Source organism: Cololabis saira, chromosome 21, assembly GCF_033807715.1.
Source record: "Cololabis saira isolate AMF1-May2022 chromosome 21, fColSai1.1, whole genome shotgun sequence".
Lineage (NCBI taxonomy): Eukaryota > Metazoa > Chordata > Actinopteri > Beloniformes > Belonidae > Cololabis > Cololabis saira.
The window spans coordinates 15,074,649-15,218,827 of record NC_084607.1 but is presented as its reverse complement, the minus strand read 5'-3'; the positions used below and the strand labels follow the sequence as shown (position 1 = coordinate 15,218,827).

Here is a 144,179-nt window from a genome sequence, read left to right as displayed (position 1 = left end):
TTATAGTATTTGTCCTTTAAAATAGTGGTAGGATTAGCCTTTCCTGCTAGCCTTTTCTGATCTGAAAAGTTATCCTGAAAAAAGAACAAATGCACATGATCAAATTTTAATTTAGTTCTGATATACAATGAGAAAACTAGAATAAAATCAGAGCTTTATTGCCTCCTTCAAGGCGTCTGAAATTATTTAATAATTCTACTGAGTCTACTGAGCTATATTTAACTGATTTGTTTTATAATCTTATTTTGAAAACAGGAGACTGTGCCGTTTTCACCTACATCCAGTACTGGAGTTGAGGGGGGATGACATCCCCCCTGAAATAAAAACGGTCCAAATCATCCCCCCTGTAAAACTGCCATCCCCCCTTTCCATCCCTTATGTCATTTCATCAATGAATGTGGTTTTACTGCTATTTCAACATTTAGAGTCATCACCAGAAAAATAACACCAGAAAAATAACTTATTTGACAATTTTTACCTGTTTCAAGTAAATTTTCACTTAAAAAAGGTAGGAAAATCTGCCAGTGGGACAAGATTTATCTTCTTATTACAAGCAAAAAAATCTTGTTCCACTGGCAGATCTTTCTACTTATTTTAAGTGAAAATCTACTTGAAACAGGTGAAAATTGTTTGTTTTTCCAGTGATGAGTCTTGTTTTAAGTGTAATGAGTTTTTTTTAGTAAATTGAGACATTTTAACTAGAAATAAGATTTAATTTGAGCTCCATCTCCAAGAGATAAAAAAGGTTATTCAAAATATGCTTTGATGTAATGATGTCAGTATTAAAATAACTGAAAGGTTCAAATGATCAATCTAAGGATTCAACATTGGTCTGATAATTTTTTATGATTCGGTGTGAAATTGTTTATGACATTTTCTGCTCAAATATTATAAATTCTGCAAACTATTCACTTATTTACTCTTTTTTTTACTGTATAATCAGGTGAGACACTGTGGCGCCTTTATGAAATGAACTATAAAAATGAAAAAAAACAAAAAACTTTTGGAGCCAGAGGTCAGTTGAGGAACTTTCAACTTGTCACTAATCTCTGTGCATTCTTATCAGCAACTGAACGCTGCTATTGTGAACTTGAATTCTATCTGTAAAAAAAATCATCTTGGTCAGATAAACTTTGAAATTTGCGTTCAGAAAACAAACATAGTAGTGAGAACATGAATTATTTTATTCAACAGAACATATAAAAAGGTTTGCGTATCTAAATTTAACTAGGGGAGATATTGTGGCGCCTTTATGAAATGAACTATAAAAAAGAAAGAAAAAACAGGTGACAGGCAGAAGTGGACAACAGTAGTCACACTGTATTTATCTATAGTTGCTTTGCTTCTCTTTATTGGTATCTTTTATTTTTACGAAGAAAACTAACCTTTAGTTCTCTTTGTCTCCATATGTACCTTCAACTACATATGACTTGAAGTGTTTTACAAATACTAAGGGCAAAGAGATGCTATGTAACTGCTTTTTGTGACTGACCCACAGAGGATGCATGATGACACTGATATGATGAATCTTTGTTGAAATGTAAGGGACTACAGGAGGCCTACACCTTTGACACCCTCACGTACATCCCACAGTGAAGGAATTATCTTAGAGGTTCACTAAATGGAAGATCAGGAGGGAGATGGAGTCAGACTTGATAAAAAATAAAAAAAGACAGGGCTGGTGAAATGAATTTGACGCACTTTCATTGCATACCGTCAGAGAACAACGATAAGGACTTTGTGGAATGAAAAAAAGAACAGGTTCACCCAGCTTCACCAAACTGATAGCAAGCATACTGATCTGAAGAAGGAGCTGGCCTCAAGTGTTGAAGGATGTTCTGGGAGGTCGGGAAAGCTGATCACTACCTCTCTGCATGTGTTCATGGAGAATAAGGTATTTCTCCTTCCTGAAGAGATCAGCCTTGATCATTCAGGATGTCATGACTGCAGCACAACTTATCTGCCCTCTGCCCTCACCTGAAACCTAAATGCTCCACCTGACCAGTGTCATGCTGCATTCATACATGTCATTGCCCACTTTCATAGATTTTAATAGATTTTCTGCCCCTCAACTCTTTCTGATCTTCCCAATTTGGAGGCCTCAGGATTCCATGTCTGCTTTTTTGTGGATGATGTGGTCTTGTTGGCAGCATCAACCTGGACTCTCCAGTTCTGCCTGAAGTGGATTAGAAACACTTTTTGAAGCCTATATTAAAAAACATTTTTTTTTCATAATTTATCACAGGTGTCATCAAGTTGTAAAAACAAGCTGACAGCACATCAAAACTGAGGTGAATAACACTCAAATGATTATTATTTTTAAACATGAGGGAAAAATATGCAACTTACATTTTTAAAAATGCTTTGCATTTAATCAAGTGTGCGTTATGTTGCTATAACTATCATATTTTACTGTTACTCAACATTACCAGCTTCTTCCAGTATGATTGGAGCTTGACTTGATATTTCTTTAAAAAAAAAAAGAAATATTGATCAAAAATGTTTTATTTCTTTCACGTTTGTTCTTCTATTCTCACACAATAGTTCTTTTATCTGTACTTGTATCGTCCTTGTACTTTGGAATATGAATAAAAAACGGTTGATCTCATCCCAAGAAATGTGTCATATTCATCATAACTTACACATAGTATGAAAAACAAAGTTATTAAAACCATGTTTGGGTTTCTGAAGCTACTGCCAGTACAACAACTTTGATATGTCAGGTTCTTGTCAGTCAGGGTCAACTTTATTCTGCAAACATGTTTCGTGACCCATTCAGATTTGTATAATACTTATGTCACCGACTCAGATCACAACAGAAATATGCAGCATCCCCATTTTGATCTCCAGCCAATTTTACATATTTTATTTAGGTAGCACGAAGCTGTAACTGAAGAGAGGCACACCTTGCAGAAGATTGAAACCCAGCCACTACTGAACTATGAACATAAATACGTGCTTGAAAATGGCTGCTTTTGTACTACAGTTGCCATTCACACTTGGCTGTTTCACTTCCTACTATCAAACACTAGATGGTGGCGTGGGATTGCTTTGGTCCACTCTTCTATCACCTACTGAAGCTCAATAAAGATTTTATCCTCAAATAAAGAATTCCCACAGATCATTGTGGGTCTGAATATTGCCAGCCCCCCATTCACAAACAAATGTGTTTGTGAATGCCTATTGCTGCGACTGTGATTCCACACGCTTGTTTGTATTTATTAGTACCACAAAACAGGATTTAACCCTGCTGTTTTGATTGGGATCCACTGATCCTGAAAGATGATACTGAAACATCCCAAACTGTTTAATAATGAAAAGATGCAACTTTGGTACAGCATATAACGTTTACTCAAACAGGATGTATGCTTGATGTTTGAGTGGGATGCAAAAACACAAGCAAGTGATGCTGAAGCATAAAAGAATATTGTTGTATGAAGATTGCTACGCTTATTTAAAATGCAGTTAAAAAGCTAAAATGCACTGGAAAAGACATTTCCCAGACATTTACAAACATTCCCAAACAGTAACTGGAGATTTTAAAGCAGACATTAAATATTGCTGTACAGTAGCTGTCACACACCAGGAAGACAAAGCACCAATGCTTGATTCTGGTTGGTCTTATCTAACGTGTAGGAGTTTCTTCTCTTTGAGCTCAGTGTCTTAACGATGGCCTAATAGGGTTTCTGGTGGTCGCTGGTGTCTCAGATTACCAAGTAATCTGACAAAATTTGAAGTCAGTTTTAACTATTAACCTTTCACGTCAGATCATCAGTCTACAAACATTTAGTAATAGTATAATTGGTTATTGCTCTGCGATAGACTCGCGACCTGTCAAGGGTGTATCTCTGCCTTTTGCCTGTAATGAGCTGGGAGAGGCTCTGGCAGACCGCTGTGACCCTGCACAGGATTAAACGTGTATAGAGAACGGCTAGATGGATAGATGGATGGATGGATGGATGGATGGATGGATGGATGGATAATTGTATATAATCATTTATGTTGTTTGGATCTTAACTTGGGAGGGGATTTTATATAAATTGACCCAGAAATTGATTTATTAAAGTTATTTTTAATCATAGATTTAAGATGAAAGCAATCAACTGGAACCAGATGTCATTTATGAAATGCAAAGTCTCCCTCTAGAGGCGACAAGGTTTACTTCTGCTTCTGGAAAGTTTATTTCAAAAAGCAAACTCCTCCAAGGAGAAAACCTCACTGGTTCTGTAGAGAAACATTTATTTCACAAGTGAAAACAAGATCATACTTTTCAGTTCATAGTCATATTTTTCTTTTTACAGTTTCACGGTGAATCTCTTTTCAGAGAAGCTGCATTTTAGTTGCTGTGCTCATTTTAAGCCACTCTTACAGAAAATATGTAAAGATAGAGACGGCATCTACAGAAAAACCAACGTGGATTCCCCCTAGTGGTTACATGGGTTCATTACACCTGTGTCGTCTCCAGTTGTTTTAGCTCAGGAGCATGGTTGCTTCTTCTCCTGGACCACCAGGATCCGGAAGAGGATTTCCAACATATAGATCTAACAGCTGGAGTAAATGTCTCCAGGTATTCATGCATTTATTTTTGTTATTTCATACTAAAATACATATACAAAGTATTATTACAAGTGTGCCACAGTATTTGTGTAGGAAATGTAATGATTGTACTTTAATGTAGTTGCAATATTGGCACAAAGATTTAAGTTATACAAAGATTCAAATGTTCCCTGCCACTATCCTCAGAAGGGAAGGATTTCTGGCCTCAAAATGTCTGCTATGCATAATTCATACAATCAAATCAGTTACCATGTTGATGACTGGATGCTCTGCACTACTGACACATCTACTGATAATCAACAGTTTAATCCTGTATGATGTCTTACACTGCATCTCTTGGCAGTTCTTGTTCAGAACTTTGTGAAATAATTGACGAGGACAATAACAATACAAACGCTAGCATCTCATAGAGACATAGATCTCCCCCTTTTCCTCTCCGGCCGAGTGGAAGGAGCAGCAGATAAGGATCTGTTGGTTGAGGGGCCACAAACATCGTGGCGGTGCTTCCACACTATGGCTTAGTTTTCGTTAAAGAAATAACACAGTGCCATTTGTCCTGTGTTGTTCATCTAATGTTGCAAATCATGAAAAAAAGAATAATACAACAAATAAACAACAATTTACAACCCCATAATTAAAAAAAAATCATGCATCCCCTCATCTCTTTTATTTCAGAGCAGATGTTATATAGCTGCTGTATATTGTATAAGAGCAGATGTTTTGGCAGTTTGCAGGTCTGGAGCATTAGGTATGTGTTATTGCAAAGCTGAGAGGTTTTACAGAAGCAGTTGTTGACGCACTTCAATCTGGAAAGGCTCCTAAAACCAGTCAACAACTTGGACCTTAGTGGGCTCGCAAGTGGAAAGCATTCAACACATGTGGGAGGCTTTGCAAGAGTGGGCGTCCACTAACATGAAAAACAAAAAAGAAAGAAACGAGCGCTTAATCTCAGACCCCAAAGGCCTGTATATCATGTATGTGTCAAATGTTAAAGTTAATGATAACAAATTAAAAAAGCACCTCACAAGTACTGTATTTGATCAGGTTTCCTGGAGAAACCTGTTCAGAAATAACCTGGAGGCACAACTGAAGTTTACAAAACTGCATCTGAGCAAACCACAGGACACTGCAGGACATCTAGAACAATGTCCTACAGATAAATGAGACCAAAATGGACTTCTTTGGACGTCGTGCCTGGTGCCAAGTTTAGTGGAAACCAAACACAGCATTTCAACAGAAACGCCAAACAACCAACCGTCAAGCACAGCAGCAGAGTGGTGATGATTAGAGGTTCTTTTGCAGCCATGGATCCCTTCCCGTCATTGAGGGGACCCTGAACTCTCTATATCATGTTCAACCTTGGTTGCAGCCGGGTTATGCAAGAGGACAATAAACCCAAACACAGCAGCAAATCTGCAACAGAATAACCAGAGAATAAAAGAATCAACATTTTGTCACGAACAAATTAAAGTCCAGAGCTCACCCTGAATGAAAAACTGCGGTGGGAACTTCGGGGAAGTGTAAATCAGTCAATGTCCAAAAACCTCGACTGGGTGGTAAACTTATAAACTCTTACAGGAAATCATGTCCTCAAGTTAATGCTGCTAAATCTACAATTTATTGAATGTTGAACATGTTGTTTGTCTCTTTGCTTAACGCTGAGACACACAACAATCAGATGATCTTTATCACGCTTTCACACTCAAGAAAGGGCAGGATTTAAAGAGGCTGTACCCACATTTGCACATGACTGTACACTAACCTAATTTTAAGATTTGATAAGGACCCATTTGTTTTTTTTTAAAGCCCTGACATGTGAGTCCCTGCATTTGAAAGAGGGTGTGATTCTTCTTCACATGATGGGATGTAAATGGACCTCTCTTGTTTAAATGTCTCTGCTCTCACGACGCCGTCGCCGACTTGACCTGCTTCCTTTGTGGCGTTTACAGACACGATGATGCTCATCCGAGATGCTGATGATCACATCGTGGCCTGTGGCCCGTCTGCGTCAGCTGATCCATTTGCATATCTCCTTGAGGAGACAGATCTTTTTCCTTTTTTTCTCTGTATTGGAATCAGCCCGTCTCCCCTTCCCCCGCCCCATCCATCCTTGTCTACTAAATCGGTTCCCCCCTTCCTCTCCTCCAGCGTCTGTCTACTGAGGGCCAGAGTGGAGGCGTCACCATTAACATAATGATGCAGAGCATGTTTTTTTCCCAGTCTTCCAGTGAATGTGGACCATATGGCGATGACGTGACGAGGAGAAAGTGGTACTTGTGAACTCAGCTGCGTAAGTAGTCCCGTTGTCTAATGATTTGCAGAATGAGAGCATCTGTTCTTCCAAAGGTTTGATACGTGCGTCAAATATTTTCCCAGATTTCTTTTTTTTTCCCCCTTGTATATGTTGCAGTAGCGGCACGTAACTCTCCACATATGCCCCACTGTTTACACCAGAGTCCCGGCCGCAAATGTTCCCGTCCTGCACCGGGGCTTTCCCCAGCTCCTTGTCCTTACCTAGTAGACTCTACAAGGAGGAGGGGGGTGCTCTGCGGATAACAGGCTCCCTCTCAAGAGCAGACACCCCAGGGACTGCGACGGCCCAGCAGGCCTCCCGGCCCACATGAGTGGGCTCATCCTCCAGCAGAATGTTTGCTTAAGGGCAGAGGTCCGATCCTCAAAAATTCAGAGAAATAAACTAAAGCCGACGGACAAACCGTGATGGATACGTGCTATTAGACATTTGTCATTTCAGAGCTGATTTATTTGGGCTTTCTTGCCCATTGGAGATTCAGAGCTCCACAGATGCCCAAGATAAGGACAGACTTCCTGCGCTAAATGAGCTGGATTTGGATATGCTAAAAAATGCCGTTCTTAATTTGAGGGCATTGGGAAAGTGTGAGGCCGAATATCTGTCAGTGCTGGCAGCTCCAGCGAGCCACCCTGAGACGGAGACAGACTCCACACCCAACGTTTGAACAAATTCTATGTTGCGTATCAAAGATCTCTATTTTAGATTCTAGTTTTGATGAGAGTCACGTCTCTGTTCCTTGATGGAGTTCAGCGTGTTCAGCAGCTTCGCCGTCCTCCCACGCATGTGCGTCGTCTGTCTGCAGCGGCAGGCACGGGTCCCTTTGAACTGCCTCACTTCAAATCCCTCCAGTTTGATTACCCAGCGTCACGGAGCACGCTTGTACCCGATAGCACGGATGTCAGCCCGGAGGGTCAAGCCGACGAAGGTGATGGCCAATACGGACATATATTATGCTCTTATTTATTGATGTCATAATATACAGGTGAAGTTCAGAAAATTTGAATATACTATTCGTAGTAAATTCAACTAAAGGTGAAACAAATATATTATTTCCCACTACATTCAAAGTGAGATATTTCAAGCCTTTATTTGTTATAATTTTGGTGATTATGGCTCACAGTTTATGAAAACCCCAAATAAAAAATCTCTATATTATGAAATCAATAAACAATTCAATCATCCAAATTATAACAAATAAAGGTTTAACACATCTTGCTTTGCATGTAATGAGACTATGTAATGTATTAGTTTCCCCTTTTTAAAATGAATTATTGAAATAAATGAACTTTTACACCATATTCAAATTTTCCGACCTTCACCTGTGTCTATATTCTACATCTGGGCTGATGTGGACAAGCATAGCATAGAAGGCTATTTCAGTTGCTAGTATGGTTGTCTGTCTGTAGAGTCATGCAGGTTCAATGCTATTAAGGCACTTTAAACTTTAAATCAAAGCATTTATTTTTTTTAATATAAAATAAATACATTTCTATGCAGTTTAGAAGTTTTGGGGATGTCCCTTTTTTTGGCACCTGCACTGGTGAAACGGGGCGTCCCTTATTTCTATTTCTGAAAGGTGGCAACCCTAGATGGCCGCTATCAAAACAGAGGCCTTCTGGTGGCCCCGCAGGAGGCCTGTGGAGGAGGGGAGCCACGGGGACCCCGTGCTGGCTGCTTGTTCTGGGTTGTTGGGAGGCTGCCGGCAGCATCCAAACTGTTTTTCCAGCAGAAGCAGCAGCAGTAGATCAGCGTGATGGACAGAGCAGATGGAGGCCACGTTAAATGGAGTCTGGGTCGCAACCATGAAAGTCGTTCATCCTGTGAAGTGCTCTATAAACAGAAAAACAGACCGTTCAGGGCGAGGCAACGACACAGAGGTGCAGGGTTTACGTTGAGGGCGACACCGTTGAACCCTTTTCTCTTCATTTGTCCTTTAATGCTGTGAAGTGACTCAGAATCTGATGTAAGCGTGTTCGTTTTTTAAAAGTTCACCAAGGAAACGTTCTCCGCTGCGACGCTCGGCCAGGTCTTCTCTGCAGCAGCTTTCGGTGCTTGTTTGTGGGCCTCGGAGATCACGTCACTGGATCAGTCTCGTGCAGAATATTCAACCTCTTTGACCTTAAAATCTCTGGCGTTGTTGTCACGGCCCGTTTCGGTTCATTGTCCAGTCAACGTGGCTCCAACTGGCTGAATCTGAACCTTCGTGTCAAGGCTCCTGTCCTATAAATAAACAGGACACAGCACTACACTGCAGGTTCATGGCCATTCTTTTAAAACTGAAACAAACCAGCTTTGATATCTTCTGTGAGGTGAACAAATGTTCACGTTTTACTGTGGAACTTCTGCATTTTTGTCTTCTTCGCCTCATGAAGAGTAAATGTACCGTGCTGCTGTGCAAGTGTCCGTACAGTTTTTTCCTCTCCGCAGCGTTGGGCAGCTTACTGCCGGGGTGCACAACAGGAGCACTGTGGACTCCTTGGAGGGTCAGACCAGAGCCACCCTCCACATCTGGACATGTCATCAGCCTTCCAGATCTGCACAAAGGCGGTCAATGTTCACGGGCCAAAATCAGACGAGCGTCCAACAGTATCTTATTAAAAAGGAAGAAGAAGTGGCATCACGTCCAGCAACAAACAAATGGTTGTGTTTATGTGCTACAAATGGCACTTGTGCTTATTTTAACATGGGTTGGAATGTCTGGCAGTTATTTAATATCGGTGAAAGCAGATATGCCAAATAAGAAGCATGTCAAGATCTATTACTGTTAGGTTAGAGGTTCTGGTCACAGATATCAACATCCGATATCTGCAAATGCACCACGAGCTTCTTAACTGATTCTAAGTGTTTCAACAGATGTGGCTGCTTCTCTTGCACACAAACGCTCGCAAAGATATTTCTGTCTCTTTCAGTTGTAAACAAGGGATTGTCAAAGTGCGGATCCTTGTTTTCGCATGTGAGGGAAGTTTCTTTTTAAACTAGCTGGTCAATTCCTGCAGAGCTGCGTCGATCGTCTCTCACCTGCATCATCTGGTAAACTGAGAGCCTCTAAGGGTCACCACAGTTTCCTTATTCAATATGCCCGCGTCCGCGCCGGCCGGCTTCATGCCTGTCTGTCAGGCAGACGGCGCGTCTGGCATGTGTGAGGTGCTGGAGGGCACCTCCGATTTTAAACGGTGTTGTCAGATCAAAGTGGCGGCTGGTGCGGGCAGTTCACAGGACGGGGCTGATGCGTGCGGCTCTCGGGTCATGTGTGAAGCATCCAGCACGGCTGTCATGGGCGCTTCCCCGGGGGGTGCTTCTGCTGAGTGATGGCTGCACACTGGAGCCCCGAGTCCAGCAGTCCAGCACACAGGCCCGGGGTTGCAGATCACGTTTGCAGATAAAACTGCTTCAGTAAGAGTCAATTCAATTCAGTTTATTTGAGAAGGGACAGTGTACATTCATATACATTTAGAATTAAAAATGCAAATGCACCCAATTTTAGCTACAGAGCTAGTTTCCATTGGCAGTCCCCCGGCTAAAAATATAAAAGAAAGACAAGTTAAACAACAAGTTAAAACAAATACAAATAAAACGTGCAAAAAGTTTCTGTTCTTGTTATTTTGCTTCTATTTAAGATAGAACGAACAGGAGAACAACCTGACACATCAATCTTCATACTAACACAATCTTACTGACATTTACATATATTACAATAGTGAATACATTACACACAGTTTCACATTTAGCAGTTTAGGCGGTAAAGTGCCAGAGTAAGTTAAAGTGCTGGTTACGATTAATGTAACGAGTGATTGCATGAAAATGAAAAAAAAGAGGACAAAAGGACGTCAACGCTGGATATTTAAGTCTTTTAATTTCTTGTATTCTTTGGATTTGAGGTAACAAAACAACTGTAAAGTGCAACACTCCTGTCCTATGAAAGGTAAGAGGAGTAACTCTCTGCAACGCACAGCAACAGTTTGTGCTGCCACTGAGCTCTCCGCCTGCGAATAAAGGAGCTCACCCTGGCAGATGGCGGGGCCGAGGCCCCAGAGGCCCCAGGCAATGCTACACCCTGGGACCCGGACACCTAATCGCGCCCCGCCGAGCCCCTCACCTGCTGCTCTGCTGCTCACAGTGTTATCTCATCTTCCTGACCTATTGTGGCTCCCATCGGTGATAATGACGGTTAAGAGACCCACGCAGTGGCGGAGCAGGGCCTGACCCTCCCCAGAGACCAGCGGGATCATGGGAAACTTCAGAGTAATCGATCTCTCCATCCTGCCTCTTCAAGTGGATCCTGTTTCTTGTTCTCCACCTGGACCTGCACTGGGCGACTGAGCTTCAAGTCTTTAACGCACACAGATTGCTTTGATTTTTGAGCACAACTGTTCTTACAGTGCCATAAGAGGAGTCTCTTTTCTTTCTTCCCCCCATAAATAAAGTGTTTTGTCACTCCGCCTCTTATACGCTGTGGTGTGTGGCAGCCGCGGTTGAGACAGAACATTTTTCTCAGACAGCAGTGAGATATAAAATCTACAGCGACATTCAATTAGACTTTTCAAGTGCCCTTGTTTTGTCAGTCTAAAGTCTAATTTCACGACAGGAAAAGTTTCACCACATGTCTCCACATGAGTTCGTAAACTGTCCGTGGGCTGTAAATATGCTGCCTCGGGTAAACCGCAGTTGGTTGTGTTTTGAAAAGCCAGTTAATGCAACCTACATCACCAGACCGCAGTGTTGTGGAGATGCTGCTTGTTGTTCTTCTCTCTGCTGCTTTCATTTTCTCTGTCATTTTCCATGAGAAAAACACCATCGAGATTGTGCCGCGACCTCAGCGCCTATCACAGTCAGATACAGTTTTCCCCGAACTCCGCACAGCTTAATTAGACTTTCACCTCTTCATCTGTCACCATCACAGATCACAGGCTGGTTGGGAGAGGGACCTGGGTCACCAGAAGCACAAACAACAGCTTTAATGTGAGGCCTAACACTTCATTCTTCAAATTCTGACATAATCAGACATCCATGGAGATAAAAAGTCTCCTTGGATGTCTCTTTGGATGTATCTTTGTCTCCAAGGAGGCAAAAACATTCAGATAAGGATACAGTTAGGTCGCAAGGTCTTGAGTTTTTGAGTTAAACACAACTACAATACATTTGAAGTAAAACAAGCAAGGTGTGATTAAAGCGTAAACTGTAAGGTTTTATTTTTATACCATTTTAGGAATTACAGCCTCCAATTTCAGGGGCTTAAAAGTATTTGGACAAAGTGAAATAATTGTCGCTATGACTCCAGTTTCTATGCCTTGGATGAAAGTGGTTTCTCGTTGGTGACGGCTCTGCCAGATCTTCACTGCAGCCTCCTTCAGCTGATGCTTCTTTATGGGTCCTTCTCTCTTCAGGTTTCTTTCAATCACCCAATAGCTGCTCAGCTGGTTTTGGGATCAGGCGACTGACTTGGACATTCGTGAACTTTCCATTTCTTTGCCCTAAAATTGTCACAAGCGGCTTTTGAAGTATGTTTGGGGTCATCATCCATCTCCAAAGGCGTTGTCCTATGAGTTTCATCTCGTTACATCTGTCAGCACCCACATCATCAGTATACACCAGTGAGCCCCTTACACCAGCAGCTATACACACACCATAACACTCCCTCCACCATCCACACGTGATGTTGTATGCTTGTGATCATTTACTTCACCACACTTTTCTCTTCCAATATTTGGAGACACCTATGTTTTTTTGTCTCTATGATAGGTTTATGTTGTTTTTTCAGCCCAGTAAAACCCTCTTTCACTTTTTTTGATATCTCCTTGAGCTTCATAATCGTTGCTCCACACAAACAGCTTCATTTAACTTGAGGAGAAATCCAAGTATACATGCGCGAGAAGACAATCAATTATTGAGTGAGGTGTGTTCGACTCTGCGATGCTAGGTGGCGCTGCACGCACTTTTGTGTTGTCGTTCTTCCGGTTCTCTCTTTGTTGTTCATTTTCTTCTCCTCCTACTGTGTTGATATTCTGGCTTTTGTGGCGTCGTCACTTCCAGAAGGGGGATCCCAAGGCAGTCACTAGCTCGGCTAAGCGTGGGTTGTGTATAGGCTACATGCCGGAATAACTGAAATTAGCTTAATCACAAATTAGCTTAATCACAAATTAGCTTAATCACAAGAGCTTCAGTTCAGTTCGACTAAGGTGTATACGTGGCTTTTAAAAAATTTGGTTGGATTAAAGCAACAATTCGACTTTCTGTTAGTGCACGTAAACCTACTGTCTCTAGAAACTAAGTTTCTTAAAATAATAGTAAATCGTCCTCTCTTTTCTGAACAAGCATGTCACTCAGTTCAACAACAGCCCATTGATGTGTTTTTTGGACGACACGTGAACTCTGTGGCACAGAAAAATAAACTATTACACAGTGAAACGGCATGCTGGCAATAGCTGCTCATTGTCTTCCTGTCATAGTCATAAACCAGTCAGATTATTTGTTCCCCCTCTGTAATGCGTGTCACAGGACATGTGGAAACATAATTGCTAAGTTCGGCTTATTACACAATTTCATAACTCTGTAACTTCAAGACAAAAGATCTGTGGTCTGCATAACTGCAAACTGTAAAACTGTAAACATGACAACTTTTAAAAACAGCTCCCTGGATGAAGAAATCACTGTTTGTGCACTGTGTAAATATGCATGAGGCTATGTTTTACAGTTGTGTCAGCGTTGTTAAATGAAAACTGTATTTAAAGTCCTGTTGTGTTGCAGACACAAAGGGAAGGGCGTTTCACAACGATTACTCTCAGTTCCACTTTCTGTGTGAGCAGAATAACGGGGATTCATCTTGTTACACTAAAGTGCAGATGAAGAGCAAACAAAAGCGATCAATTCATGGAAAGAGGACACCCAATTATTCTGTGATTCACTTGAGCCGAGCTTCCCTTTGTAGCCGTACAATCAAAACCGCAAGAAAGAAAATTACGTTTTCTTTTAGTTCTCAGAGAGGGTAAGATATTCTCATGAGATCTCCTGCAGGACGCTGAGATCATGAAACATTTCTTTCCTAATCAAGGTTTAAGTGCATAAGTAGTAAAACATTCCCAGATACCATTTAGAGTGTCTTGCACTATAAAATAAAAACAGTACAATATGTACTTGTACTTGTGTGGTGTTATCTTTCAGAATTTGCAAGTTTTTAACCCTATATTTGCTGAATGCATCATATTCGAATGAATGAAAATAAATCATCAAAATAAGTAGATATAATTACCTAATTTCCTCGTAATGAGGCAAAAAATATTATTCACAAATTGTTAAAGGCAAAAATCATTATAAATCATTATAAAAACAAATAAGTTTAATAATATTATTTCACACGTCAGGCTTTAAAGGGTTAAGAGTTAGGAGAATGCTTAGTTGCATTGATGAAAAAGTCAAAAAAAAGAAACTAAGAGTCTTCCTTTCTTCTAAACTCTTCCGCTTTTAGAAAAATGGGAAGTCACAAAGTGGCAGACACAGTTAGGTTAATAAAATGGTCACCTCAAACAAATAGCACCTCAGGAAAACACGACGACGTTCCACGAAACTGTCGTCTGAAGGCGAGAAAGTGAGAGAAAGTTCCTGTTGTGGTTGTAATACAGCCAGGGATATCAAATAACAGTGTGAATAACTTGTAAAAACATATCGTTAGTCTGCCTTCGTGAAAAATGGAAATAAATATCTGAACCGCACAGAGGTCATGACCTCAGTGACCTCCTCAACCTCCCCGTCTTCCCAGCGAGAAGCATGTCCCAGGCCGACGGGGTTGGCGTTGATCGTTTGCGGCCCCCTCCCTGAGAAACAGAGGGGGGCTCTCGGTGCAGAATACGCTGAGGTGACACCGCTGATAACCCCGTGCCATTGTGAGCCTGGCTGCCAGAGCATCTCTGCTTCACTGCAGTGTGTAAAACACGGCAGAGATAACAACCAATCCCAAACAATCCCACTACAGAAAAAAAAACAAATCTGACATATTTCTCACACTAAAGCAAACAGCAAAGCTCCTTATCTTCAGACAGACCGGGTCTCCAAGACCACCAGAACTCAAAATAAGAGGAGAAAGGAAGCCGATGTTTTGTTAGCCCTCAGGGGACACAGTGGCATTTTGTAACCTTTATCAAAATATACTTACGAGACTGACATGTATAAGCCATTAAAGATTTAATGAAGCTTAAAAGTCCCATCGGCTCCAATATTTGGACTCCGGGCTTGTTTCTGTGTTTTTAATGTTTCATGCTGATTCATTCTGACATGTGACCGAGTAACGTCTCTGGGTGCTACGTACATACATGCAAGATATTGCGGTAATCAGAGAGGCTTAACCACTTGATGATGCATGAAGATGATAAGGGATGTCATGCTGATAGTCGACAGACACAGCTCACATACAGCCCTTAAGAAAAGCACAAAAGTGGAGGCTGACTAGCTTTTATAGCATGCTTTTCTGGGTTTTCTGACTCCAACCCTTGTATAGATGCAGACTTTGAACTGAAGTATGGAGAAACAGTCGCACGCGTATGCAAAATTAGACTCAGTATGATCCTAAACTCCTGGTACAGACTACGGTTGTATCCCACCTCAACTACTTTAACGCTCTCCTCGCTGGCCAATTTACTCAATAAAACCTGTACAAAAGGTTCAGAACAAGCTGACACCCGAAAGGGTGCATGTCATACCTGTGATCGGTCCACTGTACTGCATTTCTAGCTCTTTGCTTTCCCTGGTTGTCCCTTTAATAGACAAGGACACCTGATTGAAGGAGTACGAAAGTACAAGCCACATTGCCCAACAGCTCCAACAGTGTCCTCTCGCACTCAGACCAACAGAGGACGTGGAAAAGTAAACGTTCAACCAAGTTTCACGTGATTTCATGTCTTCTGAGACTGACACCCCCTAGCGTCTCGGAGGTGAATTGCTTCACGGCGCTGGGCACCGCAGACGACCTCAACGCAGAACTCTGCTAGGTACATGAGGCGATGGCATTCCCTTTGCGTCGAGTTTTATTTATTTATTTATTTATTATTTATTGGATCCCCATTAGTCCGCATAAATATGAAGACTATTCTTCCTGGGGTCCACATTAAATCATACAATTAATCAACAATACAGCATTTGTACAAAGAATTACATAGATCAATTAACCTGAAAATATTAACATGAATTTCTCAGTGCATATGAACAAATACTAATAATAATAATATGAACATTGAACATGAATGGATTCCTTTAACGTAGTTTTCTAATAGACTATTGTAACAGAATATTATGTTGAAACACAGCTTCTCTCAGTTTACTTTTGAAACTAGCCATTCCTGTGGTTGAAATCAATTGTGCGGGGAGACTGTTCCAGTGAGCTACAGCCCTGTACATAACAGACCTTTTGAGTGCGTTAGTTCTCGGTAAAGGCAAGGTGAAGTTGTTTGCTGAGGCGTGTCTAGTTCTGTAATTATGTTTCTCGTTTGTCAGATGAAGTTGTAAATAAAAAAATTCTAAATCCTTTTGGATAAAAGCTTAACACAGTGTAATGAAAGAAAAGTTGAGTCCTTTGGGATATTTTCTTTACCGTTCTAAGGTAATTACAAAGGGTTGGGAGGGATGATGTAGAAGTACCCCAGGTGAGACAGTAATTGTTGGAAATGCTCCTCTGATGTTGACTTCAAAAAGTGCACATTGTCTCTGCAAACCAACACACACTTGTCTCACTTTTTGCATCAATCCCAGAGTACGTATGTGCATACAGTACATGTGGACATATTAAGGCATATCATTTGCACATGGTGTTGCATCTGGTAACTTATTTCAGATGTCACTAATCAGCTAGTCCTCGTCTCAACAAACCAACTCTCAACAGACTGTAGGCAACCAAAAGAGAAATGAAAACATGAACAGTATTACAAACTGTGAGACTGCCAGTTCGATACGGGAACAGCTCAAATTGAGGAATAGGTACTTCTCATCCGTGTGGTAGTAACTGAAAACCAGTCTCACAGTAAGTTTAAACACTTGCTGTGTTTAAACACCTGTTTGTGAGCTGAAAACATAAAGGGGAAGGAAACAGACTTTCACAATGATTAGTTTCAGTACCATATAAGCAGGAAAGTGTCATCCTGCTTTAGTGAAACAAAAAAAAAGAAACTACAGTCACAGTAAACCCATCAGGCCGTCGGTCTGATCTACTCCTGAAAACAGATATTTTTTCTTTATGTAATATATGTTGATCAAGGCAAATTTGTATCACCTGTTAAGTTGTTTTTGTGTCAGTCTGTCCTCTTTTTGCTTGATATGTGATGTAAACGAGGTGAATGCGGACGTTTAATCACGAACGCTGGATTTCAACTGTCCCGAGAGCCAGTGTATCATTGCCTGGGCCCCAACATAAACAGTGATCTGTTGAGCAGCAGAGTAAACTTCCTCTGCTTGCACTGATGCACACACTTCCTGAGGGGATTCAGCCATGCAACAGACTGAACCCCATTTTCCATGCAAGCTGGAAGTGTTTGAATCAGACGTCAAAGGAACCGGCCGCGCTAATTTACTCCATATGCTGAATAGATTGCAACGATAGAGATTCATGGCTGATGAATGCAGGACGAGCGCTTTTGCCTGCTCATGGTTAACGTTGTTGTTTTTAACTTAAACGTCTAAGACGGTGGAATTTGGTTCACGCGTTCTCGGCTCCCAGAGAGTGATTTGTTACAACTTTGATTTCCTGAACATTTTTAATACTAACAGGAAATCAAACAAATCTTATCTGAAAGCAAACTGTATCTCTGTTTTTGTTATCAGGAAATGTTAATCCATCTTGCCGCAGTGTTTGCTTAAATTAAAGCAGCCCATTAAAACGGGGCTCATTTCCCACAATGTTTTGCGTTAAAAGGATTTTCCTCTCTTGAGATGATCTTAGATGTTTTCTGAGAAACAAGCGTGTTGCTTTAAAGTCTTGGAGACGTTTATTAACTAGCTGTTTCCTCTAATTCGGCTTGTTCAACAGTTTATTTTTGATTTCCTGCTCCGTGACTGCCGATTAATATCTCTCGTGGCAGCCGCCCAACTCCAACAAAGCCCCGACTACGAGGGTCTTTAACCTTAGCACCCTGAGAAACACTGGGGCTTGTGTGAGAGGTCCCAGCGCTGCGCAATTGCAGACACGATTGGGGAAAAGTGGGCATGCGTGAGTTTAAGCGGTGCAGGAGGGTCCCACCCAGGGAGTATGGAGAGGAAGCTGCGCAGATGGAGGTCAGTGTTGGGTGGCTCACATCCTACTCCGTTTCTTCTTGTTATTCCAGTCCTTCGCCAAAACACGGACAAATAAGATCCTGATTGGGGGATAATGTCCTGGGAATCATCGCAGAGCAACTTTTCTACACATGGAGAGTTTTACAGTGCAAAGAACAAGAACCTGAAGTTCTGTGAATGCACTGATGGAGGAAAACGTACCATGAAGTCTTGCAAAAGTTCATTAAAACATCATAATGAGAAAGACCTTTTTGCTCTGAGCTGTCCGTCGTCCCCCAGATGAATTGACCCCCAGATGCACCATTACTGCGTGATTTGGGAAGGATGATGTTACAAAACGCTTTGAAGATGCTCCAGCTGATGTTTGCTTTTATCCCTTTGTGATTTTTATTTGTCAGACTTGCATCGTGTTATTCCCAGGCCGGTGCTAAGCACTGACATCCAGAGGCCAAAGCTGGCTGATGTCATGTTTTTCATGGCTAACTCGAGGAGGCCATCCTCAAATGATAAATATGTCTGTGGAACGAGCCAACCTCTCACAGTATGTTGGATTAGAAAGAAAGAAATATATTAACGTTTGAGGCAAATAAAAAAAATGTACAAATCAGCGCACTTTCCCTCTGGTTTGCTTTTGTGTCCCCGAGGTGTTTTGGTGGATATTACAGGAAAAAATATCCCCATTGATAGTCGGAGCATGCAGACTACAAAGGAAAAATCACAATGTGGAATGTCCTGAATGTGTGACTCCATTCACGTCGTATGAAGAGAGGTCGTGGTGAACCAGGTCAGGCAAACTTTGGCCAAGACCAAGGAAGTGGCGGAGCTACGATGACCTGGGAAACCAGGATCCTTTCCGCCAATACTGCAAAGACAAAGAGATGTCAAAGGACGACGACCCTTTCCTGTTAATCAGAGGAGGATTCCCGAAGAGGAAAACACTCCTCCCTCCACCTCTGCTCAGGCAGTGATGAGGTTTCCATGTTTGTGTTGGCTCGTGGAGGTTTGACGGTACCTGTATCCTTTCTGGCACAACGCAGTGATACAGTGACTTATCTTCTGCGTTTGTATGGAAAAGAGGAAGTCCAAAATGTCTTCTGTGTTCTTTTACTGTCCACATCCAAGATCCAGCAGGACCAGATCTGCTGCTGCTTCGTGTATTTGTGGAAGGTGCTCCACTGGTTGTTGTATAAATACTGCAAACGGTTAGCTTCTTGTTGTTTTTCTTTGCACGAAATATTGAATCAGTCTATTGTAAGTGACAATTTCACATAAACAAGCAGTCCAGGTTCAACTGTGTCAGTTTTCATGCAATTTCCTCATCTCTTCCTTGATATTTTCCTATTTAGCTGCACTGCCACACACCTCTGGAGACGCCCATCTGCCTCTCCATCGGTCCACAGCTTTGCATTTGAATATCTCAGTAACCTTTAATGACTGGGACGTTTTGCTCAGATACTTACAGTCTACAAAGACTAAGTCCCAGGTCTTGGTTCTTCCTTTTTAGTGAAATATCAAAACTTTTGGTTGGATTGTCATGAACTCTGACCAGCTTAACTGTGTCGCTGTGACATTTTTTTACTATCTAGTCACTATCATTTTAGATACGATCCTAGCAATTCCTCCCTATTCCTCGATAAGTCATCGCAATGTTCTGTTCTGTCCCTGCATATGTTGAAAAGGTTTGACATTTAGACAGACAACAGATGGGAATAATCAGGGCTTTATCCATGATGTGACCTCTGTAATGTGTGCTGATAATGCTGGTCAGCCATCTCTATTCTCACTCGTGATATGAGTCTTTTATCCTTTCATGCACATCCACTTTCACAGTGACCTGGCTTTGGATCCGTGCTAGTCTTGCATTTCGCATAGCCGACCCCAGACGGTCTAGCTCCATGAGCGGCAAGCCAAGTGACGGCTGGGACCTGCAAAGTGCCTTGTTTGGGGTTCTGGCAGCACTCATTTCAGATGTCAACATTTGAAATGGAGATATTTGGACAGATTCGACCAGAATGATTATTGCGTAATGTTAATTAACATCATAGATTGGGATAAACTAAGCCAGCCAAGCTAAAGCAGCTAACTTGTGGTGACTGGACTGAGGTGGGCGTGTTCCAACCGGCCTGCAGACCTGCAGGGCTTAACAAAACTCTAATGGCCCTTTTCCACTAGTACCTGCTCAGCTCGCTTCTATTCGCCACGTCCCCGTCTTGCGCTTTTCCACTACGGGCCGAGGCGGGTGGAGCCGCGCCAAGCAGATACTTTTTCTGTAACCATTCCGCAGAGGTTCTAACCGGGCTGAGCCGGCACTATTTCTGACGTCACCACCCTCCACGCCACTGATTGGTCGGGGGGCGGGGCCGTCAGACGTTTGAATCAGGAAGCGGGAGTCAGCACGAGAGCGACCCGCAGGTCGTGGCGATTTTATTATACAGCGCAAACGTCTGTTTGGTGATCCAACTCTGAGGTGCAGATGTTCATAAACCTGGTGGCTGACGAGAGAATTAAAAAAGGGATGTAGAGGGGCGATAAGGAACGATCAGATCCACAGGCGCTCTGTTTTACTCTCAGCCACTCGCGGCTCCAGCTGATTTCTGATTTTCTGATCAGCGCCGACACGAACAAAGGGGTTGCGCAATCGAGCACGTCACAGCAGCTTCACCCCGCCCCGCCCTCTTCTCACCTGGCTGTGGAAAAACAAACGGGGACAAAACGGGTGGAGCCGGGACGAGCCGCGCCGAGGCGAGTCGGGCTGAGTAGATACTAGTGGAAAAGCGCCATAAAAGTGCTCTTCAGAAAACCTATGGATGATGTCATGGGAGGTTTGTTCAGTTCTTCTCATACACTTGATGTGTACTGTTTACTTTAGAGTTAGAGCAACTAAGGAAAGATGTGAAACTACATTAAGATGAGGATGGAGGAGAGCCGTTATTCTAATCTGATATGGATCTCTTTTGCAACTGCTTATTCTAAGACCTTAATGACCCCAAAGTTTTTGATTTGTTTGTCACTTCTGACACCCAAACACAATTTTTTCTATGTCCTTTAAGCATTTGTTTAAAATAACAATCATAATTTAGTGGAAACACTCATTTGACCCTTTTCATGATACAAAAAATTAACAACTATGCATCTATTCTGTATTTAATACAATGAAATGATACTTTTTTTCCCAAGTGTTTTTCACGTTCTTCAACAATAGCTTCTTAGTATGCTGATCAGGGACATTAAAGGGGACATTCTTTTCACATATCGTGGTCGAGCATTGGCTAAAGATGATATCTAACTCTGACCCGTTCTTTCTTCATGCCCATGGAAGTTGAAGATTTGTGTGGAGCTCTTCTTTCATCTTCTCGACCGTGGGCTTTGACCCCAGTAATGTTAGACAAATGTCATGCGTATCGGGACTGAAACCTTCTGTATATGAGGCACGCATTTCGCCAACAAGCTTTGTTGAAAACATCCTTTGTAGAAAGACGGAGCCCTCTTGGTTCAGTGGTGTTCTGCTGCTGTGGTCGGGGAGAAAAAATAAGGAGAAATAATCAAATAACGCAGAACATAGGGAACACTGCATGGAAATGTTTTGCCTTTTTTTTCCGCTCACAACAAATTGCTTCTAGTGACATCTCATATTTTATTTCTCTCACACTATTTATTACTCAACTGACTCTTCCTCAAGGCTGTCTTTGAGAGGAATGAAGCTCTTTGTGGTGGCATGAAGATTTATGCCGCCTAACGCCTTGTTGTTCAAGCGTGTGATTGTTTGGATTTTATTCAATCGTACTGAATGTCTGCACAGATTTAAGCAACAGTTAAGGGTTGTTGATTTTTTTGTTTTTTTTGTCCTGCCCCCCCTCAAGTGGCAATAAGGATGTAGTCTTCTTGCCAGCGGGCATCCTTCCAGTCATTTGAAGCGAACAGTTTATTGCCTGGCCAGTGTGTGCTGGTAATCAGATTAAGTGTGGGTTTTATCATCTGCAGAAAGTCACATTCTTCCCTCACTGTCACCTCAAAGGAAATGACTCACAGTAAACAGTCAGGACAACAAGCTGTGCTTTTTATCTTTGTCTTATTTCTGCTGCACCCTGTGGCTTTGAAGCGCCGCAGCTGAAACTGCTCTCAAACATTGCAGCCTCTTATTGTAGGGACTGTTTATTGATGTTTTAGGATTGTCATGTGACCGGTCTGCAGAAGAGTCTTTTTTTCCCAGAAGAGAAGCAGTTACAAAAATGAATAGCAAAGATTTTTCTCTAAAATAATTTATAACAGTCATTAGATATGCATCTTAATCAACCATTACAGCATCTCATTTCTTTTAATTATTTAAATACAACTATTGTCCGATTCTGTAATTTAACTGCTAAGACACGAACTGAAACCTATTTTTGTCCCCAAAAGCAGATTTTTGAAAGATGCAGCGAGTTGCCACGGCAACCGTAGTTCGCTGCTGCATTGGATTTGCCCTGACCTTTTCCTTCAGTGGCGGCACACTTTTCCCTGGGGGGATTTCTCGTACAACATCTGCCCTGTTCAAGCCCACTCCCCTCCTTGCTGCGCCACCCATTCCAAGAAGCCATAGAGCCTCTGGACTGGCTTTTCACAATAAAGGTCGTCCGTAACTACCTGCTGAGAAGGTTAGAGGTCGTCACCCACACAGCAGGGGCGGTGCCCTGCAGGACTCCAGGCTGCAGCCTCTTACACAACGGAGCAAAGGACAAAAGCATCATTCCTTGACTTTCTGAGAAAGAAGACGGGGAAGAAAATTATTCTGCTTCAAGCTATAACCAAAAAGGATCAAAACAAAGATTTTACTGTTTTGAATGGAATTTTGAGGACACATGACATCAGTTTCTCAAAACATGTAATCTTCATAATATGTGGCTACTTCATGTGACTGCTGGATGTCGAGACAGAAGGAGGGAGTTTCTCTGCGGTGCCTCGTCGTGCTCGCTGCCCTGCCGGCTGCCCTGCCGGCTGCCCTGCCGAGGCCTGAAGGAATCACTCGGCCCTCATCAATCTGCTTCCACATTCCACAATAGCTGACAAAGAGACTCCACTCTCTCCACAGCAGATGGCTTCGCCTCGGGCTGTCCACGCCAAGCTCCCATTGTTTGGACTCTGGGGGGTTCGATCTGGAGTCCTGGCTCCTCCTCCTCCGGTGTCACAAAAGGAAACTGGGGTGAAAAAGTTGAATTGAGACTTTTTCTTTATGAAATGTGGGATGCCTCGTGTAACTTTACATAAAATCTCCACTTTGAACCGGAAAAAAGAAATTAAAACACCGATTTAAATAAACTAAAACAGAAATGCTGTGATCTCCCAGGATTATTTTGATTCCCACAGGAATACAGGATGCGAGCGTGGCCCAGCTGGACAACAGAGTCAAGCCCTCACTGCTTGTTCTCATACAAGCAGCAATGTTTTCTTTTGTTATCGCCAACCAAGAAGCTTTGTGTCTAAATAAGTCAATTAAAAAAAGAAAAGAAAAAAAATCATATCCGGTTTAAATACTTCTAAGAAAGGCGACAAAGATACCCGAGTTATGGTGCCAGTACAATAAGATGTTCATGTAATATTATGAAAGAACTCTACATTGTGTGCCAGATTCTTGCATAACTTTCTGTAATACCAAGAAATCAGCGTGAATTGATTTCTACGAGGAGGAAACAGGTGTAAGTTTTGAATATCATGGAAAAGAGTGTTTTTGCTCACTGCTTTTCTTCATCTGCAGTGGCAACACCGAGCAACAAACAATGGTCTCCTATCATTCAGAGCTTGCACTTACACAAGTCACGAAAGGCCGGTGCAGCTGGCGATAAAATGCGTACAAATGCCGAATGCACTGCTATTTTAAACGACAGATTTAGAAGCTGGAATAATGAGAATTTACTTTTTTAATGCAAGGTCTGAGGAGAGTCTGTGGCGTTAACCCTGACCATCACTGGCAGAGACTCTGATTCATGGAAGAAAATGAACTTTTGGCTCTGGGGATTAATCTGAAATATGTTTTAAAGTCAAACTTGTTGAAGAAGCCGAACCTTTTTTGGGGGGAAAAAAAGCACAGTTGTAGTTTTACACCCAGATAGAGATGCATGATGGGTTTTTGTAGATCTAACGGTGCAGTTTAGTTACAGCCCCTGTTAACAGTTTTATGGCTCTGCCTTTGTAGCCCTTCTTCTTAGAAGTTGGGACAAGTAAGGAGCTCTTTATGATGTGGGATTCCCTGAAAATGCTCTCCAAAATCTCCCGGCAGCTTGACTGGCTCCATTCAGCCATTAACATAAAGCAGCCTCTCCATTAGAGAACATGCAGCCTCGGCTCCTGGGGTTTTGTGAGGGAGCTGCTTGTGTTTAACACATCTGTTGTCTCCCTTGTCTGAGCAACCCACCGACAGGTCTGTCCACTCTGATCCTTTCATTTGACTATGAAAGAACCTTTGGGGGCTTGTGATAGATGGCCTTCATTCCAGTGAAAATGAAAAAGCTGTATAATGGGAAGAATGGGGAGGCACCACTCTTGAACACCCCCGGCTCCCAGTCCCAAGAAAGGCCTCCTCTTAACCAGTCTGATGCTGAGCCTAATCATGTTAACAGAGAGACTATGTCTGGGCAAGTTCTGCTCACCGTTTCTACAGCAGCTGCTTTAGAAAAAACTATTAAGGGCTTTAATGAAAAAATATCTTGTGCTAAAATAGTTTTAATCAGAGTAGCAGCAGCATTTTTGTTGAAATTTGATGTTAATCATTCAAATACTAAAAGCATTGGTAATTAACCATTGCATTGGGACTGCATGTCAGATGGAGTTGGACTTTACTTTGGTCAGGTGTCATCTGTCACTTCAGATGAGCAGAAGCAGCTCAGGTCATTTTCACACCTAATAGTCCAGTAGACTCTTGCGAGCGTTGACCAGTAATTGTGTTTATTTGCATCTCACTATGCTTCTATCAGAGTAGTCTGCCCTCACTTCACATCTGACCACGAAACATTTCACCTGGAAATCACGCTACACACCCATTTGTTTAGGTTGTGTTTACCCACAATGCCCTGTGTTTTAGTCCACTTCGTACATTTGGTACGATTCAAGCGGACCGAGACCTACGTTATAAGGTGGACCAGAGGTTCTCTGACTCAAATCACAGTTCCATTGGGCTTTCATGTAAAGCACCTTGTTGCTGAAATGTGCTATACAAGGCAAGGCAAGTTCATTTGTATCCAGTGTTGTGCTAGTTACTGAAAAATAGTAACTAGTTACCATTACTAGTTACTTCATTAAAAAGTAACTCAGTTAGTAACTCAGTTACTTAGACCAAAAAGTTATGCGTTACTATGAAAAGTAACTTTTTAGTTACTGTAAATAAAAACATTATTTTAAATGCTCCCATTTAATGCCCCTCTAGCCTTCATTTCAGCAGGTACTGTATGGATTTGCATTGTGCATCGTGTTCTGCGTTCTAAACAGTCTCCCCGCTTTTTCACTTCCTGTGTCAATAACGTTGGTCGCTTAGCAACAGTGCTGAGAACGGCCAATGAACTTCAGCAGCAGCTCATGAACGGAACCCTTTGATTAATCGTTCATTACAGATATAACCAATGGTGGCATGTCGGTTTATAAGAATCTTTTTGCCCAGAAGAAAAAAGAGCGTCAACAACGACCCATAACTATTTTCTTCTCTCGAAAAACACACCTGCACTTTAGGAGAAAAAGACGCTGCAGAGTCGGGATGCACTGGCTCAGAGGAGCAGTGGAATACGTGCGAGGCGGGGCTGGTCTCCGCAATTTGAAGCCTTCTATAATAATTAAAAAGAATTTCACTTATCGTTGTTTTTGGAACGTAACCCCTGCAAAAAACCAGGGATTACTGTAATGACGATATCTCCACGTTGCGAAACTCGCCTTCTCTCGGCTCATGACCGTCATGTTTTTGAACGCACACACACTACGTTTCCTCTGGTCTCCGCGTGCAGGGAAAAAAAGCTTCACTGTAGCCAGACATAACAGAGTAACGCACCATTTAGTAACGGTAATTGCGTTACTGAATTTAAAAAGTAATGCGTTAGAGTATTAGTTACCGCAAAACTAATGAGGTTACTGTAACGCGTTACTAAATAACGCGTTACAACACTGTTTGTATCACACAATTCAACAAGGGGATTCAAAGTGCTTTACAGAGACATTAAGACATCACATACAGTAGTAGGAATAACAAGCATAGTTTAAAGTTTAAACAAAAAAGAAATAAAAAAGAACAATAGATCAAATCTGAAGTTAAAATAGGACAAATACATTTGCCTCACCTTGCCTTCACACCTCCCAAGCGAAGAACCTCTGGCCTGGTAACAGATCTGGTCTCCATTCACACGAGCCCAGGAGGGTGTGAGTGCGGCCTTAATGAGCCTCCTCCAGGGTTTGGGTGCACCCAGTCTAGACAGTCGAGACAGTTTTTATCATGCCAACCATGATTGAACCCTGAAGTCTGGTTCACTCGATGTTTTCAAGCGTCCCTGATGTTACATGACGTGTCATGGTCTCTGGCACAGTTGCACATGTATTATGAGGAGGGTGCGGACGCAATGTATGCACGACGTATAGATACAGGGGGGAAAAAAAGTTCCTTTTGACAAGCCCCCCTCACACTCACACACACAATCAGTGGTGTAATGTGAAGGACTTTGAAGTCACAACTGGCCCCTGCTGAAATTAACACCAATATTCACCTTTTTAGTTCAGTTTTCTGTTTTCATCAAATACTAAACAGTGTATCTCACTTTTTTGGTCACTGAATGCTGCTCCAAGAAGTCTGGTTCCTCTGGATTCAACTTTGAGTTCAGTACCAGACAGCACCAACAGGTGAAGAAGAAACTGCCTGCAGCAGGTGACATCAGCCTTCTCAGTTGTTTTAGATAGTGGCTCTTGGACGCTCCTGTATAAATTATGGCGTAAAACTTGCCCCCATGCTGTTGCACATGGTTCGGTACTTCTGAACCGGTGCAAATGGCTCCAAATCAGAGGAGTACCGAACACATTTGACAAAACAGATCATGTTTTTAGTGAGATGTAGTATCCTCATAGCCACCAAACACGTAGACATGAACTTCCATTACTATTATTTTGCATAAACATTCAATAATAAATATGGTCCACTTTTATTTTGGAATATTCTTGACACATAACAACTTTTATTTTGGTAACTTTGGCACTGAAGATTAAATATAGTTTTTGTTTTTCTAATCAGAGTGGGGGATTTGCGGGGTCAGAGGATGTTTACCTCAGCGCTTCAGCATCAGTGATCAGATGGGAAGACAATAGACAAAACAATGTCCTATTTAAAGATGGGTCGCAACTATTTATAAACCACTGAAGAAACCAGAGGGGGCGGGGTAAAGCTGAAGATGATATCTCATTTATTTCACTAAAAAAACCTTATTTCACCTCTAAATACAAGTTATATGAATTAATCTGGACGGCTTACTTGGGTGTCAGGCTTTCCCCCACTAATGACTGGTTTAATGATGTTTCCAGTGTAAAGGGAACCGATGGTCTCATACATTTATCACAGCAAGCTTTTATTTTGACTTCTGCTGCGAGGCCCAGCATAAAGTCTGTAACATCACTTTAACACAGAGATAAATCCAGCCTGTCAAAGCAGCTGTTACAAACATTTTCCTGCAGCTGCTATTATCTTCCGCGATAACACATGAAGTGACATAAGAAAAGATGTGACAGCAGACTATATTTAAAGTTTGAACATGTTTTTTTTTTAGCTTGTTGTGAAGTGCTGAACGGATCCCAAGTATTGTTCCTGTGAGTCCTTTATCCTTGTCTATCTGCTTGTGAGACCCCTTTTTAAATCAAAATAGACACTTGCAGCTGAACACAATAGGCAGCATTGTGTCCCGGTGAAAGGCGAGCATGTGCTTTGCTAATGCTGCACTTGCAGCAGCAAACCTCCGGGCCTTTGATTAAGGAGCACAGTTCTGCATGGATGAGCTCCTACGAGTTGCCTGGAGGTTGTGGGAAAAGACCCGTGAGTAAGTTTGGCCTCAATCTCGGGCCCGTCCTGCCTCCCTGAAACGGCTACAAAGGCTTCAATGATACTGGGCTCAGCTCTGTCCAGCTGTGGTGGGGGCGGCTCACAGTGGACGGCATGACCAAGACTGACGGAAACCTGGTGGGACAGATGCAAGTCCGTGTGAAACTTAACGGCCAACAACCCCCCCCCCCCAAAAAAAAAAAAACATGCACACAAATTCAGGGTGAACAGGCCAATATCATTCTGACATAGACTACAGTATTTCATTATTGGTGACACAAACTGGAGGAATTCAAGAAGTCTTTGTTTCTTCATTTTAAATTCTCATAAAAACATAATTTGAGTATAATTTGAAATGAATTTTGAGTCACATTTTTGTATTGCACTCCCTGTATTTTTAGTTCAATTCTGTTTTGACCTTGTGTGACTCACAATTGTCTTTCTAAATAAGTTACGCTCTTGCTTAAGACACATATTAATTGAAGATACACCACAATTTATCAAATGTTGAAACTACATTTGAATTTGTTTTCCTTACTATGTTAAAACTTTCTTTTTTAAACAACACTATGTAGTTGTTCTTTCCTCAACTTTGTTGCGTCTTTAAGGGCCGTCCACACCAACAATAACTATTGAAGATCACTATTAAAATATGGTCAGAAATGTTGTTCCAGTGTGTTTATGATACTGTTCGGATCACTTTTGAGCAATTTGGTCAATGATTAAAATAAAAAAATTAAAAAAAAAAACTGCCAATGATACATGTGACCTCATCACCACGGTTGCTTGGCTACATACACGGCATTGTAATGTATTTGGGATGAACTCTGGCGATTTCAACTACATCTGCCAGATGTGCTTCAATTTACCTTTTGGGATATTTCAACTATAAATCAGTTCCTTTCAATTCAATTAATTTCCCCGCCCTGAAATCAGGTAGTCTTAGATATACAAAAATTAAATGTTTAAGCAACAAGCTCACTGGTTAAAAAAAATAAATCTACAAAAAAAATAAAAGTCTCAAATTCCCCGTAACCCACCTAAGCAGTTCTTGATGCTGGTCTGATCTCTGAAGTTAGATCTTTACTGATTACTAATATCCTTTATTAGGGTTGTAAGTGATTTGGTTGTAAATGAACTTGGTCCCAGAAGATTTTTTTTTCAGCTAAATCCACGTGTCTGTGCAGCTGCAGGGCACAACAGGTGCTTAGCATCGATGCTCACAAGATATCATTTCTCATTTGCATCTGGTTGTCATGTCAACGGTTCAGATGACCCTTATTGCCGTTTTCAGCAGGTACATTTCCATCCTGAGGGCAGTTCTTACTACAGATCTATGCCGCTGCGACATGTGTTTAGTGTGTATGGTTGGCAGAATTACCCATCCCGATGGTAGAAAACGTTGTTTAAAAGCCCAGCAACTGCTACTCTGTGCACTCATCCACATGCCATGCCATGCCATTTGCATTGTGACTTCCAAACTGTTCTTGTTTTTGCAGAGTGCCAAATAAATAAACTAATAGATAAATAAGCCAGTGTTCTCATAGTGCTTGAGTCTGAGGGCCGAATAAATGGAAAGGGTTGTGCCAGGAAGGGCATCCGACCTAGAGGCGATGCCAAATTAATATGCAGAACACTGTGATCTACTGTGGCAACCCCTGGCGATCTGGTTCAACATTTTTCTTACAATTTGATTCTACTTGCTTTTAAAAACAGTGTTCACTTGAGAGCATACGTTTTTGAAAAGCTCTTATTTAACTTTATTGATAATATACACAAAGTCTGTTTTGATGTAGGGCATATCGTATATGTAGCTTCCACATGGCGAGTGATAGGAAATTCCAACTGGAATCTCATCTAGAGACACATTTCCAACTTGGAAAGTCAGAAAACTTCAGATAAGCTAATTTCAGAAACAAACTTAGCTGTTTCTCGCATCAACAAAGTAAAGATTAGGCTAATTTCAGTGTGTATATCAGTTCCGTCTCATTTTATTCACAAACAAATACTTTTCTTTTCATTTTACCCAGAAACCCTCAGGTCGTCAGGGTCAGGCCTACGTTCTGTACCCAGGGTTCAAACTAATCCAAGTGAGGCAGTGTTCGTCTTTTATGCTCCCCACCTGTGGCACAAACTCCCACAATGCATCAGCCTATAAATTGAGGTAGAAAACCGTAATAATGTACTACTGCACTTCTGTCATCTCTGACTTTTATTTCTTGTATTTAATCTGTTTGATTCAATTTTTTAATTTTATTTTTGAAACTCTGCTCTTTTACTTTTCTAATCCACTCTTTAGTGTTCTTATGTAATGCACTTTGAATGGTCTTGCACAAGAAATGTGCATGAACACAGATTAGCAGGTGGATATGTTGCTATAGGCCGTTTGCACGTGTTCACTTCCTTGGTATGAATTCATATTGCTAACAGTTCCAGCAACAGCAACAGCAATAGTTAACCTAGCATTTGGAAAGGTTAAAAAAAAAGTCTGCTTGCCCAAATCTATTAGAGCAGGGCTTGGTGTTGGAGCTGATCCAGGGTCAGGGTTGTCTGTTCTCATCCCGATCCCAGCACATCTGTAAAGCAGCGAGAGCTCGGCCACAGGCGGCCCCTGGTTAAACGGCACGATTAGTGTGGCGCCTTTATGAAAGGGGGAAGACGAAGGGTTGGAGCACGGGCAAGGAGGCGCTCTCGCACAGCAGGAGATGTGACACGATATATATCTTAAGTGTCGTCTCACACATGTGGGAACGACTTTAATCACCTGATTAATTTTCACTGTAAAAAAAGAGCTGGAATTGATGTTCAGGGAGGCCCGTACTCCTTTCATGGGATTTTCTTGATATCTGTGACATGATGTACCGTAGTCCCTCTCAGTCATGATATTCAGGGTTTAGGCTCTAAACCGATCTGCAGCCGGCATGGATGGCTCTCATGGGAAATCAGAAGCACCACTGCAGTTTCCCACGGATACTACTGGAGGTAAACAAGGTCAATACCTCGGGAGATCAGCTGACAATCATGTTTCTGACACTGGAATGCAGCCAAAATATCGACAGTATATATACAATGCTTTATCTACTCCTTCATTCTCTGATGTCGGTTTGCAGGTTTACATTTTTGTGCCAAATTACTACATAATTCAAATTTGCCTTTTAAAATTACCTCAGGAAAAAAAAAAAAAAAAACGAAAGTGCCAACATGCTAATCCGTATTATTTTGCCTCTGCTAATCCATTTAATATGAGCGGATCAGACCATTTGGACCGATGACAGGAGATAAACCGCTGGTCTGTGAGATGGAGGCCGCTCCTGTTCCCTGGCTGGAGCTGTGCCCGGACTGGTGCCACAAACTAATCCCACTAACAAACAGAGCAGATTCTCTAAAATGACCAGGGTGGACATCCTGGAGGGGTGGGGTCATACGAGCGTTTGTGGATCGATGTCGATGGGGGATTTTCTGACAGGTGGCATGTTCAATCTATGCCATGCGACAACCCAAAACTTATTAAGCATCGTCTCCTGCTGACTCCTCCAGCTGTCATTCAACGTAAACACCACGATATTAACAAGGATGATCAGATCAAGGAAATAAAAGAGCTTACAAAGCTGGGGAAATGATGAGAGATCACATGGATGAACCACAAAACAAGCAAGGTTAGAAAAAGAGGTCGTTTCCTTCCATTTATGAAACAGCCACGTTTTCTTCCTCTAAATGAGAGTTTGAGGCACGCCTCTTCTTCAGATGGGACCAAAATCTTCACTGAGTTTCTCTTCGTGCCAGGAAAGAAACAGTTTAGAATCTAACGGTCTTAAAAAATAAGAAAAAAGTCTCACTCTTGTTGTTTTATGATGTGTTTGAACTTGGAACTTCGAAGTTCCCAGTTGTAAAAGTCAACTGTCAGAAGTCAAGATAGTAAAGGTAGTAAAGATTCAGTTACGAGCAGTTGAATTAACCTCACGAGTTACCCCATATATACCCCAAAATATAGTATAATCTGTTGTTTTTCCATGTCCATCATAACCTGGGCTTCTGACTTCCAACTGGAACATGAACAGGTCGAGTTTGACATTATTTTAAGCTTTAAACTTTCAATTGAAACATAGTATTAGATATAGGAGTAAAGTCTACTTAATCAGGGTAAGACAGCGAATACAGTAATCGGCAGACTTTAGCGTGCTCACTCAAAAAGACCAAAAGTGTGTCACCGGGTGCCAGTCCAAAAAACATGTCAAAAAATCAAAATCCGACAGCACTCACTGTAAGTACAAAACTTTTAATGCACGGTTAAATCACTGCACAGCAGCAGAGAATCGGACGCGTTTCAGCTTACAGCTGAGGACGACTGTAAGCTGAAACGCGTCCGATTCTCTGCTGCTGTGCAGTGATTAACCATGCATTAAAAGTTTTGTACTTACAGTGAGTGCTGTCGGATTTTGATTTTAAGACAGCGAATACAAACATCACCTTGTGTTTGGGAGGACAGGAGAGACCAGAAGCCCAAACAGGGATTTGGTGCTGAACAAAGAAAATATCACCTCATCAGCTACAAGAGTCTGTGCAGCAATTGGGTGTCATCGCCTGAGTCCGTCTCTCCCTCTTTTCGCGTGGAAATGAAGTAGTTTTAACTGCTCCGAAGCCACATGTGCTTTTCATTGTCGTGGCTCCTTAATTTTGGCGGCCCCCTCCTGGTGCTGTATATCACCCTGCTCCCTGCAGAGAATGCAATAAGCCCAAACCCAACAAAGGCCTGAGCCAGGTTCTACGTGACTCATAAAAGCAACAAGGAAAATCATGAAATCTTGTAGAGTGGGAAGTTGAAAGAGGGTTAATTAGTTGCTAATAGACTTTTGGATGCGAAGTAAACATTCATTTAAAAAAAAAGAAGTCCTAAAAAGCAACAGATGGGCATCTGTTGTGCCTCTGTGTGGGGTTCTGCAGTATAGGACCTGACAGAGCACAGGGGGATCCGATTGATAGATGGATAGAATTGCAATTTATAAATACCACAAATACCCTTAAAAAGAAGACATGTATTGAGTTTCCATTACCGCTAGACTTGTGCAAAATCTAGATATCCTGAGGAAAAACCTGCAATTCAAATTTTAAAAAAAAAGTTCAAAGGTTGCAAAAACCTTTTTATGTCTTCATGAGGTGGTTCTTCAGACATTTTGAAAGTCCAGTTTAGAACAAAAGTTTAATGGGAACATTTTGTTCACATTTGCAAGTTTCCGGCATCAGTGGATGTGACGCCGTCAGTCATATGACCACCTGAATGATCATCCGCTGCCTTCGTCTTCTGCTGACTAAACCTGAGGTTGAGGCTTACAATTCGTTGAAGTTCCTCGATCAGCTGCTGGAAGCTTCAAAAGCGGGTTCGAAAAAAACTTTCTGGTTTCAATCATGAGGAGGGACAATTTATATAAAGCAGTAAATTTCTCTCTAATATGACTGATTGACTATTGGCTATCATTTCCTCCTCCATAATCGTCATGCTACCAGGCTTAGTAACCAGCTGTTTGTAGAACCAGGCGTCGCCTAAATGTAACTTTTGATTGAACCACCGAGAGCTGTTGAACAGTTAATAGTGCAAATGTTTCTGCCGAAGAAGCCACAGCTAACTCTTTGATTGACATAAGGTGGGCGTATTCCTGCCTGCTTCCCATGCTTCACATGGTTGTCCTCAATACGAAGATAAAATGGACTTCAACGCCGCTCCTCAGAAACCAACGGGTCGCATGAACCGATGCTTTTGCAATCGTTTTTTATGGCCGATGGTCTTATGTTGCTCTGTTGACTATTTTCACAACAGCGACAGCAGCAGTCACAATAATTTGTCCAAAACTAAAGGTTTTTTTGTCCATCTTCTTCTTTGTTCTGCAGAAAAATGTTGCGGTACAACTGTAGGGGAGTAGGTTAGGACGTCATTTGACGAATAAAAAAAAACATTGAATGGAAACACTGGCACCCTCCTGAAGCAGTTCCTTGTCCCAATTTCAGAATCGTCTCCTTTTTTGGGGAAAAAGTGTAATGGAAATCCACGAGCCGAGGTTTGATTAACTGTTGAGAAGCATGCAGCATGAGGCCTGAAGAGATAATTTATTTGATCCCACGGCAGTCAGGAATACAAACGTAAGAATGAGATCCACTTTCCCTGGAAGTGATTACTTTGAAGTATAGACAAGGCTTTCTGTCTGGTCATCATTGTTCTCCAGTCCCTTATGCAATCACTCATCATGGCTCACAGGAGCTTATAAATGTCCCTTCTCTTTGAAGTCAGGACTACATTTTACAGTTCTCTAAGTAGAGAGGGTATCGGCATTTGAACTGGCTTGATCTGCAGTCAGATGCTCTCTCACCGAGCTACACCCCCTCATTATGACTCCATGAAAGAAAATTAGAACATTACTAAAAAAAGTTAGATGACACGCTGTGTTTAACACCCACAAGACACCGAGTGAAACCTCAGCAGTTTCCCACCAGCCTCCGTCTGCTCCATCTCTCCTCCCGTGAGAGTCTCAGACATCAGACTGCCTCGTCATTTCCACGGTATCAGAGCCCGAAGCCTCTTCTTCTCTCAAACACAGGCAGGTCCTACATCTGCTGCACGTAGGGTTGCCACCTTTCAGAAATAGAAATAAGGGACGCCCTGATTTCAGCAGCGCAGGAGCCAAAAAAAAAGCCCCAAAACTTCTAAACTGAATAAAAATGTGTTTATTTTATATGAAAAACAAAATGCTTTGATTTAAAGTTTAAAATGCTTTAATAGCATTGAACTTTCTTTGTAGAGACAGACAACCATATAGCAACTGAAATAGCCTCCTATGCTACGTATGTCCACATCAACCCAGATGTATAATATACATACAGGTGAAGAATATGGTGTAAAAGTTAATTTATTTCAATAATTCAACTAGAATATGGTGTAAAAGTTAATTTATTTCAATAATTCAACTAGAATATGGTGTAAAAGTTAATTTATTTCAATAATTCAACTAGAATATGGTGTAAAAGGTTAATTTATTTCAATAATTCAACTAGAATATGGTGTAAAAGTTAATTTATTTCAATAATTCAACTAGAATATGGTGTAAAAGTTAATTTATTTCAATAATTCAACTAGAATATGGTGTAAAAGGTTAATTTGTTTCAATAATTCAACCAGAATATGGTGTAAAAGTAAATTTATTTCAATAATTCAACTAGAATATGGTGTAAAAGTTACTTATTTCAATTATTCAACTAGAATATGGTGTAAAGGTTAATTTATTTCAATAATTCAACTAGAATATGGTGTAAAAGGTTAATTTATTTCAATAATTCAACCAGAATATGGTGTAAAAGTAAATTTATTTCAATAATTCAACTAGAATATGGTGTAAAAGTTACTTATTTCAATTATTCAACTAGAATTTGGTGTAAAGGTTAATTTATTTCAATAATTCAACTAGAATATGGTGTAAAAGTTAATGAAAATACGGTACAAATTGCATCCCGTATTAGTTCAATACGGGACGCAACATTTTTTTCTCAAATAAAGGACAATTCCGTATTTTACGGGACGGGTGGCAACCCTAGCTGCACGTCTTCACCATCCTCTCGGATAACGCAGCAGCACTGGTGGCACGATGAGGAGGAAACAATGCCGAGCCTCCTTTCATCATTCCTAATTTAGCTAGAAGTATCATTGTGCTGCTGACGACCCGGCGACGAGGCCACACTTCCAATTTCCAATTAGTGGAAGTCTCGCTGACCGACCGGAGCGAGCACAAAGCCCGTGTTCTGGGAAACATTAGGCTGACGGGGTGGAAGTAGGGCAGCGGGTGATGAGCCGGTCCCAACTGTCATGCAAATAGCTCGTCTTATGGAGAGACGGGCGAGGAGGCCAACAGCCATGACGGCAGCGAGGGGAACTTTAAAACAGGACATCGGCCATCAGCCATGAGCTTCCTGTTTTCATTGGATCTACAGAGGCCGTGTGTCCCTCCGCTGCAGCGAAAACCTTCCTCGGCTCAGTGAGCGGGGCTTGTTTATCTCCAACAAATATTCCTCTGATTCATATTCCAAAATAATCAAACGTTAGCCTCTCTTACATGGCGGCGAACTGTCTTTTTATATAATGCTGTGTGAAAGCAGAGATAAACAAATCAGGCTGCGGCACACATGATATTCTTGGAAGACTGATGGCATACAGCAAATAATAAACAATGCTCTTTTCTGTGTGTGATGGACATCCTGTTGAACATCCCAAGGTAGCTTCAGCCAGCAGTTTCCATGGGTCTTTGTAGACCTTATGACATCCTGCCTCCTATATCGGATATTCTGATATAGAAATAACTCGTCGTCAACAGCTTTTAGCCATCCCTTGAGATTCTGGAGCTCTTAGTGGAAATATAAACCTGACGGCTCTCCAGTGGCTCTCTGGTTTCCAGGAACAACCAGAGGTTTCGTACAGCGTAAATAAGTCCACGCTGTTGTGAAACAAAGATCAGTTATGACTCTAAACGTATTCAGGGTTTGTGCAGCTGATCTTTGTTGACTTTGTTGTCTTTTCCACTGTTGTTCTTTTACCTAATCTTCTCTTGTTTCTGGTTTTTGTTGCGTTGAGATGTTCAGACTGGAGGCGACCATCTCTACCGATCAGTGAAAACTTGTTGAGCCGCTGAAGCGTTCTCAGCTGTGACCCTCGCACAGTTCCCTCTAAAGTTCAGTGCGGAGAGAAACCGAAGCCGAGTTGTGAGAAGGATGTCGGTCCCCTGGCTCTGATGTGCGCCGCGACCTGTAATCCCATCAGAGATAATGTGTCCGCGGTGGGAAAATAAACAGAAGCAAAGACTGATCCCACTGCTCCGCTCTCACCGCCAGCCCTCAGAGGACCATCATTATGATCTAGTTGAACTCAGCCTTTGTTCAGGTGTTCAATAGCGATCTTCATCACGGTTCAGCCTTCAGTCTGTCTCTATAAAAGTAAGCAACCACAAGCTGCCTCTGCCTGGAGCGAAGGAACACAGGCCAACAAAAATGATGCATCTCTGGAGAATTCAAACTCTTCAGAGACCAAATTTGTTGAGTTCATTCGGTTCAACAGTTCTGTTTTACTTTATGGCCAGTTAAGTAAAACGTTCGATTAAGATTTGTACTCTTTAACTAAGAGAACAATTCTCAAATCAAAACAACCTCGGGTCTATTATGAAATGTTAAAGAGCGTGAACGTTCCTTGGCAACCAAAACAACGGGGAATCGAAGCAGTTTTGAGTGAGAATTGAAATAAAATGTGATTTTGTGCCTCTGACGAGACTGAGAAGTTACATATTACACGTTAGTGTCCATGCGCTACCGCCAGAATAAACAAGGTGACGTTAACTTGTCACGTGTACAAAAAAATGAAAGCATCAGCTTGTTGAGGAGACTCGTCGGAGGAAAGATGTTTTATATTTTTTCAGTTTAGGTTCCAGGAATAAAACTTTAGACCAAACAGATCATAATGTGAGAGACTATTGTGTTCTTCTCTAATAAAATACATAGCAACAAATCATGGGAACCATCCCGTGGAATGGCAGAAACATCTGATAAATGGAAACAGTATGCAACAAAGACAGATGTGGCTTTGAGTTAATTTCTTCCATGTTTTGTTTTGTTTTGTTTTTTCATCATTGAATCTATACACAGACTATAAAGTCTAATGTTTTTTGTGAAGAAAAAAGTACAGATTTTAGTGATGTAAACATGTCTTACGAAGATGTCTGATCACAAAAATTGCAGGATTTTTACCAACTGTTTGTGAATCACATGATACAATCTTTATTTTAAAACAACAACAACAACAAAATACAAACAAAGGGACCTCTGAACAGCAGCCTTTAATTTTCCTGTCCATGCTCGGATCCTCCAACATGTTGATGCCATCTGAGAGAAAATTAAGCACATTGTAGTGTTTATTTGTGGGCGCTGGGGTGCGGATGTGGGCTTATCTGAAGAGACTAAAATAAGCTGAGCGGAGGTGTGTGTGTGTGTGTGTGTGTGTGTGTGTGTGTGTGTGTGTGTGTGTGTGTGTGTATGGGGGGTGAGGGGTGAGGGTAATACATCTTGCACATTTGCCATCTTAACAACTGGCACTGTGTGCACAAATCCCATTTCTGAGCTGGGAAAGCCGGCAAGCCCAGCTAAGAGAAGCGTCTGACGGAGGAAGAATGAAGGCCACAGAGACAACCCCCTCCGCCCGCTTTTTTGCTCTTATTCTCGCTTTCAAAAAGGTGGACAAAAGCTCTTGTCAAGAGCAACTGAACAGAGCCGTGATTTATTTCCGACGTGAATTCAGAAGAACGAAACACCTGCAATGGAAAAGTGGCTCCAACGGAAACATGGACGTCTGGTGCTGATGCAACCGGGAGTTTCCATGAGAGGCAGGATGACGTTTTCCTTAAAAGCTCCTCTCAAGGACAACGATTTGCTAATCACAATGATTGGGCCAAGCCTAATGCGTCCTCGTAGATCTGTGATTGAGCAGAGTGTTTGATTGTGCCTGGTGGTTGCTAAGAGTCAGGGTCATTGATGCTCCACCAGCTGCATGTCAGCCTTAATGGAACTTTGGACGTTTGGTCGGCGTCCCAGCACCAGACGGCACTCAGCAGCGAGAGCCAGAATTTAAATAACAAATGTTGGAGAATGAACCAACTGCTACGAGTCCTCACAAGGTCGGGAAAGAACAATGGAGCCTGTTTGGTCGGTGAGCACCCGAATCACACTTGGGTGAGTTCAAATAGCTTCACCTAGAAGAAAAACAGGGAGAGAAAGACCTCTATTCAGAAGAATAAACTTGTTGGTGAATGAGTCACAGAGATGTTGGAGGATACGGTCCTCTTCCAAGTGCAGCTTGAACCAGAGACTGTACAAACCCTTCTGTTATGTCACCCGGGAGTGAAGAGCGGTAATGAGGCCCAAATATGTGAGCCACAGTCCTCGCCGTGTTAGCAAGAGCTGACTCTGTCCAGCCCCCAGCTAATCCAAAAATGATCCTAGAAGCCTGGAAGTTGGTTGGAACATGTCCACCATACCCAGAACAAAGCAGCTGTTTTAGCGTAGCTTGAACTAAGCTGGGTGCATTACCTTCTCACTGAACCACACTGGTGTCTGAAATGTGTGCTGCTGGGGCTCCGGCTGCAGCCACGGCCCGGGCCAACGTCCTCGCAATGATAAAGGAGTTATCTTTCAGATGTTAGCAGTTCTCGTATCACGTGACTACGTTTACATGCAGTCAAAATTCGGGTTATTGCTAATATTCCGGTTACTGAAACATTCTGAATATTCCGTTTACATGGTAATTAATCATTCAGGATATCTCGATCAAACCAGCGACGCACGGAGAACATCATGACGCAATTCCCGTCATTTCCGCTTCTTCTTCCTGTATCCAAATTCAAAACAAATGCTGCTTCGCGCAACTTTCCGCTCACCTTGTTGTAAATCTCACTATCCCCGTACTTTCTACCGTCTATAAATACCAAAATGTTCATATCCTTATTACATTTATGAAGTGATTAGTCTCCTCCTCACTCCAAAAGTGTGCCATGGTCTTGCGTTTCTCCATGTTTATAAGAACTTCCTGGACTCAAAAAACCCGGATCCCTGGGGAACAGAGCATGCGCAGAAAACAAATTCATGTTCCGTTTGATGGGGATATTCCGTTTGGCGTTTACATGACCGAATATTCGGGTTTTAAAAGGAGTAACCCAGGGGTCATATTCTGGTTTTTAAAAACTCGAATATGAGCAAATTCGGGTTACTCAAAGGGGTTATTGGTGTTTACATGGCCGTGCAAATTCGGGTTATTGCCAATATTCTGGTTTTAAAAGGGTTATTGACTGCATTATGGTTCTGCGTGAAATCAACGCAGAGCCTACGCCGTAGGGTACGCGGCTACGCAGGAGGCTCTCCGTAGCCTATGCCGTAGCCTGACGTGCACCTCCCAAAAAATGTAACTACGCGTCGAGGCGACGCAGACCCAACGCAGACGAGAGGGCTGTGATTGGTTCGCTTGGTAGCAACGCATTTCCGGTTCCGCGGTTTCCGGTTCTGGGTTGGTTTAACGCAGAACCTTAAATCAGGCTTTAGTTGGGCTGTAGTCGAACCGAACTGAAGCTCTTGAGATCGAGCTTTTCGTGCCAGATAATGCGTAATGCCTTTCCGGCATGTACAGGACTGTCTCAGAAAATTAGAATATTGTGATATTTTCTGTAATGCAATTAAAAAAACAAAAATGTCCGTTCATCGCTGCTTGCAGCTTTAATTGTTACTGTTATTGTTATTGCGCGTGGATTGATTTCTCTGAGACTTTATATTAATTGTGAGAATTCATCAGAGTAACAGCTTGGGGGAAGAAACTGTCTCTGTGTCTGGAGGTTTTGGTGTACAGTTCTCTGTAGCGCCGTCCAGAGGGGAGGAGTTCGAACAGACTGTGTCCTGGGTGTGAGGGATCTGCAGAGATGCTACCTGCCCGTTTGGACCGGTGCCAATTTCTGCCACCTGCCGAGAAATGCTACTTTGTGGTTCTGCGCATACGCACAGTCGATTTTCAAAGTTTGATTGCCACGCTAAATTGATAATATGGGATGTTGAGTATTTGATCCTTCAAAATACACTACACATGACATGAACGGCATTACACTTTGTGAACATTATACGATAAAGAGAAAAAAACAACAATTCTATCGCTTTATTTGATATTCATTCAGTCATTCGCCTTTATTTAACCAGGCAGGTCATTAAGAACACTCTTATTTACAATAACGGCTTGGCAAGCGACAAGGACCACTTGAGGGGAAAGGAAGTGGGCTAGGGACTAAAACACAGTAAAATTGTAGCTCTACAAAGGTAGAAAACCATTAGGTAGCACTTTTTGGCAAAGCAGCAGAAATTGGCAGAACACTGGTACAGATCCTGGATAGTTGGGAGGTTAGTCCCAATTATCCTCTCTGCAGACCTGGGGCCGGATTCACCAATATGTTCTTAAGAACGATCTTAAGAAATGTCTTAAGATCTAAAATTAAGAAGTTCATAAGAAAGTGCAATTCCTCAATATTTTCTTAAGAACCGTCTTAAGAACTGTCATTTCTTACGAATTTCTTATTTTTCCTACTTAAGAACTTCTTAAAGTAAAATGTATTAAAAAAATTAATAATAATTAACTACCACGCTAACTAACATGCTAACTAACAGTTAACAGGCTCTTTGTGTAATTAATTACAAAGTATATCCTCAAACTATGACCTACTAGTCTAAACTTGTCTAAAATGTGTTGAAAAAGGTGATATTAGAGGCTTACCTTTTCACAGAAGAAATTTTAAGACAGGTCAAGGTTGTCTTAAAGTTAGGAAAAAAGTCAAGAACAAATTTGAGAACTTTAATTTCAAGAATACCATGAAGTATTTTTTTTAAGAAGAAAGTTGAAAAAATACTTAAGAACTTTTTTGGAGAATATGACTTCTCTTTTTTCTTCTTAAGACTGAACTTAAGAAAAAAATGACACTTAAGAAGATTTTCTTTCTTAAGAATGTTTTGTGAATCCGGCCCCTGATTGTCCGTTAACACGGGATCAATGGAGATAGATTCACTTTTCGGGCAGTTCCTGGTGGAGGAACTGCTTTTAAACCTACTTCCTGGTGGGCATCAAAGTAGTAGGGTGATAGTTTTCTTAATGACCACATCCTTTTTCCTCATCTTACTTGCAGCCTACTTTCTGTACAGCACAACCAATTAGATTTGCGCTCCTGCACGCAGAGCGACCCTCCATGGCCACGCCCCCTGGGGGAGGGGCCTCTTATAGGGGGCGTGGCCAGCAGGGAAGCTTATATATAGGACCTCTTCCCCATTCAAGCTCATAGTTGACATGCACTCGGACGGGTAGTACGTCTGTCACGTTATATTTTTTTTTTATTGTTCGGTGGAGCAATACCATATGGACTTTGTACCAGCGGGAGATAGATCCTTTTAGACCTAAATCATGCTTAAAAACAATGCAAAGAAGACGGCGGTGGTGGCGGGCGGCTCGGCGTGCGTGTGCGTGCTGCTGCTGCTGGTGGCCGTGCAGCATCACCGGGGCCAGCTGGAGCAGGAGCCCGGAGCCCCGGCGGAGCGGGACGCTCCCGATAGGAAGGGATTCTCGGCGTACTTCACCAAACTGACCCGGGGACGGAGGGAGGTGGAGAAGCCGGCGGGCTCCTCCGCCGCCGCCGCCGCGGAGCCGCCTCCGGCCGAGGACATCAGCGCGGAGGACATCTTCATCGCGGTGAAGACCACCAAGAAGTTCCACCAGTCCCGGCTCAACCTGCTGCTGGACACCTGGATCTCCAGAAACATGAAACAGGTAAAGGAGACCCCCACTTCTTGATATATGTGCCTGATTTGGTGCAATCAGTCATCTGGGTTTAGACCTTTTGAGGGGGGCTGATGTCACCTCTTCTGCAGAGCCACAATAATGCTGTGTTCCATTTACCTCGGAAGTCGGAACTCGGATCTGGGAATGACGACACAGACGAGTTATCAGCGTTCCAGTTACAAAGTCGGAAAACAAGTTTGTAGTTCGCATATACACATAAAAATGTGAAGTACACTATAGCAGCATATATATGCTGAACAATACTTGTATACGACTGATTTAGTGTGACCAAAACTAGAATGAAGTGCTACGAATTTTTACAGAGCTCTCTTCTACTGTTTACAACCGGGGCAGCCATCTCGGAATGTGAACTCGGGGGTGGTGAAGACTCTCCCACTTTCCCAGTGGGAAATCCCACTTCGAGGGGCGTTCCAGTTGAAAAATCCGACTGGGAACTGGGAAATCCCCACTTCCGAGGACAAATGGAACGCGGCATAAGTCAGGATGCACATGCAGGTGTTTATGGTTCCGCGTTAAATCGACGCAGAGCTTACGCCGTAGGCTCTGCGTTGGTGTAACGCGGAACCATAAATCATCCTTCACAGTGATGCTTTTGTCCCCCTTTGTCCCCAGATGAGTCACTGAAGTAGGCACACATCCCCTCTGCTCTGTCACTGTTTATCCTCCTCTGAGTGATGCCCCTGAGAACAGTTACAGGACTCCATGTTCTCCCTCTTTCAACCCCCCTTGCCTCCCCGCTCCCTATTATCCCTCCTCTTTCTGGGTGTCCCAGTGAATGCCCCCGGTGCAATGGATGCTTCACACAGCACCGACTTGAGCGCTGTCCCTCTTCCAGGACTAACAAAGCGTCTTTCTGAAGGGGGAAGAAAAGCTTTCCCACCCTCTGGTGTCCCCTCTCTCCATGGGAACGTGGGAGCCCAGTCTGGGTCAGGGAGAACGTTACGGGGGCTTCCTTGAGGGGACGGCTGGGACAAAAGGGTGCACATATAGGCAGGTTTGTGCTGCGGAGCTGCACGCTGCGTATGAAAATGTACTTGAGAGCCACTCATTTAAGACGCGCACAAAGACCAGGGTAAAGTGTGAAGAAAGCCAGTCAAAGTGATTTTATCCTTCTCCCAGAGGTGTCACATGCAGTTTTGCAATAGTCTTTTCAATTTGGAGCACCGCTGTCACGCTCAGATTTCTTAGAGATCTCTTAAGGTTTAATGAAATTTGAGGAAAATTGTGAATTGTAAGGATAACAGACAGTCACGCTCATCATATGCTGAAGCGGTGATTACCAGGCTTCCTTGTGCTAATTGGCTTGCAGCTACTGTAGCTGATGATGTTACTTAACCCGTCCTGTAGGAGTAACAGCAGGGCTGATAGGCAGACAGCTGGGGGGACAAAAAGGACAGACTGAGCTCCACAATGCAAGAGGGAGTTCCTAAAGGAGGGGTGCCAGGTGGTCGGAGGAGACGGAACAAAAGATGGCTTTAATGCCAGCCGTATGATGCTCTAAGTTCCCAGCACGTACATATGGCCGTCCTCCGAGTCCAGCCTCGGTTCTCACGCACAGCTGACGAGCATCTGCACAGGTTGGATCATTTCTGTAGCTGGCACCGGAAGAAACAGGAGTGTTACTTCATTTCATTTCTTTTCACATCCTCTCAAAGTACCTCGTCTTAGGTCGTATGCAAATGCATTTCTTCAATCTGTTCCAGCTTACATGAGCATCAGAAAAGAGAGATTATAGATAATCTTCCAGCCCATTCAGGGCACAGAAAAGCTCTTTTGTACATCAGCTTTATTTAGATATATTTCCTCCATAGCTAATAATTTCCAGATCCATTTTTTTCCCCCCCAAGCTGGACCTTCTTTAATGGGAAGTTCCCCTCGACGCTCAGCATCAGGATCCGTTTAAAATTCAAATCTCAAGTAAAGTCCTTCTTTCCTGATTTGATTTCTAAATCTGGCAAGAAGTGGCTGCTTTTTTCAGAACATAAATGTATTTTGGAGTGTCTGGACAGCTGGCACTGTCCTGGTGGTGTGTCGTGCATTCCTGTCCTGAGAGGACGATAATTAGCCGGCTCTCCAACAATGAGAGCTTTAAGGCTTTTATTATTATCTTGGAAGTGTAGTCGAGTTAATGAAATAGCCCCAGTATGACCAAGCAGGCTCATTTTTTTTAATGACACTCTTCTCAAATAGTCTGTCCCGACATAAAAGCAGTGATTGCTGGGACGGGACGGGAGGGGAAGGAGTCAGGGTGGAGGCGGCTGATGGAAAGAAGGGAGCCTGGTGCCCTTCCTTCCTGCGGAGCAGGAGGCAGCCAGCCAGGCACCACGCTCAGCTCAGACGGGGTCGTGCCAGTCCTTCCTGTGCCCCCCCCACCCGCTCCGGACCCCCGTACCCTCCTGCTCCCTTATCTCTGCTGCACACACGGGGAAATGTTTTCTTTTCACTTTGTTTTGAATTAGTATTCTGCAAAAGTAGCTGTTCCTTGAAGCTTCAGTTAATCAACAATGGAGGAAAAAGAAAGAAAAAAAGCAGTTGCCGGGAGGGGGGGGGGCTTTCTCTTTGGTTAACTCCTGCAGCTGTATGCAAATGCAGGCAAACATGCTCAGAATTTACCCAGTGGAGACTTTACCCAGCATGAAAACTCCCGGCATTGTTCTATTGAAGGGCCTCTGGCCGTGTATGTGGCTCGGGGGGTGGGGGGGCAGGACAGGAGGTGAAGGGGGGGGTGAATGGCCACACACGGTTTTCGATTGACTAATCAGCAGCGAGATTCCTCCCCCCCCCCCCCCCTTCCCTTTCTGTCAGTACCCTGGCAGCCCCGGCAGCTGTCTCGGTGATTAGGCCGTCCATTCAGCCAACCCCAGAGCAAACAGCGCCAGCCTCTGATCCCGTCACCAGTGGAGCCGCCACCCTTCCCCAAACAAATCCAGCGCCACGAAACATCTGCTCACACTTTGTTCAAGTTGTCCCCAAAGAAAACCGGCGATGTTTGACGTGTCCTGTAATTCAGCGGCCACCGAGCGAGCGCCGTGTCGGGACACGTGGCGCAGATAAGGCCGGCGTGCCGCTGAGCAGGTGCTGCCTCACCTGAGCTGCAGAGTAAACACGCCACCGGCGGTTACGCGGCCTGCAGCCTTGTCATCATCACTTTTTCAGCCGCTCGCACCTGCTGCGGTGTCGGCTATCATAAAGGGAAGCGTAATCTCCCCTCAATCCTTTTAAAGTGACTCGCTGCCCTTTTGTCCACTCGTTCTTTTTCTTGATGACTAATTGCCAGCATTCAGCGAGCGTCTGCAGTCTTGTGGTTTAATTCCTCTGACTTTACGAGTCTGTCGCTCACGCAGCAGCGAGGACAAAAGAGGCTCCGGCTGCAACTCTTGTTGACTATAACATTTTTATGCCACTGATTTAGCAGAGTAAACACGGTGCGGCGCGGCCGCAGGTCCCCGCGGAGGGCCGGGCCCCGGCCAGGGGACGTGCTGCATGAATGGGGTGTGCGTGGGAGGCGGACAGTCTGCCTCCGTCTTTGTTGTTTGTCTGGGATGCTTTGGGGCGGCTGCATCGTTGCCATGGAGAGGCTAAAATGCGGGACAAAGGGCCTTTATTAGCACAGGGGGCTGTTTAACTCGCTGTGTCTTCCGCTGCGTAAAAGCAGCATCGATTGGCGCTAATCACAGCAGCTGGATGCGAGGAAGGGGGACTCTGTCGGAGGTGATGGTGTGACCGCTTCACACGGTCGGCTTTGATTTATCCGGGTCGCCGACCAAGCCCTCTAACATGTGATGTCCCTTGTTGTCCACAGACGTACATCTTCACGGACGGAGAAGACGAGGAGCTTAAAAAGAAGATCGGTAAGTTTTATGAGGACTCTTGAATGCTGGGGACAGAGATGTGCTTCCTGTGATTAGAATGGGGTCATTGGTCATTGTAGAAGTCATACAAATTCCTCTTTGAGCTCTTTTGCCTCTCAGAGATGATATTAAAGCACACAAAACCTAACTCTTTTGTATTTATTTGCTGCCGCAGGGAGTCATGTGATCAACACCAACTGCTCCGCAGCTCACAGCAGGCAAGCTCTGTCCTGCAAGATGGCGGTGGAGTACGACAAGTTCATAGAGTCGGGGAAAAAGTAAGCGTTATTAGTACTTAGTAAAAAATGCAGATTGGTGCATTCAAAGTCCAAATATCAGTGCAGCTCACGGTTCTTTTCCTTCTCCGCCTCGTAGGTGGTTCTGTCACGTGGACGACGACAACTACGTGAATGTTCGGACCCTGGTGAAGCACCTGTCTCAGTACCCGCACACCCAGGACAAATACATCGGCAAACCCAGTCTGGACCGGCCCATAGAGGCCACGGAGAGGCTGGGCGACAACAAGATGGTACGTTGAAGCGTTTAGTTTCATGTCGCCACAGTGTCAGGTGATGCTGAATGAATGTGAGCCTCATTCACTTCCTCCTCTTTCAGAAACCCGTCAACTTCTGGTTCGCCACGGGGGGAGCCGGTTTCTGCGTGAGCCGGGGTCTGGCCCTGAAGATGAGCCCGTGGGCCAGGTAGCATTTTGTTATTACTTACACATTTGCACCGACGTGAGGGATGGGAGAAGTGAAGGATTCTGGGGGATGTTGTCAGAAAGGCAGGAAGCTGCTCACACTGACCGCGTGTCCACCTTCGCTTCCTCTCAGTGGCGGCCACTTCATGAATACGGCGGAAAAGATCCGCCTGCCTGACGACTGCACCATCGGCTACATCATCGAGTCGGTCCTGGGGGTCCCGCTGACCCGAAGTAACCTGTTCCACTCCCACCTGGAGAACCTGCAGCAGGTGTCCCGGTCTGAGATCCACAAGCAGGTGAGGGCACCGTTCTCCATACACGACACACCCAGAACTAGGGCTGGGCGATATGGAGCACAAGTCATATCTCGATATTTTCTAGCTAAATGGCGATACTCGATATATATTGATATTTTTTCTGTTCCATAATTGGGGTTTCCCCCAAAGCATTATAGCATAGCATCTCTGTTAGCTTCATTTTTTTCTGAGGCAAACCCTTAAAAAAACAGTCAGTTTTAATACAAAGCCTCGTGCCAAATGTCACACAGGTACCTTTATTAACAGAGGTCTGCACAATATCAAAATGTATAAAACAAATGAAATAAAAATAAACTGCCTGCATATATAGAATAAAAAAGCTTCTTGAATAAAATAAAACAAATATCCCTTTCCTGCATAACAATTAAATTAAAATACACTGTGCAATTAATACAATGTAGACAGAAACAGGCAGACTTTTCCACTGAGGTTGACAGTTGTGCAAATAACAAAACATTTGTGCAAATCTCAAATAAAACATTCAAGTCAATTTGTCACAAAATAAGCTATATCAAAATCATAACATTTTTTTTTTTTTTTTTTTTAAATAAATATTGTCTCGTACCATATTGCGTTTGAAAATATATCGTTATATATTAAAATCTCGATATATCGCCCAGCCCTACCCAGAACCCACGAGTCCACAGATCTCACCAGTCTTCCTGCTTCCTCTTCCAGATCACCCTCAGTTATGGGATGTTCGAAAACAAGAGCAATATCATCAATTTGAAAGGGGCTTTTTCTGTGGAGGAGGACCCATCGAGGTGAGCAGCGTTTCTCCTCCTTTCTTCCACCCTGAGGATTGACGCACCCCGGGACACGTCTCCATGACTCTGTCGTCTGTGTCTTGCAGGTTCAAGTCGGTGCAGTGTCTGCTGTATCCAGACACGCCGTGGTGTCCGCCCCAGGTTGCCTTCTAGGGCGACCGCTCCTCTCTCATCCTCGTCCCCGCCGTGCCTCGGTATCTGAAAGGCTCGCGGGGACCAGTGTTTTGGTATGAGGCCGCGTGGCCGCTGCGTTCTTGCGCGGCGGCGCGCTGTCTTTTTAATGGTTTTACTGGGCTGCTGTGCGGCCCGCCTCGGGACTTTCCCCTTCCTGCCCGGCTCTGCGGCAGGAGGCTTTGCTTTTCACCGTCTAAAAGCTTTGCAGGCAATCAGTTGAGCTTTGTGATGTATATGTTGCTTGTAAATGTATCTGCAATTCTCATAGAATGTATCGACATATATTCAAGCCTTTTTCGCCAGCTTTACACGAACTAACAGCTTTTACGAATGCAAAGCCACCCCGGTCTCGGGTTGGCTTTGGCGCTTTTATCGCATAATTTTCTCTTCCAGCCATTTGCGTTAAGTTCTTCTAACTCAGATGACTCCGGAAAAATGTTCTAATATGAAGATGTTATTGTATTTTTAAGCGAACAGTGTTATTCCTCTGAGCTGGCACATTTCCAGATGCATCCTTTGGAGACGTAATCTGAGGTATATCAGGACAAAGCACTTTCCCTTTTTATATATTTTATGGTTAATTGACCGAGTTTACGTCCTCGATACTTCAGATTCGTCTCCAAACCATCATCAACCACAAAACAACCCCTCAAAATCTCCCCCTCCTTTCACGTACACGTATTTAATACCAGTCCTTGCATTAGTTACAATCAGGGCAAAGTATTGAGTCAGAGGAGATTTTGTTTCGGGGGTTCAAATCAGCTTCCAATTGCTTTTTGAAAAGTCTTCTTTTGTCATTGTTTGTTTGAAAATTGCACAGCTGTGTTTCAAACGAGCCGATGCGCGGCGCTCACCTCTCACGGTCCAGCGGCGCAGAATCGCCGGGCTTTCAGCCGGAATTGGCGACACCCAAAAAAAGTAATCCGAGCTGCAGTCTACTAGAGTTTGCACAAAAGACGGATCAGTTTCTGTTACGGCCGACGCGACTGTTCCTTGTTGACACACAACAGCGCCTGGTTACCGCCGGGCCCTGCGAGGTGAGCGCAGCGTCGGTTCTTTCACACGGTGTCCGTTTGCTCCGTGTCGTCTCTCACCCATATTGGGTGACCCGATGCATCTTGATTGCGGTATTGTATACCGCCCCTTTGTTTTAATAACTAGTGATTGTTTATGCTTAGAATGTAATATTCCCATTGTGGTTTACGCCCACTTTTAATGACCTGGCCATGATTTTGTACTGCTTTTAAGTGTGCTGAATGACCGCTTGCGATTATTCTCCGGTATCTGGAGGGTTCGGGCGGTTCATTTGTAATACTGGCTTCTCAGGGATTATGAGCTGATCCTGGTATTAACTACCATGGGACCCACGGTGGGACCTAAAACTATGAATAAAAGTGCATAACCACTGAAAAATGCTGAATACTTGGTTGTCTTTTATTTGAGTGTCTTGTGGGTTCAAAACTGACTTTGCAAAAGCTGTTTTTTTGACATTTGAATGACACACAAGCTTCAGTCAAATCACAACATGGTAGTAAAGGAACGCATACGTTTATATGTTTCAATGCACAACAGGCACAGAAGTGTGTTGCTACATCTGAAAACACCAAAACATATCAAATATGCACAGAAAATGAAGAGAACAAACATACACAACAAGAAAAAAAACAAGTGCTGCATTAGAAGTTTCCCAAAGTGCAGCTCGGGAATCTGCAGTCTACTAGGAAGATATTTGCCTAATATATATATATATATATATATATAAAATATATTTTGACTAATGAAACTAAAGGTGAATTGTTTCAGAAAAACACTGTAAAATGCAAAAAGGAAGCAGCTTACCGACATCAAAACATCGTTCCAATGGTGAAGCTCGGTGGAGCGAGCATCACTACTCGGGACCACTCGCCATCATCCAGGGAAAAATTAATTCAAGTTTACCAGAATCTTTTGGCGAGAGAAAGCTGAGGTAAAAGATCAGACTGTTCTCTGATCGCTCAATGACCCACTTATGGTCACAAATTTCTAAAGACGAGGGTGAGAAGTTCCACCACTCAGGAGAGACTCAGAGCATCACCTCCTCTACTCCAAGTTTAGAAGAGCTAGTGGAATTGTTCCATTATCTGGTTGTGATGTCTTGGGCACGTCCAACCTGGAGGAGATCCCGGGACCGACCCAGGACACGCCGGAGAGATTACATCTTCACTGGCTCGGGAAGGCCTTGGTATCCCCCCCCCGAGCTCCGAGCAGCTTAGCAGCTTTCAGCCGTCTCTCACGTGTTCTTCATTACCTCTCTGAGGTTTGCGTGATGCGTCTTCGGAGACATCCTGTCATTTCGAGGAAGAGCGGCTGCAGCACCAAACCGTCTCCGTGTTATCAACCGGACTCCAGGTGTGCAAATTACTGACTTCAGTTGGCTTTTCGTAAAGTTACTAGTCTCTGGCTTCAATAAAATCTTTCCAGCGGCCTGCGAACGTTTAACGGGTTTGTTCAATAAAGACATGAGAAATGATAATTGTTGGTACGTTATCAGCTGTAGGACATGAAGAACAGATGGTGTTTTATGGCACATCAATGAAGAAAAGTTTATTCCAGGGCGCTTGCAGGAATTTTGAATAATGTTTTTTATTTTATTTAGAATTAGATGTTTTCTTCCCTCTGTGTACATATCCATGCATATATTTGGATTTATAAAATTAAGGATGCGAGTATGTCTGCACCACTTGTGATAGATGTCTTAAGTGAAAATAATTCAATGGTCAAATGAAAAAAAGTAATATATATATATATATATATATATATATATATATATATATATATACACACACACACACACACTAACTCACCGGCCACTTTATTAGCTGCACCTTGCTAGTACCGGGTTGGACCCCCTTTTGCCTTCAGAACTGGCTTATTCCTTCGTGGCATAGATTCAACATTCCTCAGAGAGTTTGGTCCATATGGACATGATAGCGTCAAGCAGTTGCTGCAGATTTGTCGGCTGCACATCCATGATCCATCCCAAAGGGGCTCTATTGGACTGAGATCTGTTGACTGTGGAGGCCATTTGAGTACACTGAACTCATTTCTGTGTTCAGGAATCCAGTCCGAGATGATTCGTGCTTTATGACACGTCTTGTTATCCTGCTGGAAGTAGCCATCAGAAAATAAGATAAGATGAGATCAGATAAGTGATAAGATAAGTGTTTTTCGGTGTTACAGCAGCTCAAAGTCAGATACATGTTCAGGGCAACATGAACTCAGAATAAATAAACGATAAAGATAAATTAGTATGAAAAATAAAAAAATACAGTAAAATAGAAAATTGAATAAGTGTACTGTAAACATAGTGGGTACAAGATAATAAACACTTGGTTATACTAATATAGTATAAATGAATAGTGTGCAGTTGTTTCATAATATAAATGGAATCAAGATGGTACACTGTGGTCCTAAAGGGATGGACATGGTCAGCTACAATACTCAGGTAGGCTGTGGTATTGACACGATGCTCAGTTGGTACTAATGGGCCCAGGAAATATCCCCCCACCATTACACCACCACCACCAGCCTGAACCGCAGGCTCAGGATAGATCCACCAAATTCTGACCCTAACATCCAAATGTTGCAGCAGAAATCGAGACCAGGCAACGTTTTTCCAGTCTTCTCTTGTCCAGTTTTGGTGACTGTGTGAATTGTAGCCTCAGTTTCCTGTTCTTAGCTGAGAGGAGTGGCAGCCGGTGTGGTCTTCTGCTGCTGTAGCTCATCCGCCTCAAGGTTTGACGTGTTGTGGGTTCAGTCCATCCATCCATTTTCTATACCTGCTTTATCCTTTGCAGGGTCACAGGGGTCTGCTGGAGTCTATCCCAGCTAATTACAGGCGCTGCAGGGCCACATACAGACAACCAGACACACTCACACCTACAGGCAATTTAGAATCACCAATTAACCTACTACACATGTTTTTGGACTGTGGGAGGAAGCCGGAGTACCTGGAGGAAACCCACGCAAGCACAGGGAGAACATGCAAACTCCACACAGAAAGACCCTGCTGGGCCTGGGAGTCGAACCGGGAACCTTCTTACTGTGAGGCAACAGTGCTAACCACTAAGCCACCGTGCTGCCCACCTCGGTTGTAACAAGTGGTTATTTGAGTTACTGTTGTCTTTCTATCAGCTCAAATCAGTCTGGCCATTCTCCTCTGACCTCTGGCATCAACAAGGTACATGTATTTGTTTGCCCACCGAGCTGCTCACCGGATATTTTCTCATTTTCGGTCCATTCTCTGTCAACCCTAGAGATGGTTGTTGGTTGGAAACCCCAGTAGATCAGCAGTTTCTGACCAGCCCTTCTGGCACTGACAACCATGGCACGTTCAAAGTCACTTAAATCACCTTTCTTCCCCATTCTGATGCTGGTTTGAGCTGAAGCAGATTGTCTCGACCATGTCTAGATGCCTGAATGTTGCTGCCATGTGATTTGCTGATTAGAAATTTGCGTTAACGAGCAGTTGGACAAGTGTACCTAATAAAGTGGCCAGTGAGTGTATATATATATATACACAGAGATAAAAGAGGAAGCATATGCTGGTTGAACTCTGTCAGATGCAAGGCTGCAGAGCCATCACCTCTCATGGGAGACAAATTACTCCCAGCAAACATCCTCGCCGCAAACCATAATCACAGCTTCGTCATCTAGAGATGTATAATGGGAAAAACTTGAGTCTTTCATGTGTCTGGAGCTCATGTTCAAACAGAGCACCCTGCTTTTTCTCTCTCTGTTGACTTGTAAAACGTTCACCATAAATCTGGACAGCAGTTTTAAATCACAGAGGGACTCAGACAGAACAAACATGTCAGTGTCACTGGTGGCTTTTAACCGTTTATTCAAAGGTTGATCAGTTTCACTAACCGGAGGAAGAGGGAGATCTGCAGTCTGGCACCACACGTGGGAAAAGGGGGCATGTGGCTTAAGTAGAAAACGGCTTGTGTAATAAATCTAGCGGGCTGTGAATGTGCAAACAGTAATCAGATCAGCGGTAGTTTGATCTTTCCCCGCAACAGAGACAAGTTTTTGTATAAACAACAAATCATAAGCGTCTTTGCCTAATCTGGTTCTAATCACTAACACCAGACTCTGAACACTTACAGTTGCAGTGTCACTGCGTTTTAATGCTGTTAAAACATCAAAAAGAAACAACAACTCATATAGAAAGCTGCATGTACACTTTTGAAAAACAAAAAGGAATAAAATATATTTGAACTCACCTCAAAGCATTTCCTTGAGCTTTAATCTGTCATCCCTCTGCATCACTGATCCATCAAAACACACAAACATCCGACAACAACTTTAAGCGAGGAGCAGTCGTTACATATGATCATTGTCTTTTCGTGGTTTTACGCCGCTTATCCTCCTGTGATGTTTGCCATCGCAGCCTGTTCCCATGCCGGCGTCAGCAGGAGGATACGGTCACACAGAGCCCAGGCCTCAAAATAAATGTACAGCTGCAAACACCGGACCACCTTTTACCAGCGGAAATGTGCATTCATGTTCATGTGCATCTTTTTTTTTTATATACAAAACAGGTAACAATACAAGTGCGCAAAACAAAAAACGCATACAGGTACAGGACAAGAGGGGACACTAGAAAAAAAACCGACAGAAAAAAAACAGTACAAAACAACAAAAGCAATGTTTTTGCTCAGATTTCTTCTATGTGGCCGTGTATGTGGGTGTGTGCATGTGTGAGTGTGTATGACAATGATGGTTTTCTAGAATGATGGTTACTTTAGGAGAGAGACAGCAGCCAAAAAAAATAAAATAAAGCTAAATAAATAAATAGGATAAATAAATAAATGAATAAATAAATAAGGAAAAATTAAAGCTGCAAGCAGCGATGAACGGGCCCTCGCACCCTTGTGCACGTTCAGGCTGCAGTGGAAGCGCTTGCATGACTTGCATGTACATTCTTCAGGGCTGGACATTTAGCAGATGACACGCCCCACGACCTTCCATATCAAACCATTCAAAAGTTATAGCAGAAAATAGGGACTATCAAATATTGACCAATCAGAAGAAGGGGCGGGGCTAATTTGCACCAATTATGCTCAAGGACTCAAAACCGAGTCCGATGACACCACCCACGAGTCTTTATGTCAAACCATTCAAAAGTTATGGCAGAAAGTAGAGACTATCAAACATGGACCAATCAGATGAAGGCGGGGCGCGCTTTTTGGCGTCTATCGTCGCCACGGTAACGCTTTTGACTGAGAAAAGTAATGCGCATCGTTGCATGATCGAGACGCACATTTTCATGTATAACACACCTGGGTGCACGTTACGGTTCAGGCGAAGAAGCAGCCGAAGAAATGGCATAAATTGCGCCAAAATTACATTATTAATTCAAAATGGTTTCGGCCATGGCGCCAAGAGACTTTTCTTTAAGTTGCGACATGATACAGGTGTGTACCGATTTTCGTGCATGTACGTCAAACCGTATTGTGGGGCTTGAGGCACGAAGTTTTCTAGGGGGCGCTGTTGAGCCATTAGGCCACGCCCATTAATGTAAACCATTAAATATCAAAGTTTTCGCCAGGCCTGGCTTGCGTGCAAAATTTTGTGACTTTTGGGGCATGTTTAGGGGGGCAAAAAGGCCCTCATTTCGTCGGAAGAAGGAAAAAAAAAAAAAAAAAAAAAACAAAGGAAAATTCCTACAGATACGCATACGTAAGTACTCGGGCCCTAATAATTAAAAAAAAAGGGGTTAAAAGGGGGAGTCATTAACGCTGGAAGAAATGAGAGAGAAAGAGATGAGAGGGGAGAGAAGAGAAGAAGGGATCTTGAGTCATGAGTCCAGACTCAGAAAAAGCTGAATGCTTCATTGCAGTGAAAGCTGATAAATCACATCATGATGGAAAGCTGTTAAAAAAAAAAGCTCTCACTGATGCCGTTTTGAATATGTTTTGAATACGTATGATGTGTCAACAGAGATCCCAGGTGACTGCTGTAGCACAAACATCCAACTGTAGTAGGCCGCTGGCGGTCCATCACCTTCCCGCCCTGAGCCGAGCTGAAACACGACCCGGAGCTGTTGCTGGGACTGATTTTCTCGCACTGATAAAAGATCCGTCATCCTAAATGTCTGATGACTCATGTTTACAAAATACAAGACACCTGCATAACTCATGTGAGTCAGATTCTGAGTCATACTCCAGAGATTTGCATCTTCTTTGAGTAACTAGAAGGAAAATTTGAAAAACAGACGAAGAGTTGATAGTCACAAACCGAAATGCCGTGACCGCTTTTATTAAGCTAGAAAGAAGAAACTAAGATAGAGGCACATGGAGGAGCCCGCTGATTTATGCTCTTCAAACCAAAGGGGCCACTAATGCTTTTTGGAGCTCTGATCAATGCAGAAATCAGGAAAATTGCAGTTCCTAAACTGACCACTAGGGGCTGGATAGTCCAACATTAGAATGTCCAACTTTGCAGCAAGAATGCAATAACCAGGACAGTGCAATAACTGCGTGCAATACTATGACACTTATTTCTTTTCTATCCATATAGGCTAATTCTATTTTATGTCACTGCACTTTTTATTTTTTATCTTTTTATCTTTATATGGGTGTTTTTGGGGTGTTTGATTTGTATATGACAGTGTTGTGTGAGTGAGATGGAGATGTCAATTTCCCCGAGTGAACCTTCCAAAGGGATTAATAAAGTCGTCTGAATCTGAACCTGAAAATAAACATGTTTACAGTCTGATTTAAAAAGTGTATATATGGGTATGTATGTATATATAGATATAGATATATATTGATAAAATAAATATATATGATATATTAAAAAATATTTCATATATATTTTATACACCGTGGGTTGGCTAAACATTAACAGCCTTAAAGTCTTCTGGTGCTTCCTCACAGCTGGTCCCAGCTCCTCCAACCAAACCCTCCTCCATGTTGGAAACTCTTTCAGATTAATATAACTTTGCCTGGACCTGCACCAAAACTCATCTCTGAAGAAGCCTCAGGAACTTGGAGGCTGTGTAATTTCCGATGTCCCCACTGCAACAGCAGTGGAAATGTGGGATTTCTGCATCTGCTGTTGGAGCCACGAGCAGCTGAAGCAGTGGTCATTTTTGATGTTCCCACATCAAACAACATGTTAAATGGGAGGTCCTTGTGCGAACCCCTGCATCTCCTCTACTGGCTTAACTGGAGCAGTGTGATGTAGCGGGAGGGTGTCGCTTGATCAGACTTCCACCCGTCCGATATTACTGGTTTCAAATGTTCTTGCAGTGGCAATATGAGAAATAAGGATGGACTGAGAGATTTGATCCGAATGAATGTAAGTGGTTAACATCGTAGGTTAGGATGAGCGGTAACTGAACTAATCTTCTGTCTGCCATACCTGATCTTTTCACTTATTTTGAAATGGTACCACAGTTTGAAGGGGAAAAAAGAGGCTTCAAAAAAAGCACTCTTCAGAAAACGTATGGATGATGCTAATGGTGCTTTTTGTCCAGTTATTCTTATACAGTCTGTGTCAAATTGACAGTGCGTGTTTGTAGCAGCTGTTACCTCCACCGTTATCAGGCTGGCTGCAATAAACATGGCGGGTGTTTCCGGTGACCAGTTCTTATTTGCCTTTTACAGAGCGGTTAGATGGGATGCTGTAATCTCCATAAAAGTCCCAGTTGCTCCACACTTATCTCGGTGTGAAAGTCCTGGCACATTCGTTTAATTCCAACGCTGGTCAAAAAGCAACATCAAACAACGTCATTTAAATGTGACGTAAAGTGCATTTCTAACTCATAACTGAATGAATATGAGATGGCAGCTAATCTCTGAGACGTAAAGGTTTTGGAGCACAGCGTTTCCAGACTGCCTTGAGGTGCTTTTCCAGGAAACACATCTGAGTCAGTTAACACTCCGTCTGCTGTGTGTTTAAAGCACAAACACCGAGGTGTGCTGCCTCACGCCTCCTCTCAGAGATCTAAGCGGAAAATGTGAAACAACCTCACAACTCTAAAAATGTACACACCTTGTGTTTGTTTGAGTCACAGCGACAGGACGGCTCCAACTGTCAGTAAAACGGAAAACCCCGCGTAGGAGGAGGTGGCAGAGTCTAGATGTGATGAAGTGTGGATCGATGCCCTGGGGGAGGGGGGGCATTCCTGGCCGTGCATGGGATTACAGAGACGCTGGCCGCTTGCACATTGTCCTCATGACTCTCCTTTGCTATATCAGTCAGTCTCCAATTAACAGCCTGCATTGTGTGCAGGATTAGAAAAGGCGGGACGAGCCACGCTGGCCAGATCTCACAACAACTGGCGCAGGGTTAATCCTACTCAGCGTGTGCCCCAAAGGCCGGCCGAGGGGGACTTTACCATAATCCAGGTATCACATATCCCCTCAACGGGGGGAGCTTCTTGAGCTTCTGAAGCAGCACTTGAGTGCATACAAGGGATGTTGATGCTGTAAAATCTAATTTTATTGGAATGAATAATTCAGAGGTGGGGATCCCTGCAGGGACAAGATCCTGAAGGTGCAGGAGGTCAGGAGCCAGGTGTAGCAGGCAAAAATGCTTTTTATTTGAACAGAAAGCTCAAGAAAACTACCTCAGGGACAAAGTGAGAGACATGCAGAGGCATGGGAAAGTAAAACACAGTAGTTAAAAAAGACGATAACATACACCCACTCTGAGAATGACGAACACAGGTGTGAACAATGCGGGCGCTTACTGTAATTCTGTCGTCACGCGCTGCCAGTTCCCGGACGGTGCGTTCAAAATGGTCAGAAAACTGAGCGGGGAACGCTGGATGCCTCATCCACCTCATGGTCACCATCAGCAGAAGAGATGGGACACTTAACTTATTCCTTTTCAGGTAAAAGAAAAAGGGGACAGCGATTGGGTTTAGTTTGGTTGGCATTGCTGAGAAGGCCAACTTTCGTTGCGACTCGGGTGAAGCAGCCACAAGAGAGAGTCCTTTCCTGCAAGAGCACGACGGTCCTTTTACAAGCACTGAGCTGACAGTGAAAAGTGTACCCTGAGGTCCGACAAATCAACAGTGTAACAACAGTGTAACAGTGTTACAAAGTAACGCGTTACTGTAACGAGATTACATTCGCCAGTAACGCAGTAATGTAACGCGTTACAGTTGTAATTTGGGTAATCCCGTTATAGGTACTCTAAGACAAAGAAAAATACGTTACTTTAGTTACTTTAAGCTTTTCAGCTACATGTAGAACGGGAGAACAGAAAAGAAAATCAAACTTGCCTTTCATGCGTCTTCACGCGTTGCTCAACACTTGTCTGACTTAAGGCTGATTTATGGTTCCGCGTTAAATCGACGCAGTGCCTACGGCGTAGGGTACGTGGCGACGCACAACATACGATGCGCGTCGCTGCATACCCTACGCCGTAAGTTCTGCGTTGGTGTAACGCAGAACCATAAATCAGCCTTTAACGTGATCTTATGGGATTTTACGGGATTTTACATGACTTCTGGTGCTGATCTGGGCACTGCAGTAATAAGGTTCGAACTACAGGACTGTCTCAGAAAATTAGAATATTGTGATAAAGTTCTTTATTTTCTGTTATGCAATTAAGAAAAAAACAAAAATGTCACATTCTGGATTCATTACAAATCAACTGAAATATTGCAAGCCTTTTATTATTTTAATATTGCCGATTATGGTTTACAGTTTAAGATTAAGATTCCCAGAATATTCTAATTTTTTGAGATAGGATATTTGAGTTTTCTTAAGCTGTAAGCCATGATCAGCAATATTAAAAGTTTCCAATATTTCAGTTGATTTGTAATGAATCCAGAATGTGACATTTTTGTTTTTGTAATTGCATTACAGAAAATCACAATATTCTAATTTTCTGAGACAGTCCTGTATATGTTGTTCGTTGGCAATCGAGTTATGGTGCAGCTCAGGTGATATTGCGGAGTAATCCAAAAGTAATGTAACTAGTAATGTAACTAGTTACTTTCAGCAACCAGTAACTAAGTAGTGTAAGGGATTACTTTTTTTAAAGTAACTAGTAATATGTAATGGATTAGTTTTTTTTAGTAACTACCCCAACACTGCAAATCAAATACCCAAAAAGCATCAGCTGTGGCCAGACCGCTGATCGTTTATTTGAACCTGAACAGCACTTTGCTCAATGGAGGTGGTTTTAAAGTTGCTATAGAAACAAACTTGATTTGATCTATACGCACATTCAGTTCAACGTCTGCAACAGTTACTCAAACTTACTCAAACTGTGTTGAATCTGAGGGGTAAAACACTTTTCTGTTTTTCTTCCCTGGCCGCGTTTACATGCCAGACAAGAAAACTGAAACCACCAGGTGTCCAAAGTTATTCCTTACTTACACAGGCTTGACAAACGCTAGGACTTACAAATGTTTTGTTCCCTTATGTTTCATTTAGAGGATTTAGATCCCAGCAAACAATTAAAAACTGATATGCAAGCGGACAACTTTTTACCAGTGTTTACAAGCTTTTTTAAAAATGACAGTAATCTCCATTTTGGAATGCGGAGTTCAGTAAATCTCTGTAGCTCTGCATCATCTGGATGAATCATTTCACTGTCTGACTCTCCTGAGCTAAGAAACTAACCTGATCCATCTGCAGACCAGACCTGTCAAGCAGTGTAAACACTTAAAACTGACAAGATTTCATACAATGATGAGAAAACTGGCTTATAGGCTTCTGGCCTGTTATTGGTACCTGTGAGTATTAGAAATAAATAAATAAATCTGACGCTCTTAACTGATGAACGGAAACTGTCTTCTTCTACAGTCGGTGTACAGTTTGGTAAAACCTGAACCAGCTGAACACCTTCACAGCACACGTCTTAAAGTATTTTCAGTGTGCAAACACATGTTTGTGACTATCCTGATATCATTCTATCATAACCAAGATATGTTGGCTTGGCCTCACAAATCTCAACTTTGTCTCTGTATCCAAATGTTCTTTTGAGTGTTTGCAACCTTGTTCCTCAGAAACCTCATCGTCCCGCCTGTGAGCTGAGAAAATGAGGTGAAACCAGTGGATCTTGAGACGCTCTAGGCGTTACAGATGAGTAGACAGAAAGCAGAAAAGCAAGATGAATGTGCTTTGAGGAAGTCACGAAGCGTCAGAACAGGAGTGAAAAGGTGAGGATGGGGATTAGTGGACGGCTCCATAAATCCTTAAATGGGTACGTGCTCCCTCCGGCCGGCTCGGGGGGGGGAGGAGGTCAGCGTACAAAGGAGGAGGTGAAGTGTGAAGAAGGCGAGCGCTGCCCCCCCCCTGAGTTCCTTGGACGACGCGTGAGGCAGGGACACAGAGACAGAGGTGCTCGTGTCCCGCCGCTGCAGTCAGCTGCCACGTCGTCCGTGCTAGAAAACAAAAGTGAATAATTTCACTGTGACGTTCATTTTCCTTTAATGATTTGTACAACAGCACTGAACAGAGTTGACTTTATTAAACTGCTGCACTTGTGACGGCAGTTGGCCGTGTGGTGAGGTTTTATCTCTCTCGTGTGTCCTCCGTGCCCTCCTGCAGCTGCTTGGCTCCGAGAGGCCAGAGAAGAAGGAGAGCCTTGGTCCGGCCACTTGGCCGCGCGCCCGACCAGACTCAGGAAGTGTAAGTGTGTGTGAGGGGGTGTTAGCGGACGCCTCCTCCTCCTCCGCTCCCCGCCATCCTCCTTGTCTCCATTCAGCTCTTCACCTCAAAGCATTAGTGATGCATTCCTCCAGTCCAGCAACAAGCAGGGTAATTCAATTTCCCCGACAGTGAGGCCGTGTGAAATTTCATTTGCATCTTCAGCTCCGTGTGCTGCACAGCCCGTGAAAGCCTCACCGTTTTTTGTTTCATTCACAGCAAACAGCAGGGTTGGAAACGCGATCATCTCCATGTATAAATCTGAAAGTACAAAACAAACATGCAGTGCATTTTACTACATTACTCATCTGGTTGGACATGTTTTACAAGAAGGGCATTTTAAAAAGCATGATGACATCCAAGGGAGCGCTAACTTTAAATATATCAAGATAAAGAAGCTAAAAGCACAAGTTCTCCTCAGTTTCTGCTATTTTTTTTTTAGTTTTTAAATGAATTTCAACCCCCAAATGTCTGCACGAGGAGTGTTTTTGGGGACAGCAGCTGGCTGGCGGCGCGAAGGAAGTTGAGAAAACCAGACCGGTGGCCTGCCGTTGACACTGACCTCCCGCCAGCTGTCGGCTCACAGAGGTCCCAAACACAAGGCTGCCTTTTTCATCTGCATCCGCCCCGTCAGATGTTGGTGCACTGCAGCAGAAATGAATACCAACGTACACTTGTTCTGCAGCAGGAACTGCACATGTCCTGAAAGACTTTACAAATTAACTGCTTTTGCTTTGCATGAGGGAGAACGAATGAGAGTCCCAAGTGGGACAGTTTAGCAACATCCAGGAGGCATTGAAGACACTCAGGAGCATCCTGGTACTTCAGAGGTTTTTACAGCTATTCTGAGAAAGCACGGGAAGAGTGATTGTGTTTATACATGTATTACAGCTAAAGTTAATTAATGAAATAAATAGTAAAAATGTCAGGATTTATTTCAACTCGTCTTATTCTATTTGAGATAGCAAGAAAAGAAAGTCATCTTTCTACAGGCCTGATTGTCATTTCATTCATTTCAACTTGAATGATAAATGATATTACTTAATAAAGTAAACCTTGAACCTTGAAAAATGCATTTCAGGGAACTTTAAAATAATTTATTTCGTGGACCTTTGGCTGCTTCCGGGGAGTCAGGTTATTTCTGTGGCAACATTTATTAGGGGACCGCTTTTAGAACGATTGGATCTTTCCAAAATCAGTCCAAGAATGAGCACGCATCAGTCCGTGAAGCATATAGTTATTGTTTGAAGAAGCTTTTCCAACCAAAACATCACAAAGTAAGACATGGAGAACAAGCCTGTGAAACCCATGTATGCCGAGATGGCCCGCAGATCTCAGCAGCAGCCATCGGCCACTCCCAGGCGGCAGGTGGCACCTAAACCTCAGGCTGCGGTGGTCCGTAAACACCCTGCACCTGAACAACCCGGTGCAACTGCTGGACTTTCAGATGCTCAGTCTGCCAACGACAAGAAACCACAAGTCAAGACGGCTACGAAACAGCAGGAAGGACACAAGGGCCGTTATCGCAGACAAGACTGTGGGTTCCCACTGTCACAGTCCGAGTTCCAGAAAATACTGGGAGACAAGGACAAACACATCCTGGAACTGGAACAACAAAATAAGAACATGTCGGAGGAGATAAGTCATCTGAAAGAAGAGCAACGGATTCCCCGAAACTTTCTCTACTGGAAGCGGAAATCTGCTGCGAGAAGGAGCAGAGAGAGGCCGCGGAGAGATGCTGGACACAACACACGTAACAGGAAGAAATGAGCCAGATGAAGGTGGCAATGGTAAAATTACAGGCTCAGTTAGAAAATAAGGAAAAGGAGTTCATGCAGGAGAAACAAGAGCTAAAATCCCAACAAGCTCAAATGGAAAAAGAACTGGGTGAAAAGTTGTGCACAGATGCTACCTCAAAGATACACAAGCTGCCCAGGACTGTCACTTAGGTAGGAGCATTGGGTGATAAAATGGGGGAAAAAAATCAGGCTAAAAATATTAAAAAAAAAAAGATACACGGGCTGGAGGGCTGGAGGTCTCATCTCAGCCGAGAGGACCTGCAAACAGCAAGCCGAGGACAACTGGGCCCAAAAAGTGGAGGAAACGGAGGCTGCTCTGCTCCAGATGAAGGAGGAGATGGGTAACCAGGAGCGCCAGTAGGAGCAGGTGAAGACCAGCTTCCAGCTGAACGCGCAGGTGAAGGTGCAGGAGGCGCAGGAGGTGCTGCTCAACGAGATGCAGCAGTGGAGCAGAGAAGTCCAACCTCCTGGAGGAGATCTCTGACATGAAGGAGGCTCAGGAGAAGAAGGAGCAGGAGAAGAAGGCGTCCATCGAGGCCCTGATGGGCCGGATTCAGAGTTTGGAAGTGCTGTTTGAGAGCATGAAACGAGAGAAACAGAAAAAGAAGGGACCCATCAGGAGATTCTTCCAGAAGTTTAAGAAGAGTGCAAAGACCCCTCCCCAGTCCGACCCTTCTTCTGAAACTCCTGAAGCCTAAGTCTGTAGAGACTGTGAGTGTCCCCATGTGGTGACATACTGTATCTATATAAAACCAGAAACGGGCGGTACAGTGGGTGTCATGGTGTGCTGGTTCGAATCCCGGCTGAGCCATCATGGCCTCACTGTACTTGTGTGGGATTTCTCTGGGTTCTCCAGTTCCCCCCACAGTTGTAAATAACTTTGTATGTGTTTTTTTCCCTCCTTGAAGCTCCAAGGAGCCACGTCGTTGGGACACTCGCCCCCGGTATCCCGAGGCAGGCTGGACCTTGGGAACGGGTCAGACTGAGAGCCATTCATCGACACGCGCCTATGTGGACTCCATCTTCAACTCCCACCGCTGGCAGAGCTTCAACCACATCTCCAGAGAGCTGGAGGACGCGTTTCAAAGCTCCATTACTGAAGCAGACGAGTGAAGCTGCGGGCGTGAGGTCATCAGAGCTTGCTGTGGAGGTCACCACCAAACCCGAGGAGTGACGAGTCCCACGGAGCCTCTGGGTGACCCGTCGGGTCTGGAGCCAGCTGTCGGGCACTGACAGCAACCATCGAGGCTTCAGCCCGCTTTGCATGAGATAAAGACTCGGATGGACACAGTGTATATAAAATAAAATTATTGTGAAGCAAATCATGTCAAATCTTGGGTTTCTACAGTTTGTATTGTTTTTTTCCTCCCATTCTAACAGGTTTACGGATCTAATGTCGTTCTTGGGGATGACAAGAATGAGGTTCTGCTGCTACCTAGTGTCTGTTTCCCGCCAGGATCACTGCAGAGAGCTGCTGCTCTTCAGTTAGTTTATTTCCAAACACAGCGTTCAAGCTCCATATAACCGCAGCGTTTACATGTACACGTTACAAAATTATGTATTAAAAAAAAAGAGAGAAAAACTTTATAGCTACAGTGATTTGTTTCCAATCAATCAAATCAATGACACTTAAACCTATTTATATTCACATTAATTTACCAAAACATTGTATTCTATGCTAAACTTATAAAAAAAGACTCAAAAGTCAAATAGAAAAATAAAACGTATAATAAACTTTTCAAGAAATTAAAATCAACTTGAGGATCTTTTTGATTTTCATCTGTACATCATCATCACAAACAGAATATAATCACCCCCCCACCCAAAATAAAACAAACTGCATCAGTGTACTAATGCTGAAAGAACAAGTGAACCAACAAGGTTCCCGATTCGACTCCCTGGCCCAGCGGGGACTTTCTGTGTGGAGTTTGCATGTTCTCCCCGTGCTTGTGTGGGTTCCCTCCGGCTTCCTCCCACAGTCCAGAAACATGCATAGTAGGTGAACTGATGATTATAAATTGCCCGTAGGTGTGAGTGTGTCTGGTTGTCTGTTTATCTATCTGGCCCTGCGATAGACTGGCCATCTGGATCTTTCCAAAATGAGTCCAAGAATAGGGCTTGGGCGCCGCGTTGCATTCTGGGACGCGGCGGCCATGTTGGCAGCTACGTGAGTGTAAACAAACAGCAGTGTAGTAGAAGTATGGTAGCACCAAGTGGACAGACTGAACGCGAAAAAAAGATGTTAAAATGCCAGAAAGGAAACTGGAATTTACTGGGATACCTTAAACAAGGAAGCCAGGGACCACTATATGGAGAAAATAACGATTATTAACGGTTTGGATCCATATGAAATCCCTAATAAAGAGTGGAGCTCCGACGAGGACTTACTGCTGTAGTTCTGCACAACCGACGTCTTCAGCAGGCCCTGCTCCCAAGATTTTTTTTTTTTTCTGGCACCACTTGGTTCATATTGTATAATATGGCATTGTACAATGCCATATTAGGCATTGCATAATATGCTGTGCTGAGATTTTCACACTGACAGTTAACATTAAAACAAAAATTGCAAGTGAATCTCCAAATGTATTTCGGGTAAAATCGTTCATCATCAACAGCCGTCTATCAACGTCATCATCGATCTCTTGGCCCAGTGCAAATGGCGCGGTCATATGCCCCGCCGCCCGGCCCGGCTCTGATATGTTCCGCTACTGACACCCATGCATTTTTTTAATGGAGGTGAAACAAGTGCTTAAACAAGTGCTCCTGTAGAAACACTGCGTTGTTGGCGGCATTTAAACCAAGTTTCTTATGTTCTGGTCTGCTCTCAAAGCTATCTGAACAACCTGTTGAGGCTCAAAGCATCACGACGACGATAAAGAGAATCAGGTAAAGGTAATCCGTGCTGTAATTTATTGGTATCTTCAGTCTCGATTAAAGATTTGCTTCATTGTTCTGTCAATAACTTCAGAAATAAGGTCCAAGTATTTGGTGTCGTCACTGAAGTGGTTTGTAAGCTCCTCAGTAGAACCTGGTGGATGAGATTCACTCTGAGTACCTCAAGTCTCTGGATGTCGTAGGGCTGTCTTGGTTGACACGCCTCTGCAACATTGCATGGAGGAAGGGGACAGTACCGCTGGGGTGGTAAACCGGGGTGGTGGTCCCTCTTTTTTAAAAAGGGGGACCGGAGAATGTGTTCCAACTATAGGGGGATCACACTTCTCAGCCTCCCCAGGAATGTCTACACCAGGGTTCTGGAGAGGAGAATACGGCCGATAGTTGAACCTCGGATTCAGGAGGAACAATGCGGTTTTCGTCCCGGTCGTGGAACACTGGACCAGCTCTATACCCTCCGCAGGGTGCTCGAGGGTTCGTGGGAATTTGTCCAACCAGTCCACATGTGCTTTGTGGATCTGGAGAAGGCATTTGACCGTGTCCCTCGTGCCATTCTGTGGGTGCTCGGTGAGTATGGAGTCCGGGGCCCTCTATTAAGGGCTGTCCGGTCTCTGTATGATCGGAGCAGGAGTTTGGTTCGCATTGCCAGCAGTAGGTCAGACTTGTTCTTGGTGCATGTTGGACTCCGGCAGGGCTGCCCTTTATCACCGGCCCCGTTCATAATTTTTATGGACAGGATTTCTAGGCGTAGCCAGGGGCCGGAGGGAATCCGGTTTGGGAACCACAGGATTTCGTCTCTGCTTTTTGCGGATGACGTTGTCCTGTTGGCTTCATCAGACCGGGACCTCCAGCATGTGCTGGGGCGGTTTGCGGCCGAGTGCGACGCAGCGGGGATGAGAATCAGCACCTCCAAGAACGAGGCCATGGTTCTCCACCGGGAAAGGGTGGGGTGGAGAAGTCCTGCCTCAGGTGGAGGAGTTCAAGTATCTCGGGGTCTTGTTCACGAGTGAGGGAATGATGGAGCGGGAGATTGACGGACGGTCGATGTACCGGACCGTCGTGGTGAAGAAGGAGCTGAGTCGAAAGGCGAAGCTCTCGATTTACCGGTCAATCTACGCCCCTACCCTCACCTATGGTCATGAACTTTGGGTAGTGACCGAAAGGACAAGATCGCGGATACATGAGGCCGAGATGAGTTTCCTCCGCAGGGTGGCTGGACACTGCCTTAGAGATAGGGTGAGGAGTTCGGTCACCCGGGAGAAGCTCGGAGTCGAGCTGCTGCTCCTTCATATTGAGAGGAGTCAGCTGAGGTGGCTTGGGCATCTGTACCGGATCCTCCTGGACGCCTCCCTAGGGAGGTGTTCCAGGCATGTCCCTCCTCCCTAGGGAGGTGTTCCAGGCATGTCCCACCGGGAGGAGACCCCAGGGAAGACCCAGGACACGCTGGAGAGACTATGTCTCTCGGCTGGCCTGGGAACGCCTCGGAGGAGCTGGAGGAAGAGATGGAGGAAGAGATGGAGGAGGTGTCTGGGGTGAAGGAAGTCTGGGCATCTCTGTTGAAACTGCTGCCCCCGCGACCCGGGAACGGATAAGCGGCGGAAAATGGATGGATGGATGGATGGATGGATATTTGGTGTCGTCTACCAAGGTCAAGTTTTTATTACGTAATTAAATAAAAATGATAAAAATAAGCCATCAGAGCTTCTGGATCCCTACTTTGAATGTGCAGGGCATCCCCTTGTGTTTCATGGAAAAGCTAGCACCAGCGAGGAGGAGAAGGTGGACTAAACAGCAGTAACGTGGAGGAGTAGCTACTTGGTACGTTTTGCTCATGTTAAGACAACAAATCTTGGGTTTCTAAAATTTGTAGTGTTTTTTCTCCCATTCCAACAGGTTTTCGGATCTAATGTCGACAAGAATGAAACTCTGCTGCTACCTGTGTCTGTTTCCTGCCAGGATCACTCCAGAGAGCTGCTGCTCCTCAGTTATAGTTTATTTCCAAACACAGCGTTCAAGCTCAATATAACCACAGCTTTTACATGTACACGTTACAAAATTATGTATAAAAAAAAAAGAGAAAAACCTTACATCTACAGTGACTCGTTTCCAATCAATCAAATCAATGACACTTAAATCTATTTATATTCACATTAATTTTCCAAAACATTGTACTCTATGCTAAACTTATTAAAAAAAAAAAGACACAAAAGTCAAATAGAAAACAAAACGCTTAAAATGTATAATAAACTTTTCAAGAAATTAAAAGTCAACTTGAGGATCTTTTTAAATTCATTTTGATTCTCATCTGTACATAATCATCATCATCACAAAGAGAATATAATCGCCCCCCGCCCAAAATAAAAAAAACTGCATCAGTGTACTAATGCTGAAAGAAGCTTAAATGCTTTGAAAAACAGAAGGAAAAAAAAGAAAGAACGACATTTAAAAAGATACTGAGATAGTAAAATAGTTGTGCTTCACTTGTTGGCACTGGTCATAAACAGACATCTACGAGAAGCTAGCGGAGGCTGCAGAGGCTCAAACATCTCACTCCACATGTGAAGGGTCGTCATGCTTCCAAAGAAAAGTGACTTTATACACAGAGCAGTTGGTAAAAAAATCCTGTTCCAGCATCAAATCCTCTTATCTACTTTTATATAAATGCTAAAACACATTTGAGAGACACTGCAATGCCAATGCTTAACGCCCTTTCTTTGAATTATCTGGAGGAAAGTATATTTTCAGATAAATGTGGTTTAAAACTTTGACATGTATTTTGTGGACAGGTCTGTGGCCGGGTAGAGTAAACGTGTGCGTGTTCTTGAAACACGCAGGTGGAGGAGGAGTTTGTAATCCTCACTCTTCTCCTGCTTCACCACCTTTTATAAGGAATCAGGGTCCAGTGGTATAAAATATTCTCTTCCATCTCAAACTCAGCAGTTTCCATCACTCAGCTCATCTTAGAGCCAGTTAAAGATGTGCCAGGTCCAGCTTCACAGGTTACAGTCACCACTGAGGATGTGGGGCTCATCACACCATTAAAAAAACAAAAACAAAAAAGCCACGGCAAATAGTGCCGTGGCTTTGTAAAACGTGCAATACCGCAGGAAAACTGGTCCCAGACATCGGATTTAAGACAGAATACCACGAGAAGCCGTATAAGAGTGTGGCGCATGTGCCATGTACAGTAAACCCACTCTCACCCGGGTTTCAGGCTCCTCCAGCAGGAAAGAGGCGTGAGGAGCTGAAGTTTTAACTGTAAAGTGAATCTATACAACAATTTGATGGATGCCAGGTGCATCAGAAGAGAGATTATATTTATACGTCAGATAAGAGGAAAGTGACGGGTCTTCCTGTGACTCCTCCCACAGTAAAGACAGTACAGTACTTCACAAACACAACCAGTGTTAGTCTATGAGCACTTCCAGACTCCCCACCACCACGATGCCTCGTTGGGAGTGACGGTGCACGTCATGGTGAATGTCGTGGTGTGTTCAGCTGGAAAAGAGTCCAGGCTCCATCGCATCAGAGCTGTAGTTCAGTCTCAGCACCAGGGATGATTCATGCCAGTTTGGAGGCTGCAGAAGTAGATCCTGCACTCCCGACTCATGAGATGAGATCTGATGATGTCCGTGATCTCTGCTTTAACCAACCGGCAAAAAGCACATTTGCTTTGAATCAAGCGAGGCAGTTGATGGTGGCAGGAAGCAGAAGACTGAATGACAGGACTGGTGGGTGGAGGAGAGGTCAGTGCTGCACGCTGGAGGGGCTCTGCGGTGTTTGATGTGCTGGTGGGCTGTTGGGATCCGGTCGGCTGTTTGCCAGGTACTTGGCCCGCATGCTGGAGGTGTACTGTGAGGAGAAGCAGAGAGAAATGGATCGCAATTTCACTCTTCACAGTACAGGACATGAACCGAGGGTTAAAAACATATACAGTTAACGTTTTTATGTAGGATTTTCCCCTTATTCAGCAACAATGAAAAAACGAACAAAACAAAAAGCTTTGGTGGATTTCAGAATAAATCTGTTCCACTAAATTAAAACACCAAAAGCAGCAGAGAACAATAATATAACTGGGAGAGATAAACAACACAATTGGTTTTAAAAGACCAGAGAAAATCCTACACAGATTACCTTTGAAACAAGTTACTCCGAAGTGCTGGAATCTAAAGGATGTTAAATGATTCAACCACAGAAACATCACAGAAACGGCTACAGGAGACAAAGACATCAGTGAAGGGAGTGGTGTGAACGGAAACCCGCAGCAGTTTACATCTTGCTGTGATTCTCCGTGCACTCTGGCAGAGCCAGACATTCATATATATTGAGGATGCACCCATGCAGTTTTTGAATGCAGGTGAAACAAGTGCTAAAAAAAAAAAAAAGGCCAACATTTCACTCCTGTAGAAACACTGTTATTGGCGGCATTTAAACAGAGTTTCTCAAAGCTATCTGAACAACCTGTCGAGGCTCAAAGCATCACGACAACGATAAAGAGAATCAGGTAAAGGTAATGTGTGCTGTAATTTATTGGTATCTTCAGTCTCGGTTAAAGATTTGCTTCATTGTTCTGTCGATAACTTGTCAGAAATAAGGTGCAAGTATTTGGTGTCGTCTCCCATGGTCAAACGGTAAGTTTTTATTATGTAATTAAATAAAAATGGAGGATCAAAATAAGCTATCAGAGCTTCTGGATCCCTCCTTTGAACGTGCACCAGGTCCGACAGAAGTTCCATGTAAAAGGCTGAAGGAACCAACCCGACTACCTGGAGGGGCTTTACGGAGGAGCTGCATGTGCTGTGAGAACCTGCACATGGAAAAGCTACTGAAGCACCAGCGAGGAGGAGATGGTGGATTAAACAGCAGTAACGTGGAGGAGAAGCTACTTTGTGTGTCTTGATCTTAAGAAGACGACAGGCTGACATGCTCCGTTAGTAACTGGGAAAGACTGATTAGTTAAGACGTCAAGTCAGAAGAAAAGTCATTTTATTGGGAGAATTTTTCACGTCATTAACCCACAAAGATCTGGGTTTTAACGCTAAACTAAAAAAAGTGTTCTCCTGCTCTCATCATTTATACGGCATGATCGAGTCAGTTAGTGTGTTCAAGTTTGGAGCCCTGATCTCTGTTAGATGTTCGGCTTGAAAATATCTCTTATACGGGAACTGAGTGAGAAGCTGATAACAATCGTCTGGTTAGTCAGGCGTGGCTGAAGTAAACCGATCAGAGCTGACCAACAGAATCGTACCAAATATTTTTAATAGCAAAATCTTCTTTAATAAAATAAATCTACAAGTTCTTTAGAGTTCAAAAACTACTGGAGTGGGAATGTATTAGTATTTCATGTTTAAATCTTCATGTTTCAACAGATACTAGAATATTTTTTCGAGGCTAAAACCTAATCCAGTAAATGTGAAAATCTCAGCGTCTACCAGAACAAATTACTTATTTTTCCAATCTTACTTATCCATGACCGTTTAAGTTATTCCTGATGGGTTCAGTTAGCTGTGTCTCTTTCCCTCCAGACTGGCAGACGGACAGCAACAACACGTTCATGCTTCATTTCTTTTTTTTGTAAATCTTCTGCCACAACAGTTTCCAGAATGAAATATTCACTTCTTAATCTTGCCTTTTTCTATTTACACCGTTTAAGAACAGTTAATCTCTGCAGTATCTTACTTGTAACTATCGTGATCTCACCCTCCAACCCAAGAATCAGGGCAAAGTAGATCCATAAGGTCACGGAAATGCCTTAAAAGCTTCATTATCTGATACAAGTGGCCAGTGATTCATGGGTGACGGCGAGCCTCGCGGCTGCACATCTTCCTGCTGATGCGTCTATGTGCAGGGGGGAGGCCAACATGCAGCCTAATGCCACGGGAAACAGACATCAGGTGAGACACTACGTGGGACAGTTACAAGATTCAGGGCGGAGTGGGGGGGGGGGGTCCGGCAGCCTCAAAAGCACCTAAGTAAAGGGTCAGTAGAGCCAGGGTGGTAGACGGGAGGAGGTACAGGGAGGAACAGGCCAGCGGGGGGAGAAGGTGGACATGTTTAGTACCTGTTAGCATAGCAGACGATGTTACCAAAATGATCTTGAACTCTCCGAGGGCTTTAACTGCCAGCAGTGACCGCTGTTACTGTCCGCAGCAGTCAAATACAACTGGATGGATTTGCAAAGAAACAAGAACGACAAGAAGAGAGTATAGAGAAGATGCACAAAGCAGTATTGAGGTCAGAGCAGACAGACAGACAGACAGACAGACAGACACTAGGGAGAGCAGGATCTCTAGTGGAGGTTCGGGCCGGGACTGGGGGCAAGACGGGAGGACTCGGGTTCTCACTCTTGATGCAAAATAACACCGTCGCAACGTCACGCTTCAAAACTGTTCCCTTGGAAAGAAACTGAAGAATCATAAACACCAGAACTTTATCAGATCTTGATCTGATAAACTTCAAGATGGATCGAGATCTGATCTTTATCAGATCAAGGTTAAGTCAGATTAAGGGGGTAAAGTCTACTAGCTTTCAGCTAGAGGGGCAGCAGCGGTTAATTGCGACATTCACACCTGGGGAGCTTTTATAGTCACCAGATGACTGACATTTATAAATACTGGCCTAAGTATGGAGGCAAAACCATGCTATTGATCCTTTGAGGATTTCAAGTTTTCCCACTCCTTTCGAATAAAAAGGAAGTCAATAGTTCACTGAAAACTGATAAACCTATGATGGCTGATCGGAGAGATCATCATTGATCTGGATTTCTTGTCTCTCCAAATGTTCCATCCCAAAGTTTCGTGTTTTAAACCTGTGTGTTTACTTATGCTATAAAAACATGTTAGATTTTATTTTTGAGTTTTTATTTTTAAATATAAACTTCTCTAATGAAGGACTGCACTTCATGTTCCAAGTTCAGACACTTTCATAGGACAAGAATATGTTTTTGGGGTCAGGAAGTGAACCGGGTGATTTTCGCAGGTCTAACAGGTGAAACACAACACAGCAACTCGACGACCGCTACAACTCGTACACAGAAGCTGTAGCTGCCTTTAGTTTAAAAGTCAATAAAATTAGACATGAAATGAGGTCAGAGAGGGGTGGGGAGACGTTCAGCCAGAGGCACAAGGACTGTAGCTTCTGTTCACCGGACGTCTGCTAAACCAGGTGAGGTTAAATACGCGGCGTAACAGGGATGGATACGCGCTTCTGCTTGCTCAAACCAGGCCAGTGACAGAACAATACGCTGGTAGAATAAAAACAAATCCTGCAGATAATCCAGTGTAGAGATGGGTAAAGTTTAGTTTCCAACCTGGCTTTCATGTCCATTCCTTTCAGTGCATATAAATAGTTATATTTATAACACTTCCCCAGTTCTGAAGTTCATAAAAATAACATTTCTGGTAAAAGTTATAAACCCTCAAAATGACCCAGAGATGATCATCCAGTTTCATTTTTCCCTTTAAAAACAGGTAATACGCTACTAACCGAGGGAGGAGGAGACTCGCGCCCAATCAGCGGTGTGTTTTCACAACGAGAGTTCTGGTTCTGGAAGTTGGAGTTCTGAGCCCTGTTGAACAAAACACACAAGACCACACGCAGAAATGAAATAATGCTTTGCATGTATGAAACTCTCCAGTTACAAAAAACTACACACTGCAAGAAAATGACCCCCCCCCCCCCCCCCAAATCTTCCTGCATTCATTTGTATCACAGCTGAGGAACAGCTGCATTTGCTGCACTCAACCAGACTGGAGAACTGAGCCTCTCTCTGGATTTACTCCTGCCAACACCGGGAAACTATTACTGCTGCGGACTGTGAAAATAAATTATGCATCAATTCTGCTTTTCCCTTAGCGTGGTTTCCTGTTAAACAGCTGTATGAGAGGGGTCTTACATGTACTCTGTGACAGGTGCGTTGCTGACAGTGTGGGCTGTAGCAGGGATGGAGGTCTCGCTGCCGAAGCTGCTGCCACAGCTGTACAGGCTGGGCATGTGGACCCGGTACAGGTTGTCATGGGTTTGCCTTCCTCCGTGACTCAGAGAATCGTCCTCGCTGTCTTCTTCGGGCCTGCAAACACCAAACAATACTGTCAGACCGCCACCAGAGGGAGCCCCTGTCCCATTCTGCTGATGACAAAGGAACTTAAAAATGCCACGTGGTCATGTTTTACATTCATTCTCTGTCCTGTTTCCATACAATGTCATCACTGCCTGAAACGTAAAAACAAGACAATTTCTCTGCAGTTCTATTAAAATAAGATGCACTTTCCCATTGACCTTAACAGAGCTGAAGAAAAAGTGCACAGATGGGGTAAATGGCCCAGTTTACACAAAAAGGCCTGGATTTTCAACCATCACAATAAGAGTTTTTTAATGCAAGACATCTGCAGGTGTTTTATTTTTTTCACAGCTTTATGGTTATTCTTTTTGGTTTATTTCAAAACAATGACGCTCAAGTCTGCACACCAGAAGAAAGTAATTCTCTCAACCTCAGTCTGCCAAAATAGCCATAACACCGCAGTAAAGAGCCTGTCTCCCTCTGGTGTTCATGGTGCCCACAGGCTAATTTATGGCATATCAAGCCCATTAGATCACAGAATCAAAATAAAACCTCTTCAAGCTCACTGTCAGAAAAAAAGTATTTTACTTGTAAAATAGCAAGACTGGCAATACTTCAGAAATGTTATCCGTGTATATAAAAGATACATCCACATAATCATTTGCCATTTTGAGCTGCAATTCCAGATGGGGAAAAATAATTTGCTTCAATGAGTCATTACAACACAAGTGAAACATCCCAAGCCAAGCAATGATCACTGAGAATAACAGACTGGCAGCCTGTAAGCTCTTGCTTTGAGACAGGAAGCTCCAGCTGAGATCAAACTGATGATCATGCCCCCCAATGATAAGCAAGAATCAGTTAATTATGTGGAGCCGCAGGGCTGATGGCAGTGCCTGGGAAACCACCTTCCTCGTAGCCGTCCTGCATACCTCATCTGCTGCTAAGGGGACAAAATCTGAATTATTTTACTCTATCGACCGAAGAAAAACCACAAAACCCAACGCAGGGTTTATGATAGATCTAAGCCAACATGACACAATTATGGGGGTAACAGGAAGTAATCTATCTGAGGAAGCAGCTGGAGCCATCTGGACTTGTCGCACTGGTAAACACGGGGAATTTTTGAATCCTGCACTGCATTTTTTCCCCTCTTTAAAATCACAGTATATTCCTTTGAAAACACAAAGGCTATAAAACGTATGTTAAAACCATTAATAATTAAGTTTCTCTTGAATTATTTCTTACGGTATACATTTACACACAGTTCTGAATCTAAACTTGGCTTAAAAGCTTTTGCAGTGCCACAGGTGGAGTCGATGTGGAGGGTGCATGTCTTACTGCTTTCCCCGCCAGGTGTGTGGCACACTGCAGACGATGGAGCTGAACATGAGAGCTGTGACGAAAGAGAAGAGCACGAGGTATATGAGGCCTTCCAGTCCGTCGTAGCACACTCCGGTCACGGCCTGGACGTAGTCCTGCAATACATGGATGCAGGAGGAATAAACAGGTCAGCCTCCAGTCAAAGATGCAATTCAAGCACATGAACCAAGCAGCAAAACGCAAAAAAATAACTAACATTGGTTAGAAATGGGCTTTTACATTTCATTTGCTTCAAACCAGTGAGAACGATTGGTATTTTTACCTTGATTTAAAGAGGAATAACCATTATCATGATAGGATTTGCACTCCTTGAACAATTCTAGGCCTCAGAAAGGTTTTGTTCCACTAAAGGTACCGGTGTACATGGTTTAATTGCACGTTGGTAATGGAGTAGATGTAAATAAGGATGACGCAGCCAAAAAGCAAGAAGTAAAATGCAAAACTTGTATGCGCCGCTTGAAATTTAGACTCCAGTTGGGAATAAGCCTCCAAAACGAAGCCACTGCCTCACTACTCGTCATGCTGCCAGCTTCATAAGTGGTACAAAGTCCGCTGGGAAAGAACTTGCATACAGGAAGGAAAATATTATTTATAGTGACAGGTGTGCAAGCTGCAATAACATAAAAGATGGGTTATTTTATCCAGCTTAACTGCACCACAAAACACGTCGCAACAAATCAGTGTGCGGGCCTCTTTTTAGAAATATCGCACTGTGAGCAGCGCTAGAGGAACAGTGTCTTGGTTTGTGCGTCCCATCCTCCCGGCTCACCATGTGAAGGCTGCGACAGTCCACCAGAGCAGTGAGCTGATGAAGGCTGATCTCTGTGTTGTTGAGGATACCCTGGATCTCCTCCAAAGTTCCCTGGAAAACAGTCAGAAAAAGTGTGCAGCTGAAAACTGTGAAATCCAACCATGGCAGGGGAGGATTTCATGACCAATCTTGAACCTTGATACAGAAATCAGTATAATTCAGTCGAGATAAAACAACAGTGAGAAACAGTCATCTCCTCCTGAATGTTTATCTTTTGACACTTTGTTCAAGGTGTGCTGTGCCCTGGTGTCCCTGTAGGTCACTAGAACACACCACGGTTACCAATGATGATGATAATCAGCTGATTCTGAAACGCCGGGCTGCTGCGTCAGAAGGCACTGATGTGATTGGTTCCTCTGTCTCGTCTGTGTGAATTATCAAGGCAGCGGCTTAACAAGGACGTCTTTCTGCACCGATAAGACGAGACCGCTGTGTGAAAGTGGCTGAGGAGGAACAAATGTGAATGGCATAAATTAATCAGGAAAAGGAATTTCCCCCCTTCAATGATGACCAATTCACTGATCTCCCAGTCGCTTTTATTAGACATCTCCTATAAATATACCACTGTAGTTGAAAAGCAGATTCTAACGCAGGAATTTTAATAGACGGTCTCAGTTTTTCATCTCGTCAACATTTCAGCTCTGGCTGAATATGTGTCTGATTGCCTGATAAAAACGTTTCAACGACCTCAGCAAATTCCCTCTGTGGGTATGTGAAGAGAAATATGGCTCTCTCTGTTCCCAATGTCAGCTCTCATTTATCCCTCTGTCAACACAGTGTAAGGACCAGCGCTGGACAATACCGCAGCGATGTATGGACAAGGGCCAGTGAAAGCCTAATGCCGCTAAATGGACATAATGCAGGTCCCAGGTGGGCTGTCAGCAAACCTTTATGTGGGCAGGTGCAGTTTACTCCTTTACATGCCAGTCAGGTCTCATTCAATGGGCTATTTCCGTCACCACAAACAGTTCCAGCGACCCTGTATTGGGGCGCTTCTACCGACACGGCTGGAAACTTACCTTGGTTTGTTTATATTCTCTGGTGGCAGAGCGCAGCAGCTCCGACACATCGTCCTGCATCTCCACTAAAGCTTTGTGGCTCCCGGAAAGCCTCTGTAAAAAGTAGCAGTTCAGCAACAGTCAGGTATATTTCATGTACGTCCATTTGTTAATTTACTATAACAAAAACCACTGTTTGATACTGTTTCTATTTTTGTCACACGGATGCTCTGTGAAATCATGCAGACCACTCAGGCCTGAAAGCTTTTCTATAAAGTTTTCTTATAGCTTCCTTTTGGTTCCATTTGAAGCATCTCACTTTCAATTATTAATAAGGTTTAAAACACAAAATGTACGTAGTGCATTAAAGACAAACCATCTCCCAGTAATGGAGACAGTGCACTTGAGTTCAATATCTCGTGTCTAACACGGACTTTGTTCTCTAGGTTCATACAATCAGCTAGACACAGGAAAAGCAGTTGGGCATCTGTTTTCCTGTTTCAGGACAGAAAGTACAGAACTACTTGTTTGGGGGGAAAGAAAAAGAAAGTCTCTTTGAAGCAGTGAGAGTGACTCACAGTAGCCTACTTGTATTCTTACCAGTTACCAGCTCATGCACCATTCAAAGAATATGCCATTAATATTGCCTGCTTTGACTCGGGCGTTATAAGACACATCTTTTAAGTATTAATAAATCCTTACAACAAAGAGAAAAATGTTTACATTTGTACAACAAACCTGCTGAAAGGGGTTGGTTTGATCTAAACTGCAACCAAGGTAGTACTGCAGGGTATCTGAAAGACAGGAGACAAAAGAGGTTTGTAACGTTCACATGCAGTGATTTGACTGAAAATACTACTTTTTAAAATTAATTTCTGACATGTTGCAGTTCCTGAAAGCCAAACTTGTAGCAAACTGTAGTTGAAGGAAAGAAATACACGTCAAATGTAGATTTTTTTTTTCCACAAATGACTAAATGGATGACGTTATGTAATTCCGATGCCCTTCGAAAACCCCGACCTTGACTGATTCTGACAACAGCACCAGCTCTGGTGAACACAGAGGAACTGAGTCTGGCTCATTAACAACTGCTAGCGTGAGGTGAGTTTTTAAGAGCTGTTTTTGGCTCAAACAGCCGCCTGTTGTGGATGAAAACACCATGTGAGTGGCAAGAGTGAGCCAAAGCTCTTAGTGAGCACAAATGTGAGGTGAAAGTACCTAGAAATGTTTGGTTTTTATCACTAGTCAGAAAGCAGTTGTCTTTCACTTGAAGCGTGTGTTCTGTCTTGTTTATCTGTACATCGCCTGCTCTGAGCCACTGGTTCAGTCTCTATAGTTCTGCTCTACGACTGACGCCAAAACATCTTGTATTCCACGTCATCTGTTTGACTTACAGCGTTTTCTACTGCTTTGTTACAGCTTCACTGTTAATCTAATTGTGTATGAGGTAATCCGGAGCTCTGGGGTGAAATATCCAAAGAGAATAAAGTACACACGTGCTGCAACCGTATAAATGAATTCTCTTTACGAATCAAGGCTTTAACAACAAACTCAAAGCCAATGAAAAACTGAGGTTTAACCCTCTTACGGCACCCCACCTCCCGGAAAGCAACCCAAACAACGGTTACACCATCTCTGGATATTGTTTAATTACAACAGGCCTGTATGCTGTTCACAGCTCAGAAAAAATAAATAAAGCTGGAATTAAAGCTTTGTCCTTTCCCAGGCTCTTACCACCCATTTAGTTAGTTTAAAGTCGCAGCACTGTCAGTGTCAATGAGAAATATTTTACATGTGTGACTCAAGATTTATGCAACACAGTAAATGTGCACAGGGGCAAGCTGTGAGAACACCACCGCCGCCGATCTGACGCATGGACACATGGAGCCCAGTGACGTCCAGGCTAACTGCTGAGTCAGGAGCTTCACTTCCCCACATGGCTGAGCATGAGGAGAGTTTCCGGCACAGAAAAGAGCACATCACGCAAGCTGAAGTGGGTCCAGCTCACACACGCACCCACAATCACTCCAGCTATACGTAAATGAACAAAGGCGTATTATTTTACCATATTCCAGAAAATGTTAATTTCTTTTTCCCTCAGTTATCAAACCTTATCCATCCTAATCCTTGGTCTCTTTGATAAAATTAATTATTCAGTTTTTTCCAGGTTTCACTTTGATTGCTAGAGTTCAGTAAAAAACAGCCGCAGTAGAAATGACCTCTACATGCAGGTGGATAAGCATACAACCAGTAAGAAACGACGGACGAGCTGTACGCAGAACAACAACCACTCTAGCATCGAAATCCAACCAAAAGGGAGAGTACCGGTAGTGAAGGAGGAACCCTGCTGAGAGGTTGTTGGTGGTTTTGCAGTAAAAACGTGTTAATCCAAGGTATATTTGAGATTCGGCTGCAAACTTGGCTGTTCTAATTAATGACTCTTGGATGCTTCTGTTTGAGTCACCACATAAATCCCACCCTGTTTTAATTGGTTCGGTATGTCCTGTACCCGTGGAAACGCCCGTTGTACCAGTCCCATTTCACAAGTAAAATCTTCTCAAGGTGAATTAGTACGTCTGCCCAGACTAATCAAGACTAATCAATTGAGGCTGCTTGCCCAATGAGCCACCTGAGAGCCTGTGGTCACAATGCCGTGTGTTTGTTTGAGAGATTTGGTATTAATCTTTGCTCCCTATTGGAGTTCCAGTGAAATCTGGAGTGTTGCGTTTTGTTTTACACATTCTCAAAACAATCTGGATATTTCAGCTGAACCGAACAAACAAATGGTAATAAGATTAACCACAGTCATCAATACCCTGTGACTGAATAAAGCTGGAGTACAGAAATGAGCGCTCGGGTTTATAAATGGTGGCTTGTAAAGATCCTACAATCTCTGTTGGAGCTGCATGGTATCTTTGTAACTGAAGGCAATGCTTGTTTTGAGACAAAGCCATTGGAGTGAGAAAGAAAAAAAGCTCTAGCAGCAAGATTACAAATTACACAAATAAGGATGTGTATGTTTCGACATAACTAGGGAATGAGGGAAAGCAGAGGAATAAAAACTAACCGACTGTTGTTGACATGATGAATGTTCCAAGTAAATATAACAGCGATTCAAAAGGCGAAGCAATAAATCCAATGCAGTGAAAACATGAGCTAACAAGAGCGTTGACTGGTGTAATTTCAAAAAAAAGGTAGAAAGGTGAAGGAGATATATATATATATATATATATATATATATATATATGAAAATATACATTTTAAAATGCATCTCTTTGTACTGCTGACAACCTTGAAGGAATGACACAGAAAATTAGATGATATCATCCACACCGAGTGAACTGCATCAAGCCTTGAAGCAAAAGTGAGCATTAAGGCTGCATCATAACACAGATACCTGCACAGCCGAGGTTCACTGTTCAGATCAACACAACACTGACAGCTAATGTCCTGTGTTGATATTTTACATTGAGCTTTCAAAACATTTCAGAGGAGAGAGCAGAAGAGGTACATCAAGTTAATATTGAAATGGGACATCAAGCAGGCACACTTTGCATCAATACTGTTTTTTTTTTCACTTCAAACATTTCCAAAGACTATAACTGCAAAGGGTGATTCAGGACATATATTAAGTCTCTGATCCCCTGGTCCACTGCTCTTATCTCCCTCATACACTCTGCCTCTCACACACACAACCGAAGGCACATCTTTCCCCTTACATGCATCTCATTTTGAAAATTGCCCAGTATTTCTTATGAAGGGATGCATTAGAGAGGCTTCCGTACGGCTTTAAAAAGGCAGCACACTGCTCTGCTGACCTCGCTGCAGATGTGGCAGTCATTCTGAGGGACCACAGGCCTTGGGCATTTTATGAGGGACGGATAAGAACAAGCTTAAGCACTTTGCATAAGTTCTGATGAATTACGCTGAAGTGAGAAATTATAGCAGCATGTGCAGCAAAATGGTAGTTGGCTTAAATTCATAACTTGAAAAAGCTGACTCTATATTTGCTGCAAGCACGTGAATGACACTTTGTGGAAGACGTCATACCTTGACTGATGACTCCGTACTGCTCCACCACTTTGGTAACATATGTATCAGGAGAAACACAAAAGTCACTGGAGCTCTGGAAGACAAAAAAATGCACGACTTACAAAAGGAAGTCCTATTTGTAGAGACATTGCCATTGTTTTATCACATTGAACACAAAACACAGGATGCAGCGTTTCATTTGATGTAACATGCATTTAAGTGGTTGCTCCTTCCGCAGCGTGAAATGCTGCCTCAATCGGAGCTGAGCAATTACTCATACACTCAAAATACACACACACAAAAAAAGTGTGAACAATCTGATTCATATGCAGGGGAGGAAATCCTGCACACAGCCCTTAATTTTCCATAAATAAAGATGAAGATTATGTTTTTTTAATCCTTCTGGAAAATGTACTTAATGATGTCTGTTTAAATTAAGTAAAACGAAAACAAAAAATAGAAGAAATATCTGCATTTAAGACACTATATTCTTCTTTTAACTCATTTTCATTCTCCATGAAGTAACGAAAGTTGCAGCTTTCTCTTCTGTAATAACAGGGCTACAAAATCAATCCCAGTTATTATGCTTCAAACGCCACATCTTAATCACCATCATTAGTCTCTGTGATTTCAGGGATAAAGTTGAGTGAGCAAAAAAATAAACAACGCTTTACAATCCAACAAGTCTATATGACATTTGTGAAAGATGCATTTATAAGTAAAAGCATTCTTTGGAAGAATAAAGAATCAACTTGTTGTGGGCATATGGGCATTTTATTTTTATGATCACTTTGTGCTTTTCACATCTTGTTTTATCTACACGGTTGAATTCCTTTCCTTTTAAATCTTCACACAAAAACTGAATGTTCCAGTTACGTGCAGTAAACTGGTCAGCTCTGCCTAGAAACTGCTTGATGGGGGATACGTACCACAGATACGGCCAACTCTACCCCCAGGGAGACCCAGCTGATTATCAGAGCCAAGACACCAAACACGCACACCCTGGAGAGAGATGTCAGGAGAACACACAACCAGCAGTTTTAGAGCCGTAACGGTCGTATGCGCAAATGGAAGAGAAATCATAACAGTAACAGACGATCTACTCATATTTGGTAGATGGGAGAAAAAAAGGCCAACATCTTAAGAGCCATTGACAAACATCAAAATAATCACCAGATACAAGATATTTATATAAAATGAATTATCGTCCAACTGAAATGTTGTCTAATGCCAATTTATTGAGACAAATCTAAAATGACAAAGTGGACCTGATGATTTGAAGGGCTTTGTATACGTTAACTGCAACTTAGCAAAGATAACTACCGAGTGTAATATTGTTTTCCTTAAGTGCAGCACAGTGTTGTCCAATGAGACTCACCCTATAAGTATTCCTTTGGAGTTGCGAATGAGGCCAAACAGCACCAGAAGGCAGATGAGGACGTCGAACAGCAGGAGGACTAGGTACCCGAGCCACCTGTGAGGACGCACGCCATCAACAACAAATCGCAAAAAGTAGCACAGTGAGGCCGAATTATTCTTACTATGAGAAATGTTTTTAAAATCATACACCATCATACATGATTGATGCTAAATATTTTCGGAGTTAAAAATGATCCATCCTGATCCTACCGACAATTAAATGACAAGTCGGTGATTTCTTCATTCTTAAGCTTCTTTTCTTGCAGTAAAAAACCTTTCAACTCCTGCTCACATCCACCTTGTGAGTACAGCAGGAAATCATTTAAATGGCATTCAGTACCGTTTCAAATGACTCCAACAGTCACGGGTATTGTAGGCTCTGATTAGCATTCGTGGGAACATAACACCTTGCTGTGCATCTTAGTTCTAATGAGGGAAGTACATTAGAGGCTGCTAGAGTGGGCACAACTAACTCCCTTCTCTTTTTAATGTTTACCGATGGAAATGGATGTGGATCTAAAACATGCAGCACCTATCAGACAAGGGAAGACCAGTCAAAATAATAAACTAGCTTAACATTTATATAAATATCTTTTTTCCTTGAGAAAAAAATTTTAAAAACCTGATGTGTGGATTTACAATTTCAGTCAACATATTTTCTGTAGACTTGAAACACTCCCCTTGGACATTTATTTCCTTTATCTTTCAAACTCACTGTACATTAGTCACCCAATAACGTGCTGAAGTCATTCCTTATTATCTCTACCCACCATTACTTCCTTCTTCTTATCTGCTGTGCCACTAATGTTAACAGAAATGGATTCAACAGAGAACAGAGCGGACTCGGGTAACGCGGTCTCAAAGCTCTCAACCATACATGAACACAGAGATGAGAGTTAGGATAAGTCTTCACAAGCCTGTGAATGAATGCTCTAATGTGTTTCTAGATATAGAGTTGAATAAAAATGATGCATTACTTCCAGTCCATCCATTGTTGTCTTTCTGTAATGCCCATAAACCTTTAACACTTTGCTGCTGCTATACTTTTGAGTCATTGCTATGAGCAGGGTTTTTACTTGGCCATTATGGTCTTACCTATACCAGTCGTATAGCTCAGCGTTGACGGCCAGCTCGTCCAGGGAGATATTGGAGTTGTCCCAAAAAGGAATCTCCACCATCTGTCTGACCAGCTCATCCAGCTGGCCCTGCAGCTTTTGGATGATAGACAGGTAGTCGGCATGCTGTGCATACTGGGCCTCAAGCTGCTGGAGATTGTCATCTACTGTCTGGTTCAATGAGGATGTACTGTCATATACCTGGAGCCAAAACAGAGACACAGGGTCATGACGGATTTCAGAGAAGAAAAGGAGGGTTCACTACAGAGCGCGACTGAAATCAAGGATGTTCATGGCAGGAGAGTGATGAATTATCAAATACTTTGGTATAATTTCTGCTTCTGGTCTTTTGGTCTTACCAGCTTTTGCACCCCAGTGATTGTACGGTTGGCGTGGCGGAGGGAATACGTCATCCGATTCACTCCATCACAAGTCTCGCCGTTTCCATAGAAACCGACAGCAATGCCAGCGCTGAGGGGAGACAAAGGGGAGGGAGGGAGAGACGGGCTGGTGAGGAGGGGGGGATTAACTAAAAAAGACACAGAGAGGAGACAGAGAAGAGACCAAGCGAGGGGGACAGCCAGGCAGGAAGAGAGGCGTGTGAACTCTGTTTTAACCCTGTCCGCTCAGACCCCAGTCAACAGGCTCCTTTCAGCTCCGGCAGAAAGACTCCATACAGAACCATGGAAACACAGAGGAATGGACCAGCTATGCCCCAAACCCCACACCACAGCTGACAAAGGCTGTACTGAGGCAGGCCATCAGCGCTCATTTGCAGTGACAGATCTCAAGTAGCAGATAAACAGCTCTGGCAACAGTTTCTAAAAGTACATGAACAGAAAAAAAATATAACCTCATGACCATTTTGTGTGAAATGAGTCACATCTTTCTTATTCACAGCAATATTCCAAACTGTTTTCCATAGTTCAGGGGAAAAAAAAAACTGAAGGGCACTAATCTCTGCTGTCGTGTTGCAGCTCTTGGTCTTTAATAACTTCAGACCTACACCACTCGTTCTGTGTTTCATCGAGTGGAATGATGACAAGTGAATCCTTCCGGCTGCCTCCAACTGTTCAGGCAACAGCCCTCAGTACATCAGTGAGCTTCTCTTCCTTCCTAGAGTGTGGCTAATCTCCCTCACACCCTACAGCGTGAAAAAGGTGAACACATGCAGTTCGACAGCAAAAACAGTCTTTACTGCGCTAACATTTTGATTAAATAATAATAGCTTCAAGATAATCCCAATGAGCAGTACGTTGTGCAACGTTTTTGAGCCCATACTTCCTGCCAAAGAGCAAAAGTAAAACCAACAAAACAAAGACAGAAATGTCTGATCTGGCCATATTAGCTTTTCCTGCTCTCTCTAAAACATTTGTGCGTGGGTACATACAAAACACACACAGTGATTGTAATGCAATTCTTGTTCTCATAAGGTCCCTAAGCTCTTTGTGCTTGTACACTGAATCAAATGTGTTGGCTCTCCAGTGGCCCCTCAACAAGAAGAGGAAAACGAGACACAAACGCTGTGTGCAAGGACAGTAAACACCGCCAGATGGTTATTTCTCACACCATCTACTCAAAAACGTAAAAATAAAACTGAAAAGTGTACCCATTTTGCATATGGAATGGGTATAACAGGCAACTAAACAGATGTATAAATATACAGTAAAAGTGTCTATTCATAGCACTACTGGGGCTCTACAACAATGCACACAGTCTGCAACAGCTTTTATGTGCAACTCGTCAGTTCTGCGGTTACACAATACTTAGCAGATGAAGCATCAGTTTATTACTTTGCAAACAAATGTCAACCAATCACGTAAACTAAGAACAATATATGGAGCCTGTCTTCAGACCTACAACTTCCTGGTAGATGCCAGTATAGGACACAAATTGGTTCATACTTTTTAGTCTTAAAATAAAACTTCAGGCGTCCGAGACAGACTCTCGTATAACTTACATCTATTTTGTCCTTGTGTGGGGCATGCAAAGTACCAAGTATAAACAACAACACTGGCAGTGTCATTTACAAGACGCATAGAAATACAGAATAATTATATATAAATAATTAGTTGAAAGAAATCTAAAACCTGATTTCCTGAGGCATATGGAAAATGAAATGGCAGACAGGATTCTGATATGCCGATCATGAATTTAATGAAAAGGAAGTGAACCTATGCTTGGTGATCTGGATTCGATAACACATTTCTATACTGTACATACCTGCACACGAGTGTAGCGATGATGACGCACCACGCTGTGCAGCAACAGTCTGCATTGGGCTGATCCAGACTTTTGTTCCGCCGGCAGCAAAGGCAAATGGAATAGAAGAGCAGGAACAGGAGGTCGAGAGCCAGACAGGCCAGCGCCACACTCCCCAGCAACAGGATAGACTGATGGAGAGGGAGGGGAAAAAAAACACATTTATGGAAACTTCATAGCCATTATTGCATTAATGTTAAGAACAGTTGTGATAATGGATTTCCAAAATGTCCCACAGAGACAAACTGCACAGTATACTTTTATACTTAGCAGTATACTGCAGATATCTTCTACACTTACTTTTATGACAACTGAAGATGGTTAGCATTCTGCACATAGGAAACTTTGTACAATGCAGTACATAAATGTCAACCTTTACATAATCCTGAGAGTAGTAGCGCCACTAGGGCCCCATCTTTTCTCGTTATTTCATAGTACATTAAAAGTGGTTTCAAATTTTGATTAGGCACTGAACTGTTTATTCACGTAAATCACTCCAGAAGTTTTTAAATGCTGAATCAATAAATGGAAAATCTGACAAGTTCAAAAGAGTCATGCTACTCTGGTAGTATTTCACGGCTTACAGTAGAGCGATGTACAGTGACAGTTAAACCTCTCAACCAACAGCAACACTTTAGACAGGATGTAGGTCAGACAAGAGGGCCTGTGTTCACTCTATACTTCTGGGGATTTATGGCTGAGTAGATTTCCGTTTACTTCTGTTTTGTTCAGTTTATCAAATCAATGACACTCTGGTAATGTGTTCATTTCAGAGCATGAACTCAACCTTCACTGAACAATTTAGTACAACCACAGCGCAGTCTTTAAACAGCTGTGAGTCTATTCCTGTGTTGACAATCACACAAGTGACGGACTGACCGATCGGAGACGGTCAGATGATTTGGCTCATGCACGCTGAACTAAATAGCTCACCCAGGAGACAAAACAGATTGCCTTAATGCAATGTAATTTGATTTACTGTTACATGTCAGTCACTCAAGGTGGCATGAGCGAGACATAGTTGCATAGTAAGCACCACGAATAGCTCAGCCATCTGGACGAGTCAAGACTTCCTCTTAAGCCTGCGGGAAGTGCTGCATTAACAATGATTAGCAGCTTGTCATCACCGAGGGTTAATCATTATGGTTTGAGCAATGACCTAGTAATGATCTCTTCTGTGTGACTTGTCATGACAACAATAAGAGAAGCTCCATCAGCTGGATTAAATGTTTGTTTTGTTAAGATGAACTATATTCAGTCTATTCCATCACCATTCAATACGTTTACGATTTACAGCCATGGTTCACCTGGCTATCCATCTGAATTCCTTTCCTCTTTGGTACAAAGAATTAGACTGGTTTTTCTGGATAAAAAATTTAAACAGATACAGAAGAATCTGCCTCTGGACATAACTGGATAGGCATACAGCCAATACGGGGAACAAAGCATACAAGATATGCAGAGCAACGATCAGACGAGTATTAATGAGAGCCATCCAGAATGGCATGTAGTGGAGAAGGGAGGATGGTGAATGAATCCATGGTGTTATTAGCAATCTGCAGTCATTTCAGCCGTTTTCAATTGCAGTTCTTGGTTGCTTTTGCATGAGTCAACTTATAGAGCCTACTTGCACCTCGTGATTGGTTTGGTACTTTCTATTTTTGGTGGAATGGCCGTGTACCAGACCCATTTCACAGAGAGAAATTTCACAAAGTGAATGAGTTGGGCTGGAAGGGTTACAACCCGGGGTCGCTGCCCCAAAGACTACAGTGGTTGTGCAAAGCTTTTACTAGAGGTTGTCAAAATGACATTGAATAAAATAAATAACACATTAAACATTTACTGGACTATCAAAGCTCTCTGTGAGGATGAAGTGCATCAAACATTGCTGTTACACAAAGAAGTGTGTTGTGTGTGTGGACAAGTACATGCATGTTTCATGAAACTACAAGAAAAAAAAAAGTATCTTGAAATACAGCATTGTAAACAAATTATTTGAAATAGCACATATAACCAAAACTAGGGTTGTTCGATTTTGGCCAAAAATAAAATCTCGATTTTTCTCTCTCCCAAAATCCGATTTTCGATTACTTTGTGAATTGACAAAAGGCAAAGAAATGATTTCAAATATGCTGTTTTTTTATTGAACATTTGCCCAATTGGGCTTTAAGTGCAAACTTTGCTCTTATTAAACCAAAAATGAATGAATAAAGTGCAAAACTCTGTAAAATAAGTTGAAAAAAAGTTTAAAAAAATATAATAAAATATAAAGATTTATCTCTGAAAAAAAAAATAAAATCAGCAAATCAGCACTTGCAAACATACAGTAAGTTATATTTCCAATTAAATAAAACAAGACATTTTCTAATTAAACTAAACTGGGTCTTTGCATGCTAAATAATAATGCAACCCATGAAGGAAGTAGAGGTGTGTAATGTCAGTCATTACATTTGCTATTCACATTTGCAAGTTTTTTGCAAGGAACACGAGCCGGTCTACCGCATCTGGCTTGAGAGATGCCCGGTGGCATGTTACAACGCCCCCTCCTACACTAAAGAGCCTCTCCGATGGGGCACTGGTCGCAGGTATTGACAGGTATTTCCATCAATCATTAATATGGTATCAATCATTAATATGTGTGCAGACAAGGTTTAAAAAAAAAAAAAAAGAGAAAAAAAAAAAAAGTGAAAGATCGATTTTACGAGTTTCACGTTTTAACATCGTATATTACATAATCGCGATTACGATTTAAAATCGATTAATCGAACAGCCCTAACCAAAACATTCACTTTGAGACTAAGGAGATACAGAATCCATAATCAAATATCATGTAGTGTAAAGATGATGCTCATGCACAAAGAGGAGCAGAGTTGAAATAAAGTCAAACTGCAGCAACTCCACAGCAGAGGAAATGGTCCGGCATGGTGTGTGTGTGTGTGTGTGTGTGTTGATTCACCATGATTTGCACACCAATTTTCAGCATATGAATGTGCTTCAGGCAGAGATTGACTTTCGTTTTCCAGTGATGATGCATCCTTATTAAAGGAATGAGAGCTGGACCTCTGAATCTCCAGCCTCAAGGATGTGGTGTATTTTGGCTGCGATGAGACTGCTCACCTTCAGGCTGATTCAGTGTCAAATATATATTTCCAAGAGGATGTACACCAAAGTTCCTTGAACTGGGTAGAAGTTTGCAAAGCAAAAAAGGTTGCGAACCGGATGTTAAACTCATACTGTGGAACTAAATTCAACCAGAACAAGTAAAATGATCATTTTTGTCTAAACTAGAGTCAATGGTATTCTCCAAGTCAAAAAGTAAGAGGAGAAACATTTCAGAAAATGTCAAACACCCAAATCTATAAATCTAAATGATACATGAAAAACTAGATTCTACGTCTTAGGTTATGTTCATTTGCAAACCCCAAAATCAGTGCAAGATTTAACGTGGCACCATAGGCCACATGGCTGGGGCGCATCCGCTCGTTTCTCAGGAACCATAGCTTCCCTTTTCTCTAACGCTTAAATTTGCTTCTCTGCTTTTAGTTTCCTGCTTTTACGAGAAACTGAATCTTGATACAACTAGGAAATGCTATGCCTTTTACATACGCGCTCTTGATCTAACCCAGAGTATTTCTGAGTTTGCCCCACTTAGGGGATTTGGACCAGGTTAAAGGTCATTACAACAAGTTATGTTAATAACCAAGGGAACCAGCTCATTGTCGAGTTTGAGTAGTAGTGTCCACATTTTGGACATGATCTTCAGAGATACTGAGACTGCTAATGATTTCATTTTTGAGTTTCTGACATCAAACCCAGTGGATATTTGTAATCGCTGACCTGGAACATCCGGTAAACATACATATAACTACAGAAGGTGTTCCACACACACCCAAAGAAAGAAAATAATAAACTGCAATAAAGAAAAAAAAAAAAATAACACTCCACCTGAACTTGTAAGATAAGATTATAATATTAACCATGGGAACAAATGCAATGCTACTCCCCCCCTCCCCCAGTCTTAGCCGCTCAACAGGCTTTGCAGACTCCTCCTTGACCCTTCTCACCAGCTGAAAAGCCTGAATAATTATGAGGATTTCTTTTTGTATAGGGCACTTAAGAACCCTGATGATTCTCACATAAACAGTAGATATTATTAGATGTTTAGGGATTTAATATTCAATCAAGTGCCTGCTCCAGTCAACTTAGGATGACTGGGACCGTACACAGTTCAGTGCCAGCTGGCCAGAGTCTGGACAAGGTCAAGACCTGGATATATCAGCTATGCACAGATGGTGACGTGGATGATGAGAAAGAACAGGTGTTAACAGGTCATCTGTCGCCAATGAAAGCAATAATCTTATTCAGTCCACAGACTTGGACACCAGTATGTCAAACTCATGATGCGGCTGTTGAAGGGGAACACTGAAATCAGGAACATCTTATAGCAATGACCAGATTCTATCACGCCACGACACAAGTGGAAGAATGAAGGTTTGGTTGTACCTGTTGATATGACCATTCCTCTGGTAGAAAATCGCTGCTTGTTTGCTCGAACTTGAAGTTGAAGTGGGGCAGTCTGTTAAGTAGGTTCACCCACCACGGAGGAGAGTAGCTGACCACCGCTGCCATGGCGACTAGGAGTCAAACGAGGATGCTTTTCAACTGTTAACAGGCTGGGAAATCCACTTCATACAACCTGTCTGTATCCAGGACTGAGAGAGAAACACAAAAGTAGTTTAGGCAAAGAAGCTGCATAGCTTTAGAGTCCTTACAAACACCAGGAAACTGGACCACATTACACCGGTCAGGAAATCGCTACACTGGCTTCCAGTGAGTCAATAGAGTTTAAAATCTACAAAGCACTGAATGGTCTTGGACCAAAATACATGCTTGATCTGTAATGGCGCTTTTACACTGGTACCTACTCAGCGTGACTCGACTCGCCTCCACTTGCCTTGCCCTCGTTTCTTTTTAGAGACCCAGATGAGAAGTAAGCGGGATTGGAGCGAAGCTGCTGTGACGTATTTGATTGTGTGATCTAAACGAAGAAGACAACAACACTAAAGATGTAGAACATGGAGGAGATGATATATGTGCTGCTGGGTCTGTGGCTTGTGTTCGATATCAAGTAAAAAAATTAGAGTGAAAGAAGCTTAAAGAAGCTTAAAGCGGCAACGTTTTTTTTTTTTTGTGTCAGCGCTGCTGAAAAGTCAGCTGGAGCCGCGAGCTGCTGAGAAGTGACCAAGCGCCTGGTGGATCTGGTCGTTCCTTATCGCCCGTCTAGATCCCTTTTTAATTCTCTCCTCAGCCACCAGGTTTATGAACATCTGCACCTCAGAGTTGGATCACCAAACAGACTTTAGCGTCGCCATTGCCTGTTGAATAAAATGAACAAAAAGCTGCGAGTCGCTCTTTCGCTGATTTCCACTTCCTGACTCAGACGTTGACGGCCCCCCGCCTGTATTGTGATGACGTCAGATACAGGGCTGACTCAGCCGCTTAGAACCTCGGCAGAATAGTTACAGAAAAAGTATCTACTCGGCACGCCTCCACCCCTAGTGGAGAAGCGCAAAACCGGGGCGAGGCGAGTAGGTACTAGTGTAAAAGCGCCATTAGTTCCCTATGAAGCTCCCAGACCCCTGAGGTTCATCTGGATCTGGTTTGTTGTGTGTCCCAAAAACAAGAACCAAGCAAGGTGAGGCAGCGTTCAGTTATTCTGCTCCTCACCGGTGGAACAAACTTCCTGTAGACCTGAGGTCTGCTCCAACTGTCAGCTCCTTTAAATCAGGCCTAAAAACATTACTGTTTACTGAAGCGTACTCTTAAATTAATGAACTTTTTGATTTCAAAACACAGTTGATGAGGCTTATAATATTCTGTTGCCACACTGTATCCAGAAGCTGTTTCAGTAAAGACAAAGTGTATATGAACTGAGAGGAAGCTGTATGTTCACAAAAACAAAGAACAGAACGGATGTCAAACATAGATGTGTTTCAATTTATGGGGTTAATCTGTGGAATGTTTTGGAAATAGAAATTAAAGAGTGTAGTACATGCCAAATATTTAAAAAAAAATATTGAAGAACAAGATGCTCATTAAATTGTCATTGTATGAGTGTTTATGTAAGTGTCAGAACTTAAATAGATAATATGTCTATGCAGTATATTGAATGTTTTCAATATACAAAAAGTATATGAAATGTTTTTCTTTTAATTGATTTACTGCTCTGCATTGGTATATGTAGGAGCTGAAAGAAACTGATTATAAAAGGGTAGGCGTAATAAGCTAAGCTTCAGCCTACACCTTTTTGGTCTTGTTTTGTTTATATATTTTGGTCTAATCCAATATTAGCATTAACTTCATGTTTATTTGATGTTTTATTTTCTTTTGTATTTGAATTCTAAATTTGGAAATGACTGAAATAAACAAAGAAATAAAAAAAAAAAATACTTCCCTGCTGTCTACTGCCCTTACTTTTTAAACAACTTGTGCTTATTATTATTATTATTATTATTATATTTTCTTTTCATTTTATTTACTGTTTAACTGTGTCTTGCTGCTTGATGTTGATGTAAAGCACTTTGAATTACCTTGTGTTGTGTTTTGCTTCTTGTTTTTTGTTGTTTTCTGCTTCTGTTTTGTATTACCTAGCTTATTCTATTCGTCTCATCATCTTTTTAGTCTCTCTCGGTGCAAAATAACAGTAATTCCCCCCTTTTTCTTTTTTATAATCTTCCCTACAAAGTACTGCTTCTTACCTGTATGTCATTCAATGTTATATGAATTTAAAAAAGGTCTCCAATGTAAACAAGTGTAATGCTTTCTTGGAATAATGCCTTTTAGTTGACTTTGTATCAGCGAATCTGTACTGTCATGAAACTGTACCTGATCCTATGCAATTCTTCTAATAAATTCTTCAATCAATCAATCAATGAATTGTGCTATACAAATAAACTTTCCTTGCCTTTACACATAATAGCATCTAATTAACGTCCCCCTTTTTTGCTAAAAAAAACAACAAAAAGGGGAAAAACTACAGTGAATTGTTTGCATTAATGGCGTGCAGTGAGGGATTTAAAAGCACGACTACTTAAAGGCTGATTTATGGTTCCGCGGTACACCAACGCAGAGCCTACGGCGTAGGGTACGCGGCGACGTGCAACGTACGCAGTAGGCTCTGCGTCGATTTAACGCAGACCATAACTCAGGCTTAAGTGTTTCAGCTATTAGTACAACACAGTCACGACCACTTCACGTAAACATGTTATTTACCTCGTTAACCTCCCGGCTTGAGCCGCTTACGGCAGTCCTGTCGTTAGCAGGGACGCTGCTGACCTATTAACCATGAGCACATTTAATTAAAGCTTTAACAGACAGTTATTCCCGATGTGTGGGTTAGCTTAGCGTTAGCCGGTCTGGCTGCTGCTGCTGAGATCCGTCGGACTTGAAAAACGTCAATAATGAGACTCTTTTGTTCCTCTTTTGTTTGTCTCGTCTGCTTTACATCCCGGCTCTGTTGATATTACAGTTTCCTCACTTCTTCATCTTGTTTTCCCAGCGCACAAAGTTCATACAATCCACTCCGACCGACTCCTGCGTCCAGTTATCGCCGGAGTTCGAGATACTAGAGCCAAAGCTGCGACTGTTCAGACAGACAGCCAGCCCAGCTGGGGTTTTACCACTTTACCCCGGAGATTGCAGCCCAGCCCGTCTCGTAATCACCAAAACACAGAAACGCAGAAACAGCCGACAGCGCCGCTCAGAGGACACGTGGTAAAACCTGGATTATTGCCGCGTTCCATTTGTCCTCGGAAGTGGGGATTTCCTAGTTCCTAGTCGGAATTTTCAACTGGAACGCCCCTCGAAGTAGGATTTCCCACTGGGAAAGTGGGAGAGTCTTCACCACCCCGGAGTTCACGTTCCAAGATGGCTGCCCCGGTTGTAAACAGTAGAAGAGAGCTCTGTAAAAATTCGTAGCACTTCATTCTAGTTTTGGTCACACTAAATCAGTCGTATACAAGTATCATGTGGTATATGCGAACTACAAACTTGTTTACCTAGTTTGTAACTGGAACGCTGATAACTCGGCTGTGACGTCATTCCCAGTTGCGAGTTCCGACTTCCGAGGTAAATGGAACGCAGCATAAAGCCTGGATTATGGTTCCGCGATAAATCGACGCAGAACCTACGCCGTAAGGTACGCCGTAAGCTCTGCGTTGGTGCAACGCGGAACCATAAATCAGCCTTAACAGAGGTTCGAGTCCTGTCGGAAATATCACTGCTGTTATACAAACGGCTGGAAGCAATCGTAAAAGTTAAACCAGTTCGTGCTTCTTTCTTCTTATTTATTTTTTTACTTTTGTTTTTCATATTTATAGTATAATTTCATATTCATACATATGTATAATTCTATAAAAAATTACCGAATTAAGGTATGATCAATTCACACAGAGACAGTTTCTTCCCCCAAGCTGTTGCTCTGATGAACTCTCATCACTCAGGGTCTCAGAGTAATCAACCATAATAATAATAATAATAATAATAATAATAATAATAATAATAATAATAATAATAATAATAATAATAATAATAATAGTAATAATAATAATAATAATAATAACAACAATAATATGCTGTAACAATGCACCTTTCAATAAATAGAATAGAATAGAATGTACCTGGGTACAGTGAGATTGAAAGCAGCATCACCTCTCCAGTGCAAGACAAATAAGAACAATAGTGCAAACAATAAGAAATATAAATAATATAAAAAATATAAAAAAGGTTAAGGTGCATTTGAATAGTGATTACCTGATATTCTATTTACAGATGATAGTATATACACATGTCTACCTCATACTGCTGCACCTTTCACTTTTTTTAAATTGTATATGTTAATAAGAGCTGTCATTTGTCTATTTACTGTACAGTGAGCGAAACAACCGGAGTCAAATTCCCTGATTCTGATCACTCATAGAATCTCAGAATAATCAATCACTGTCCAATAATAATAATAATAATAATAATAATAATAATAATAATAATAATAATAATAATAATAATAACCACACTCATATGTAACAATGCAACTTTCAATAACCATGTCTACCTCACACTGCTGCACCTTTCACTTTTAAATTGTATATATGTTAATAAGAGCCATTTGTCTATTACTGTTCGTAACTATTTAAATCTGGGTTCAGTGAGCGAAAAAAAACGAAAACGGCGTGTTCATACTTGGCCAATAAAGTGTATTCTTCTTCTATTTTTCTTCTATTTAACAACGAAAACCCAAATAAACGAGTAATTTGAAGGCGGCATTTTTTTTCATGCAGGTTTAAATAACTTCGAAGAATGAGGAAGAGAGAAATAAAGCCAGTTCAACTTTTACAAGGACAACCAGAAAATAAACAGCTAAAAATAGTATGGTATTCCCCATCTTATTCGGGGAAAGTCACATAATACAGCAGTCAGCGCCAGCTCCGTGCAGTACACGTAGGTGGCAAACTTGCTCCACTTCCCTCCGGCTCGGACTTCAACCAGCTCACTACAACTTTAAGAGGTAAATTGCTTGTTTTTTCTTTTCTGCAGGAAATCACATGGAGGTGCTCTTGTGCTCACATGACAGTCCGAGCCATGGCAGGAGAGATCAATGAAGGTACAGTGCGTAATCTTCTTGCGCTCCTTTTTAAGACAACACCACTTCAATGTTTCTTTTTGTGGACGCGCGAGAAATGTTTGAAAAAAGTGAATGCGTGGATATTTCTCATCGAGGAAATCGTGATTTTAACTTATCTCCGAGAACTTTTGGATGGTACACAGTGATCGGAATGGAGTTTCTCCACCGCAAAAGCCCCCATGTGTGGTTTGTTGCTACAATAATAGTGTGCGTTCGTGTTTTAAAAGATGAACTCAAGCGGCTGCTGAAAGTTTTGACATAGTTTTCCTACCACGTGAAATCTTGCCAGCTGTGCATTTTAAGCTTGTACTGACATTTCCTACCGTATCCTGTTTTCTACCCTTCTCATCTAACTCACTTATCTAAGATTCTCCATTCATTTAATTTAAAACTTTCTCTTGTATTTTCCAAATATGACATTTAGGATATCTTTTTAAAGGATTAAGACCACACCAGGGATGATATAAAAACCACATCACACATAAAGTAGTAAACTCTGCTCTGCTGACCTCTGATGTAACGCAAGCTCATGCTCTGCATCCACATGATCAATTATGTATCATATATTTTGGCATTTAGGTGTTGTTCCTCTTTTAGGTTCAGTTCCTGCCTATTACAGGGAAGTGCATGAGGCCATTTGTTGCAGGAGCGACGAGAGAGTGCAGGTTGAAGTTTTCCAGCAGCTGCTCCAAAGGGCCGATCTCTCCAAGGCAGCTGTTGATCAGGTGAGAGATGCTGCGATAAGCCATATGTGATCAGAATCTGCAATCCAGCATCCGCCCATCCACATACGGACTGCTATAAACTCAGTGTTTAATAGTAAAATGGCTGGTCTATGAAATAATCACAAAACTGTGGATTTAATAGGTTCAGTTCTAATACACACATTGCTAAATGTATTTATTTAGTGGACTTTGGTATTGCTCTGATGCGTATTAGTTTCAGTCTAACAAGAGATGCTTTGGAATTTTCATTTGGGATGTTCCAATTCTGACACCAGTAATGGAAATATTTGCCATTTCTGACAAAAATGCTGTTATAAAAATAGCAAGCACAGGAAGTTATGAAATCTTGCCTTGCAGTTTACCGTTTCTGGAGATATGAGATTTTGGATTGAGCCAGTTATGAAGCATTAACGTTGGTAATGTGGTGTTATTTAATGGTGGATGCTCATTAGACAAGGCTGGGATGAATGTTGCTAAATATGACAAGAGTGACCTTGTCAAGCATTTAAGGCGACATCAAGTGGAATGGCACAAGGACTTAATTCCATCATAGGGGAGGAACAGCAACAGAAAATCTATGTTTCCATGTTTAAAATGAGAGACATTACCCAGAAAAGGCCAGAAAGCCACTGATAAAGTTGTATAATTAATTTTCTTGGATGTTTGTCAATGATATTGTGAGATTTTGCTGCTTAATGGATCATTTGGAGTTGAAGGTGATCTTGATTGAAGCCGTTCTCCTACGGTTCCTCAGTGGTGGAACCGTAGAGCAGGGTCTTCCCTCTCTGCATTCAAAAAGCTCTTCAAAACTCTCCTCTTCTAAGAGTACCGCTTACTGTTAACCGCTTTAATCGCTCCAACTTCTGAACTGCACTTTCTCTGTAGTCTAACCATGTTTACTGTGGCTTAATTTGTTTACCTCTGTTGTTGGCCACTTTGGAGAAAAGTGTCTGCTAAATGTGAATGTATTAAATGAAGTGCAGTCATGCCGGTATGGGATCGGTACTCGTCATTGGCTGACACTAGTGGAAAATGCCGTAAGCCTAGGTGTGATGACTCCTAAAACGGGAAGAAACAGAAGCAGAAGCTTATGTCATCTCCAAGAAATAACTGATTTCTCTGAGAACTTCTTGCAGTGAGGTAGAATTTCAACTTTTTCCCAACCTTTCAGCGCGTCACCGCCCCCCTTTTGTGTTTTAGCGAGAGCTTTTATCACAGAAGAATGCAAACCACAAGTTTGAGTTGGATCTCGGGAGTGAGAAATGGCAGCCTTTGGGTCACACCGCCTTTGTCTTCCCCAGATTGCTGAGCACGTCGACTCCACAGATGGATTCCTGAGCAAGCTGACCCTCTATAAAGCTCTGGCGCTGATTGCTCTGGCTCAGCAAGGAAAGCAGCCCCGCCCCAAACTCCTGGAGAACTGCATACAGGGTAGGTGACAACGCTCGTAAAAGGTTTTGCTTAATGAGTAGCTTGGATAATCTTCACAGCGTCCAAGGGCCACCTCCCGATGTACTTGTACTTGCTGAAATCTCTCATTTGCACAGGAAGCTTGTCACTCTTTTCTTTGAAACCTAAATACGTCTTTCCAGAAGTGAGCAACAACGGCGATCACATCCCTAAAATTGTCATTTTCAGTAGTATTATGTTTTATTGTGCAATTCTTTTATGTTTGTAGGGAAGCCATAGCTGTTTCATTTCTTTTTTTTATTTGTCCCTCAGTGGGACGATGTTGGGGAGGTTTTCTGGTTTTTCAAAGAGGTGACCATTATGCAGGCTTAAGTTAGATTCATCCACAGCCTTCTGTGATTATTTTAGGCGGTTGTTGTTATTTCAGGTGTGGCCAGCATGGCAGCTTGCTGCTGCACGCCACTTCCCAGTCGGCACCAGATCCAGTTTTCAGCATTTGTTTTAGTGCATTCCATGAAATTCATGACCATCTTGGAATGTCCTGGAAGGAATAATAATAGATCACATGGTTACTGTGCACAATACTGTTCTCGTTAGAGGAGGGAGAAAAAAAAAAAAAGAAGGGTGAAAGAGAGAAGCCAACATTCATCTCAGATTTGAAGTGCGTGCTGCTCTCGTGGGTCTTGATTTAATCATTTAAGGATAAATGTTTGTTCTGGATGTGTGCTTGACAGAGCTACCAAAGCCCCAGCTCGGGGAGCCCAGGGAGCTGCGCGCTCTGAGGATGCAGCCCGCTCAGGAGGACGCGCTCACCATCTCGCAGACGCTGGACAAGCTTCTGGCGAGAGACACGGTCAAGGTGGAGATCTTACCCGAGAAGAAGGGTCTGTTCCTCAAACACGTGGAGTACCAGCTCATCAGCCAGGCAAGGAGCCCTCTCACACCGGCAGCGTGGCTGCTGTCGCCAGAACCTGCTCTCGCCCACTTTCTGAATATCTTCTGCTTTTTTTTTGTTTTTTAGCGTTATAAAATATCAGTTTACAGACGTTATAGCGATTTTGACGTCTTCCATGAGGTTTTGCTGCAGAGATTTGCCTACAGAGTGGTACCAGCGTTGCCACCTAAAAGGATGCTGAAGGGAGGTGAGTTAATCATTCACACTCTGTATCATTATTTCTTAACTAGTTTTTTTTCAGATCTGAGTTGTTGTTGTTTTTTTTTGCATTTATATTCATGACTAAAACGCTGTGAAGCAGTTACATTCCTCTGGCCTTCAGGCCCAAGCGTTTTCTGGTTTATAAAGATGAAACATTCATGAGTGAACGCTGGTCCAGTTCTTCCTGCAGCCAATGCAGTTCATCAAAGCTGCTGCCGACAGATGCGGCACAAACTAGTGATGCGTAACGAGAGCCCGTTTCACTTCACAAATTCTCATAGTAGAGGGCTAATTACACAAAAACATTTGATTTAACACTGTGGCTCAGTTTAATGACAAGTCAGGAAAGTACCGACACTCTCTGATTCTGTTAATGTGACTTTGCACAAAGCTGGTGAGCTCTCCTCGGATCGTCCTTTTTCAATTGATAAACACATACATCTTCAGTATAGTTGGAGGTAACTTTAGTCCAGGGTAACTTTCTGCTCCTCTTGTACACAAGCCAACTAAAGCGAGTACACCCACGTTCAGTTATATTTAATTGCCAAGTGACTCAAATGTTTGTCACACTTCCATAAATGTAATATTTCTAAGTTGAGCAGTAGGTAAATAAAAAATGAAGGTGCAATTACAAGCTCCAGAAAATAAATAATAGAGAAAAAAGAACAGTATGCATTAAAAATGATGATAATTTACACAATGCTCAATGCTCCCTGGCATATTGCATATAAATATTACACGAATTTCTGGACACATTTAGCTATTTTCAGAGGTCTCTCTGTTAAAAATACAGTTTTACTTACTGTATTTCATTTATATTTTTATTTTCTGTGGGATTTGAACTCACACTCTTCAGTTAGATCCTTTCCAGGAACTGTTGTGTGATTTTTGTCAATATTCTGCAGGGAAGTTGTGATACAACAATGTGTAATCCAGAGAGCTCTCGACAAAACAGTTAGAAACCTTTAAGCCAGCACCTTTTTGTATTAATGCAGCTCCGTATCACCACACTTCCCCCTCTGTTCATCACTACCAAGACCCTACATTAAAGGTGGGGTACGTGATTTCTGGATGATTTCTGGAAGAGTGCAAGCCCTGCACCTGTCAGTGACTGGATGGAGCAATGTTACATTTATTTTGAGGGGGGTCGGTGCCCCGGCCACATTCGGTTGATCCTAACTGACCTACAAGAGTTTATCTTGATCTCATGGACCTGAGGAAGGTCCTCCTAATCTTCATGCAGTTTCTTGTGCTGTTATTTAGCAACATGATGTGTGCAGTTTTGTGCCAAGGAAGCAACTTTTTAAAAATGTTCTCACTTGTTCACAACATCTGAGCTGGCAGAGTAGCTCCCTACATTTTCATCATCAACCCTTGTGTCATTTCTGCAGCGGATGCTCCTCTTTCAGGATAGTTTGTGCCATCCATCATATTAGGACAGTGAAACTCTTATCCTAAAACCCCTGATTGTGCTGCAAATGTCCTTCCGCTGATTTAAAAAGAAATAATTTGTATTTAAGGGTGGTTCGCATTTACATATAACTATTTTTTAAATCCTAATGAAGATTTAGTCTGTTCAGTTCTTCCAGTAATTCTTCACAATGTGGAGCCATGAAGCAAAGATCAAGTCTATAGGTCCTAAGTTGTGACAGTTCCGGTGTTCATGTGTCACTTCACAGTCATCAATAACCATAATCAGTAGTCGCAGTGGCCGTAAATGTTATAATACTCTACTTGTGTGCCTGGAAGTTGTTTAAAGTTATATTGGCATGATATACCTTTGAACCATTTAAAGTATGTTGTGATTTCTGCCGTCCGTGTACATCCACATCCCCAGCGCTGTCTGCTCGGCACAGTTCCTCCCTTTGTTGAATAAATGCACAGATATGTCTCTCCTGCTTGTGTCACCAGTCCTGACCTCGGTTTCTGAGCGGGATTTCATCGAGGGAAGGAGACGAGCTCTCAGCAGATTTATTAACCTGGTGGCGCGCCATCCCTTCTTCTCCGAGGATGAGCTGGTCAAGACCTTCCTCACCTTCAGTGGCTCCGTAAGCTGCTCCTTCTAAAGTTGCTCCCTGCTTGTCTGCGGCTGGTCGTTGCACAATAAACGTCAACGTCATGATGAAAAGCAAAACGCATCCTGTTTTAACCACTCTTTGTCCTTTCCTCCTCCCCCACTCCTCACTCTAATTCCCAAACAGGATGTGCAGGCCAAGCTGCGTGACACTTACAAGAAAACGGGCGATGAGTTCATGACCAACAAAATTGCAACCCAAGCTAAGGTTCGTCACCGATTCTAAGACTCTAGTTCCCCATTTAAGGAAGGGTGTTTTATTTTATGGTGCATGTTTTGCAGGAATATCTCCCGGCAGACATTCAGGCCCAGTTCTCAGGAAGCAGAGAGCTGATTAGGAACATTCACAACAGCTTCCAGAAGCTGCGAGACAGAGCGGAGAGAATGGCCGAGCGCTCAAAGGAGAATGCAACGGATCTGCTCATGTTTGGCAGGGAGCTCAGGTATTTTATTATGAAGGATATAAAGTTATTCTTCCTCCAGTATCCTGACGGTTTCTTAATAAGTTTCAAATCCATGGAAGATGGGACGCTGCAATATTAGTTTTTCTTGGTATGATGATGTTTTGTGCAGCACCCTGGGTTCGGATTCTGCGCCTCTCCCCGCGTTGGCGTCCTGTCAAAGCACGTGGGGGAACCTGCGTCAGTCCCTGAAGAGCCTGTCCGTGGAGTTCGCTGTGCTGTCGGACAAAGCTGCCCAGCAGGTACGGCCTTCAGCCTCTCCCCGGCGCGGCTGCACCAAACCTCCTCCCCGGTGATCCAACTGTGTTTTGTCTCCGTCTTTAGGGCAGACGGGAGGAGGATGATGTGGTGGAAAAACTGAATCTGTTCCTGGATTTGCTGCAGTCGTACAGAGTGAGTGGGGTTGAGTTCTGTGCTGCTTAAACCTGACCACGGTCCCAGCGTGATGCGACTCACGCTGCAGAACTGTATGGAGCTAGAACAGTCTCATAATTTGCAAATGCACACACCGTTTCACAAATGCACACACCGTTTCACAAATGCACAGGACAAGTTTCACAAATGCACAGAACAAGTTTCACAAATGCACAGAACAATTCACACGCGCGTAGGACAAGATACACAAATGTATTTTTGATGCACACACAAACGTTACAAACGTTTTTTTGTCTGTGAGCTGCGCTGGATTTGCGTGTGACTTTTGAGACTCCCCTGACGTCCCTCGATCCACAAATACGTTTTTTTTTTAACACGGAAGGATCTGCAACCAATCAGATGTCTTCCTTTGTTTCAGCCAATCATAAGAGCGCACCCCACGTGGGGGACGACTTACTCGTAAACCAATAAGATTAAAGGGGTGGATACACCTGCTGTCTGAACTGTGCATCAAAAATACATTTGTGTAATTTGTCCTACGCACGTGTGAATTGTTCTGTGCATTTGTGAAACTTGTCCTGTGCATTTGTGAAACGGTGTGTGCATTTGCGGATCGGTGTGTGCATTTGTGAATTTTGTCCTGTGCATTTGTGAAACAGTTTGTGCATTTGCGAATTATGAGACTGTTCTAGCTCCATAGAACTGTGTTTTGACCCGTCTGTTGTTTAGGATCTCTGCGAGCGGCACGAGAAAGGCGTTCTCCACGAGCATCAAAGAGCTCTGCACAAGTACGGTATGATGAAGAGACAGATGATGAGCGCCACCGTGCAGTCCAAGGAGCAGGCGTCTGTGGAGCAGCTGGAGTCGCGAATTGTTCAGGTAACAGTTTATTTTTTTGTCCCCCTCCACAAATGTCCCTCGATAAAATGTTTTTAACTCACTTATTTTTTGACAAATAATGCTGCTCTGGTCCGAGTGCGTTTCCAACCAACAGTGCTGTGTAAATACTCGGGTTGTCCAATCCTGCCTAAGAGAACAGAGCAAAAGAAACTTCACATTCATCCAACGTCAGCAATTAAAATCTTACCTTTGCACATAAAACATGCTGACACATGCATATAAAAGATAAACGCTGAAATTAGCAGATAGTGGTGTAAAAAGAGTCCACAGTTTATGAGTTCAGAGCTTTCTTTTGGTACCTTGTTAAAAAATATAAATGAATAAAAGAAGAAAATGCGTAACTGTCTTAAACACCATTATTGCTCTTTCTTTCACCGGGACAAGGGTCCATTGTCCTGTCGGTTAAAAATGTCAGAGAGAACAGCCGTCTCAGCCAAAAGTGACTTTAACGATGTTGCTAAGTAAAGGAACGACCAAAGACGAGGTGTTTCATTACCATCGTCCTCTGTGAGACGAGGAAGTCTGTCTGGTATGGACATTGGCAGGCCGCTGCCACCCCCCCATCCACATCCACAAAAGCTCACACATTAAAGTCGGAGGACAAACCTGAGAAGCACAACATGTTCTTTTAAAAAAAAAAATCCTTCCGAATATTCTGATTAATTTGCTAAAACAAGAGACCCGTTTTGAAGGAAGCAAAGCACCGTTTCAATCACTGGTACAAAGCTGAGTTACATGAAGAAAGTAATTAACCTGCTGTTTACTGTTTCATCCCTGCTGCTTTTATCTCGTGCCTGCAGTTCCTTGCTCAGTGTGGGGTGCCACACAGTCCCATCCTCTCTGTATTATTCCCTTTTTTTAATTAATGATCATTTCCTTAATATGCTCTTATTCTTTATTTGCTTTATTTTATTCAAATATTTAATCATTTTTATACTGAGTATAAAAATGCCAATATAACTTTATACTGAGTATATGCAGTCTGAGCTAAGTTGATTTATACTTTTATGAAAGTCAGAGGGCTTTTTCTCAAAACCAGGATAGCAGATTAAGCTGGGATTTTCTGGAGTTCCTGGTTGAATTAAGCCTGGATTCAGTTTCACAAAAGCAGTAGCCCATAAGTTACCATGGCGATACATCCTGTGCTGTTAGCCTGATCTGGAGTAGGCTAACCCACTGAGCTGTAACAAAGTAACATGAATGAATCTGCTGTCAGATTCCCACATTACATTATAGACGTATGTTCATTTATAAGTTCAAAGTTGTTAATTTGAGCAAATGTCAGGTAAATCCTTGCATGGTATGATAATGTTTTCGGTAGTGGTTAGAAAATGTGTATTTTAGGTTATTTACGCATTCGGGCGATCCGCTATGTTTGCCACGCCCTTCGCCGCTCCTTTATAACAGCGGCAGTGTTTAATTTCTTTAGTATGTGCTTCATTTCTTCACGAGCCTCCATCAAAACATGTTGCTCATTTGGTGAGAGGTAGAGTTCACAAAGTCTGTGGTAAAATCAGTGAATCTGTGCTTGATCTCACAGTCTTTTGAAGAAATCTGTGGGCGTGCTTTTAGCTGGATTACTTACACCTGGCTTTGCAAAGCCGGACCTCCTGAGCCTGGTTTGGCCTTTGTGAAGCAGATAAAGCCAGGATGAACTGATGGCGCTATGTTATCTCTTATCCCAGATTTCTTAATCCTAATTTTGTGAAACAGCCCTGAGTCGGCATAAATACTGGTTAAGAAATCAACAAACATTTTTAAAGCCATGCTGTGTAACAATACTACCTCTGACCACATGGGGGCATATGGCGCCTTTGCATTGACATAAAGCTTCAGATGAATTCTGAATTATTTTTTTTGCACAACCAGCGTGTAATTGAATGCGGATGCGGGAGCATGACACTCCTCCCTGTCTCCTCCCTCAAGTAGATCAATTTAAATATGATAATTAGGATAAATATCCATGAAAAACCACTCACCCTGACAAGGAACTCGCAAAAGCAAATGGGGAAAAAAAACAAAAAAACAGGGACCTTGAGCTGGAGACACTGTCAGAAGTAGTGGCTGGAAAATTACTTTTATTTGGTGGCATTTCCTCTTGATTTAAGAAAAAACTAAACAGAGTAGCGTGCTGTGGTTGTATTGACTGCATTGCATTATGGGTATCGCTGTTCCTTGTGTTGCGTTCCGTGAAGACTTGTGGTTTATTATGTTTGTCCGGGTTTTATGAACGTTTATGTTCAGCTTTATTTTAAAAATCGACACCAGAACTTAAACTGGTGGGATGAAAAACGGCTCCTCGTTCCATTTTGCTTTCATGTGTGTTTTATAAAATGACAGAACTGGTCTAATATACGTGCCTTGCGAGTCTTACAACTCGCAGAGGACGTGTCCACAATCACATCTCATAAGTCAAACACTGTGAACAGCATGAACTTATATTTAATCCTGTAAGCATCACAAGCTGATACTCCTCCGCTGCAAAAGTAAAACAAGTTGTGCCAACGTGAAAAATACAGAAAAAAGTCGCTGCAGCTCGTACTGTTGAAGCCGCAGGAGGAGAAACCGGCCTCCATCACCAGGAGGGGAGACCGGTCTCGGCCTCGGCCTCCATCACTGAAGAAACACTTCCTGGGATCCTGCAGCAACTGCAGCCGACTCGATAAGAAAGTAGCTTAAACAGTTCGTACCAACCAACCTTTCAGTGATATGTTAGTTTTATTTTAAAAAGACAACAATACTCTGTGCATGAGGCCCCTGACTTTAAATATGTAAACACATTTATAAAACTGCACAAAAGTTTATTCTGACTCCATATAAGTTTGATTTCTGTGTGAATTCAGTCTGGTGGTCGGAGATCCCCGTGGTTAGGAGCTCTGAGTTTCAGTTTCTGGGCTCTGACGTGTAGTTCATGGTTTCCATGGTGACTTTAAGTGCAACTCAAACTGAAAATGCCCTGAGAGTTTGTGTCCAACTGCCAAAACCCCCCAAAACTGTTGGTCGAAATGAAACCACTTTGCTACCCTGAGCGCTGCAAGGCCTTCTTGGTGTGTCTGGAGCAGAAACTGCCAATACACGGACAGATTTGAAAAAAAAAGATGGAGTAAAAAGTACATTTTGGATTTCATCATGAATCCGGCCGCTTCAAGCTAAGAAGGAAAATAAAAATCCAACGAACAGTTTCCCTACAGCGGGCTCCTCGAGGGCTGCCGTCCTGCTGCTCACAGCTCTCACACATCTGATCCAGGTGTGGCGGAGCTGAAACCCGTCGGACAGCAGACCTCGAGGACTGGACTTGAAAAGCCCTGCCCTGGAGAGAAAGGACAGTTTACTTATGGCCTGTATAGCAAAAACTCTGCGCTCTGGAGCATTTTCTGTCCAGTTTCCAGCTTCCTCCTGTCTCCTGAACGCCAGCTGCACTTTGGCTCATAATAATTCTGCCATTCGGCAGAGTCCCGTTCATTTCTGTGGGAATTCTTTTTTATTTTTGGTGATATTATTTATTTATTGGAAACTGTAAAATGCATGTCTGAGAAAAGTCGTCACACATTAGTCGAACAAGCGAGTCGCTCTGTGATGTGAACCATGTTTCTACCCTGAACAGACAATTTAACAGGGAGATGAGTAAAAATAACTTTTTTTTACACAATAGCAAGATATAATGTATATTTCATATCTGTAATGTTGCAATAATGTTTGTAAGAGACACATGTGAACAGGATTTGTTTTTTTAAAAAGCTGTTTACATTTTTCTTTTGCAAACCTTATCTTATATCTTCTTTTATCTGCAAAAGTAAAATTAGAGCAAGGTTTCATTTTCATTAAGTGTTTTATTTCTTCTTTTTGAATCTTTGAATCTATCCATTGGTGCTGATGTTGTTTTTATCTTGGATTATAGCAAGAAAGTGCCATTCAGACGATGGAGCTGCGCAACTACTTCTCCCTGTTCTGCCTGCACCAGGAGACGCAGCTCATCTTCACCTACCTTCCAATCACCTCCCACATCCTCGGGGCTTTCGTTAACTCCCAGGTCCAAGGACACCGAGAGGTAAAGCTGCCTGTCTGGAAAATATTTGTCCAGACTCGTGGGGTGGATGTGTGTGTGTGTTGGAGGGGAGGGATCTCAATATCCCAAAAGGTGGCATCTCAAACATTGAGAAGCTGCTGTATTTCAGCATTTGATGGTCTAACTTCGTTTAAACATGTGACTTACTTTCCTTTTTGTCTTTTTCCGTCAGATGGGAGCAGTGTGGAATGAACTCCAGCCCAAGCTTGGGTGTCTTTTTGGTGGCAGTAATGGACTGAAAGCCGTCTGAAACCTGAAAGCCTGCGCGACGTAGGAACGAAACACTGCCACCGATGAAGATCGCAAACTGGAAAAATAAAAAGCTCTGTGAGCCAAAGCAAGAAAGTATAATGTACAGCGGTTCCCATCTATTACACCAGCCACGTTTCATTTGAGGAGGTTTTTTTTTTTTTTTAAATGTCATGTTTCTGAAATTTTCGGTCTGATCAGGAAGTGCAGTGTCTGTCAGGGACGCTGGTCTCTTTGTCATTTTTATGCTCTGGGATCCAACATCCATTTCAGAATCAGCATTTTTGACCGCCAATGAGGCAGAAGGTTGTCTAAATTGTTATTTTTCCAAAAGGATATAATATATATAATTTTATTCACACATTCCAACACATTTAATGAAGCAACCGCTTCTCATAAGTCGGAAACACTAAGATGCTGGAGGGACAGTGCGAGTTTATTCAAATGGGATTATTTTAAATCTCCTGTTATAACTTCAGATCAGTTTGAATATTTTAGTTTATAAGGACATGTAGCAGCATACTTTATATTTGTAGTGAATTTTCTGCCTTTATTCGTTGCCTTGTATATACGGTTGGGCTTGAAAGTTTGTGAACCCTTGTGATTCCTGCAGAATCTGACCTAAAAGCCTATCAAGCAAACTTAACTGAACAAATGCGACAAAGCAAAGAAAAGTATTCATTTACTGAGGAGAGTGATCAAATATTGGATATGCCAGTGTTGCAAAAGCGTGTGAACTTCTGGGATTACTCACTAAGCTGAATCTTCTCTTTTGAGTCTGAGCTTGTTTTTTTGGGTGACCAAAAAGGAGAAAGGAAAAAAAAAAAGGGAATAAGGACTTGTAGATGTTCAGAATCACCTCTAAAGCATCGTCCTCTGGTCTCGTCTCGCTGCAGCTTCACCTGCTCAGTTCACTAATTATGGAGGCAAGTAAACGTGAAAATTAAGTCCTGGAACAAGAAGCACACCAATTGCCCCACCGAAGTGCTGCCACGTCAGAATACAGTTAATGTTTACGAACGGCAAACTCAAAAGTCCTGAATGTAATCAGGCGGGACGTGGAGCCATCTGTGCGGTGGAACCCGCATCCAGGCGTTCGTGCAGACTCACAAGATCTCTGCAGATACTGGAAACAAAGGCTGACGGAGCTCTGCTGCTCAGATACCAGCGTAATATTGCACCAGTTTCCTCAAACCACCAGCCCTAATATGTAATCTTTTACGGCGTGGAAAATTAGATCATTTTCGAAAACAGAACTCTTAAGGATTTCACATATTTTCAACAGCTACGGAGCTTTTTCTGTGTATGTTTATAAGCTATTTGATTGTATGTAACTGTCTGATCGCACAACAAACGTGAGATTCTTTATCTAGCCTTTAAGTAGCCTAACCCCTGGTCTTTGGGAAATCGTGTCAACTAACACAAACGATGTTACCAAAGACACATTATTTAAAAGGCCATGATTAAAACACTCCAATTTGGAAACTCACCTTTATTTCTTGAACTTGTGAATATTTTGAGTCCCGTCGCTGTTAAACTAGATTTAGTTTACCTTTTTTTTCCTTCTACGTAAAGTCAGACTTTTTTAGTATTTATGCACATTTTTGTACATGAGTATTTTCTATTTGATAAAAGAACAAGCCGGAGGGACAGTTTAATGATTTTGGAGAAGCTATCGCACCGTCACCAGCAGATTTCATCTCGGAGGCACAGAAACGACTAAACCCGAACAAGTTCTGAGAAAGTTTTATTAACAAACCAATGCTGTACACACAGTAAGGGACATTTGTTTTTGCCAAAGCATCACGTTTACACAGAAAAGGGCCCAGAGACATTCTAATTGTACATACTGTAAATATTTAATTGAAGATGTCCTTGCTATGATGTATGGAATCAGTTATTCTGAAATAAAAATGAGGGGAAAAAAGGGAACTTTTTGTTTGGTTTGTTGCTATTTCACCGTGTATTCATTAAAAGAAAAAAAATGAATTTACAAAAACGTGCTTTGATTAATGAAAACAGTCATACAGCAAGTAAATGACAGACCAACAGGTAACCGCATTGCTCTCATTCACTCATCAGAAACAGTAACTGGGTGTGTCCTGGTTCCTGGTTCCAGGACTGATGGGAGAAAGGATCAGATCTCCTGCACCTCCTCCAGAGTGTGGCTCAGGATCACGTCCTGACCCTGAAATTTAAAATACCCCACAAATTTCTTCTTCTGCAGCAGCAGAGGGAACCACAGGACGTCATCGGGCCACATCTGATCAAAGGGGATTTTGTCGCAGTCGAACCACTGAGGCCGCATTTCTGGAAAACAAGAAAATATTCAACAATTCCCCCATCGTCTCGCCACGGTCTGTTACTTGTGTGGCGCATCATGTCTGAACTCGACCACAATATAAGTGGAACTAAGTGTTTTTACCCTCAAATAACCCTCAAATAATTTGAAGTATTCACAAACGACCGGCTTCTCGTCTTATGAAGTTGCTGGGAAATCCAAATCCTGCAGCTTTTTCTCATCACCTCGTGGTTTCTGACGTTTCTCGCCCTCCAGACGGTTTGTCTTTTTTGCTTCAGCTCGTCTGATTTCTCCTGGGGTTGGGATTCTCCGTGTGCCCCCGCTCTGCTGAGCTTGGAGTATTTCTCAGAGCGCTGCCGCTCCCTTTAGTTTATTCACAGGCTTTTTTAAAATGTTGTTCTACCAAGCTCACCTAAACCGTCTTCTCTTTCAAGTGATCTTGACCTCAAGTCTGCATTTCAATCACCAAACACCGAGGAAAAACAAGTGCAAAGCAGCTAAAATGTTAATGAACACTTGACTTCAGAGTAGAAGAAATCTGGAGGAAGAGTACTCGACAACAAGTACGTGTAACTAATGTCAATCTTAAAGATCAGAAAGTAGGATCCTAGTTTCTGCTGAAAAGTGGACAGATTTTTAAGATTTTGCAATCAATCCGGTGTAATTTCATTTAAATGTTTCCCCTCTGAAGAATGTTACTATTTTAAGTATAAAAGTGGCCTATTTCCTATTTTATTCTGACAAAACAAGGCTGAAAGATGGGAGCAAAAAGAATGACAAAGCAAAACATCTGACACTGAAAGGCACTGATGTTTTCACCGTCGCCTGAACGCACCAGCGTCCTTCACAGAACAGAGAAAAAGGATTTTGGAGGTCTGACGTCGGAGTGTTTCTGGTGTTGAGTCTGACTCAGTTCCAACGCTCTGTGTGGGAAGCTCACTGTTTGAGTTTCTCAAGGTCAAGTCTTTGGATTCTATGTTTCAAATAAAATAAGACCAGAAACAGCCATCGAGATGGCATCACTGTCTAAACCTCTAGGCCAGCCTATAAAAGTCTGGACTGGCACGTGAAGAAAACATAAAAAGGACGTTGACGTTAAGCGGAACTAAAACTGAAAAGGATGTTTTATGTGGGCTGGATTTTTTTTTTTTTTAGATCAAAACCACATCAGTTACTTGGAAATTTGTATTAAAAAAAAAATAAAAAATTGTTTTGCAACAAAAAGTCCCTTTCCTTTTTAAAATAACATCTTCAAAAGTAGTCAGAGTTTTTTTTATGGCTTCCAGTGTTTTACTATATATTGTTTCTTTCACATGCTTTTATTTTGAAGGGTAGCCCTGCTTCCTCTCTGCCTGTTCAACTTGAATCAGAATTTTCACATTAAGGAGCCAGTTTGATCTCTGCGCTCCTTCACGGTAACAATCCTACCCTCCGACTCCGTCGGTTCCCCGTTGAAGGAGTCGGCTCTGAAGACGTGGACGTCCAGCAGCTGCGTCTCTCCCACAAATTCAAATTTAATATTCCCGATCTTTTCCAGCGCGTCCACTGTGAGGCTGCTTTCTTCTTCGAGTTCCCTAGAAGGAGAAACATCACATAAATCTTTAATGATGTGCATTTTAAGAATCTGTCTCCCTGTACGCTTCACGTGCACATGAGAGGCCTCTAAAAGCGTTGATGCGATGATATCCTGACCGTAGCAGCAGACCAAACCTCCGCAGGGACGAGAGGGAGCATACATGGGCCGTCAGCGGATACAACTTTCTAAGCACGTTAATGGTTTCTGGTCCGAGTGAACCCCAGATATCTGTGGTGGTGCACGTTTCAGACAACTTCCAAGATTCGGGAGCATCTTGAAGCCTTCGTGCAACGAGCTCTGATGGATGAATTAGGAAAGAGGCTTGTTTGGAGCAACAGAACTCCTGCTGTTCAATATTTAATAGAGATAGCGGGAACAGGTTCTGCTGGACCACAGTTCAGTCCCCGGGCCAAGATTGGCAGCAATTAAGCCTTACAAAACACATAACAATTACAAAATATACATTAAAGGGATTGTGACATGAAAAACAAATTTTTCTTGATTTTTTGTGTTTTGTTGGGTGTCTTGACATCAATTACACCCAAAAAACAACGAACTTTTAACATTCAGTGTATTGTGTGCTTTCTGGGATTTTCCGCATAACTGTGCAAAAACGGCGCATGTGGTTTGGTGGCGGATCGTTACGTAACGATCCGCTAAATCACCGCCCCCTCCACCCAGCTCCCTGCCTCCTCTCCTCTCCAGCGCACCATAAAGGCTGATTTATGGTTCCGCGTTACACCGACGCAGAGCCTACGGCGAGGGTTACGCGGCGACGCGCACCATACGCTGAACCCTACGGCGTAAGCTCTGCGTCGATTTAACGCGGAACCATAAATCAGGCTTAACACGCCTCTTTTGTTCTAATCACCGGAGGAAAACTGCTAAGAAGACCCGCGGCCACTGACTGGACTTAAGATAAGGGGACAGTGCTGCTTGCATGCCTTTATTTTTATGATTGTTTGCTGTGGTTCGCCCTCCTGCTTTTCCGTGCATGCTTCGCCTGTCGCTCCGACGCCGCTGTGAGCGTATGGCTGGAGGAGGAGGAGGTTTGGAGGAGGAGCGGAGCAATGATTGACAGGAAAGGGGGGAAAGGAAGCATTTTTCACGGCGCAAAAAAACACTGTAATAAAAAGCCAGGAAAAGATTACTAGAGTGAAGTTTTTCTTGTTACACTCTTTTAGACACATTTGAGGGATGTTGCCCAAGACTTTTAATAGTGTTAAAAGCATGTTAAAAATGATGTCACAATACCTTTAAATATGAGCTCCAAAAAATGCCATCAACTTCATCAAGAAACGTCAACATCAGACGATAACTTTTGTGACCGGACTAATCCTACGTTGGGTCGAGCATCTTCATGAGATCTCTGAATCGCGCCTTTTCCACACTGACTATGCTTCATGTGACGGTTTGAGAACAGATGTGGACACGTGACGCTCAAGACATCTCGGTCTGAAGAACATCTGGTTCAACATCTTCTTTGAGAACTCCAAACTGCTGATGTCAGTATTCCAGATGTTTCAACCAGCACTGGTCCTCTTTGTTTTCAGTTCCCAGCTGTGGATGTTCATTAGAGGACAAACGCTGGATGAAAATGCGCAAGACTAAATGAGACGTGCACAATTTCAGATAAGACGTATGCAAGACCTTAAGGGGACGTGCATGTGCACAAGATCACCAGGGAAAAGGGGCGTTTTCTAACTGAAACAGTTTTCACTAGAGACCGCCCCCCTCATCTCGATCCTAAATGACTTTTAAGAGTATATGTGCTCTCTGCTGGGTATTTAGACGAGAATATGAGAAACAACCACGAAAAGAAGTACAAGCAAATGACTACAAACATTCCTGCAACGATTTTAACTCACTGATCATGATTTGGTCATTTACTACTCTTAAGACAAAAACTTGAGATATATTGGGTCTATGGAACACGTTTCACCTCTAGATGGCAGTGTTTTCAGGACACAAAGTTCCTTTTGGCTGCCTGGTGAAAAACAACTCTACATCAAAACATAACTGAGATATAATGATGAACATGGTGAAATCTGCCTCATTAAACTTCGATACGCCTGCAGTTTGTAACTCAAACCGTCCCCCACCTCCATGTTCCTTTCTGCCACATTCATGACGTTGAGCACAAATTCAGCTCTTTTTCTTGTCTCCTCCTTGTTTAAATGAACACTTTCGAGCAATATTAACAAATGGATGACCTGCAAAACACAATGATGTGAAAATCCGAACTATTTTAATCTTGAATGTTATCAATAAAACACCAGATCAGCTATTTTCTGTCCAATGAGGAAAAGGACATTCTTAAAAACTGTTTATGTTCAATAGATCAGAGTAAAAACAAAAACACCAGAGCACCCTGTGTCAGTGTTTTCTTTATGTGAGCATCCTTATTTCCCCTGGTTAATGAGGCCAACATCCAACTCAAGCAAAACTTAACGCTCCCTCCCTCCCACATTGTGTTTTGATCAACGCTGCAATCTTTGATGTTCGACTTTCACTGCACAGTTTGCTGTGTGTTTAAAGGTTGAAGTTGGAAGCTGTTTTTTTTCTTCCACTGGTCCAAAAACAGCATCTTACAACAAGTGTGATGTGGAAACCCGAGCCCCGCATTTCACATGCAGGACTAATTAAACGCACATCTGCACAATATGAATATTAAATGCGACTATCACAGTCCTGGGACATTACTGAATTATTTAGCATTTCTATTATCCTCCACAGAAAGCTGCTCTCCGCATGTTTGAGAGAACAACAACTGGAGTTTGTCTGATTGCCTTCAGGGTTTCTTTCCTCCATTTTTGCTTCCAGCTGATTATTAATCACATATTGTCCAGACTAAAATATTCCTTCTTTTATCAGCTTGCAAATAACACACCTCGTAAATCAGTCCCGTTTAGCTCACTTATCTTTGATTTAATGTGTGTTATATAAAAATACAAAGTACTATTTTTAAATGAGGGAATGTGTTGTGTGCACATGACACTTTGTTTTGATGGATGAAAAGTTAGGATTTTGTTCAAAGCTTTATGTCATAGTTGCTTTGTTTTCCCCAAATGTGCATGAAAGCTTATTCTGTGAGTTTAAGTTCCCTTTTCCATTAAACATAATTTAACCTTTAAAAGGTTTTTCTTTTTTTTTTAACAATATCTTTATTGATTTTTCATTCAAACACAGAGTATTATAATAAAAAGACATTTCACAGCTATTTTTGACTTAACAGTCTTAACCCCCCCCCATCCCAACCCACATCCCTTCTCTCTTTACATCTCTCTTGTTATAAGATCCAAAATAAGTACAAAATAACATACTGTAAATAGTATTGTAAATACAGTCCGATGGTACCTCTAGAAAATTAAAGATATACAAAATTAAACAAATAACCAAAAATTACACTTTTACTGTCGCCCTCCAAAATCCTTCCCCTTCCGAGGTTCACCACTACTCTGAAATGTAGGTATCCTGCCCTGCATTTCCCTCCCGTAGAAGCTCCCTTATATCTCATTTTTTTAAATAAATTGATCAAATGGTTTCAAGATTTCCTCGTACATCCCGAGTTTGTTTATTAATGTATTTGTTATTTTCTCCATTGACCTACATTGTGCCATAGCTTTGATCCAAGCACCGATTGTAGGTGCATCCGTTTTCTTCCAATTGAGAGCAATAAACCTTTTTGCCTGCAATATAGCGAAATCAATAAATGTATGTTCTTGGGGTTTCAAATTGAGATCTGTTGGATATAAATGCAGCAATAACAAGGTAGGCTCCAGTGGAATATTCATACAGGACAGGATAAGCATGGTTTTATTAATTACCTCCCTCCAGAATTTTTTTATTTTGTCACATTCCCAGACACAGTGCACAAATGTGCCCTGAACCTCAATGCATTTGAAACAATCGTCAGGTATACAGGACTGTCTCAGAAAATCAGAATATTGTGATTTTCTGTAATGCAATTACAAAAACAAAAATGTCATACATTCTGGATTCATTACAAATCAACTGAAATATTGCAAGCCTTTTATTATTTTAATATTGCTGATCATGGCTTACAGCTTAAGAAAACTCAAATATCCCATCTCAAAAAATTAGAATATTCTGCGAATCTTAAACTGTAGGCTAAGCCATAATCAGCAATATTAAAATAATAAAAGGCTTGCAATATTTCAGTTGATTTGTAATGAATCCAGAATGTATGACTTTTTTTTTTTTTTTTTTTTTTTTTTTTTAAATTGCATTACAGAAAATGAAGAACTTTATCACAATATTCAAATTTTCTGAGACAGCCCTGTATTACTGTTATATTTATTTAATTTGACAGGAGTAAATGTCTGCATTAACCAATTATATTGGAGTAGTTTTAGATTCGTATTTTCTGTTTGTTTCTGAGATTTTTCACATATTATTTTCCAGTCATCTTCTGACTGGAAAGTTCTTTTCAACACTTCCAAGGAAGTCTCAACACAAGGACTTGGGTCATTTACCTTCTAGCAGCACATTCAATTGTTTCCCCAGCTTGCACTTTGCCCCCAAAGCCGTTCCACCTGCCGGCCCCGAAGCCCCTCTTCTTCATGCCCAGCAGGACCCGCCCGGGCTGGACCACCAGCACCAGCGTCAGCAGCTTGGAGGCCATCATCGTCTCAGCTGGCTGGCAGGACGAGAAGAAAAACACACACACACGTGGAAACATGAGGTACCAGTCAGCATATAAAGGCTGATTTTTGGTTCAGCGTTACACCAACGCAGAGCCTACGCCGTAGGGGTACGCGGCGACACGAACCGTACGGTGCGCGTCGCCGTAGGCTCTGCGTCGATTTAACGCAGAACCATAATTCAGGCTCAAGGCGCTCCGAACCGGCACTCGTGACTGCAGGTACATAATTATCTGTTAAACTGAGAAATGCCATGTGGAAAAACTACAACTAAATGCTCAAGAATGTGAAATTAAAAAAGTACCTACGACAAAAAGATCCAGTGCAAGCCTTTCCACCCTGAAGTACCGTTCCCGCGTAGGGCACCCAAAACGTCACACGCCGGGCTGATTTGTAAGAGTATGGATGAGACTAAAGCAGCCGAAGGCAACACTCAAGGTCCATCCATATGCTTTGAAGATCGACGTGTGTGTTACCTTTTTAAAAAGCCGACTAGAAACCGCTGCGTGTTAAAAATAACGTTCTTCAGGTAACTAAGCTAAACTAAAAAATAAAATAATAGTTACTTAAATCAGTGTTTTTATTAAAACGATTTAATCTAACATCGAATTAAAAGGACATAAAATAATAAGCTTAATTACATTTTTTTAAATACATTTTTCTCACATCTATATATATTTTTTTATAAATCGAATGAGCAAAATATGTTTCTGTATAAAATGATGATGAAAACAGTTATGTTATATAGTTTAAAGACAATTCCACTGATGAAAAGGCAGCCAGACCCGGATTAACTCATACCTTAATATTTCTAAACCGTATCATAATCATTTTGTTAACTTTAATAATCATGGAAAACAAAGTGCTGCTTTAAGGAAACTTTATGAGATAACTTACAAGGCCATAGACTAACGCTAGGAAAGCACAACGTCTTTCCCTCCTCCTCCTCCTCCTCCTGGCTCTTCTCAACGCCAGACTCCTCCTCAGCGCAGCAGCCTCCTCTTCTGCCTGCCAGTACAGCATGCCGACGGCGACGATAGCTGCAATGGTTGTTGCCCGGTCCATATTTACCAATAATACAATTCAATATCCTTTCTAAATACTATCCACAAACAATAACCTTTCCCGGGTTTTTTTTCTTCCCGCCGTTGGCTCGTGACGTACAGAAAATTCTTGGCTCGTGAGACTTAAAAGTACGACGCAGTATTAGGGCCAAACAAAGAAAAAAAAAAAAGAAGAAATTACGAAAATAAAGTAATATTACGAGAATAAAGTCGTAATATTTTGAGAATAAAGTCGTAATATTACGAGAATAAAGTCGTAATATTTTGAGAATAAAGTCGTAATATTACGAGAATAAAGTTGTAATATTAAATATACAAATATAACTTCACAAGATGCTCAATATTCAACATTTTAACACACTGTTCCTATTAGAGTTCTCATAAATTAAAGGAGCTTGAGGCAGGATTGAGGCAGGATTTATGAAAAAACGTATATACGTTTTAAGTTTTCTAGTAATAATGTCAGATGAAGCGTTCCAAACCCAAAAGAATGAGCCCTCTAGTGTATCTCTCCGTTGTTTTGAACAGGCTTTGTGCTGCAAAATGTGCTGCAATTCGGGCCCAAATTTCCCGCGCTGGGCTGCGGATGTGACGTCACATGACGCTGCATGTGCGTTCTCCCCGTTCTCCCGTGCCGGCTTCACTGTTGGCTGCAGTACCCCCGACGGCCGTCGTGGTGAAGGGTGGCGCTAGAGTCTCATTTCTTAAAAGGAGCCTCATGCTCCTTTAACACTTTATTCTTGTAATATTACGACTTTATTCTCATAAATTACGACTTTTTTCTCGTAATGTTACGACTTTATTCTCGTAATGTTACAACTTTATTCTTGTAATATTACGACTTTATTCTCATAAATTACGACTTTATTCTCGTAATTTTACGACTTTATTCTCGTAATGTTACGACTTTATTCTCGTAATGTTATGACTTTATTCTCGTAATATTACGACTTTATTCTATTGCGACTTTATTCTCGCAACATTATGACTTTATTCTCGTAATATTACGACTTTATTCTCATAATGTTACGACTTTATTCTATTGCGACTTTATTCTCGCAACATTATGACTTTATTCTCATTATATTATGACTTCTCTATATTCTCGTAATTTCCATTTTTTTTTGTCTTAGTTTGGCCCTAATACTCCGTTGTATAAAAGCACTTAAACAAAACAAAACAAAATAGAATAAATAACATGTACTATGAAAGGATGACAACAGCGTTCTGTGTTCGTGATCTTGCGAGTTCATTCTTCCAAGAAAGACTAGCAAGAACATTCTCTCCAAAGTCTATTCTTTGCATTCTTTGTATTGAGAAAGGCCTTCAGTCTGGTTCCCCAGGGTGACCACACTTGAAGTGCCCCCCTCCTCCTGCATTTTATGGTAAAACAGTGACATTTACTATGGTTATAAAGACCATAGATTTACATGAACGTATTGCTGAAGTACATGCTCAACACTCATACTACAAATAGTATATGGATAATCCGGCGTAGAAGGCAGTGCTGGAGGCAGCAGAGGTGAAGATACTGCGGTATCTTGGGGGGATGAGGATGGACAAGGTTAGGGAGGAGAACATCAGATGAACAACTCAGGTTGGCTGTTTAGGAGTCACATTTAAAGAGGTCAGATTATGTTGGTAGGATGCTGAGGATGAGGCTCCTCAGCAGGTGGCAAAGTGGAAGACCAAAGAGGAGATCTATGGATGTGGTGAAGGAGGACATGCTGTGGAAGAGGAGAAGTGACGGGGTCAGATGGAAGAGAATCTTTTTCTGCGGCAACCCCTAAAAGGTAAAAGCTGAAAGCTCAAGAATAAGTCCTAATTGAGCTGCTGCCGTTGCTGTTTCTACTTAAGTGATTGTTAGAATTTTCTTTTAAATTATGAAGCCTTTTAATTAATCATGAAAAAGTCATTTCTCCTCGGTCATTCGGTAAATCACTGTAACTTTTTTCTAACCACATAAATCAAATAGTGTATACAGTACAGTGATAAAATACTATGATGACGTATTATACATTGAACATTGCAGCCTGTATCATTAGGATGTCTGTGGGTGGCATGGTGGTTTGCACTGTCGTAGTGTTTCAAAAACGTTTCCCGGTTTGAATCCTAGCCTTACGAGGTCCATTCTGCGTGGAGTTTAGATATTATTCAAATTATTTAAATTACAGGTGCATTTTCTTTTTGTTGCAATTTAGTGTTGCCTTACAGCAAGAAGAGTTGGCTCCTGGTTTAACTGCTGTCCTTTTGTCTGAAGTTTTTGTGTGTTCCTCGTGCTGGCATGGGTTTTCCCTGGGTACTCCAACTTCCCCCCAAAGACGAATAACGTGTATGACAGGTTTGGCAACTCCTAATTGTCCTTTAAAAAAAAAAAAAAAAGTAACCTTTATTTAACCAGGAATGTCCCCTTGAGATTAAAAACGTCTTTTTCAAAGGAGTTCTGGCCAAGAGGCAGCAAAAAGTTACAGTTTTAAATAAAGTAAAATTACATATAAATTAGATAAAACAGTTACAGGTTAAGGAGTCTGTCTCACATGTTCTCAGGCTGGATTTAAAGTTATTCAAAGAGATAAGTTCCTGTAGTTTCAAGTCCTTTTGCAACAGGTTCCTTACAGAATGGACAGAAAAGACGAAAGCCCTCCTTCCCAGCTCAGTCAGGCAAATGGAACAGTGACGAACAGATTATTGCTTGAATTCAAATCATAAGAATCAACACTTCTCTGTGTGATCAATACACACACTCATAAGAGCATACGTGTGTGTGTATTTTATGTGTGGCCTGGTGACCGAGGGTGCCGTCCTTTGCTTATAGTTAGGTGGAATAAACTCCAGCAGATCCCTGTGACCCTGAATTAATCCTTATTATTATTCTTATAATTAAGTATATGGATGGCCGGGTGGAATTTATAGTCACCCTTTTTTGGAAACGGGGTTCGAAGAACTTTCAAGGAGGGAATAAGAAACGCATGAAAGAAGACAGGTCGGGATGCAATATGAGTATTGATTTTCAGCGAGGAAGGGAAGTTAATTTGTATAGCACATTTAATGTACAACGCAATTCAGAGTACTTAACATAGGACATACAGCAAGATGCCAAATAAGCATTTAAAAGTACATTCAATCAAATCAAATAATAGTATTAAACTGTAAAAAAAATCACAAATAGATTAGGACAATGAGCAAATTAAGGGCATAGAAAACCAACAAACAACAATTAAACAAAGAAAAATATATATTTTAGACAGGCTTAGTGAGTATGTGGGAACTACGGACAACCAGTTTGGTTTTAAAAACAAGCTTGGGACAGATCAGTGTGTATATGCATTAAAAGAAATGATTAGTAAATACAGACGGCAGAATTCCACCATGTTTATGTGCTTCCTAGATGCGTCAAAAGCATTTGATGGTAAACTGTTTTCCAAACTGCAAGAGCGTGGTGTCCCACTTTACCTGATAAGGATCCTGCAGTTCTGGTACACACAACAGACCATGCAAGTCAGATGGGGCTGTAGTATATCTGCACCTTTTCATGTAACTAATGGGGTGAGACAGGGTGGCATTTTGTCACCTGTCCTTTTCAATATTTACATGTATAATCTTTCCATGAAGCTTAGTCAGTGCAAGACCGGATGTATGATAGGTGATAGTGTTATTAATCACCTCATATATGCTGATGACCTGGTCATCATGTCTCCATACAGTGCTGGGCTACAGCAACTGCTCAAAGTGTGCTCTAGCTATGGAGTCAGTATGACATTGTGTTTAACCCTAAGAAGAGTGTTATTCTGATTGTTAAAGCTAAGGAGGATCAGAAACAGAAGTTTCCCCCTTTCTTACTGTCTGACCGCCCCTTAGATGTTGTTAAGAGAGTACAGTATTTGGGTTACATCATAAATGATGATGATGACATCCAGCGTCAGTGCTGTCAGCTCTATGCTCAGGCCAACATGCTTGCCCGTAGATTCCATATGTGCACAGCTGACGTTAAAGTAAATCTATTCAGAGCCTATTGTACACCTCTTTACACAGCTCACCTTTGGTGTAATTATACCACCGCCAAGCTAAAGAAGTTGCAGGTAGCATATAATGATGCGTTCAGGATCCTCCTTAAGCTTCCAAGATGGACAAGTGCAAGCACTTTTTTTGTTAATTGTTATGTCTCCACCTTCCATGCTCTGCTGAGGAATTTTATGTTTAAATTTATGTGTCGACTCCATGAGTCAGAAAATTGTCTACTAACTGCCCTCACTAACATCAAATGGAGTGATACAAGGTACACATCTGGACTATGGAAACATTGGAAATGATGTTTGCATGTATTTTAATGTGTGACCTGTAATTTTATGTATTTTATACGGAACCTTTTGAGTCTGTAATAAAGTATTCATATCAAGTAGCCTATGCAAAACAAGTTTATTTGTATAATACAGTAGTTGAAGTATATATTTTTGCTACAAAAAAGAATAGTACGTATAATTATGGGAGCAGAGTACCTGGCGCCAACCAATGCTTTATTTATTAATTTAAATACATTAAAATTCTGGGATTTAGTTAACCTTCAAACCTTATTGATTATATATAAAGCACATCATAATCTCCTCCCAAGATGTTCTCAGAGGCTGTTCCAAATCCACAAGAGTAAATATGAACTAAGGAACACAGGTATGTTTAAGAAGGCATGGGGAAGAACCAAAAGTAAAGAAAACTGTGTTTCCGTGAAAGGTGTCAAATTGTGGAATTGCTGTGATAAGGATTAAAGAATGTATACCTCAATTTATGTTTTCAAAAAAATGTTTAAATATAAAACGATAAACAGTTATAAAGAAATCTGTTAATTATGTTGGTATAGCCTATTATAGATTCACATGAAAATAACACCACTATATACCCCTTTTTGCATTATTGGTATTACTATTTTTATATATATACATAATGCAATGACAGTTTCTCTTTGTTTTCTTTTTATATATTTCTTTTCTTATTTGTGTATTATCATCCACCGAATGATATACACTGCACAGGATAGGCTATAATAAGCCCTTGGCTTCAGCTACTTCTTTTTCGGACATTTTTATTTACCTTTTATTTTATTTGTGAAATTAACATGTAAATGTCTCAGTGTATTCTGTCCGAAATTCATTCATTCATTCATTCATTCATTCATTCATTCATTCATTCATTCATTCATTCATTCATTCATTCATTCATTCATTCATTCAAGTAGTAAAAGGAAATTATATCCAAAATAAAAAAATAGGTTTTAAAAATAAAAACAAAATAATAAGAATAACAACAATAAAACTAAAGTGAATTTGGTGTGCCAGGTAGGAACTGCAGTTGCTGAGGAGTTTCCGAATAAGGGGAAGTAAATAGTAGTTACACATGAGGAGGGGTTTCTTATCTACGCAATAATAATAATACATTTTATTTATATAGCGCTTTTCAGGGCACTCAAAGACGCTTACATTGCTGATGCTCATACACGCAAGCGTGTATGAGCGGTGGATCACCTTGTACCATGCTTGTACCCTCAAACCGGTGATCCATGTGGGCTTCCCTCCCCCAGAGCCGGGGCCTGCACTGCTCTGTGCGGCTGCTGAAGAAGCAGCAGAGCCGCAGCGCGGCGGAGCAGCGCTGGCTGCAGCGGCAGCGCGCTGACCCGTACGTGAAGGCGTCGCAGCAGCAGAGCTTCAGGTGCAGGAGCGCCTTCAAGCTGCTGCAGGTGGACGACAAGTTCCGGCTCCTGCAGCCCGGACTCAGCGTGCTGGACTGCGGAGCTGCGCCCGGAGCCTGGAGCCAGGTGGCCGTGCACAGGGTCAACTCCGCGGGCACAGGTGAGAGGACACTAAAGCGTGTCTTATTAAAGGTCATGACTTTGAATCCTCAGGTGCATTCAGGAGCATAATTCATATTTAATTTCTCTGTAAAGAGAAGTTCAGCAATTTTAAGTTTGAGTAAAGTTTGCATTTATCTGGAAAAAATGACACAGAAGAAACAATATTTCAGACTGATTTATTAGTCCATGGGCCAGAGCCAAAAATGTCACTTGTCAGTGCCACTCAAGGTGACAATGATTTTTGAAAAGATCCATGTTGTCTATAGATGATATTTTGATATGATAACCTTTCCTGAGTGGCAGCTGTATCATAGTCAGCCACCCCTTTCAGAAAATTACATTTTAGATGCTGGTGTATATCCTGGTTTAGACTCATGTACAGGATATCTGTTAATGTTTCACAATATTGTCTTTGGTATCATTTTAAAGGGGACCTTTGAAGCATTAATGCAAGCTAAGATGTGATGCATTTCCTGAATCCTTATGGTCCTGTGAGTATTCCAGTTTTTGTATTTTGCATCTCTGTTGTTCCAGTATGACACAGGGATAAAATATAGTATATCATTTAGGCAAAAATTGTGTAAATTGTGTGTCGTTTATAGTTTAAAGAGCTGCAGTGACCTCTATGTTGGTCAGAAAGATTCACATCTTAGCTTGAATGAATGCTTAAAAGGTCCCCTTTAAAATTATACCAAAGACAATATTGTGAAACATTGACAGATATCCTGTACTTGAGTCTATACCAGGATATACACCAGCATCTAAAATGTAATTTTCTGAACTTCATGAGCTGGTAACTATGATCCAGCTGCCACTCAGGAAGGTTATCATACCAAAATATCATCTATAGACATGGATATTTTCAAAAATCATAAGCAAGTTTTGTCACCTTGATTGTGCTGATATCTGGTTAGGCCCATGGACTACATTGGAGTATCCACATTTCCTAAAGTTCCACCTGTGTCACATATGTGACTATGAACTTTATGTTCAGCTTTTTTACTAATTCAAATTAAAGCATATTTTAAAGTTACTGATCGTTGCTGTAGTCACATGTTGTTGTAAAGTCAGTTTCTATTATAACAGTATGGCAGTGATTTGCCAATCAGTCATTTAAATGCTATTTTTATCCAAAGTAGTTTGGATATTTATAAAATAACTTAGGAATTAGATTTTTGTTTGTTAAAAACATAGGTTTTTATCCAAAATGTGGTACAGGAGTATAGTTGCAACCGTGATGGATCGCTTGTTATTTTAAAGGGGGGGTAGAGTATTTTTCTGATTACGTCACGTCATCAGCTGTTATTAAGGATGTCCACAAGCAAGCACAGTAGGACCGTAGTGAGGAGGCAAGCTTTTTTAATTTTGTTTTCATTAGCTTGGATGTGTGTGCCTCCTTTATAGTATTTCTCTGCACAAATACTCCAAATATTGGTGTTGTGCGTTATATCTGGATTCCACACAGGTGAATGTAGCACAGACCGATACTACAGTCATGGTAAAATAGTTGTTTTATTGCATTGTTTGCGGTTGCAACAGCATGTATATTCAGAATAGATTGTATAGTTTTCAGTTGATAAAACGTGGTTTTCTGGAAACAAGGCTGGAATGTACTGAAACGTGATGGAGTTTAATGGTTTGAGTCATCAGACGGCATCACTGCAGCTGACACTTGGGCCTCTAAACATACATGTGGAGGAAACCGTGTTTTGTTTCAACCTTCGGGAACCTCAGTGTGGAGACTCAAACATGACGTCTCTGCTGAGCGTCAGTAACTAACGGGATTGAGATCATTTGATTTGCTGGAATGTAGATAATTTGCAAAAATGGTCAGTAATTTATACATTAATATCAACATCGTATTGAAACAGTGTTCAAGAGGGAATTAGATTAGAAACCATTAAAGGGGCTTTAGGGATTAAAGGCTTCTGTGGGATTGTGTGGAGCCAAATTCTTTTCTTTTTTTAAATCTTTGCTCTCAGGCGCTTTTTCCGTGTATTTTTCGAGTGTGATTTCATTGTCCTGCACTGACCCGCCGTTCTTCCCACCTTGTCAGACCCAGGTTTGCCACGTGGCACGGTTATCGGCATCGACCTGCTGAACATCCCCTCTCTGGACGGAGCCCACTTCCTGTCTAACCACGATGTCACGGACCCCGGCACGCACGCCAAGCTGCAGGAGCTGCTCCCCCGCGGCCGGGCCCACGTCATCCTGAGCGACATGGCGCCCAACGCCAGCGGCTTCAGAGACATGGACCACGAGAGACTCATCTCCATGTGTTTGTCCCTGATAGACTTGGCGGAGAAGGTTCTGCAGCCTCGGGGCTCCCTGCTCTGTAAATACTGGGACGGGGGTCTCGCTCACCGACTCCAGGAAAGGCTCTCCAGCCTGTTCGGGAGCGTTCGGACCGTGAAGCCAGATGCCAGCAGAAAGGACTCGGCTGAGAGATATTTCCTGGCTAGAATGTACCGAGAGCCGGAGAAGTGAGGTTTTTTACCGTCTTGTCTTCTCTCACGTGAGCCAGATGTACTGATGCGCTCAGTGTCTCTGATCAGTGAGCCGTCTGAGCATAAACACGCTCCCTTAACAGCTGCCATCAAAAGGTGGCACTGTTGCGACATCAGTGAGGCTCGGTGCAGCACATTAAATACTGAGTCTGTAAACGTAACACGGCGGCAGCAGTGAATCAGTAAAGTGTAACCCGTATGCAGGAATCAGCGAGATATCCCTCAAGAGTCCAGTGTTGTGCTTTCTCTGAAGTTATTGTTTGCCCCGAGTGTTTGTTCTACACACTCCGTTTGGTGTTTACTTTATTGCAGAAAGTCATTTACCACTTGTGCCCATGCTAATAATTTGCACCTCCAGTCATGCAGAAGTATGTGTTTTCCTATGCAGGGGCGGAATTATCTAATGCATAAATGTCACATACGGTATAAGAGATGAAAAAGCCTTGCAAGGCTCTGGTGGTTTCCTGGAAAGTGTTTCAGCACAGATCACAGCTTTTCTGACAAAAGTATTCTTCAAAATCACTACGGGTAGCACTTCTCTCACTTGCACGCATGCTTCTTGGTATTTTTTAAAACTCACATTGATTTTATTTCTGACCAGGGCTCGAGGTGAAATAAAAAGATTTATACATATATTCATGTATATATATATTGACTTTGATATTTTACTCTTACAGATATTTCCTCCTCTTTTATGGTGCCATATGCTGTTTTTTTCATTTCTCTATCATGTTTGATATAAATAACAATTTTAAGGGGTATTTTTCTTGGCAATCGTGGACACGGTAGCGCTAAATGCCTACATAAAAGACAGAAGGTCCTCAAGCACCTGTCCCCTCCAGCTGAGGAGCAGACGGTTCACAGGTATCAAGAAAATATGCCCCATCCATCCTCTCGATCACGTGAATTTTAGGGTATCTTTTAATTATTTTTTTCTCAAGGAGGCCTCCTTATCAGGATCCTCTCCTCTGGAACCAGCTGCCAGTTTGTGTCTGGGAAGCAGACACCCTCTCTACTTTTAAGATTAAGCTTAAAACCCTCCTTTTTGATAAAGCTTATAGTTAGGGGCTCAGGAGCCCTGAAATGTCCTTTAGTGATGCTGCTACAGGCCTGGACTGCCGCAGGGCCTCCCACGATGCTCCTCTCCTCACTCTGTTCTCTTCCACTCCAAGTCTAATGGTGACATCATCGTTGTTATCAGCCTGTGTTCCTTCTTCCCAGCAGGTGTTCCCCATCCGTTGTTGTTGCCGTCCCCTCCTCTTTCCTGTCCCCCGGTCGAGGCAGATGACCGCCCTTCATGATTCTGGCTCTGGAAGAGGTTTCGCCCTGTTAAAGGGGGAGTTTTTTTTTCTTTCCACAGCCGCTTGATGCTTGCTCAGGACGGGGGATTGCATCGAAGAAAAGTTTAGATGCAATCTGTTGGTTTCTTTAGCAAAGCAGAAATTATTGTTATGTTATTGGCCCCATATGAACTGGACTAAGTCGTTGAAGTGCCTTGAGAGTATGCTGGCTGTTCGTGGGGGTAATCTGCTCATCTGAAGGCGTACTCCTCCCCATGTCCTGTCCTTTTAGTTGTTACACATATTTAAAAAAAAAGATGAGTGGTGTTGAATGAAGAGTGCTATTTCGACTTCTAAAATGAACCACGGTCTCCTCATAAGTGGTTGAATTGACCTCTGAAACTCATCGCGTTGCTACCCACAGCCTCCACGGCGTACAGTAGAAACGTAACCACATTTATATCCTGATCACGTAGAACCATTTTGCTCTGTAGCTCCCCTCTGAACAGTTGTGCAGGGACGGGTTTCATACGTCTCACCCGTGTAAAGAACATTAAATGCAGCGGCCGCCACCCTGTGGATGAGCATCATGTCCGTAATCACAGTCATGTCCATCACATCCACATCACGTCTGCCTCGTAAATCCCAGAGAAACATCTTGGGCATCCAAAGCAATATTTTAACTACCGAGTCACGATGGCTCATAGATGCTTCATAGACAGTTGATTGGTGCTCCTGATTCTGAAAATGTGCGTTGTTTTTACCAGTAAGTAGATATTTGATTAACATCTGGAACACTTTTACGTCTGTCATATACGTCATACGTCATATCGATATAAAATACCAGGAAAAATAATTTCAAACAAAGTTGGAGCCCATCAGCAGTTTGTGGAGCTGTCCATCTTTGGAAAAAGATAACAGAAAACGGTGATGCTGAATGGTTTTATTCTTTTCTATGTAGCAAGTGCGTATGGATTGTTCAATAAAGGAAGAATCTGAAACTGAGATTCTTGGGTTTTCTCACCATGCACGAACGGCAGAGTCACAACACTGAGAAGAGAAGCTTGAATGACCCCATACACAAGGAGAAATGATGCTCTCTCCGCAAGGACTCTGGAATTAAACTAGCCAACTAGCTATTCCTACTATATTCATATTTTTTCAAAGTTTGTTAGATTTTTTTTTTCCTTCATGAAAATAAATGTTAATTAAATTCAAAACTTATTCAACTATTTCAAATTTGTAATTTCAAAGTTAGGAAGAAAAAACATACAAAATTCATTGAAATTATTTTTTTTGCTTTTAAATTAAAATTCAGTTGTGGCTGATTTCCGTAAATATCACATTTATTGGTCCCATCTTATAATAAAGCCCCTTAAATCAGCATAAACAATAGCAGCGAGCCCCACTGTATTTAACCTGGGACATGAGTGTTAAATGTGAAGCTTTTCATGTTGGTCTTGATGGGGGTGGAAGATTCCGTTGATTTTCAAAATAAAATACAAGATACCTTTCTTGTAAGCTGATCCAAATGAACTACAAAATACACCCGTCTACATGTATCAAATAAAATGTTTGTTTTTGGATTTTGAAAATGATCATAAACTTGCCAGAGAAGTTTCTGTACCGCTTAGGTGCATTCCGGCCGGGTTCTGTGCAGGGTTACTGCAGGACAGCTTGGATGTCTTTTGTTGTTACCAAGACAACTTTCCAAGTTTGCTGTCCCCACTGAACCCTCTATGCTCAGACATCCAGTTTTGCAGCAGAAAATCAACATATTTTACAGCCCAGACTCCCGGCTGGGTTCTCCTTGTTTCAGCTCCAACTTTACTTGTTTCAGGTGTCATTTCAGAGCTTGCACTCGAAATGAAGCTGTTTGGACAGATTTGATCAGGCTGCCTGTGTCACACGCTGACTTTCTGAACCTTACTGAAAAAAAGAATTGGTAATCAACGCAACTGATCACAAACAAATGTATTAAGTACACCCAACAATAAATACTGAGCGTAAAACACGAGTTACCATCTTTGACTTTTTAAATTTAAACTGGATAAACAGTGTACTTGTGATCAATTTAACTAATTAATGTAAATTGGCCACTAATTCTCTTTTTCAGTGGAAATCCATGCATTTACCATCCACATGCAGAGCTCTTAAAGCATTACTTGGCACATTTGAATCCCAAATTACAAATAAATTACCATTGTTAGTCAAATTCAATCATTCCTAGGTTTATTTTGAAGTCTGATTGCTTATTAAAGGAAATTAAAAGCCTAATCAAGCCTAGATATGCATTTATGCAGCAAAGGAAGAAATGAATAAATTAATAAGGCTGCTATTTGGCCTCTCCGTCTCAAGAGTGATGAGTAATACAGTATGAACTGAAACATTCATGCCTCTTGGTAAAATTAACAGTGCAGACGTGGGACTGACCTCTAAAAGATGATTGTTTGGAATGAAAGGGAGCATCCATGCCTGTTGATGAAGCTGATAGTGAAAGATGTGAACAGATGACCAATTTGATTTCTCATTACTTGTTGATCATTCAAGCCCAGTGCTATTTAAATTTAAATTATTCTAGAATTACTGTGGGATCGATGTAAATTTCATTGGGGCTTAGCATCGCTCTCTCAGCATGAATGATGATTTATTCACAGGTTAATTCATTCTTCTCCAGCCAGCTGGAGGTATAGATGTAAATATTAGTAAATGAGGAGAGGAAAATGATTGGAGAGCTGCAAATTTCAAATTTAGGCTCAGAGATGTTGCAAATATATTGTGAATGCATTTATTTTAATATATGACGGGGAAAAAGTACTTGGAAGATCCTCCTGCTTCATGTTGGACTCCATTTAACAGGTGTATCAGGAGTTTATGAGCAAGAAGATGAGTTTAATTTGCTGCCACTTAGTGTCATCCCCATCATGAGTCTCCTGGAAATTTAAACACTCTTCAGTCTCCGCCTAAACAGAGTCTGGGAGACAGGAACTCTATTCTCTTTATTACTGTCTCAATAAAACAGCGTTGCACAGAGTGAGCTGTGAGTAGACACCTGCCACCTCGTGATGTCGTGCTGGCGCTTAAGGATTCCTGAACTCATTTCTTTTACCATCTGCAGGTTGTCATAAAAACTATTTAGGGGATGTCGTCGTTGTCAGATGCAAACTGGATGCAATAAAACCCTCATCCTGCCAAAGAAGGAAGGTTTTCCCGTTGGATCTTGCTCCGTCTCACAGATAACAACAAACATCATTTCGAGAATTAACACAATGGTTTCAAATTGACAGGAAATTAAAGAAATGGTAATATCGCTTCTAACATTGTGCCATTCATTCCCTCGGCTGAGCAGGGATGCCAGGATGAATTACTCGACTGGCGACGTTCACCACCACACAAGCCCGTTCTTGTAGGCTTTCAGACCGAGCCAAACAGGAATCCAAAAGTAGTTCTAAGCCCAGTGACACAAAGTAATGGCTGCTGCGATGATAGTGACTAATTATTATCTTCACAGGAAAATTAGTCTTAAATTATCTGCAACAGCTTCAATTTATGCCGTTGTAATCGCCATGTTCTGATAGGCTGCACTATTTTACTTTAATGCTCACACATGGCATGATACTCCAGCCACGGTGCCGCAGTACACCTCACCCACCATAACGTGTTAAAGGCTGCTAAAAAAATATTACAGGTCGTTTTGTTTTCCATCACACAAAGGGATGCTAGTGAACAACATCGGCATCTCCTCTTGATCTCTGCTGTTTTTGAGGTGCAGCAGTTCTGCAGAAAAATGTCAAGAACACTTTTGTGAACAGAGTGAGCGTGAGTTTGTTGCAGGAGGGCGAGAGAGTCTCGGGAATAAACAACAGCAGCAACTACAAAGAACATGTTGCTCTCTGTGGCACCATTTTTCAACCCGATAACAAATGACATTTACTCTGCTGACCAGGGAAAAAAATGGTTGCTGGTTCTACTAGATAGCTAATAATCTTGTATTAACATTTATGTTGGCATAATGGTTATTTACTTGACGTCTTCTTTCAGTTTACAGGTCAAAGTTCACATTTGCCAAGTGAAGCAGGAATTGTCAGAGTCGTGTGTTGTGAATGTACTGAATATTATTGTGGGGACTCTATTTTAAATCTTGGGAGAATCAGTTTCTGTTTTATTTTCTTCTTCACGAGTCCATAAAAATAAAGGGTAATGTCTTTATACAGTCGTGTGCAAAAGTTAACACCACCTGTTTAACTGAATAACCTACTGATCTCGGTTGGTCTTAGTATTTAACAAATACTACCTCAGATGAAGGAGAACATTATTTATTTAACAATAATGTTGTCTTAAAAGGCAAATGAGTCATGTGGGCAATACTAAGTAACCCCTTAATGCTTCCAGAGAGTTAAGAAGGAATATTGTGGCCAAGTGCTGCTATTCAGTTCAATTCAATTTTATTTCTATAGCGCCTTTTACAACACAAGTTGTCTCTCTGTGCTTTCCAGAGACCCAGAGCATGACCCCCGAGCAACATTACATAAACAATGTCAGTAGGTATCCAACAGAGGGTGGGACTGCAGGTCAGCATGCAGCTCCTGAAGCTCTGGCCAGCAGACATGCAGAGAAGAGAAATAGAGAGGGAGGGGCAGACCAGCACAACAAACTACAGGAACACCAGAGCTCAATGATGCTTATGAGATACTTATAATTAATAACTGAGAAAGGAAAGAAAAGGAGGGGTGATGGGCACTGCTCAGTGGATCATGTTGGTGTCCCCCTGCAGCGTAGGCCTATGGCAGCAAATATCTTTGAGGATCTGTTTCAGACCAGCTGCTCTTGTCCTGTATTTTCAGCTATGACTACTGGCCCTAACACACTAGAGTTTACACTAACTAGAGGCTTTACTCAATACAAACGTTTTAAGTTTGCTTTTAAAGGTGGAGGTGGTTTCAGCCTCCTTAACCCAAACTGGAAGTTGGTTCCATAGTAACGTTGCCTGATAGCAGAAGGCCGTCCTCCAAATCTACATTTGGATACTCTAGGAACTACGAGTAAACCTGCACTATGAGAAGGGAGAGCTGTGTTAGGAAAATAAGGCACTATCAGGTCTTGCAAATATTGTCGAGCTAAGCCGTTTTGGACTTTATACGTTATAACATTTTTAATTTGATTCTGAGTTTTACAGGGAGCCAATGGAGGGAGGCTAACTCCGTGTTCTAAGGCCGCGTTCAGACTGCAGGCAAATATCCGATTTTTAGCCCATCCAGATTGAAACTGGATGACTCTTTTGAAGTCTGAACAGTCCCAAACCGCATGATATCCGATTTTTGCAAACCAGATCGAAACCACCTCCAGGAGGTAGTTTCATATCCGATCCATATCTCATTTGGGCAGATGCGTGTCAGTCTGAACAGCTCCAAACACTCAGATCGGATATGACTGTCCCAGACGCTCCAAACCACCCGCCCATTTCCAGTTGTGGAGCTACTCATCCTTTCACAGAGAGCATGTACAATCTCTGATGTCACGTCAAAAACTATTATTTGTAGTTTAAGTGTTGCAAATTCACATTACAAATCATGTTTTAATAGCAGAAAAAAAGAGCGCATTTCCACGTAGGTGCGGGTCGCCGCGTACGCTACGCCGTAGGCTCTGCGTTGGTGTAACGCAGAACCATAAACCAGCCTTCAGTCGCGCTGTGACTGAGCCTGAACCTGCAGCCCGTCAGCCCCTCTCCTCCTAGGAGAGGAAGGTTACAGAGCGGGGCTGCCAGTTCATTGCTGGTTCGTTTTGTTAACTCTGAGCTTTGTTGGTTGGTTTGTTAGTTTTCTGATGGTTTTGTTCTGAACACCTTTCTCTGTTTCTCATTTTGCTGGGACGCCGGGTCCCTCCGCCGAGACAACTTTTGCGGTATGCGTTCATTGTTGTGTCTAAAAATGATGCGCAGTGCCGACCCAATCAGAAACGGTACAGATATTTTGGGATTTTTTTATATATAAAAAAAAAATACATGACTTCACACAATACACGCGCTGGGTGACGCCTCCGCTCCGACGTCGTTGCTACGGCAACCCGTCAGATCAGTCAATGTGTGGCGCAGTCTGAACAGAGCCAGATCCGATATGGACAAAAACAGTGTGGACAGTCAGCCCTGAAAATCGGATATGAGAAGGAATCAGATATATATCAGATTTGCCTGCAGTCTGAACGCGGCCTTAGAGTGCAGGTTTACTTGTGATTCCTAGAATATTCAAATACAGATTTGGAGGACAGGTTTTCTGCTATCAGGCACCATATGGAAGAAAAATCATTGACATGAATGAACTGGAATCTTTTCAGACAGATATGAGCTAAACCAGCCTAGCGCTGTCCCTTTAACCCCAACAACGTGCTTTACACCTGTGCAGTGAGGTGTTGTGATCCACATGTATCAAAAGCAACTGTGGAATATTCATTAGCAACTGATGTGCAGTTGTACAGACCTCTATAAAAGCAGATGTTTTGGTGGTTTACTGGTCTAGAACATTCAGGTGTGCCACAAGGGAAAGACATAAGCAGTCTTCCAGTAAGTAAGTAAGTTCTTGTTGGTCCAGATCAGTCTGGAGTGTTATGAAACCATATCCAAAGTACTCTTATTTCCAGGGGAACTGTGCTGTATTTTTGATATGCTATATTTTTCCAAAGGTTTTTACTTCGCACACATTCATACATACTCTCTTTCACACCTGATTGCGCTGGATACACTTTCACTGTTAATAGTGGGGTCGTTTAAGGCTCAGTCATTTCAAATTGGTGTTAAAGTTTGCTTTTCACTTCCAAGTTGAAGTTTAGGGTCTATAGAACAATTTGAGTCCGAGTGTCAAACACATAGATAAAAAATGGCCTGTAGGGGGCGCCGTAAAATATGTAAACTGCTACAACTTTTGATTAGATTATCCAATTTTAACATATGAGGTATGTATGGATTCAGAATTAAAAGGAGAAACAGGTATACCAAGCATTTGGGGACCAGATTAAAAATAAATACACTTTTAGCCCAATATATTAAATGGACACAAGCAAAATTGTGCTTTTTTTGAAGATAAAGTTTGGGAATGTCCTCAAAGTTGCTATGAAACATGATTTTTAAAGTTATTGTAAATAAATAAATGAGGAGATAGTTGCACCAGATCTTTATGATTTCATTGTTATTGACGGTGGAGCACTTATCCATTCACTGCCTGGCACGACTGTCCAAGGGAAGACCTTTGAGTCCTACTTCGACAAGGTCTTCTGCCTAAGAGTTCAACGTGACTTGAAAAGATCAACACGAGTGGACATTGTCTGGGACCAGTATCATGCTTTGACAATCAAAGGAGGAACAAGAGAAAAACGAGGATCAGGCACCCGACAACGCATCTTTGGCACTGCCAAAGTCCCAAGAGATTGGCAGGCATTTCTGGCAAATGGGGATAATAAGACAGAACTGTTTTCATTCCTGTCAACTGCGCTCATAACAAATGGACAGTTCCCAGATGACAAAGATGTCTTCATAACAGCAGAGGATTGCGTTCGTCCACCATGTTGGAAACAGTCCTCTAATGGATTGCTGCAACCATGAGGAAGCTGACTCTCGTGTCCTAGTGCATCTTCTCCATGCCGTCCAAACAGCATCAGTTGGTATGGTCTATACTGGAGACACAGATGTTGTCGTAATCCTGCTGACTAACTTCCATCATATCAAGGCTTTGAATGAAACTGCAGAAATCTGGATCTGCTTCAAAACTGGAAAGACATCAAGAATGATTACCTGAACACAGTCTTGCCACAAAACTGGGCACAGAAACATGTTAAGCCATGTCTCTCTTCCACGCATTCACTGGATCAGACAGCACATCTTCTTTCAAGTTCAGGGGGAAGCGATCCTGCTGCAAATTGATGCACGAAGTTCCACACTTGACAGAGGAGTTCACAACTATCGTTGAGACTCCATTCCAAACCTCTCCAAGGCTGAAAGAAGTTGCAATAAACTTGGTCTGTAGGCTGTACTCCAGTGAATCAAATGAGGAAAATGATGTTGATCTTCTTCGAATGAGACTATTCTCACAGAAGACGAGGGATGTTGAAAGAATCCCCCCAACAATGGATGCTTTGGATCTGCATCTCAAAAGGAGTGTCTTCCAAGCAAGCATCTGGATGACAGCCCACATGTAAGTATGCACCTGTATGGATTTGAGTATTGTACTATATAATCGCAAAAAAATAATGCATTTATTTATTTATTTATTTATTCATTCATTTAGGTCAACAATGCCTTTCAACAACCCCACTGACCATGGGTGGAAAGAAGAGGACAGCAAACTTATTCCCATTTGGACTACGCTACCACTTCCCAAAGACGTATTCCAACTAGATGTGAAGTGCGGTTGTACAAGTATTTGTACAAGTCGACCTGCCAGTTCTCGGTGCAAGTGCATGAAGGCAAAGTTAAAGTGCACACGTTTGTGCAAGTGCACATGTCAGAACTTCTAAGACTGACATAGAATAAATCAAAGAAGTAAACCATAGTTACCATTGTAGAGTGAAGTTCTCAGAATACATTTTAGCCCTGTGGTCCTCTGTTCATTTTTGAATGCCAGAAAAACTATTGTTTCTCTTCTTATTGTTATTGATTACTTTCTTCCAGATATAAAGTTCTTTAGTGGACATTTCTTGTGTATAAAATGGTGGCGTGATGGCTTGATTGATTGATGGCTTGATTGATTGGTTGATTGATTGATTGATTGATTGATTGATTGATTGATTGATTGATTGATTGATTGATTGATTGATTGATTGATTGATTGATTGATTGATTGATTGATTGATTGATTGATTGATTGATTGATTGAAAAAAGTTGGGACTCCTGATCCTAAATCCATACATACAAAGATTATGGCTGTTACTACATTTTGGGCATAGAATAGAAGAGTGAGGAGCATTTCAATTTCAGTTTAATTGCCACACAGTATTGACTTAATGAAATAACATTAAAAAGTAAAATTCCTTAGCAACTGTGAGGATATTTTCAGACTTTATCTTTAAAAAAGCACAATTTTGCTTGTGTCCATTTAATATATTGGGCTAAAAGTGTATTTATTTTTAATCTGGTCCCCAAATGCTTGGTATACCTGTTTCTCCTTTTAATTCTGAATCCATACATACCTCATATGTTAAAATTGGATAATCTAATCAAAAGTTGTAGCAGTTTACATATTTTGCCGCGCCCCCTAGAGGCCATTTTTTATCTGTGTGTTTGACACTCGGAGTCAAATTGTTCTATAGACCCTAAACTTCAACTTGGAAGTGAAAACCAAACTTTAACACCAATTTGAAATGACTGAGAAAAATTACATATGCATCCAACCCCACTATAATGTGAGCCCATGAAATGGCTCTTACGTTCATAATGTCCTCGCAGAATATTACTGGGTCGTCATGAGTTTTTATGACAGCTATGACAGCTGTCTAGAATTGTTTCAACTGGTGAATAATTACACTTGCGAATAATCACTGCAGCATGATGGACTCCAAATTGTATGGCAGTAGCCTTTTAACCATTGCAGACTGATGGACAGTAGCAATTGCCTCATTAAAATTACTGCTAAACACTTTCCTTCTCGACATTGTCTTAACATGCACTTTAATGTGCCAGACCAGCAAACTGACAATTCCTTTTTTACAGGGAGTCATACTCATCGACGATCGATTAATGAAATGCTTTTGATTAGTAGTGCGGCAGCTAAACTCAGACAATTGGTGTGCTGGGCTCTTTGAAGACCCACTCTTGTTACATCATCACCGTTGATTGGTCCTGGGACAATGAAAACACCCACTGACCCAAGCTCAAGTAGTTCAAATCAAAACACTGCATAAGAGTGTAAACTCTGTCTCCTCTCATTTATGTAAACAGAAGAGCTGGAAACACAATAAAACTGTATGGATCAGCAAGTTTAAAACTCCCAAATATTCCTTACATTTTCTGCACTTCTTGGTATTAGTTCATCACAAAATCACCATTGTAAGAACATTTCTAGATATTTAATTCGTTTGGGTTGTGAAAAATGAATAAATGGTTACAACTAAAGTTAATAAATAAGGCTGGTGTTCAGTTGTTGGGCTATTTTAAGATTTCAACTAATTTCAAACAAACTGAGGCAAGAATGAGGCATGATTCAGTCATTTCCACCCACAAGAGCACACAAAACACCAGAGTTCATGAAATTTGAAAAAGTGGAGTGTGGTTTAGAGAAGAACCTTGTAAATGCATTATTAATTTAATTCATTAAATCTGATTATTTTCATGAAGAATACAAGGTTTGTTACTGAGGGAATCTAATATGGATGTGCTCATTGTTGCTCATTGAGCCGGAGGAATTATACTGATTATTGATGGCCACTGATTATTTCAGTTCTGAATGAACAAACAAGTGATTTAAAAGAGCAATGATGACATTTCATTTCATGAAAGCCATGCTTCTTGTGTGAAATGCTCAAGGAGGGCCAGTTATACATGTAGGGATGTGCAGGATCAAAGACATAAATCTTGCAACATTTTAAGTATTGATGTCTATTCTTACAGGGGATAGTAGAGAAGGGAAATAAAAGGAAGAGGGAACATGATGCAATAAAAGGCTCATGATCCTATGTGGCATAGACGTGATGACACCGTAAGTATCTTGGGATCTCCATTATGATCTTAGACTATAAGACGAAAAGCCCCCTGGATCTCTTCAAAAGGGTCAGCTGGGGGCCTTTTTTGGGTCTGCTGGACGGCATAATATTGGTTTCAAAATGGACAAATTAGCTCAGTTACCACAAGATAGCAGTTTTTACTTTGGCTTAGCTTGCTATCCTATGCTGCTAACTATACGTACATGCTGATCAAATCCAACCATCTATCTTTATTTCAGATGTCCCAACCAAAACAACATCCAAAATAAATACCAATGGTGAAACAAGAACCGGTGGAGCACCCTGGACCAACGACACTTGTCATCCTGATTTCTTCATCGGGGTCCCAGGGGCTTCATGGGAACTGGGTCTCTGGGGAGTTAATCAAAGATAAAAAAAAAAAAACAAGAAAACAGGTGCAGGTCAACCCGGAGGTTGGATCCACTGGCGGAGTTGGCTGTTCTGGGTGCCATGATCTGCTCCTACAGAGAGAACGGCTAATTGTGCACAATCTATTCATTGCAGTTCTATGCCAACACTATGCTGCTTTCACGGTTTTCTCTTTATTGCAGGCACACTTTTTGTTACTAGCCAATTTCATGACTGCTTTTAAGATGCATGTCCTGTCATTCTCTTTGATTTCACAAGCGTGAATCCGTGGATGAAAATAACACCAAAGAAGAGTTCATTCTGAAATGGAAAAACATCGATCATCATTGCTAATATGCAGCTGTCGTGGATTTTCTCCACACAGCAAGGTGCAAACAATGGTAATTTTACTTTACATTTTTTATGTAGTGATTTTCCTAAAGCTATTTAGTGCTTTGGCTTTGTAACAAATGACAATTAAATGTTTATTTCTGATTGATGATGTTTACTGTTACGTGGTGCTGTTAAGAGAGTAAGTGTTCAATTTCAGGTTAATACATACACGAAACCTAAACCATGTCAACATTCTCTAATGTTTAATGTAATTTAATTAGGCAAACTTTCACGCACCAATTAAAAAAAGGTACTTTAGCCTACATTTAGAGCTATGTTGTTGAAATAAAAGAAATAAGAATGATTGTTCTGCTCTTTACTTGCAAACTATACCCCAAAAAAAATTTGTGATAAATTCGTAATCCTGACATTATAAGAAATCGTGATAAGAAGTATTTTCCTAGCAGCTGCTGCCTGCTTTGTTAAGCTCCATCCCTCGAGCCATTCAGAAACACCCAGAGGTTGCTGTGGAAGTCCGCTCCAACAATTAACACCACAAAACACTTTTTAATAATAATAATTATGCACTGCAAGGTCTTTAGTCACAGTTCAGAAGTCAGATCAAGACCGCGCTAAGCCCTAAGTAGCTAAAATGATAAGAGCTAGCTGTTACAACATAGCTGTCACTCAAAGATCAGTTAGTACATATTTGTAGCGTCATCTAATCCTAACGAAGTACATGTAAATAAACGTCACAGGTGCACGAAAGCCAGATGTTGCCCTATGGTCATGCTTCCAGTGTTGGCCTGCTGGAGACACTTTGAATGAGACCATGCAGCATATTCATGCAATATTCCTACTGTCATCATGTTTTGTGGATAAGCGTAACCTTTGTTGAATTTTTCTGACCTGCAATGTAAGAAACAAATCAATTTTGAGTCTGTTCACAGTCCACGAAGCCAAGGAAGCTTAAGAAAGGCTTCCATAAGAGGCACCAGTGCACGCTGCATTTCTCAGATTAAGTGTTCTGTGCAAAAAGCATCATTAAGGAATGTAGGTTTCAATTTTGTTTTCTGCTTAATTACTTGTTGGGGGACAGGTGGAGAGCCGTCTTCTGGGGATCGTGGGGCCAATCTGATTGTTAGATAGGCAAATGAGAAAAATTCAGCTGGGATTGAGAACTGGGCTGAAGACAGATGGTGCTAATTGTATGACATCTTACTCTGTGTAACTGTCTACATACAGAACAGGGAGCTAGAATTATCCCGACTCAGGAAATGGTAAAGCAGCGGATGTGCATTAAGAGAAAAACAATAAAACAAACTAGGAATTAAGTAAGTCTGATTAGATTTCTTACAAATACAAAATCTCTGCCAGTTTAATATTTTAATAAAATTTGTTAAGGCAAAATGACTTTGTGTCGAAAATGATGTAAGCCTTCTGGGCTTTACTTATATAAATTAAGATTGTTTATCATATTCGAGGCTTTGAAGTAAAAATTCACCCACTTAGTATCACAAGCAACGACTGAAAGCCCGGTGGGTTATTGAAAGCGAGATGAAACAGGGGAGTGTTTTGGCGTGGGCTCGCTCATTATCTAAGGCGGGTGCTGAAGGCAGGATGTGACACGGTTTGTAGAGTGGCTACCCCTCAGGTTCACATTTGTACTGTGTCCGAGTGCCGGGCTGCACTTTGGGTTTTTTTGTTGTTGTTTTTTTTTTTTATTGAATGAAAAAAACCCAAAACAGATGAGCTGAAGGTATCTGGGGGCTCCCGCAGTGCTCCACTGGTTGTTATGGCATGGCTCGTCTCATTCCTGGAAGGTGCAAAACTTTACCTATCGGGGGAGTTGTCATTCTAGCAGCAGGAGAGGAAGACAACATTTTTGGCAAAGGCATCGAACATTTCTCTCAAGAGTGGAGGGTAGCAGGAGGTTGATGAATCCAGGAAAAACATGTCCTCATTGTTATGCAAGAAACCGAATTATAGCTGTTGTAGGTCCCGCGTTTGGCTGATTCAAGCTGTTATCTTAAATATTCATATGATTTACAAATACCTTAACGTGATGGCCTTTCAGTTTCAGGATGGATTACCAGCGCGAGTGTTGACTCACATAAATCTATCAAAGCAAACACTCATGCACTCACACTGATGGGGAAAAGCTAATTATTTATCCTTATTCGCTGTCTTCCAGAGGTTTCTAAGTATATCTTCATTTGTAGCACAGGCAAATATAAATCAATCTGATGTTTCCTCCTGAGGAAAATAGTCAAGTCCGTGTTCTTTAAGTGAACCGATAGCTCTAGGATGTTTTCTCTTTTCCTTTTTGCTAACGGAACCAGAAATGTTTTTGAAGTGATCCATCTAAGAATCCTTTTTTGAGATACTCGTCACTAGAACAGCAGGGAGAGATACTTGGGATTAGCGCATTTCTAGAGATTTGAGAGATAAACTCAGGGCCAAAAATTCAAATATATCAGAGCACAATGAATGAACCCCAGGAAAGAAATGAGATGGATGTGTGTGGCAACAAGTTCTGAGTCATGCTGTTGGTCAGAGTGGAGGGGAGGTCTGATGAGGCAACGGACAGCACCTGAGTCCCATTAACTCCCCATATCGGTCCCCGTCCTGCGCAGCCACACTCTATTCCCACTGCCTCCCCATATGGTGGCTTCATCTTTTTCCTTGCGAGTTTCAATTTATGAAAATAATCTTTTCCTGACGTTTTTCTTCTTTTTATTTCTTTCTGGGACCAAGAGTGTCTCGGCAGGAGGGGGCTTTTCGAAGACTTCCCCATTGTGCCTGGCCTTGCCTACCTCTGCAGGACGAGCAGCGCCTTTGTTTCTCGTTTTATTGTTCTGACTTTGTTTCAGATTTGCTCTCTCATCCATTTTCCGCAGCCTGCTGGTAAATGAATGAATGTCTCTTGCTATGGTCCTTTGGTTTTGGGAAATAAAAGGAGAAAGAAAAGCAAAATGCTGCAAAAGGATTACGTAGGTTTTGAGACAATCGGTCGGAGACTCGTTTAAGGTCACAAGATGTTAGCTAATTCACAAGTTAGCCAATGTCAGTATTAAAAGTTAATTTTATGTTACTGCTAGATTTCGTCTATGTTCAAATCCAAGTTTTCATATCATGTCTAGACAGACCTTTTGACAGTCCGAACAACCAGAAGCCACCTTTTTATTTCACCTTCTCCCCCTACACCTCCAAATTCAGATTCAAACCCCATACATAGCTGGCTTTTTGTATGATTTTGTCTTGGTGTGTGATGTCCAAACAAACAAAAAAAAAGAGAAAGAGAGGATCACACTCTGGGGGCTAAAACTTTTCCATTTAACCTTCCTCCTGAGGTCAGCTACAACACACTTCCATCTCTGGAAAACCTCGCAGGGTGTCACACAGCTCTTACTCGGGGGAGGTACAATGTCGCTCACTGTAAATGTACACATCTTGGACATGGCTACAAAAAAGGCCACAACAATCACAAAATCCACATGTAACACTGCTTCAGCTCAGCGCGGAAGAGGAACAACCCACCTCCTGCACAGAGAAGCAGAGCCAACATCCTCCAGGAAGCTCTAGGGTGGGAAATGAGTAAAAGGTGGATTCTCTCCTGTGATTGCTCAGACGTCACTTAGGCGAGTCATGCAGAGAGCATGGGCCGTTCCAGCACAGTGGATGTGGATGGCACACTACACTGGGAATATCAGACTATGAAAAGAAGATAAGCAGGATTAGTGGAGCAGCGGATAGAGCGTCTTGTTTCACAAAGGGGAGGAGGAGGGCTGGAGGCCTGGAGCTGAAGGGCTTTGATTTGGTCACCATCGCCAACTAGAGTGTTGTGATTAAAGGTTTCAACGGCCATTGAGGGTTGCACGCTGTCTGATGAGATCAGCTTCTGTCTGAAGGTTTCTGATGCTCCAGAGAGAAATTGTTTGTGGGATGCTCAGATGCATTACACAGGTTTTGTGTTATTTGCAATGTGACACAAACATTAAGTGCGTTTCCACTAGCAGCAGTTCCTGGTAGATTTTTTTGGGGGCCTGATCGTTGACTCCATTATGTACGGTGGCCGACAAGGGCCAAACGCACTGCAACGGCCTAATGCGTCTCAGTTAACCGAATAGCTGACTGTAACATTAAAATATAATAAAGAAACGTCTCGTAATGTACAGCGTTGTACAGTGATATAAACCACCTTATATCACATTACCGTTCCCGCTGTATGTTTAAACCATTGATGTAAACACTGTGGTTCAGTCAGCTGTTCGGTCTCTCTCTACATCCCGTGTCTCTGTCCATTGAGCTGTTACGCTGAGAGCGCCCCCTGCAGGTTTGGGAACCGGTTATGAAGCGTTTTTCTTTTGAAGATGGTTCGTTTTGTGCTTTGCATCGTTTCTCTATTTGCAGCGCGTTTGATGATGCTGCACTTGTCTTTGTTTTTTGCAGCACGTTTTTTCATTTGCACCACGTTCCTCTTTTTGTATCTCGTTTTGAGTTTGTGAATTTGAATCGTTTCTGTACTTGAAGCCGTTTTCCTGAATTGTCATGGTTTAGGTTTTCTTAGGACCCAAGTGCAGGAGACAGAGGTAGGCTGGAGACAGGAGTTCTCAAAACAAAAAGGATTTAATCCACAAAAAGGCAAAACAAGGCGCTGCAGAGCAGGATAAAAAAAAACACAAAAACCAGGATCAAGACAAAAACTACAAGGAGACATTGAGGAGAGAACAGTACGGACCGACAGAGCACAAAGGAATGACAAGACAAGATATACTGAGGGGATAACGAGACATAGGTGCAGACACAATCAGGGCAGATGGGACACAGGCGGGGCAAGACAGAAACTGAAGGCAAACTGGAGGCTGGGGGAATGTCAACCTTGACAGAACCCCCCCTCAAGGGACAGATCCCAGATGTCCCACTCGGCCTACCACCCAGGGCGGGCGGAGGGGGCCTGGAGGAGGGCCCAGGCCAACACACGGCAAACGTTCCGGGGGCCGTCCTGGGGACTGTGCAGACCTGCGAGACAGCTCCGGGGGTCGCCCACGAAGCCGGGCAGACCGGCGAGAACGCTCGGGGGGACGTCCACGAGGCCGACCAGACCGGCGAGAACGCTCCGGGGGCCGCCCACGAGGCCTAGGCCTGGGTCTTGACGCGGGTCTCGGTGTGGGGCTCGGCGTGGGGCTTGGCGTGGGGCTCGGCGTGGGGCTCGGCGTGGGGCTCGGCGTGGGGCTTGGCGTGGGGCTTGGCGGTCTCAGCGTGGGGCTTGGCGGTCTTAGCGTGGGGCTTGGCGGTCTTAGCGTGGGGCTTGGTGTGGGGCTTGGCGTGACGGGAACGTGACATGGCTCAGGAACGTGACATGGCTCAGGAACGGGACATGGCTCAGGAACGGGACATGGCTCAGGAACGGGACATGGCTCAGGAACGGGACATGGCTCAGGAACGGGACATGGCTGCGGGGGTACCCGGGTCCGAGGCGCCGGCTGCGGGGGTACCCGGGTCCGGGGCGCCGGCTGCGGGGGTACCCGGGTCCGGGGCGCCGGCTGCGGGGGTACCCGGGTCCGGGGCGCCGGCTGCGGGGGTGCCCGGGTCCGTGGTGCTGGCCCCCCCTCGAGGGGCGCCGGCCCCCCCTCAAGGGACAGATCCCAGATGTCCCCAGAGTCCACATCCAGGGCGGGCTGGGGGGGGACACGGGTCCTCGGAGCTGGCTGGGGGGGGACACGAGTCCTCGGAGCTGGCTGGGGGGGGACACGAGTCCTCGGAGCCGGCTGGGGGGGGACCCGAGTCCTCGGAGCCGGCTGGGGGGGGACCCGAGTCCTCGGAGCCGGCTGGGGGGGGACACGAGTCCTCGGAGCCGGCTAAGGGGGGTCCGGAACCATCACCGGAGGAGGGGCTGATGCGTCCGGGACCACCACAGGAACGTGGGGAGGTGCATCCGAGACCACCACAGGAACAGGGACAGGTGCAGGAGCTGGAGCCGGAACAGGCTGGGGCTGGCGCTGGCGCTGACGCCGTCGCCGTTGCATCTGCAGGCTCCTGGGTCCACCCAGAGCCAGGCGTGTTCCCCAAAAGGGGTCCCAACACTCACGCACGTTTTTAGCCGCTTCACGGCAAAGGAAGTCCCACATGGTGAGGTAGTCTCCCGCTGGGTCCACCTGGTCGGTCCGTTCTGTCATGGTTTAGGTTTTCTTAGGACCCAAGTGCAGGAGACAGAGGTAGGCTGGAGACAGGAGTCCTCAAAACAAAAAGGATTTAATCCACAAAAAGGCAAAACAAGGCGCTGCAGAGCAGGATCAAAAAAACACAAAAACCAGGATCAAGACAAAAACTACAAGGAGACATTGAGGAGAGAACAGTACGGACCGACAGAGCACAAAGGAATGACAAGACAAGATATACTGAGGGGATAACGAGACATGACGAGACACAGGTGCAGACACAATCAGGGCAGATGGGACACAGGCGGGGCAAGACAGAAACTGAAGGCAAACTGGAGGCTGGGGGAATGTCAACCTTGACATGAATTGAGACGCATTAGGCCGTTGCAGTACGTTTGGCCCTTGTCGGCCACCGTAATTATGAGACCATAACAGACCTGTAAAAAAAGTAGCCTTTAGGAACTTTTATGGGGCTAAAATAGTTCCTGTAGTAGGACAAGTGCTCAGATTGATCAGCAGGA

The 144,179-nt window shown here is 42.4% G+C and overlaps 5 protein-coding genes across 9 annotated transcripts; 3 read left to right on the top strand and 2 right to left on the bottom strand.

Moving 5' to 3' along the window:
• Positions 1–42,038: 42,038 nt before the first annotated feature.
• On the top strand, positions 42,039–49,768 carry lfng (LFNG O-fucosylpeptide 3-beta-N-acetylglucosaminyltransferase). The gene is made up of 8 exons (XM_061711733.1): positions 42,039–42,510; positions 46,346–46,394; positions 46,570–46,672; positions 46,770–46,923; positions 47,010–47,095; positions 47,228–47,393; positions 48,093–48,178; positions 48,268–49,768. The coding sequence occupies exons 1-8, from the start codon at positions 42,148–42,150 to the stop codon at positions 48,332–48,334; spliced, it is 1,074 nt and encodes a 357-aa protein (XP_061567717.1). The 5' UTR covers positions 42,039–42,147; the 3' UTR covers positions 48,335–49,768.
• Positions 49,769–67,646: 17,878 nt separating this feature from the next.
• ttyh3a (tweety family member 3a) lies at positions 67,647–90,478 on the bottom strand. Of its 2 annotated transcripts, XM_061711398.1 has the most exons (15): positions 90,288–90,478; positions 85,746–85,915; positions 83,882–83,993; positions 83,503–83,723; positions 82,367–82,462; positions 81,918–81,990; positions 81,007–81,082; positions 77,695–77,750; positions 76,978–77,070; positions 75,917–76,009; positions 75,106–75,242; positions 73,600–73,773; positions 73,191–73,272; positions 71,767–71,868; positions 67,647–69,557 (listed from the first exon to the last, which is right to left on the bottom strand). In XM_061711398.1, the coding sequence occupies exons 1-14, from the start codon at positions 90,411–90,413 to the stop codon at positions 71,788–71,790; spliced, it is 1,590 nt and encodes a 529-aa protein (XP_061567382.1). In that variant the 5' UTR covers positions 90,414–90,478; the 3' UTR covers positions 67,647–69,557; positions 71,767–71,787. The 2 variants fall into 2 exon arrangements, with proteins under 2 accessions (XP_061567382.1, XP_061567381.1); XM_061711397.1 differs by lacking the exon at positions 71,767–71,868.
• A 4,784-nt stretch (positions 90,479–95,262) lies between these two features.
• Positions 95,263–107,686, top strand: snx8a (sorting nexin 8a). Of its 3 annotated transcripts, XM_061711561.1 has the most exons (14): positions 95,263–95,279; positions 95,376–95,442; positions 96,061–96,188; positions 97,490–97,619; positions 98,333–98,523; positions 98,620–98,740; positions 100,666–100,802; positions 100,956–101,036; positions 101,111–101,271; positions 101,402–101,531; positions 101,614–101,682; positions 102,394–102,543; positions 106,463–106,612; positions 106,803–107,686. In XM_061711561.1, exons 2-14 carry the CDS (start codon positions 95,406–95,408, stop codon positions 106,878–106,880), a joined length of 1,563 nt encoding a protein of 520 aa, XP_061567545.1. In that variant the 5' UTR covers positions 95,263–95,279; positions 95,376–95,405; the 3' UTR covers positions 106,881–107,686. The 3 variants fall into 3 exon arrangements, with proteins under 3 accessions (XP_061567545.1, XP_061567546.1, XP_061567544.1); XM_061711562.1 differs by lacking the exons at positions 95,263–95,279; positions 95,376–95,442 and adding an exon at positions 95,293–95,346; XM_061711560.1 differs by lacking the exon at positions 95,263–95,279 and having other exon boundaries at positions 95,406–95,442; positions 96,043–96,188.
• A 921-nt stretch (positions 107,687–108,607) lies between these two features.
• Positions 108,608–115,833, bottom strand: nudt1 (nudix (nucleoside diphosphate linked moiety X)-type motif 1). Of its 2 annotated transcripts, none has more exons than XM_061711563.1 (4): positions 115,730–115,833; positions 115,254–115,417; positions 110,610–110,755; positions 108,608–109,189 (listed from the first exon to the last, which is right to left on the bottom strand). In XM_061711563.1, the coding sequence occupies exons 2-4, from the start codon at positions 115,403–115,405 to the stop codon at positions 109,017–109,019; spliced, it is 471 nt and encodes a 156-aa protein (XP_061567547.1). In that variant the 5' UTR covers positions 115,406–115,417; positions 115,730–115,833; the 3' UTR covers positions 108,608–109,016. The 2 variants fall into 2 exon arrangements, with proteins under 2 accessions (XP_061567547.1, XP_061567548.1); XM_061711564.1 differs by having other exon boundaries at positions 115,726–115,815.
• Positions 115,834–122,010: 6,177 nt separating this feature from the next.
• Positions 122,011–125,888, top strand: mrm2 (mitochondrial rRNA methyltransferase 2). The gene is made up of 2 exons (XM_061711623.1): positions 122,011–122,322; positions 124,381–125,888. The coding sequence occupies exons 1-2, from the start codon at positions 122,034–122,036 to the stop codon at positions 124,809–124,811; spliced, it is 720 nt and encodes a 239-aa protein (XP_061567607.1). The 5' UTR covers positions 122,011–122,033; the 3' UTR covers positions 124,812–125,888.
• Positions 125,889–144,179: the final 18,291 nt, after the last annotated feature.

Excerpts from the sequence above, each read along its gene's own strand:
- lfng (XM_061711733.1), top strand. The coding sequence starts at position 42,148 with ATGCTTAAAAACAATGCAAAGAAGACGGCGGTGGTGGCGGGCGGCTCG. Across the intron at positions 46,673-46,769 it reads TTCATAGAGTCGGGGAAAAA|GTGGTTCTGTCACGTGGACG; the intron begins GTAAGCGTTATT and ends TCCGCCTCGTAG. Across the intron at positions 48,179-48,267 it reads GTGGAGGAGGACCCATCGAG|GTTCAAGTCGGTGCAGTGTC; the intron begins GTGAGCAGCGTT and ends TGTGTCTTGCAG.
- ttyh3a (XM_061711397.1), bottom strand. The coding sequence starts at position 90,413 with ATGGCAGCGGTGGTCAGCTACTCTCCTCCGTGGTGGGTGAACCTACTT. Across the intron at positions 75,243-75,916 it reads ACTGTCGCAGCCTTCACATG|GACTACGTCCAGGCCGTGAC; the intron begins GTGAGCCGGGAG and ends CATGTATTGCAG. Across the intron at positions 69,558-73,190 it reads GCGAGTCTCCTCCTCCCTCG|TACACCTCCAGCATGCGGGC; the intron begins GTTAGTAGCGTA and ends TTCTCCTCACAG.
- nudt1 (XM_061711563.1), bottom strand. The coding sequence starts at position 115,405 with ATGATGGCCTCCAAGCTGCTGACGCTGGTGCTGGTGGTCCAGCCCGGG. Across the intron at positions 110,756-115,253 it reads ATTGAATGTGCTGCTAGAAG|GGAACTCGAAGAAGAAAGCA; the intron begins GTAAATGACCCA and ends TTCTCCTTCTAG. Across the intron at positions 109,190-110,609 it reads GGAACCGACGGAGTCGGAGG|AAATGCGGCCTCAGTGGTTC; the intron begins GTAGGATTGTTA and ends CTTGTTTTCCAG.
- snx8a (XM_061711560.1), top strand. The coding sequence starts at position 95,406 with ATGACAGTCCGAGCCATGGCAGGAGAGATCAATGAAG. Across the intron at positions 96,189-97,489 it reads CCAAGGCAGCTGTTGATCAG|ATTGCTGAGCACGTCGACTC; the intron begins GTGAGAGATGCT and ends TGTCTTCCCCAG. Across the intron at positions 100,803-100,955 it reads TCCTCACCTTCAGTGGCTCC|GATGTGCAGGCCAAGCTGCG; the intron begins GTAAGCTGCTCC and ends ATTCCCAAACAG.
- mrm2 (XM_061711623.1), top strand. The coding sequence starts at position 122,034 with ATGTGGGCTTCCCTCCCCCAGAGCCGGGGCCTGCACTGCTCTGTGCGG. Across the intron at positions 122,323-124,380 it reads GGTCAACTCCGCGGGCACAG|ACCCAGGTTTGCCACGTGGC; the intron begins GTGAGAGGACAC and ends CCACCTTGTCAG.